The sequence below is a fragment of the Podarcis pityusensis genome (assembly GCF_964106645.2).
Source record: "Podarcis pityusensis genome assembly, chromosome: 16".
NCBI classification, from domain to species: Eukaryota; Metazoa; Chordata; class Lepidosauria; order Squamata; family Lacertidae; genus Podarcis; species Podarcis pityusensis.
In genome coordinates, this window is record NC_138041.1 from 8,857,151 (window position 1) to 8,972,523 (window position 115,373).

Sequence of the window (115,373 nt, forward strand, 5' to 3'; positions counted from 1 at the left end):
GGAGATGTCAAGTGTGGCACCTATTTACTGGCATAGGCCCATCTTAGGAAGTGGAACCAGACACTGCGGTCAAGGCGAAAGTGTCCCCAGACGAGATTTCCAGACGGTCGTCACCCTTGTGGAGTGGGGGATTGCGAGTAACAGATCTGCCCTCTTGAAAGCCACAAGCACGGCCAACAAACCAGCCAGAGGTCTCACTCGTGAGGGCAAAAAAACAGACCCTGCCCCATGAGCTTCGGTCTGCCCTCAGAACTCACCAGGGAGGAGGAAGATGGGGACAAAACTAGAATTAGCTTGTTTGTTTATTAGATTTCTAGCCCATCTTTTCTTTTCCTTCAAGGAGCTCAAGGTGGCCACATACAAGTGTTTTGCCCTCCCTGTTTCCCCCTCACAGCAACTCTATGGGCTGTGTTGATATTTGGTAATCAGATCCTTAAAACACTGAGGAAGGGGCACATGACCCCATGCCCTAAGAACTTAAAAGCAGGATCAGGCCAGTTGCCCATCTTACCACAGCATCGCCTTCTTGGAGGATGGCACCGGTCTAGATTAAAGGTAAAGGTAAAGGGACCCCTGACTATTAGGTCCAGTCGTGACCGACTCTGGGGTTGCGGCGCTCATCTCGCTCTATAGGCCAAGGGAGCCGGTATACAGCTTCCGGGTCATGTGGCCAGCATGACTAAGCCACTTCTGGCGAGCCAGAGCAGCACATGGAAACGCCAGAGCGGTACCTATTTATCTACTTGCACTGGTGTGCTTTTGAACTGCTAGGTTAGCAGGAGCAGGGACCGAGAAATGGGAGCTCACCCCATCTTGGGGATTCGAACCGCCAACCTTCTGATCGGCAAGCCCTAGGCTCTGTGGTTTAACCCACAGCACCACCCGCGTCCCACCGGTCTAGATTATGATGCGCTAAATTCCTCCCATATGGCTGCAGGTGTGTCTTCCCTCCGTGGAAATGAACACTAGCTATTCATTCATATGGGAGAAAGCAAAAGAGGATCATTGAGGATAATATGGGGTCCTAAGCTCTGTCCTGCCCCTGTCAACCACAGAATCTGAGACGAGAAGATTCTGTCCCCTCTCCACAAAATCTCAGATCCGAACCTTCCTTATAACATTCAATAGAACTTAATGGGGGCCCCCAGGGGTCAGCACTGCTGCCGCCACACTCTTTCATCTGCACAGCAGATCGGTCACACTAGATTAGGGGTGGGAAACCAGTGGGGAACTATTGGACTACAACTCCCATCCTCCTGGATAGCTCGGCTGGTTAAGAGCATGGGGATGTTATCATCCACGCCAAGGTTGTGGGTTCGATTCCCGTACGGGACAGCTGCGTAATCCTGCATCGCAGGAAGCTGAACCAAGTGATCCTCAGGATCCCTTCCAACTCTATGGTTTCTCCAGGCCCTATCAGCCACACTGGCTGGGAGTTGGAGTCCAACCACATCAGGAAGGCCACTGTTTCCCCCAGCCCTGTGGCAGAATGAATTTATTTATACATAAATTACAGTGCAGAAGGAAAGGAGGCCGATTCACGAGAAACAGAGGGTCCTGATCCCAGAGATCTTGGGGGGAGGGAAGTGGGGACGGGGAGGAGGGAGTCCATGAGCAGAAAGGAGTAGAATGTGGGGAAGATCCGCTGCTGATCCGTGGCTGATTCACGAGCGTAAAGGTATACCTTCCCCAGTCCAGCGTTTCTCCAGTCAGATCCCAGTTCTGATTCCAGGTGTGTGTACAGGGAGATGGAGGGGCAGAGGGGGGCGCTAGTGGGTCTTGCTCGGTGTAGCGACCGGGTAGCGCAGCATCATATGCTCAGCCACTTTGAAAGGCAGCTTCTCGCTGGAGTAATAGCACACCACCTCGGGGACGCTGTCAAAGAGGCCACCGGACTGGTCGAGCGTGTACTTGTGATCCTTGGTCTGGGCCACGATGATGTGGACGCATCCTTGGCTGGTCCTGGACGTGGAGGGGGACAAAATTGGGTGTGCGTGAACGGGATGCTTGCATTCCCCCCCCCCCCGCTCCCCTCTCAATTCTTCCTGCTGGGTGCAAAGACACCTGTGGCTTAGTCCGCCTCCAAGTTGAAACTCCCAGCCCACTTGATTTATTCACATTATTCGTGCTTTAAAAGGAAACGTGCTGACTGTCGGAGAGACTGAAAATGAGAGTCGTACCTTGGTTCTCAAGCGTAATCTGTTCCGGAAGTCTGTTTGACTTCTGAAACGTTCAAAAACCAAGGCACGGCTTCCGATTGGCTGCAGGAGCTTCCTGCACTCAAGCAGAAGCCACGTCAGACGTTTGGCTTCCAAAAAACATTCGTAAACCGGAACACTTACTTCCGGGATTTTTGGCGTTTGGGAGCCAAAACGTATGAGTACCAAGGCATTCGAGAACCAAGGTACGACTGTACAGTGGTACCTCGGGTTAAGTACTTAATTCGTTCCAGAGGTCCGTTCTTAACCTGAAACTGTTCTTAACCTGAAGCACCACTTTAGCTAATGGGGCCTCCCGCTGCTGCTGCGCCGCCGGAGCACGATTTCTGTTCTCATCCTGAAGCAAAGTTCTTAACCTGAAGCACTATTTCTGGGTTAGCGGAGTCTGTAACCTGAAGCGTATGTAACCTGAAGCGTATGTAACCCGAGGTACCACTGTATATGTAAGCTGAGTCCCGTCAATGGAAAAGGCGGGATATATATACTGTATTTACGCAAATCTAATGCGTCAACGAATCTAATGCACACCTCAGTTTTTAAAACCTTGAAACCCAAAAAAAGTATTTGCTACGTCCGCGGTGCTTTTCAAGCTTGCAATCAAATCTAATTCGCACTTGAATATTCGCAATGTAATTTGGCCAAAAAAGGTGCACATTACATTCGAATAAATATGGTGTGTGTGTGTGTGTGTGTGTGTGTGTATTCCTCTCCTATACCTGGGATTTGACATCATCCTGTCTCGTGTGGATGGTTGTGTAGGTCGTTTGGGAATATTATTGACTTCTTACAATAAAAGGGTTTTTAAAAAAATAAAAATAAATTCTTAAGTGTGCCAATATGGACCACTTTTCTTTTGAAGGAACAAACCAAGCCAATAAAAACATAGCTGCAGGTGAGGCCTGGATCCAGAACACAGAATCACTGGGATGAAGGGAGTTGTAGTTCATCAACTTTCTTGGACTCCAGCTCCCATCAGCTCCCAGCCAACGTGGCCAAAGGTCAGGGATGATGGGAATTAGGGTCCAGCAGGATAACAGGGTCCCATCTCAGCATTCAGCCAAGTAGGAAAAAAAAAAGGAAAAGAGGCCTTTTCCTTTTACGGAACCGAGTCAGGAAATGCAAAGGGGCTCAGGACCCCCAGGAGACCCGGTGGCAGGGGGTCCCTTCTGGGTCCCTGGCCTGCTTCTCGCTGCCTTAGCCCTCCCCTGCCACAACTCCTCGCCCTCTCTTTTCAAATCCCCTTCCCTTCCCAGCTCCGATTGTTTCCAATCCAGGGGCTCGGCATCCTGAGGAAGGAAGTGTGGGCCGCACCCGGCCAGCGATCCTCCGCTGAGGAGCCAGTGCTGGAAAGGGAGGCAGCAGAGCTACACAAGCAAGGTCAGAAAGGCGAAAGGATTCCGGGAATCTGGGTGGGCAGGGTAGAGAACAAGGCAGGGATGGTTGAATGGATCTCCTTTTCCTCCTTGGTCCTGCAGCCCCCGCTCCCATTTCAGGTTCCCCTCTCTCAATTTTCTTGCAGAATGCAAGGCAGAGAGCGGCTGCGGCTATTTGGACAGGTGGTGGTGAGTTAACTAAAGTAGAGGCGGCCATTGATCAGTGGTTTGGGACGCCTGCCTTGCATGCAGAAGGTCACAGGTTAGATCCCCGGCGTCTCCAGCTAGGACTGGGAATGCCCCTCCAATCTGAAACCCTGCAGAGCTGCTGCCAGTCAGTGTAGACAACACTGAACCAGATAGACCAAAGGGATGAGGCCGGTTCCTAAGCCCCTCTTTAAACTAACCCTTTGTTCAGAAGCATGAGGACTAGAACCTTATTATATTCAAGGGAAGGGCTATAGCTCAGTGGTAGAGCATCTGCCTTGCACGCAGAAGGTCCCAGGTTCGATTCCTGGCATCCCCCAAGGAGGCAGAGAGGAATGCTACTGGCCTGGGCCGACAACACTGACCCCATGGTGTGGCTTGGCAAGGGAGATCTGGGAGTGAGTTGACTTCAGATCAGAGTCTGCTTTGCCCCCATCCAGCCCTCCTGTCTCGGAGAACAGGCACTCACTTGAGGGCGATGGAGTACTTGCTGGTCGCTGTCTCGCTGGTGCGGACCAGGTAGCCGGCTTCCCGGCACGGCTGCAGCCGGCTCTCCGCCTCGGTTCGAGTGATGGCGCCGTGAAACCAGCTGCGGGGAAAGGAGAAGGGTCAGCTTCAGCGGTGCTTCTGAATACAAGTTGATGGAAACCTCAGGAGGGGAGAGACCGAGAGCTCGTGGGCACCTGGTGGGCTATTGTCAGCTCAGTTGGTAGAGCAGGCGATTCCTAACCGCAGGGCTGTGGGTTCGAGTCTCACACTGGGTGGAAGATTCCTGCATTGCAGGAGCTTGGTTCCCAAACTCAATCCGTTCTGGACGTGCCGGCTGTCGGAGAGACTGAAAATGGTACAGTGGTACCTTGGTTCTCAAACGTAATCTGTTCCGGAAGTCCATTCGACTTCCAAAACGTTCGCAAACCGAGGCATGGCTTCTGATTGGCTGATTGCTCCCCCCAAAACACTTCCAAAAAGCGTTTGCAAACCAGAACACTTATTTCTGGGTTTGCGACGTTCGGGAGCCGATTTGTTCAGGAGCCAAGCTGTACCAGGTGTTTCTCGTGGTCCCTTCCAATTCTATGAATCTATGATCTGCTCATGACAGATCAGAATGCTGGACTAGACAGACCTCTGGCCTGATCCAGCAGGGCTTTTCTTACCACAGAGCAGTGGTTCCTAGTTAGCGAAGTACTACAGACCCTGTTTTCAAAAGCCAAGCCATGGGCCCTCTACTTCTGAAAATTGAGATATCTCACCCCAGCGCCTCTCAGCAGCCTGAGCAAAGCCAAGCTGCACCTCCTACTCACAAGGAGACCCTTCCCAGAGCCCAAAGGGGATCTCCTCTACAGGCTCCATAGAGGATCTCCTCGCCGCTGGATCAAGCCCTGCTGCTTGCCCAGGTGGGCCGCTGACCTGATGCTCTTTTGCATTCTCATCTCCCATCAGCCCCAGCCAGCATGGCCCAACAGTCAGGGATGATGGGAGTTCTAGTTCAAGAGCACCCGGCGGGCACCGGGCTCCCCATTCAGGCGCTTGAAAACAGTCAGTGCTCACCAGAATAATGCCTGTTGCCGGAACGTCCATAAGTTTATGGAAGTTATTCATCCACACCAGGCACCCCCAAACTTGGCCCTCCAGCTGTTTTGGGACTACAATTCCCATCATCCCTAGCTCACAGGACCAGTGGTCAGGAATGATGGGAATTGTAGTCCGAAAACAGCTGGAGGGCCGAGTTTGGGGATGCCTGATCCACACATATATTTACATTAGTTTTTTGGGTCTTAAAATAAACAAGAAGGAAAGGGGAGGAGGAACCTGCTTCTTATTAAACTTCTCTGACTAGTCGCCTGGACAAATTTCTTAACTTGCCATAAGTGATCAGGCAATGTTGGGACTGCGTTCCAGGGTGCCCCAGGTATACTGCTTTTAAACATGGAGGCTTCGCTTTGAGTGGAAAGCCGTCGATAACCCTATCTATAATGGATTTTTCTAAAACTGCCCCCCCCAACCTTGCTCTTTTTAAAAGCGCTACTTATCCTAAGTCGCCATAGCAACATCCCATGGCAATTAACTTAGCAGGTTCATTATGCTTTCTCATGAAAAGCTTTCCCCTTCTCTGTCCTTGAAAGCTGCCTGCCAATCAGCCTATTCATGAGATGGACCTGCGCCTCCATGCTTGGAGAACGAAGGAAGAACAAAACCCTCCCCAATTCATTTTGCTCTCTGGCTGGGGTTCATCGGTTTATAAAACACTAAGGTGGCTTTTATTGCAGGCTGGGTTTTAAAAATAATAATACCCCCAAAACAGTGGAGTTAAAGCACTGACTGTGTGTCTTCCCTCACCCCATTGAGTTGCATCCTTTTCAAACTGCAGGTAGGAGCTCACACGGATTAACTAGAGATTCTTAAGAGTTGGAAAAGGACCCTAGTCATCTAGTCCAGCTCTCTGGTCAAGACAGGAATCTTGCAACTTGCAGCATTCCAGATGGATTCTGCCTAAATCAGGGGTGGAGAACCTTCAGCACACGGCCAGGAAATGGAATACTGCTTCCAGTCTGGAATACAAATGGCCCCATGAGATCAGAGCAAGCTTCTAGTCCACAGTGAGGAACAGCATAGCACTCAGCTGCTTACGAACTGAGCTGTTCAGATCCTATGATAAATGGGCAAGCTTTGCTCCAGATCTTATACATGCTCCATAACCACCAGTGAACTCTGTCAGTGTACCTCCTGGTTCTACCCTGAGGGACAGAAACTTACTTTTGTTTTTGTTTTTTCAAATAAACAAGGGATATTTTCGGGGCTCTGAATTTAGGTGATGCATTCCAAGGAGGGGCTGTGTACGCCACGCATAGGAGACCCCCCCAAATCTCAACGTTTCAAAAGGCTGGTAGAAGCAGGGGAGGGAGGATAAGACCACACAATGTGTATTCTGCCCAATAAAAGCAGGACTTTTTAAATAAAGCATGCCTGTTCAGTGCATAATTCCTGAATGTATTCTGTTTCCTCAGCTGGGAAGAACTTGGAACGCATTTGCTGGGAAGGTGGAAGGGAAGGCAAGGAAAATATCCACAGACAGACAGGCTTGGTGAAATTCGCAAGGAATTTTGTGCCACTTAATGAGGGCTAGCAACTTGCCTTCTTTAAAAAAAAACAACAAATGAATGCTGGGGGATGTTGACTATCGGATTCTAAGAGGCCTGCAGAGGTATAGAATATACACAGCTATGGTGCTGAGGCTATCTTTGGCTGCTGAATACTTACGGCTGTTTTTCCAACGCAAGAGAAGGATCCACACGATCCCCATCCGGGTCTGGCTCCGCCACGGCCATGGGCTTCACCATCTTGGAGGGCCAGCTTCGCTGGCGGCGATGCTGCTGTTGCCGCGACTGTGCTGGAGCCTCATCCTTGGATGCTGGGGGTCTCTCTGGCCCGTCAAACTGCACTGGAAGGAAAGGGGAAGAGTCTTCACGGATGCGCCACACATCCACCAAAGGGAGTCCAGCGCTACCAGCAACTTGCAAGTTATTATTAATTGCATCTGTAGTCAATCTGTGGATCATCTGGTGTCATAATTATGGCTGGCGACTGATGGGTGGGTGCCAAAGTCAGCCCTCTGGCGTAGGTTTATGGAATTTATTCATCTACACATAGATTTACATGAGTTAGGTAAAGGTAAAGGGACCCCTGACCATTAGGTCCAGTCGTGGCCGACTCTGGGGTTGCGGCGCTCATCTCGCTTTATTGGCCGTGGGAGCCGGTGTACAGCTTCCGGGTCATGTGGCCAGCATGACTAAGCCGCTTCTGGTGAACCAGAGCAGCACACAGAAACGCCGTTTACCTTCCTGCCGGAGCGGTACCTATTTATCTACTTGCACTTTGAAGTGCTTTCAAACTGCTAGGTTGGCAGGAGCAGGGACCGAGCAACAGGAGCTCACCCCGTAGCAGGGATTCAAACCGCCAACCTTCTGATCAGCAAGTCCTAGGCTCTGTGGTTTAACCAAAAGCGCCACCCATGTCCCCTTACATGCGTTATTTGGGTCTTAAACAGAACGGAAGAAGGACAGCTTCTGGTTAAACTTCTCTGCCTGGTCGCCTGGACGAATTTCTGAGCTCACCATAGGTGACCAGGCAAATAAACCTGAGACAACGCACCCCACTCCCAACCCTAATCTCCGGATGCGCATACTGTCTCTTACCTGAGAGAGCTTTCACGATTTGATCTTTCTTCCACTCCCAGGGCTGTTCGTACTCAGCTGGTGGCCGCTCGTCATTCTCCGGGAGTCGGGCCTCTGGCTTGGGCCCAGCTTCCGCCGGTTCGTAGGGGGTGTCATAGAGCTGTGGCGGTTTGGCCCCTTGGCGCTTAATAGTTGTAGTTGTAGTTGTAGCAGTAGCAGCAGCAGCAGCAGCAGCAGCAGGGGGGTCTCCTTTGGCCTCCACCGGCTCATCCAACAGCAAGATGGCTTTGACGAGAGGGTCTTTTGAACCCCGCCTGCGGATTTCTGGGAGGAAAACAGGGTGGAAATGTCAGGGTTTCTCTGCACCCGTCAACATTTGTGTAAAAGGTACCCGTTGATTTTTCTCTGGGTATCACATTTTTGTGTGTGTGTGTGTGTGTGTGTGTGTGTGCGCACACGCGCACTCTATGCTTAGCATAGAGATCAGAAGGCTGGTGGTTCAAATCCCCGCGACAGGGGTGAGCTCCTGTTGCTCTGTCCCAGCTCTTGCCAGCCTAGCAGTTCGAAAGCACACCAGTGCAAGTAGATAAATAGGTACCGCTGTGGCGGGAAGGTAAACGGCGTTTCCGTGCGCTCTGGTTTCCATCACAGTGTCCCGTTGCGCAAGAAGCGGTTTAGTCATGCTGGCCACATGACCCGGAAAGCTGTCTGTGGACAAACACCGGTTTCCTCGGCCTGAAAGCGAGATGAGTGCCACAACCCCAAAGTCACCTTTGACTGAACTTACCACAATCATCCAGGGGTCCTTTGCCTTTATTGTGCATATGTGTGAGTGCAAGTGAGTGAAAAAGAGCAATTTCTCTGTGTGTATGTACCCCATTCAATCTAATGGGTCCTTTGCTGTCAGTCAAAGTAGACAAAAGGTTTTTTTTTGTTTTTAATAAATTTTATAGCAGAGATACACTTAGTTCCAGGACTGCACGGTGAACAAGCTAGCAACCCTGTTAGGTTTCTCTTATGCCTAATTCCTCAACATGAAATAGGTTGTGTCGCAGGGAACAGCTAGAACAATGCCTCGTGGGTTCTCATTCCATGATACTTTCCACTCGATTCTGATTTTTCCTAGAACAAACATTGCTTCCGTTTTGTGACCTGTCCGCTTATGTACTCTAGTACAGTATTCTAGTAAAGATTTTTGAATTCCTTGCTTCCAATTCATCTGGTTTTCTCTTCAGAATTCAAAACATGGGTGAGGCAAAGTTAAGAGTCTGACTCTGTATGAGGCAGATTTACAGAATCTAGGAAGGGACCCCGAGGGTCATCTAGTCCAACCCCCTGCAATGCAGGAATCTTTTGCCCAGCGTGGGGCTTGAACCCACCAGCCTGAGATTAAAAGTGAGACAAGCTTCCCACGTTCCTATTTAAATCAACCCTTTATGGGTTTTTTAAATGTATTTTTTATTAAAGATTTCCTGGTTTACAAAAGTATGTGCAATATCTCTTTTTTTCAAGTTACATTTCCTACAGATCAGTTTCATTCGTTGAGACATTAGTGCAGGGCTCTGAAGGTTTACCTTGCCTGGGCTGGTTCACTCCCGCCGAGATCGTTCTGTGCGCCGAATCACGCCTGCGCATGCACAGACGCAATTTTCGGCGCCTGAGTCTGCGCAGATGCGATTTCCAGCGCCGCGGAAGCGATTCCCTGCTCCGCGCTGCGCCGCTTTAGTGCAGCGCGCGGGGACTCACTGAGCGGACGGCTCAGTTTGGGGGTGACTCGTGGGCTGTTTAAACGACCCCCGAGGGCTGCTTGTGGTCCATGGGCCGCAAGTTGCCGACCCCTGCATTAGTGTTGCATTAGGAAGAAAAGGGGGAAAGAGGTGGAGGGGGGAATGGTGAGTGGGTTGGGGTCGGGTAGCGATGTTTCTATTTTATTTAATGTATGTGTGGGGTTTTGTGTCAGCATCGCTTGTGCGGGTTCTCTTTGCTATTCGCTTGTGATCCTTTGGGGGCGAGAGAGGTTGGGGTTGGCCTAGGATGTGGTTGTTTGTTTGTGACCGGCTGTGGTGAACTTTGTTTTCGTGTGTGAATGGAGCCCGGTTTTCTGAACGCGAAGGGCGGGGTATAAATAAAAATTTATTATTATTATTTTTGAATCAGGTTAGCCATATTGGATGCTGTTGGTGGGTTCTTGTCGTCGTCTTGTTGGGCTGCGTATGTGATAAAGGGGAGCCATAGGCGTCTTCTTCCATTTGTCCCCGTGTCAGTTTAAAGTTTATTGGTTAGTTTTTCTAATGAGGCTGTTTCCCTTACTATTTGGTACCATTGATCCATGCTGACAGGTCTCTCCAGTGTCTGGCTATGAAGTTAAAATCAACCCTTTATGTGAAGCCATGGGGACTAGAAACTCCCTTTATTTCCAGGGAAAGAGCCATCGTCCAGTGGGAGACCACCTGCATTGCACGGTCCCGGATTCAAATCCCGGGAGCATCCCCAGGGAGGGCTGGGAGAGAGAGATAGAGACAGACTCCCTGCCCGAAATCCTGGACAGATGCTGCCAGTCAGTGCATGCAACATTGAACAAGGTGGACCCAAGTTTCAGACTCGGTGCAAATCAGCCTTCCTCTGTTCTTGACAGGAAGGGCTGGACTGTCTCCTACCCTGCGGTGGGTCAAAACCAGGAGAAGCGAATGTAGGATCTGGGAAACCCTCGCACTCGAAACCAGCGTCTGAGGTAAAAGCGCCCATATCCTGCGCACGGACGCCACCTCCACCAACAATGCCCCACATCGCCTCCGGCTTCCGGCGCTACCATTTCCTGTTATTCTGTGTCAGCTCCGGGTGGGAACGCCACGGGCCTGAGAGCCCAGGGCAGGCATCCGGTGGTTGCTAGGCAACCGGCCACGTTTGAGGCCTGTTTGTTTTTACAAAAAGGCAGGGGTCCGTCAGGGCAGGGCCTGGGGTGGGTCAGAGGTCCAGGGCCCCAGGCGGCAGAATGAGGCCCCTCAGGTGCTAACTGACTCGAGCAAGGTAGAAATAAGGCCCCGAATCACACACTTGAAGCTGTAAATTGCACCGCTTTAAATTGTCATGGCTTCCCCCAAAGGATCCTGGGAAAATGTAGCTTGCGATGGATGCTGAGAGTTGTTAAGAAACCCTTCTCCCCGCTCACTGCACAGAGCTACCATTCTCAGCGTGCTTTTAACATACCCTCCAACATTTCTCTGATGAAAATAGGGACGTCCTAATCTATTATTATTATTATTATTATTTATACCCCATCTACTCAGGATGGCTTCCAACATATATAAAAACATAATAAAACCTTTATAAACTTCCAGTCCCAGAGCTGCCATTCTCAGCGTGCTTTTAACATACTCTCCAACATTTCTCTGATGAAAATAGGGATGTCCTATTCTATAATAATAATAATAATAATAATAATAATAATAATTTTATTATTTATACCCCGTCCATCTGACTGGGTTGCCCCAGTCACTCAGGGCGGCTTCCAACGTATATAAAAACATAATAAAACCTTTATAAATTTCCCCATACAGGGCTGCCTTCAGTTTTCTTCTAAAGGTTGTACAGTTACTTATCTCCTTGGCTCGGGGGGTTGCATAACTCCATACCCTCCAGCCGTTCTTTGATGAAAATAGGGATGTCCTAAGGAAAAGCAGGACATTCCGGGATCAAATCTAAAACTGGGACGGCTTCTGTAAATCCAGGACTGTCCCTGGAAAATAGGGGCACTTGGAGGGTCACTCTGAGAGAAGTAAATGCCTTTTCTCAGGATTTTCTCCAACATTTCACCAGTGAGAATAGACACGTCCCCTCCAACATTTCTCTGATGAAAATAGGGACGTCCTAAAGAAAAGAGGGATATTCTGGGATCAAATCGGAAACTGGGATGGCTTCTATAAACCCGGGACTGTCCCTGGAAAATAGGAACAATTGGAGGGTCTGCTTTAACAAGCAATCCTTCTTCCTTTGGGAATTGTAGTTCTTGGTTAGGCGACCCCCTCTTCCCCTCAACAGAGCTAAAATTCCCAGAGTTCGTAGGGACAAAGGTCCCAGTATTCACTGGGGAGGAAGCCATGATCTTTAAACGCACGCTGCAGATGTGCTCAAAAAGCACCATAATATTCCATCACTCTCTCTGCCCTTGCAAAGCAACCTTGCAAAAAAAGATGACCTGAGATAAAAGTTAGCTACTGTAAAACAAGCATGCTGCTTTTAATTTGAGAAAGCAAATTTTTGGCACAGCTGGGAGACAGGGCACAAATCTGGTGGCGGCTGAGGGGCAGGGGAGGGGGGTCTAACGGGAAAAAGAAATCTGGGTCAGGAAACCAGCTCTCTCCTTTCCTGCCTCTCTGCTGGAAGAGATAAGGTTGTGGGGGAGTTGTTTTGTTTTGTTTTAATTTTGGTGGGAAGAGAAAAGGAGCAGCTGGGGTGCGAGTGACCCCCAGCAGGGTGGGTCAAGGGGTCCCAACCTCACACTGACAATGTGGGAAATAGGGGATCGGTGGGGATTCAGGCCGCTTGAAATCTGAATTTAATAACACGAAACCATGCCCACATTGGCTGCTTCTAGGTGCTGTAATCTGGGAGTGGGGGAGATTTTTCAGACCTAGGGCCACATTCCCTACTGGGTGACCTCCTGGAGGGGCCGCATGGCAGTGGTGGGTGGGGCCTGGGGCAAAAGTGGGCGGAGCAAGAGGCTTAAATTTTGTAGAGTAGACTAGCTTCTATACACACCCCAAGAACCGGATTTAGGTTTGAAGAGGCCCTAAGCTACTGAAGGTAATGGGGCCCTTTATAAGTCCAGCTGTCCTTCGTCAACAACAAATTGTCGCTGTTTTTTTGTGTCGAATATATGCTATATGGTAATTTATGGACCTAATAGGTATCTAAAGCCATTTGCACATAACAAAATATGTATTTTATCAAAGTAATTGATATAGAAATGGGCAAACCAGTGATATTTTAGGGAGCAGGCTAGCAGGCGGGGCCCATTCCTTACATCATAGGAGCCTACACAACACAAAACACTGTTGCTGTATGTAGGTTTTATCTTATTTGTTTTTTATCTTATATTTTGGAAATGTACATCCAGTTTTTTTCCCTTTAAATTTTTTTGGGGGCCCCCAAGAGAGTGGGGCCCTAAGCTATAGCTTGTTTAGCTTATACATACAACTGGCACTGTACACCCCTGTATTTAAATCATGGCTAAACCACTAGCCCAGCCATTGTAGATGGAATCACTTCTTCCGCACAGCGGGAGTTTAGCTTGTGGGACTCCCTGCCACAAGATCTGGTAACTGACCAGGAACTCAAATGATGGGAAGTCGGGAAGCAGGAAGTGGTACAGTGGTTAATTCTGACTCAGTGGTCTTATGGGATGTGGGGGAGATCTTTAGATCATTGGTAGGAAAACTGATGGCCAGGGATGATGGGTGCCAGGGTCCCAGCCGCCTCCAGAGGCCCATAGGTGCCCCACCTTTGTTCTAGGGTACAGCCTCTGTCCTCACAAGGAAACTATGAAGGCCAACTTGGTCCTGACCAAGAACCTTTATGAACCCTAAAGAAATTGTCCCAGAATTCTTGACAACAACCAAGCTTCTCATGACAAACTAGCAAGCATTCCTCAGCAAATGTCGTGGCAAGAATTTTCCTCCAGCAAGACACCTCAAAAAACCTTGCATCTGACTGATCAGTCAGTCATGAGTGATGTGGCGGCGTTGGCATTGGCATTTAAACAACTGGGCTGGCAAACCAAGGCCTGCCAGGTTTCTTTGCCTCCGCCCCTCGGGGTGTCGAGAAAGGAAACGTTAAAAAGATGACCTTTCTTTGGAACAATTAACGGCGGCTCCAGTTTTCCAAACTGCTAAGCTGTCTCACGCTCCATTCGATGTCGCCAAGAGGGCACGGACGGACAGACGGACTCCAGAAAGGGACATGGGCAGGTGATGCCAACTCTCCCCTTGTCTCGGGATTTTGAGGCTGGCGTGGCCGCCTAATGCCTCCCCTCCCGGCAGACACGCCCGGACACTTACCGGTGATCATCTGCTGGGCATCGTATGGCTCCATATAGCCGTCATTTTCTCCTAGCCTCTCGGCGTCTCGCTGACCCTTGGTGCGCTTGGCATCGTACGGGTCGGCGTAATCTTCCAGGATAATAACCTTGACGGCAAAGGGAAGGGGTGCAAAGGCAGCATTAAGCAATCAGGTGAGGTTTATTTCACAGAACTGTCAAGCTGGAAGGGACCCAAAGGCTCATCTAGTCCAACCCCTGAAATGCGTATTTGCGTGTGGCTCCTCTCATGTGGCTAACATCTTACCCCAGGCCCTGTCTGCACATTTCGTTTTAAGCACTACAATAGTATTTTAAACAACCCTGGCTCCCCCCACCAAGAATCCTGGGAACTGTAGTTTGTTCAGGGTGCTGAAAATTGTTTGGAGAATCCTGCCCTCGTATTTCCTCCCCAGAACTACAATTCCCGGAGTGGTTTAGCCATCCATCCCTCTTCCCAGGAAACTCTCCTGAGGCCACACCTTCTCAGCCACACCCCCTCCCCAAGCCACACCCGCTGGTCTGGGAAAAGGTTGCCCTCTTTTAAAGGACGGCACTATTTTATGGGTTTGGTGGTTTCCTTGTTTTTCATTTACGTGTCTTATTGTAAAGCACCCTGTCGCTTGCGCAAATGGCAATGTATAAATCACCTAAAGTACAAATAAATCAATAGATAGCGGGGCCTGCAACAAAATGTTGGGGTATGGAGTGTGCTTGTTCTGGGTTCCTGCCAGTCAGCCAGCCAGCCATGTCCCCTTTCAGGTGCTCCATTCCATTCCCCCTCATGTTTTCAGGTCTTCTGTGGCCACTGAGCATGCTCAGTCCTCATTCAGCAGTTTCTGCCTCTTCCCCACCCTCTTTTTCTAAAGATTATTGTGTCCTTCTGCAAAGCACGAGACCCCCCTCCAGGTAAACCTGCTGCCACTGTCCTGCTGTGTGTGGCTGGTGCTGTTTTGGCTACGTAATGATAGGCACGCTCCCCCAAACATTGTAAATAGAAGGACCAATGACAATTGTACCCCCCATAAATGACAGGAGCACCTCAGAGTTTAAGTAACAACAATGATTTTTACACAAAGCAGAAGTTCTGGGGAGGTTGCTTATCAAATTCTGTATACTGATGGTGCTGTGCAAACAAAGAACGGAACTATTTATATTTCTGTATACTGGATTAAAAACCGCAGGAGTTTCTCCTTTCATATAAAGTGCTGTTCGGACGTCCTTCAAAACGGAACCCCAGGAAGCAGATTAATTATTTTAGGCTTTTCGTTTTGCTTTTAAGGAGCCCTTTTATAATTTCCCACCACGTTCTATCTGCAGCCGACAGCCTGAGCCCATCCCTGAACTAAGGACGCCCTTCTCTTCAGACATCGGGCAGCTCAAAGAGCCACTCACTCTCTTCCTCGCCTCTTATTCACTCTGCATAACAAGAAACATGGTGGTTTTGAGGCCAGCTAAATTAAGCGTAGCATCAAGGCTCTCACAAATCTTTTTTTTTTTTTTAATGTGATTAATTAGCTGGTGCAGGGAGTGGAAGAGAGGCAAAGGAATTACAGAAGGAAGCACATTCACGGTAGATGAAAGATGCAAGAGCAAGGGGTGCCCACGAGGTTAATTGGGTAGCAAAACCAAAAGTGGCATTAAGCGGTGTCAACTTGGTATAGGCAGAGAGTTCTTAGAAGGTCATCTTCTTTTGGCAACTGAGAAAGGGCATGGAGAATAAATGTGGCCTACCCATTATAAGCCTGTCCAATGGGAATACGCTGGCACCACCATGGAAAGGGTATCGGAATGAGCAGGATCCTTACCGTCTCCTGTTTAGCCTTCTCTGACTCGGGAGCTGCAACCAGGGTGGGACTCGGGGTGCTCCCAGGGTAGTTCTTTCCATTTTTCTCGTGAGCATCCACTTTGATGAGCCGGTTGATGTAGGTCCCGCAGCCGGCGTTGCCTTTGGGTGCCCCCCGTGCCGGTTCGTCCGCGGGGGCCCCATCCACCCGCGAATTCTTGCGCATCTTCCCCGCAGCGGCTTGCAGCAGGCCCTGGAGGTTGTCCCGCGAAAGCCGCCCGCTTCCGCCATCTTTCCCTGGCAGAAGCAGGGTCCGCGGGCCGCCCAGCTCAGTAGCAGAGTTTTTCCGGTTCTTCCCGGGCAGAGAAGCCGCTGTGCCCGCTTCGGGAGGACCTAGGCTCTTGCGCGAGGCACTGCACAGCTTCCCAAGGTTGGCGGCACTGCCCGGCTTGGCTCTCTCCGAAACCGTTTTCAGGCTGGACGGAAACTCTTTGAACCACTTGGCGGCCATGGGGGGCAGAGGGCACCAGACGGCAGCAGGGGTCAAGGAAAAGCTGAGTTTGGGGTACCACTGGGGAAAGGACGGAGGCCTGCGCCGAGGCTGGCACAGGCTGTCTCGGGAGCCTGAGATGGAGGCCTCAAACCGGCCACGCGCCCCCTGACAACCCAGCCACGTAACTCAGAGAAGGGCAGCCAGAGGCGAGCGGAGGCCCAGCGCCCAAAGGATAGGAAAGGCATTCCCTGGGCAAAGGAGGTGAGGAGCTGGCCAGGATTAGGGCCAATACCTTGGTCACCTTGTCCCGCCCAATTCCTCTTTCTCCCAAGGAATTAAAAGCCACCACTTCCAACTGAATAGTAAAGGAGTTTAAAAGGAAGCAGAACTGGCCAGCGGAGAGGGAAGCATCAGTTTGGGTGGATCGGTAAAACAGTTACACCTACGGAAATATAAAACTCATCCAACAATATGAGCAACTGGGAGAGCGCATTGAGGTGGAGGACCCCCGGACCCCCCTTTTAATGCCTCATTTGCCCAGCTCTGTAGCCCCCCCCCCCAAAAAGTGGGTAGACAACTTTTCTCTCTATCTGCCAACAAGGGGGTGAGCTGGGAGTCAGAGTAGTAAGAATTTTAAATTGTAACTATGAGGGGCTTTGGAAGGAAGGGCAACTAGTGCTTCCCCACTTTTTTGGGGGGGGTGAGATCAAACAAGTTATATCTCCTAAACGCTTTGCAGCAGACAGAAGGGGTCTTAAATTTTCATTTTTGGAAAGGAAGAAAGACATAGACTTTTCCTAATAAGAGGCAGGGGAGAAAAATCTTTTGTGGGAGATCCAGCTAGGAGGCAGAACTGGGGCTTCTTGGTCCTGGGGGTGGGAGGGGGCCAGAAAACAAGAGGCGGGTGCCTCTCAAGACTATTAGGGGCATGGAAAGGGGTCTTTCCAAGAGGGGGATCCTTTTACACAGCGGGAAGGAGGCGGCAAAGGATCATCCCTCCCTCTCCTTTACCCAGCCCTGGGTTGAGGTCGCCCCATGGCGCCCTCGGGCTCCGCTGTTTGGTTTTGCTTTTACCTGCTTTTGCTCGACGGGACCCCCGGCCGCTACTTTTCCACGCCGTCCCAAGGCGCCTCTCCCGCTGCTGCTGCCGGACAGGGAAGGCGAGAGGGCGGCTGGCTCTGGCAAGAAGCCTCCCCGCCCAGATCCGGAGGGGGCGGCCTGGAGAGCCGCGAGGGGTCCGGCCTCTGGGCGCGGATGAGAGAGGCGAGCAGCGGAGCCCGGGCGCGCAACTTGCGCGTTTTCACGGGGCTTGTGCGCCAGCTTTTCTTAAAGGTTTAAGATTTAGTAAACATGCACTTTACAAAAAAAAAAAAAAGGTTGCGTGGTGAATTATAAACATTACTTCTCCATCCTCCCCTTTCTTCCTCCTTTTCTATAGATTGTCTCCAACTCAAAGTAAACCCCTTGAAATTAATGGATCGAGTTAGTCATGCCCATCAGTTTCTTTTCTTATTATTTTCATTTATATACATTTATATTATTTTGCCAGATTTTAACATTTTCGATTTCGACTCCCTTCCCCCTCCTCCTGCAGTTCCTTACATCCCCTCCCATCTTTTCCTGCATGCTCCAAATTATCTTAACTTATTCTTTTATTCGTCTATTCTGATATAGATCTCATTCATATATATATATATATATATATACACACACACACACACTCTGCAGGTTTTCGCAATAATCCTGCCAATGTCTTAATCCGTTTACAATTTGCTTGTAAATACACAATAACCCACTTCCATTCCTTTATAAAGAGTTTGTTATCTTTATTTGTTATTCTTCCAGTAAGTTTTGCCGTTTCTGCATACTCCATTAATTTCTGTATCCAATCTTTCGTCGAGACCTCTTCATCTTTCCACTTTTGGGCAAATCACATTCTTGCGGCTGTAGTAGCATGCATAAAAAACAAACAACTATACTGTTTGGGTAGTTCTAATCCTATAATTCTCAAGAGAATGCCCATCAGTTCCAAGGGGTTTACTCTAAGTAGTTGTAACACTGGAGGCAGGTTCTTTCGGTCCATCCACCCATGAATATTCTCATCCATCACTTCATGTACAAATATTCATGTGTTCTTCCATACAGATATATTCCATCCATCCACATATATATTTCATCACGCTCATATATATCTACACTTTCTTCCTTTCGCCTGTCTAAATGCAACATGTCTGCCTCTTCATCATCCCCCTGTTTGACTTTCTGTCTATTCACCTGGTCCAGTCATGCTTATACAAGTCTGTCTATACATCCATGTCCCCCCATGTCCATGTCTGTCGGTCATCCATATATGTATCTGTTTGTCTCTCTATCCATCCATGTCTGTGTCCGCACATCCCTCCATGTCCAGGTCTGCCTCTAGCCGTCCATGTCGAAATTGGTCTAACCGTCCGTCTATGCCCATTGATCGAGGTACAATACCAATTCATCCATCCATCCAGCGACAGACAGATTCATACCTGCCCATCCACCCACATACAAATCTACCTCTCCAGTCTTCCATTTCCATCCATTCAGATGCATGTGTCTGTTTAGCCATATAATAATAGTCATTTTATTATTTGTACCCCACTCATCTGACTCGGTTGCCCCAGCCGCTCCAATGTATGGGGGGGGGGGGGATGAATGGACTGATTTGTATGTGTCCACACATCCACGTACAGATCTGTCTGTCCATCCATTTCCCGGTTCTTAGTCCAACACACTTGAACCAGTAAACCACAAATGGCTCCCAATATATTGTGTTTGTTTGTTGTTACTTACGTATTTGCTTAAATTGGAAATTTTCATTTTTGACACTGTAGTTTTGCTTGTTTACCTTACGACAGCACGGTTATTTTTGTCTTTTATTGGATCCGTCTTACATGCTGTCAAAAGTTTTGCATATTGCCATTCCTACCCCCACCCCTAATTTTTTAATACTTTGTTCCCTGCTCTGGGATTGAAAGGATTCAATGAAGAGCAAGCTATAAATATTGTTTTCTTTTTAAATCCCTGTCTATACCAGCCTGTTAATCTCTGTAAAAACGCATCCATCTCTAGCCATTGATAATCACCATAGTAAAGGGACCAGCATATTAATTTCTTTCCTAAGCGGTTTGTGTTTTAAAATATGCATATTTATTCAAAGCATTGTACATATTCATTTTTCCTGGCCGTCGCCACAGACTGTAATGCAGAAAGATAAGAAGGAGGGAGCTTTTGCAAATGACCCCAGACTGGGGACTCAAAAAATGCAATTTAAAAACAAAATGTTGCCATCCACGCCATACATTTAAAGCACACCTGATGCACATTTAAAGGACATTACACGCCCCCACAGAATCCTGGGAACTGTAGTTTGTTAAGGGTGCTGGGAATGGTAGCTGTTAGGATTTTTTGTGGAAACTCATACTCATGCAATGCACGTTGAATGCACTTTATACAGAACTTGCTCACGAGTAAACAAGAGAGACAGGGTGGGTCTGCATGGGTGAAATATGACACAACATGTTTTCTTGTTATAAATTCCACCATGCTGCTGAATTCTGGATCCTGTCTTGGAAAGCCACGATCCTATGCATGGGTTTATTTGGGAAACTCAATTGGTTTCGGCACAGCGACGATCTCAGGAGCAAATCCCGCTGCCATGCATGAGGCTTACTCCCGAGTAAAAGCATGCACCGACCTGGTACATGCAACCATCATCTGAGGCCCTTCTTTGTGTCCCTCCTCTGTGAAAGGTCCAGAGGGTGGTAACATGAGAACAGGACCTTTTCTGCAGTGGCTCCCTATATGTGGAATGTTGTCTCCAATGGGGTTCACTTGGCACCTTCATTACATGTCTTTAGGCGCCAGGCAAAAACTTTCCTCTTCTCCCAGACCTTGGGCTGCATAAACAATCTATGGCCTTTTAAACTATGTGTGTGAGGATTATTGTTTTCATTTGTTACCATGGGATGTATTTTTGTGTTTTTATATTGCAAAGTGCCCTGTGACCCTTGATTGAGGTATAGAAATAATAATAATAATAATAATAATAATCCTTTGAGAAGGGCTGGGTTTAGGTCTGATGAGGCCCTAGGCTACTGAAGGTAATGAGGCCCTTTGTATGTCCAGCTGTTCTTGGTCAACAAGAAATTGTCACTGTTTTTTGTGTTGAATGTATGCTATATGGTAATTTATGGACCTAATAAGTATCTACACAACACAAAACACTGTTGCTGAAAGAAGGTTTTACTTTATTTATCTTATATTTTGGAAATGTACATCCAGTTTTTCCCCCTTTAATTTTTTGGGGGGCTCCCAAGAGAGTGGGGCACAGCTGTCAACGTTTTCCTTTTTTTAAGGGAAATTCCCTTATTCCGAATAGGATTCCTTGCAAGAAAAGGAAAAAGTTGACAGCTATGAAGTGGGGCCCTAAGCCAGGCATGTCCAAAGTTCGTTTTGGGGTGGCCTAATCTGGATCTGGCCCCTTTGGCAGTTTATTTACTGGGGTAAAATCCAAAAAAGCCCCTCAACTTCAATCCTAAAAAAAGGTCAAAAACTTTGGTTGGCCCTTTGGTTGGCTGGCCCCACAGCCCTTCACTTCATCAAGACTGGCCCTCTTTGAAAAAAGTTTGGACACCACTGTAAACTGGAATTGCGCTCTGCATGTTTTACAAGCCAAGTTATCTGGGCACAGGCTTCGCTCGTTTGCTTTGATTTGCTCGGCTAATTAGAATCGCAGAATTGAAAGGAGTTGAAAGGGACCCCCGAGGGTCATCCAGTCCAACCCCCTGCGAAACAGGAATCTTTTACCCAACATGGGGCTCCAACCCATGACCCTGAGATTTAAGCGTCTCATGCTTTCCCGGCTGAGCGATCCCAGATCTGCCCCGCGAAATTATTTCCCTGGATCCACGGCGCGTTTGCAAAAACCTCCATTTAAGAGTTTTTAAAAGCCACGCGTCCCTTGCGCAAAAAAAAAATCGAAAATTGCCCTGGCGAGCGGGGAGGGACTTCTTCCTTTTCCTTTTTGCAAGCACGTCTCTCGTTTGCAAAAAAACCAAACCCCACCGCCTAGTAGCTCTTCCTGCACGAGAAACTCCGGCGCGGAGAAACATTCCCGCCTCTGCAAAATAAAAACCGGCGCACCGCAATCCATTACAGCTGCAAGATCTGTGGCGCCACTATTTAAATCCAATAAAAGGAGCGGCGTGGTGGTGTATTGCATGGCGCGGGTGCTCCAGGTGCGTTTTAGCCAGTAAGGACTGGGGGACCTGCTGGTAAGAGCGCTAACAGAAACGGCACCCTGGTATCCGTGTTTTGCAACTCTCCCTTTCCAATAAAAGTCCTGCGGGACGGAGGAATGCGGATTGATTCCGGATTCGAAGCGCGCACGGCTGCTGCGTCCGCACGCCGCCCTGCCAGCGTTGCAGCGCGCTCAGGTATGGCCCCAGAGAAAGTGTGGGGAGGTTGCCTTGGCCCCTGACGCTGCGGGTTCCTCTTCTCCTGAAATGGCTAGATATCTCTATTTTTAATTCGCCTTGGAAGGGGGGCGGTCATGGGGAGTCTTCCTTCTTGCTTCCTGCTCTTTCTCCAGTCCCTCCCCCCCACCCTATTTCTCCCTCCCTTTCCTCCTCTCTCTACTGCTTAGGGTGGGGAACCTGTGACCCATTAGAGGTGTTACTTTGGCCCCAGAGGGAGTTGCAACACTACAAAGTAAAAATGCAGTTTTGAGCAACAGATTCCTGTTTTGCGTGGGGTTAGACTAGATGACTCTTGGGGGTCCATTCCAACAACAGTTGTGTTATTCTGCTATTCTAATTAGCTGATCAAAAACAAGCATCTGAGCTAAGGCTGTGCCCAGATGCTGGGCTTGTAAAACATGTGTACCATGATCCCAAACCACAGCTTTTTTAAGGGATATTATTATTATTACAATTTGCTATATAAACACACACAAACAGGCTATGCTTCCTGGGGCAGATGGGAATTGTAGTTAATCAACATCTGGAGGACCACACATTCCTCACATCTCTTTCGCAACCTGAAAGATTGTTGTCAGGCTGTTTTGTGGGTTTTCTTTCTTAATACTTGCGAAGCTAAATATTTTTTTTTCCTTTTAAATTTTTGAAACTTTATTGTGACATAATGACTGTTAGTAACCACCACAAGGTTAAATATTCTTACCTAATTAGCCCTTCCCCCATAGTATTTGGAAAATGTGGTCTTGTTTTTTGGGTGGCTCCATTTTGCTCCCAAAATGATTGGCACTCACATTTGCTCTTGGAGGGGAAATGATGAAATGCCATTCCAGGAACTTTACTTCTTCCTGGTGGTTGCTGTTGTCGTTGTTGTTTAAATTGATAATAATTACTTCTGGTCTCCTTTTCAGGTTGATGTCTCCATGGACCCTTTGAAGATGTGAGTATTTGGAGTAGAGGATAAGCTGTGGCTCAGAGAAGGCCTTAGATATCCAAGCAATGGCTGAATGTGAGCTAGTATGATTACAAATAAAAGTGGATTTTGTTCCTCAGCCTGAAATAAGGAGGTTGGCTGTCATTGCCTTTTTAGTGGTGGCTCCCAGATGGTAGAACGATCTTCCCCAGAGAAGCTCGCCTTTTGCCTATGAAGTCCGCCCGCCTTTTGGTGTCAAGTGAAGTTTTTAAAAAGAATCCCAGCCCTTTTAACATCATCCTAGGCATAGTTCCATCCTTATTTTCAGACCGTGATATATCGATACATCACAACGTTTAGCCGGTGATATATTGCGATGTGGAAAACCAGATATCGCCCAGCCCTATTACTGAGATGTTAAATTTCTGCCTTTTATGGTGGTTGAGAGTGCAATTTTATTTCTGCGGAGTTTTCCATCTCTCTGTGTGATTGTATCAGGGCTGAGGAACCTTTGACCCTCCAGAGGCTGCTGGGCTCCACAGGAAGCTGCCTTATACTGACTTGGACCAAAGTTTGTAAGCCAGCAACAAACCATCGTTTCAGTTGATTAAACAAACCACAGTGAAGCTGCTGGGGCAGAGTTGAAACATATAATACTGAGTCATGATTTAATAAACCATGACTCAGGTTGATGTGCGAGAAAGGCCAAATTTTGCTGCGATGAATGTGTGTTACCCTATTTCTTTCCCCTTCGGAAATAATTCTTCTATCAACACACATGGCATCTCTGAACTTGCTTCTCAGGTCAATCCCTGGCAACGAGAGGAATAATAGCAAAACTCTGAAGAAGCATGTCAAAGCAGCTCCACCAAGGCATCCTGGTAAGTTTGTGCTGCTCAGTTTTTGAAAATGTTTGGTTGGGGAGTAATAAACAAATGGCATCTGCAACACAGTGTTGCAGTGTGGAGGATTTCCTTATTTACTGCCTTTGGGTGGCGCTGTGGGTTAAACCACAGAGCCTAGGACTTGCCGATCAGAAGGTTGGCGGTTCGAATCCTAACAACGGGGTGAGCTCCCATTGCTCGGTCCCAGCTCCTGCCAACCTAGCAGTTCGAAAGCACGTCCAAGTGCAAGTAGATAAATAGGTACCACTCCGGCGGGAAGGTAAACAGCATTTCCGTGCGCTGCTCTGGTTCGCCAGAAGTGGCTTAGTCATGCTGGTCACATGACCCGGAAACTGTACGCCGGCTCCCTCGGGCAGTAAAGTGAGATGAGTGCTGCAACCCCAGAGTCGGCCACGACTGGACCTAATGGTCAGGGATCCCTTTACCTTTACCTTTATAGCCCAGCTCTCCTCCAAGGAGCTCAAGGCGGCATACAGAGTTCTCCTCCCCATGTGACCCTCACAACAACCCGGTGAGGTAGGTTAGGCTGAAAGTGAGTGACTGGCCTGTGGCCCCTCTAATGAACTCCATGTCTGAGTGTGGATTTGAATCCTGGTCTCTTCCAAGTCCTAATCCGACGTTCTAACCACTATACTGCACTGAGCAGAGAATGGTGCAATGTTTAGCGTTCCTTTTAAGGTTGATTCCTGCCAGCCATGCCCTCTGCCGGGATGCTCCATTCCGTCCCCTCTCCCTGACTTCCTGTGGCTTCTGAACATAGATAAGTCCTCTCTGGGCTTTTCTGCTTTGCTTCCTTAGCTCCTGGGTTCAGTCCCCTTAGGTGGGAGGTCGACGTAAGCAATAAAGAGATTTCTCCCTCCCCTCCACTTTAAACAAATAAATTGAAAGAACAAACCTCCCCATGTGTGAATATATATATAAATACAGGGACGGAAGGGGAAGAAAACACCTTTTACCTTTTCTGCTTTACAGAAACTTTCCTTAACATTTTTATATATTTATAATTTTTTTGACAAAGTAATAATAATATGTAAATAAGAATAAAATGTGCACCCCACCTCCGAGACCATTCCATTGTAACTATTCAACCTCCCAAAAATTCAACACCTCTCATGATGATTTGATTCCTTTCCGTTGCAAACACCATATCTCCTCAAAATCATTTCCCCTGCATATTCCCCGTCTTACTATAATGGCATATGTTAATTTATCATCAAGAACTATATCCCACACCTCTTTATACCATTCTTCCATTTTATATTCTGCTTGCCCCTTCCACTTCCTAGCCTTTACCATTAATCATCATCATCATCATCATAACTATTTCTATACCGCCTTTCATCCACAGATCTCAGGGCAGTTCACAACATAAAATTACAATATAAAAGACACAAAAGACACAATATCTGTTCATTGTATTTCCATCCTGTTGCTCATCCTCATAGCTTCTCCCAAACAGTTTTTCTTTGATGGCTCTGGGTTGGTTTCCCCCCCATGTCTAGAAAAAAACAGCATACACAATCACCTCCACATCTCCATGAACCAACATACAGTGGTTCCTTGGTTCTCAAACACCTTGGTACTCAAACAGCTTGCAACCGAAACACTGCGTACCCGGAAGTAAGTGTTCTGGTTTGCGAACTTTTTTCGGAAGCCGAACGTGTTCCATTTTGAGTGTTATGCTTCTGTTTTGAGTGCCACACTTCCGTTTTGAGTGTTACGCTGAGGTCTGTCTGTGTTTGCTATTTATTTTCCATTTTTTGTGGCTCTTTTTTGTCTTGTTTTTGTGACCGTGTGGAACCCAGTCCAGCTACTGATAGATTGTGTGACTGCAGTACATTGTTTCTTGCTTTCATTTTATAGATCCATGGTCTCGTCAGATAGTAAAATTCATGTTAAATTGCTGTTTTAGGGGTTGTTTTTAAAAGTCTGGAACGGATTAATCCGTTTTTCATTACTTTCTATGGGAAAGTGTGCCTTGGTTGTGGAACGCTTTGGTTTTGGAACGAACTTCCAGAATGGATTAAGTTTGAGAACCAATTTGGAAAGCTGTTATAAGGATATCCATGGAAATTCAACCAAGGGGAAGCGAGGAAGTCACTTAACAATGTCAATAAGTGTAATTTTAATAAGGTTATGATTTATGTTTGTTTGTTTGTGTGTTTTGTTTGTGTATAATTTTGTGAAACTTAATAAAAAAAATTGAGGGGGGGGGGGAAAGTTTGAGAACCAAGGCACTACTGTATAGGCATTTGCACAAATATTAGCTGAAAACATTTTCGTAAGAAAATGGCAATGGGAGTTTGGGGCTTTGGGTGGCATTGTTGACTCGATGATCATGGAAGGTGAGGAGCACAATTACAAAAGACAACTTCTTGCATTAATTAATGTACAGTCGTACCTTGAAAGCCAAATGGGATCTGTTCTGGAAGTCCGTTCAATTTCCAAAGCATTCGAAAACCAAAGCTCGGCTTCTGATTGGCTACAGGAAGCTCCTGCAGCCAATCGGAAGCCGTGTCGGATGTTCGGCTTCCAAAAGAACGTTCGAAAGCTGGAACACTCACTTCCGGGTTTGGATCATTTGGGAGCCAAAACGTTCGAGAACTAGGCTGTTCAAAAAGCAAGTATTTAAAAAGCAACTGTATTTAAAAAGAAGGGGCAAGTGCAAATGGGCCAACGTTTGAAATTAATAGGGAAATAATGGAGAATGGGAACAGGAAGGGGTCTGTATGAGAGGCAGGTCAGAGTGGCTTTTCTCAGGGTGGGAGAAGCTCTCGCAGATGGGAAGTGGGAAGATTCAACTTATCTGTATGTGTGAAGATTAAGATAAAATGGTGACTGAGGGCCACATAGATATATTTATAATTTTGTGTTTTATGACGATCATTCATGTATTTTACTTTATTTTTTCTTTGGGTTTTTCCTGTTAGATCTACCGTATTTTTCGCCCTATAGGACGCACTTTTCCCCCTCCAGAAATGAAGGGGAAATCTGTGTGCGTCCTATGGGGCGAATACAGGCTTTCGCTGAAGCTTGGAGAGCGAGAGGGGTCGGTGCGCATGGACCCCTCTCGCTCTCCAGGCTTCAGGAAGCCATCAGCAAGCCTGGGGAGCCTGCAGGAGTTCCCGCAGGGCTCCCTAGGCTGCGGATAGCAGCCTGCCGCCCGGCACGTGGGGCGCCCTGAAGCAGAGCGCCCCACGCTTCGGGCAGACATTGGCCAGCCCCACAAGCTTGGGGGACAGCGGGGAGGCGGAGCGCCGCCATACCGCTGTCCCCCGACCTGGTTTTAGGCGGGAAATAAAGGGGGGGAAATTTCCTTTATTTCCCCCCCCCCCAAAAAACTAGGTGCGTCCTATGGGATGGAGCGTCCTATGGGATGAAAAATACGGTATTTATTATTATTATTCCCGTTTGTTTAGTTTGAATTTTATGGCATATTCGGTTGAAAACCTTTAATAAAATTGATGCAAAAGAGAGAGAATGTGAAGCTATTAGCATAGTGAAGAGAGATTTGTATGCATTGCCCAATATATTGAACTTCTCTGTCTGGCCCTCGGGACTCCCTCCAGGCCGTGCCCCACACTTCCCTGTTTGCACCCTCCTTAAGACTTTCTGCCTGCCTTGCCAAATTTTGATAATGCTTCCTGATTTGCCTGGATGGAGGATAGAGGGGGCTTTGTTTGTGTGGAAAGTAGCCTACCATACGGACTGACATGTGGCCCATGAGAGATTACCCAGAACAAAATGTGGCCCTCAGGCTGGAGAGAGTTCTACACCCCACAAATGAAGGCACATAAGAAAAAAAGAACATTTTGAAAAAATATGGTTCCAGAACTGGAATATTAATAGATAATGTGTAAAATGTGCAGGGGTAAGCAAGGAAATAATAAAAGAATAAATGGAATAATTATTAAACTACAACAACACAACAAGATGGAAGAAGTAAAAAAAAATATTGAGATCACACATGGGGGAAGGGGAGTGGGGGTATAGGGGAATTTATAAAAATTTCTAATATAATATTTCTAATCGCATTGCATTTATATACAGCAAAGGTAAGTCTATAGCAATTAGGTATACAGTGGTACCTCAGATTAAGTACTTAATTTGTTCTGGAGGTCTGTTCTTAACCTGAAACTGTTCTTAACTTGAAGCACCACTTTAGCTAATGGGGCTTCCCACTGCTGCCGTGCCAACAGAGCACGATTTCTGTTCTCATCCTGAATCAAAGTTCTTAACCTGAAGCACTATTTCTGGGTTAGCAGAGTCTGTAACCTGAAGCGTCTGTAACCCAAGGTACCACTGTATTTTAATTTACTAAACTATGCAATAGGCTTATGTTACAAAACAAATATGGATTTTGAATTAGATGTTTGTAATTCTTTTTCGGTTTTGGAATAAAGTTTAAAAAAGAAAAAAACATTTTGGTTTCCCTGCAGAGATTTATGCCCCGTTCCCTGCCTCAGACCAATCTGGCTGCAAAATCTTGGGCTGTTTTTAAGGATTGTGTGTGTGTGTGTGTGTGTGTGTGTGTGTGTGTGTGTTTCTTTGGCACCCATTTCAGGAAAACGGCAACCGCGGTGCTCCTTTCTCTTCCCAGCCCTCTCGGCTGGGTTTTCTTTCCACACAATGTGCCTGCAGGCTTCTGAACAGGGCATAATCCTTTACGGCCAAACATTTCTCCCCTCGTTGGGGTCAGAAGTCAGAAAGCCATTGTCCGGTTATTTATAGCTGTGTCCTGTCTCTGAATTATCTTTGTTCGTTTGGGGCAGGCAGGTTGGAAAGCAGCCGACAAGTGGCAGGCAAGCCGGCTGGAGGTTTTGTGCTTGTGCCGGAGCCATTTTTACTGGGCAAGGGGGTTAGTGTGCTCAGCTGCACAACATCCAAGTTCTTCCCCCCACATCCTAGGGGAGGATGGTGGGGCACAAGGCAAGGAGCCCAAGTGTGGGTGGAGCGAAAGCTGGCGATGGGTGGAGCCAGAGCCCATCAGAGGAAGTGCCAGTTTAGGCCACATTCACAGCATAATGCACATTTGGAGCGCATGGCTTTGCCCCAGAGAATCCTGGGAACTGACATTTACCCCTCACAGGGGATTAGGCCAAATCTAGTCCTGCATCCTTCTGACAGTGACTGACCAGGGCCACGGGTGGCGCTGTGGGTTAAACCTAGGGCTTGCCGATCAGAAGGTTGGCGGTTCGAATCCCCGCGACGGGGTGAGCTTCTGTTGCTCGGTCCCTGCTCCTGCCAACCTAGCAGTTCGAAAGCACAAAGTGCAAGTAGATAAATAGGTACCACTCTGGTGGGAAGGAAAACGGCCTTTCCGTGCACTGCTCTGGTTCGCCAGAAGCGGCTTAGTCATGCTGGCCACATGACCCGGAAGCTGTACACCGGCTCCCCCGGCCAGTAAAGCGAGATGAGCGCCGCAACCCCAGAATCGGACACGACTGGACCTAATGGTCAGGGGTCCCTTTACCTTTAATACCACTTAAATGGCCATGGCTTCCCCCAAAGAATTCTGGGAGCCTGTAGTTTGTTACGGGTGCTGAGAGTTGTTAGGAGACCCCCAATTTCCCCGGCACATCTACAATTCCCAGAGTGGATTAATCAGTCAATCCCTTTTAACGGGGGACTATGGGAATTGTAGCTCGGGGGAGGGAATAAGGGGCTCCCTTAACAACTCTCAGCACCCTGAACAAATTGCAGTTTCCCAGGATTCTTTGGGGGAAGCTGCGTCTGTTTAAAGCGGTATGATACTGCTTTAAATATGTATACAGTGGTACCTTGGGTTAAGAACTTAATTCGTTCTGGAGGTCTGTTCTCAACCTGAAACTGTTCTTAACCTGAAGCACCACTTTAGCTAATGGGGCCTCTTGCCGCTACCGCGCGATTTCTCTTCTCATCCTGAAGCAAAGTTCTTAACCCGAGGTAATATTTCTGGGTTAGCGGAGTCTGTAACCTGAAGCGTATGTAACCCGAGGTACCACTGTACTGCAGATGGGGCCTTAGGGTGTCAAACCAAACCCCTTATTTGTGGGGAGTAGGAGGCATCTCTCAAAAACTCCTTTGGTTTTCTCCTTCCAGGGTCCTTCAAGAAAAAAGAATCTGAACTTTTTGTCGGCAATCTCCCGTTGGATATCAAGGAGGTGAGGCTTGGTGCTTTCTGTTTCAGGAATATATTTCTTGCGGACACTTTCGCGGACTCCCTTTTTCTCGTGATGTATATTAAGCTGTGAAAAATGGGCCTGTGATATGGTCTAGATACTCCCCGTTTTTGTTTTCACCTAAGTTGTCATCTACAACCCCCCTCTTTAAACCAAAACACCCATCATAAATGTGTCTCTCTTACAAGGATGTATATTGGGCAAGGGAAATGTCAGTTCTCTGTCCAGCGAGAAGGTGGGACCCGGGCATGGGTTGCCTCTGCCTACAACCCAGGACAGGTGGGCTCATGTGACACGGTCATGTGGTACAGCTTCATGGGCATAATCTGGCTCAGAAGGCTCCGCCCACTCAGGTTTCTAGCCCGTCTTCACCCCAGTCCATCTGCACTTAAAGCACTACCATGCCACATTAAAGGGTCACGGATTCCCCCAAAGAATCCTGGGAAATGTTGTTGGTTAAGGGTGCTGAGAGTGGTTAGGAGACCCCTGCATATCTGTCAAGCGTCCCTTATTTGGAGGGACAGTCCCTTATCCCAGCGCCGTGTCCTGCTGCTGTCCCTTATTGATGGATGTCCCTTAAATTTCCAGGGTTTCAAAGGAAGCAGCTCCTCTCCCTCCCTCCCTGCTGGCCAGGGAGGAGGGAGGCTCCAAGTGTGTTGCTTGGCTGCCCGGCCCGCCCCCCTCCGGCCTCCTCTCACCAGCCTTGGTCCCCGGGAGCCCCTCCCCGCTGGGACTGGCGGGAGCCTCGGGCCCTTTCCGCCGCCATCCTCCTCGCAGCCGCCAAACTGAGCGTCTCTGCCTGGGGCCTCCCCTCTGCCCGTCACTGCCGCTCCCGCTAGGCCGTACTGCGGCTGTGCCGCCGAAGGACCCGGATGAGATGGGCAGCCTGGCATGGCCTATGAATTGATGAGGAGCCTTGAGAGGAGAGCGAGGGCAACCATAGAGAAAGCAGTTCAGAGAGAGAGGAGGAAGAGGAGGCGGCGGAGGCGCAGGCAGGTGTTCCAAGGGCTACAAGGGAAGGACCGCAAGCGCTTCTCCCATAGATTTGTAGTGGTAGACTAGCATAGATGGTCTGATCTGCGGGTTTACTTCGGGCGCTATTCCCCCCCCCCTTCCTCCCACCCCACCTGATGGAACTGAGAGCTGCAGATGGAGCACGAGAGAAAAGATACAGAACGGCAGCAGCATCTTCGTAGCTTGGATTTCGTTTTGCGCGAAAAGCGGTTGCTGCTTGTAGTTATTTAATTGCAGTGTTTCATCGGCTGGTGTCTTGAGCAGCAACCTCTGGAAACGAAGGGCTAAAAACGGGCACTGCTCTCCAAAATTATCTGGTCCCTTTTAACTGGTTGACTAAAATTCCTTATTTTGGCTGCTAGTCCCTTATTTTCAAGGCTGCTGGTCCCTTATTTTCAAATCTGTAAGTTGACAGCTATGGACCCCTGTTCCCTTCACTGAACTATACACAACTGAGCTATCACCTGGGATAGCTCAGCTGGTAGAGCAGGAGACGCTTAATGTCAGGGTTGTGGGTTCAAGACCCACGTTGGCCAGAAATATTCCTGCATTGCATGTTGTGTCTATATATAAATTGATGATGATTTGTAAAGTAACACAGTAGCTTACAGCTAGGAAGCAAAATAACACTTCTAGGTGATTGGTAACTTCTTTCTAAAGACTATACAATGTCCAGACTCTTTATATTCAAAAGAACTCTACTTTCATAAACATATAACCGAGAAGAATACATTTACAATCTCATGCTTATTCACTTTGTTCCTTATCGAGAGCTCCTGTGCAGGTTTCTCCTGATTTACATTTCTGTTTCACTCCAGACAGATCACACGGACACACACTGTCCTCAGCAGAGCAGCCATTCTCCTCACATACACACAGAGAGGAGCAGAAAGCAGTTTAAAAAACGACAGTTACTGGAATAACAGTCACAACGGAATGGAATGCCTCTCTCATGTGACTCAGCCAATCACACGAGGGCTACTGCCAAAGGGGAGAAAAAACCCATGTTAAAAATACACAGTAATTTAACATAAGTAAATATTCCCATTTAAGGAAATTTTTACCATTATCCTTAACGTTGCATTACTGGATAGCTCAGTTGGTTAGAGTGTGGTGCTGGTAATGCCAAGGTTGCAGGTTTGACCCCTGTAAGGGGCAGCTGCATATTCCTGCATTTCGAGGGGTTAGACTAGATGATCCTCAGGGTCCCTTCCAACTCTCCAATTCTGTGAGTAGCCGAGTGATCAGTCCTTCTTCCCAAGGGACTCTGGGAATTGCAGCTCGGTGAGGGGGGTCATCTAGCGCTCAGCCCCTTAAACGAAAACTCCACCTCCCAGTGTAGCCTTATGAGGCTTTGCCCTTGGGTGGGAAAAATATTGCGCCCGGGAAAGGGAAGTGGGAGTCAACAGACACTCAAGGAATAGTTTTGGAGAAAAGGCTTTTATTTCTGCCATCCATGAACTGGTAGAAGGAGCAAGTGTGATAGTTCACAAAAAGCATGCACGAAGTTCACAGTCCTGTGCACAAGCATATATACCCTTCCAGATCCCTCCCCTTTTCTCCTCCCTCAGGAGTCCTGCCCATGAGTTCCTCTGAGCATGAACAGAAAGCTGTCTTGGGACTATTGGACTCTTCCCAGGAAAGGGGTTTCAGAGTGTTCAGATATGTTTCAATCTCTTGTTCTGGCATGGTTCCCGGACAGAAAGTAAGTTGCAATGTGGTTCGTTAGCAAGGCCAGAAGACATGAGAAAGGCCTGAGAAACAATGGACTGTTCTCTACCTTTGTTACAGCAGAGTGGAATGTTTCTGATGCTTAGCTGCTGAGAAAATGATTTTGAAAAGTTTTGAGAAGCTTTGAGCCTGCTTTGGTGGGGGGTGACTTCGGGCCTAGGTGAGGTCACCTGTCCTCACCTTCCTTCATTAGGATTCCTTTGGAGGAAGCCATGACTGTTTAAAGTGCTTGGTACTGCTTTAAATTCACCGCGCAGGCAAGGCCTTAGATTTAAAACTCAGGGAGTTGCCTCTAAACATATCCCTTTGGGTGCTGTAATTAAACTGCAGGGATCTCTTTTGGTTTAGCCTGGGAGTGATTTTCGGGGTGGGGTGTCAATCCCGTTGTGAATCTTCCCCTCTTGTTTCTATCTTAGACAGAGTTAGCGGTTGCGTTCAGGGAGTTTGGCGTGAAGACGGTCAAGAAGCACAAGGCAACTTTTACCAGGTACACCCTGTGGTAAACGGGAAGAAACCTTTGATAACCCTCCATTCAGGGATTGGGGGACGTCCGCCCTCCCGCGAGGGTGATCCTCTTTGGCCTTGCGAGGTCTTCCCATTATGGGCGGATAGCCTGGGGGGCTTAATGCATTCCCTTCCACCTGTGGTGATGTTCAGATGAAGGATGAGGACACGGAGAGACTATGCCTTGCCTGCTTTGGGGGTCTTTGTCTCCTTTTATCTGGCTCCACCTCCTTTGACTTGGACACATCCTGCTGCCCGCAGTAGGTTGCTGTTGCCACTTTCCCCCAAGAGTGGGAGGACTGTGGCCCCTGAGGCCGACCGATCTGGCCCTCGCAGCTCTCCCTAGACCACGCCTCTCATACCACCTGCTTCATACAATCTATGCTTGCTTTTGTCTGGCCGGGACTTGTAAACCATACAGTCATACCTCGGGTTGAAGTCGCTTCAGGTTAAGCCTTTTCGGGTTGTGCTCTGCGGCGACCCGGAAGTAACGGAGCGCGTTACTTCCGGGTTTTGCACATGCGCAGATGCTCAAAATGACGTCACGTGCATGCGCGCAAGCGGTGAATCGCCAGGCGCGCGTTGCGTTTGCTTCAGGATGCGAACGGGGCTCTGGAATGGATCCCGTTTGCATCCAGAGGTACCACTGTATATACACGGTGGCCCCTCCCACTTTTGCCTCTGGCCCCGCCCACCACTGGTGTGTGGTTCCGGAAGGGCATGTAGCCCATGTCCTTAGCACATGCTGAGTGTTTCTCCTTCCGTGGCTCTCTTTTTTTCTGGAGAGATTGAAATGCCAACATGGCGCCACAGCTGACGTCGCTTCTCCTTCTCCGCAGCTTTGGGTTTCTGGAGCTGGCGTCCGCCGACATGGTCAAACTCGCCATCAAGCGGATGAACGGCAGCCTGGTTCACGGGCGACGCATAACAGTGGCTGTTGCGGAGGACAGGAGGGCCCGCGAGCCCACAAACATGGACACAGAGATGCCGGTAAATATTCCTCCCTCTCTTGTAGCATCATCTATAATGACAGTTTGAAAGCCCGTCAAAGTGCAAGTAGATAAATAGGTACCACTCTGGCGGGAAGGTAAACGGCGTTTCCGTGCGCTGCTCTGGTTCTCCAGAAGCGGCTTAGTCATGCTGGCCACATGACCCAGAAGCTGTACGCCGGCTCCCTCGGCCAATAAAGCGAGATGAGCGCCGCAACCCCAGAGTCGTCCACGACTGGACCTAATGGTCAGGGGTCCCTTTACTTTATAATGACAAGGTCCCCTGGCCAGAACCCCTCTGACATGATTTTATATCTCCTCGCAGACACAGATAAGTATGTGACCTGGCATGTAGCACTCTTTGCAACTGCTGCTAGGAAAATTAGAGCGAATTATATAGCCAAGGTAGCCACCAACTGTAAAGGAGATGAATTTATTTGACCCTATCTACATCAAGCTATGGGACGCGGGTGGCGCTGTTGGTTAAACCACAGAGCCTAGGACTTGCCGATCAGAAGGTCGGCGGTCCGAATCCCCGCGTTGGGGTGAGCTTCCATTACTCTGTCCCAGCTCCTGCCAACCTAGCAGTTCGAAAGCACCTCAAAGTGCAAGTAGATAAATAGGTACCACTGCGGCGGGAAGGTCAACAGCGTCTCCGTGCGCTGCTCTGGTTCGCCAGAAGCGGCTTAGTCATGCTGGCCACATGACCTGGAAGCTGTACGCCGGCTCCCTTGGCCAATAAAGCAAGATGAGCGCCGCAACCCCAGAGTCATCCGCCACTGGACCTAATGGTCAGGGGTCCCTTTACCTTTACATCAAGCTATATTTTATCCTTATCACCAAACTCCGAATATAATTGCGCACTGTATTAATTAACATCATTTTTTAATATATTAGTGGCCATGTGATAATTTTAGCTTATAAATTTTATTGTTTAGTGTCTTAATTTGTCTATTAAGGTACTTTTATAGCTCTGTTTAGAGTAGGCAATGTCTTGATAACATAAATGTTTTAAGTTTTTTGTATCAATCCAGTACAGTGGTACCTTGGGTTAAGTACTTAATTCGTTCCGGAGGTCCGTTCTTAACCTGAAACTGTTCTTAACCTGAAGCACCACTTTAGCTAATGGGGCCTCCTGCTGCTGCCGCACGATTTCTGTTCTCATCCTGAAGCAAAGTTCTTAACCTGAGGTAATATTTCTGGGTTAGCAGAGTCTGTAACCTGAAGTGTATGTAACCTGAGGTACCACTGTATATTTTGTTTTAATTGTTGAATGATTCTGTGTACATTGCGGCAGCCTTTGGCTATGTGCAATAAAGCTGACTGACTGACTGGCATCGTCTACACCGGGCTTCCTCAACCTCAGCCCTCCAGATGTTTTGAGACTACAATTCCCATCATCCCTGACCACTGGTCCTGCTAGCTAGGGATTGTGGGAGTTGTAGGCCAAAAAAACACCTGGAGGGCCGAGGTTGAGGAAGCCTGGTCTACACTGACTGGCAGAAGCTCTCTCCTGGTTTTCAGCCAGGGTCCTTCTCTACCTAAAAATGTCAGGATTTGAACTCGTGACCTGCTGCTCCACCCACTGAGCTATAAGTGCTTCCCGATAGGTGTTAGGTGTTTTTCCTTTTCTGGATGACGGGGCTCCAAACCTCACGTTTCATTGCAGGATTTGGAACCCATCCCCTGGGAAGAGACCGGACCCAAGTGTGGTATGTTACACCTGTGGGGGTTTTTTCTCTTTATTTCCTCCCTGCTATATCCTGGGGCCTCAGGGCAGCTTTCCACACTCCCCCACCTGCCCTGCAAAATGACCTTGATTTTCTCGCTGGGCGAAGAAATCAAATTTTCAGATCAAATGAAATGAGAATGATATTATAAACGTAAAACCTATTTAACTAACACACGCTTACCTGGACGCACTTTTTTTACCCTGGCTTTTGACATTTGACGTGTGTGTTTTTAGGACCCACCTCATTTGGATGATTGTAGCGGGTGGCGCTGTGGGTTAAACCACAGAGCCTAGGACTTGCCGATCAGAAGGTCGGCGGTTCAAATCCCCGCGACGGGGTGAGCTCCCGTTGCTCATTCCCTGCTCCTGCCAACCTAGCAGTTCGAAAGCACGTCAAAGTGCAAGTAGATAAATAGGTACCACTCTGGTGGGAAGGTAAATGGCGTTTCCATGCGCTGCTCTGGTTCGCCAGAAGCGGCTTAGTCATGCTGGCCACATGACCCGGAAACTGTACGCCGGCTCCCTCGGCCAGTAAAGCGGATGAGCGCCGCAACCCCAGAGTCGTCCGCCACTGGACCTAACAGTCAGGGGTCCCTTTACCTTTAAGTTGTTTTAAACTGTTTTTAACACTGTGCTTTAATGTTGTGACTCACGCCTGACACCTTAGGGTGAAGGGAGGGGGGAGAGTAATAATAATCAAAGATAATGGTGTCTTATGGCAGCTGTAAACAAACAAACAAACAAACAAATTTAAATATTTATTATTTGTTAAACCCACTGATTTTTTTCTTTACAAAAGTAACTAAGACTCCTGTGTCTTTGAGTTGTTTTTAAAACTGTTTTTAATTTTAATTGAAGCCGTTTTGCGATAATGTAAGCTGTTTGGAATTGTTGCAGCTCACCCTGGGACCTTAGGATGAAGGGCATATTGTTGTTGTTTAATAGCAACAACGATGAATTGGAGCTCACCTTATCAGATGAAGGGCTCTGCTCAGACACCACACCCCACACAAAAGTGTGTGCACCTGCATCTTTTGTAATGTTATGTTGTGAACTGCCTTGAGATCTACAGATGTAGGGCAGTATATAAATTTAATTAATAATAATTACCGTATTTTTCCGTGTATAAGACTCCCCCGTGTATAAGATGCCTCCTATTTTTTGGGACTCAAAATTAAGAAAATGCACTATGCCCTATCCTTGTATAAGGTGACCCCTTACTTTAAACTTCAAAAATTTAGGAAAAAATCTAGTTTTATACACGGAAAAATACGGTATTATTATATTAGGATCAGACTTCGGCTAAATGTGGCGGGTGGGCGGGGTTGCCCACCTTTCAATCACATGACATCATGATTACCGTATTTTTTGCTCTATAAGACGCACCAGACCATAAGACACAACTAGTTTTGGGAGGAGGAAAACAAGAAAAAAAATATTCTGAATCCCAGAAGCCAGAACACCAAGAGGGATCTGGCTTCTGGGATAGCCTCTTGCTGTCCTGGTTTATGGGATAGCTGTGCGAAGCCTCTTGAGGGCAGCGGGAGGAAGGCTCCCCCAAGAGCCGCGCTCCCTTTAAAGAGTGCGCGGAGCGTGTGTGCGGCTCTTGGGGGCAGCCCTTCTCCCTCCTCAGGGAAAAGCCCCCAAGAGCCGCACACACGCGCCACGTGTCTCTTTAAAGGGAGTGCTGAGCAGATCCTCCCGCCTGCATTCGCTCTATAAGACGCACACACATTTCCCCTTACTTTTTTTTTTTATAAGATATTTATTAAAATTTCAGAAATAAAAGTAGAAGTTACAATAGTAATAGTAGGAAAAGGAAAAAAAGAAAAAAGAATAAAAAAAGAAAAAAGAGAATACAAAATACAAAAAAAGTAGAAACAATTAAAAACAAATCAATCTTTCCATATCTTGTCTTTCACTCACTTGTTTCCCTGACCTCCTCGCACCTCCCCTTTTTTGTATTCCAGTTCAGTAAGTTAATTCAGCAAATCCTTTCCCTCTTTGTTTTTATCTTAAACCTTTGTCTTAATATGTAATAACTGTATATTCTCATCTGTTAACAGTCCATTTTTACATACTCCTTATAACATTGCTGCTAAAAACCCCTTAGCTTCAATCCAACATCATTCTAACATTCATTAATTTTACAGTATTTCTGTAGATAGTCTTTAAATTTCTTCCAGTCTTCTTCCACCGACTCTTCTCCCTGGTCTCGGATTCTGCCAGTCATTTCCGCCAGTTCCATATAGTCCATCACCTTCATCTGCCATTCTTACAGGGTGGGTAGATCTTGTGTCTTCCAGTACTTTGCAATAAGTATTCTTGCTGCTGTTGTGGCATACATAAAAAAAGTTCTATCCTTCTTTGGCACCAATTGGCCGACAATGCCCAGGAGAAAGGCCTCTGGTTTCTTCAGGAAGGTATATTTAAATACCTTTTTCATTTCGTTATAGATCATCTCCTAGAAAGCCTTAATCCTTGGGCATGTCCACCAAAGGTGAAAGAATGTACCTTCAGTTTCTTTGCATTTCCAGCATTTATTATCGGGCAAATGATAAATTTTTGCAAGCTTGACTGGGGTCATGTACCACCTGTATATCATTTTCATAATATTCTCTCTTAAGGCATTACATGCCGTGAACTTCATACCTGTGGTCCATAACTGTTCCCAGTCAGCCATCATAATGTTATGTCCAACATCTTGTGCCCATTTAATCATAACAGATTTCACTGTTTCATCTTGAGTATTCCATTTCAACAGCAAGTTATACATTCTTGACAAATTCTTAACTTTAGGATCTAACAGTTCTGTTTCCAGTTTTGATTTTTCCACCTGGAATCCAATTTTCTCACATTTCCCCTTACTTTTGAGGAGGGGAAAAGTGTGTCTTATAGAGCGAAAAATACGGTACATCACCTTATTGGTTGTCTGTCAAACTCCCTTGCACAGGTTCCTGAGTGCCCTTACAGACAGTCGGGGAGAATTTTTGCACGGACCCTCAACATTCCACGGCTATTGAGCATGCTCAGTCCTCATTGGACTGAGTTCCGGGTGGGCCAGCCCCTTTTTGGGATTTTTTAATGGGGCAGTGTGGTGTTCTTCACCTTGGGATCCCCCTAAGCATATTGAGACCAGGCTTTCTTTCTCTCTCTCTCTGTTGACTTCGTTTCAGTTCATTTCTACTGCCACTCTCAAACCTTGCCTCTTCTTTAATTTCCCCTGACTTCCTGTCTTGTTCTCGGCAGATCTTTCCCCAAAAGCCAACACACAGACCTTGGATCCTCCGAAGCTGAAGGTCCTTTATGCCATTCCCATGGAAATGAGGTGAGGAGGAATATCTTACAACAACACGAAGTGGCATGAAATGTCATCTGCATTTGGGTGTATATTTCTACTCATATGCGTATTTTTTTTGCAAAGTGATTTTCCCAGTCATGTTATTTTCACGATTATATGCACTTCTACGCATGCTTTGCCTCGGCATACTCATTTTTGCATACATTACTTGGCTGAAGAACTATATTGCGAAATTTAGAGGAAAAATTGAGAAGTGCACATTTGGAAGGCCGAACATAAGAAGATCCCTGTTGGCTCTAGTCCAGGGGTTTCCCAAACTTGGGTCTCCAGCTGTTTTTGGACTACAACTCCCATCATCCCTAGTTAGCAGGACCAGTGGTCAAAGATGATGGGAACTGTCGTAACCCCATTGGGCACTTTCTTTGACTCTCTGATAATTTCTTGACATCTGTGATTTATGTTCTCCTGCTAGGTACCGTATTTTTCGCTCTATAGGACGCACCCGACCATAGGACGCACCTTGTTTTAGAGGGGGAGAACAAGAAAAAAAAAATCTCCCCCTCTCTGCTCAGTGCCCCTTCAGCGAAGCGGCAAGGAAAACGGAGCCCCTTCCATTTCTCCTCCCGCTTGGCTGAAGGGGTGCTGCGCAGTTCTCCCTCTCTGCTGAAGCCAGGAGAGTCTTGCTCTCCCGGCTTCAGCGAAAGGAACCCGAAGCCTGCGGAGCGCAGCAGGAACTCGCACTGTGCTCCGAAGGCTTCAGGCGGCTATCCCTGAAGCCTCCAGAGCGAGAGGGGTCAGTGTGCACCGACCCCTCTCGCTCTCCAGGCTTCAGCGAAAGCAACGCAGAGCCTCCGGAGCGCGGAGGGAGTGCTCCCTCTGCGCTTCGGAGGCTTCGCGTTGCTATCGCTGAAGCCAAGGAGCCCGCATTCACTCCATAGGACGCACACACACTTCCCCTTAATTTTTGGAGGGGAAAAAGTGCGTCCTATAGAGCGAAAAATACGGTATTTTTAACCGAGTACCAGAAGAATATTTTGATGGGTGTTGTGACTTTCCTTCCAGAACTTTGTTCTTGCTGCGGATGTTAGGAGATTGCTTTAAGGATGTGGGCTGGCTCTTCTCCATAGCAAAAGTCGTCGGGAAAGCTGCGCTGCTGGTGTTGGATACCGTTCCGCAGACCCCCTTCTTCTGGGCCATCCATCTCACAGAGGTTGGTGCAAACCGCAAATTCGTTTTGGTTAAACTGCCTGCCTGTTTGCCCACCGCTTCCCAGGATTGTGGCTCCATACAGCCTGGCGAAGCGAAACAGTTTAGTGCCCCCCGTTAGCGGTGAAAGCAACGTAAGTGCACAATGTGCTGCAATGCAACAGACGGCGGTTCATTGAGCTCTAACGCACTTTGAATGGCACTGGCCTCGTTCGGGAAAGAGGGCGAATGGTAGAAAGTTGCTTTTGATGGCCTCTGCACGCGTTGTGTGGTGAAAGGAAGGAGGCTAGAGGAACTGAAATGTTTCTTCTTTAAATGGAGCGTCTGCAAGTGGAAATGTGAGGGGTGAGGGATGTTGTGCTACCCATCAGGCAACGGCTTTTTACACCTGCCTTGCCCTACCCTCCAGCCCTGGGAGCCTTTCCCAGACCATGACTTTGAAAACAGCAGAAAAGCAGCTGGAAAGTGAGTAGTTCAGGGATAGTTTTAAGGGTTGTGTGTCCTTGTTTCTCCGTTTGATCCTTTTGCATGGCTTTGTACGTTTTGTGATATTTTGTGCATTGTGATTTGCTGTTATTTTTCTTGATTATAGTTTAGCACAATGCAATACAAATCTTTATTACGGTCATAGACCAGCATAAAAGGGTGAGACACAGTCATTTAAAATCTGAAAAGCGTTTTGGAAAGCTAAAAGGTATTCATAGAAGGTGAATATAAAAGTCTATAAGAATTTAAAAGAAGGGATAGGAGCATTGGGCGAATATGGAAGAGCATAAAAGTTTGCTATATAAAAGAGTTAACTATATTAATTTACAGAGCACTCTGATATGTGCATTGAATCTAGTTTGTGGCACAGGTCATCCTCTGACAAATTTTGAGCTCTGCTGTGCAGAATCTAGCAGCATTGTATGTTGTAGTAGGATTGGTATCTGAGAGCAGCAGGGAGGTATAGAATCGCCCTGTGGGGCAAGGCCACGGGGAAATAGTTTAAGCCAATAATTGAGTGTGATCACCCACACTCCAGCCTCCACTTTTGTGAAGCCTGCCTCTAGCCTCAGAGCAGCATTAGAGAGACATTTTGGGACTTGAAGGACTGACCTTTGAAATTTGGATTGCACCATTATTTATTGTAACTGATTAGTGTAAACTGTTTAATTATTATTTGCTGATATTTAATTTTACTGTTCACTATTGCATTCCAATGGATTATTGAATATTGCTTTAATTGATATGTCGATTATTTCAAAGTTATTGGGACTTCTTTGTATTGGATCAGATTATCAGACGTGTGTTGCTGTCTGTTTTGTTGTTTCTTCAGCTTGTATACCGCCTTATGTATAGTAATTCAGAAAGACGGTATGCCACTTAAAAATGAAATGAAATACTAGAGGACTTTTGCTTGTGTATGTGAACGTTCAACAGGAGCTAAAATACACCGGATACTGTTTTTGCTGTTAAAAATGCAGGAATGCCATCAGGCTATGCGGATGCTGTTCGGGGCCTTGGCAGAAAGTGAGTCTTGTGCACCCTTTCTGACAAAGCAAGAGGTTCAACAAGGGACACGTTGCTTGGCAGAGTGCATTGTGGGGGATGAAGGCCATGCCTGGAACAGGTGAGGGGATTATGGAAACAAATACACGTTGCGCGTTTGGGGTTGAGAACAAATCATGTAGTTAAGACAAATGGAGATATCTGCAGGTGGCTGTTAGTTATGACAGCTCAGTTGAGCCTCCCTGTGCCACAGCAGTATACCTTGGGGGGGTACTGGAGGCTGGGGACTTACAGCAGGGGAGGTCACGAGCTTCCCAGCGACCCCTGGCTGCCCCTCATTGGGAACAGAATACTGGGTGGAAAATTAAAAGCGGAGGTATCTTTCTCTCTCTCTCTTTTGCCTCTATCCCTTTCTCAGGTGCTGGGTTGTGGAGAAGGTGGAGGATTTGGCGGTAGTGTTCTTTGTGGATTTTGGCCGCTCTGCCACTGTCCCGCTTAATTCCCTGCGGAAGTTGGACAGGGATGATTTCTGGGCCATCAAACCTTTGGCGCAGCCGTTTGCGCTCCAGGAAGGCAAGTGAAGGCAAAAGTCGGTGGAGTGGTGAACGCAAATTCCATCGTTGTGCTGTAGGATAAGGTGCTAACAACGCTTCACCCCCCCCATAAAAAAAAATAAAAAATCTGAAGAGGTTAAAAAGGTAAAGGGACCCCTGACCATTAGGTCCAGTCATGACCGACTGGGGTTGCGGCACTCATCTCGCTTTATTGGCCGAGGGAGCCGGCGTACAGCTTCCGGGTCATGTGGCCAGCATGACTAAGCCGCTTCTGGCGAACCAGAGCAGCGCATGGAAACGCCGTTTACCTTTCCGCCGGAGCGGTACCTATTTATCTACTTGTACTTTGACGTGCTTTTCAACTGCTAGGTTGGCAGGAGCAGGGACTGAGCAACGGGAGCTCACCCCATCGTGGGGATTCAAACCGCCAACCTTCTGATCAGCAAGTCCTAGGCTCTGTGGTTTAACCCACAGCGCCACCCACGTCCACTGGCCAAATCCAGTAACTGAGTATCTGGGGGAGGCAGAGACAAAAACCAAAACCCTGGAGAAGTGGAATGGAAGGCCATGACTCCATATTGCAGCGTTTTTGTTGCAAGTCCCTCTTGTACTGCTTACTGAAGAATTCCTTTTGACTAGTACTTTTTTCTTCTTTTGCAGAGGTTTTCCCACCTCAACTCATGATGAGAAAAATCCTGGAAGGGAAGGTGGTCGGCCCATTGAAGACAGAGGTAAGGACAGGAGTGTCTTGCAACTGTTAACGTACAGAGGAAATGATTTTTTTTTTGTCGTCTTCCAGACTTTTGATAGCCACAGAACCACTTCTCTGTCCCCTGAATCGACATGGGTGAATCCTCAAAAGTTTTATTTTGAAAGTGGCCAGAGGATGAGTGATCTGATTGCAGAGGAGAGCCACAAATCAATCCACTAGATGTGCCTCCAAATTGGAAGCTCCAGAACAGCGACCATACGGAGAATCCCGATTCATATATCACATTAACCAGGGGTGCCCAAACTTTTTTCAAAGAGGGCCAGATTTGATGAAGTGAGCATACATGAGGGCCGACCAAAATTGTTCAGCTTTTTTTAGGATTGAACTTTAGGAACTTTTTTTAGGATTTTACCCAAGGAGATAAACTGCCACAGGGGCTGGATTAAACGCCCCCCCCCCAACGGACTTTGGACATGCCTACATTAAACCATACAGTGGTACCTCTGGTTAAGAACTTAATTCATTCCAGAGGTCCGTTCTTAACCTGAGGTACCACGTTAGCTAATGGGGCCTCCTGCTGCCGCCACGTGATTTCTGTTCTCATCCTGAAGCAAAGTTCTTAACCAGAGGTACTATTTCTGGGTTAGCGGAGTCTAACCTGAAGCGTCTGTAACTGAGGTACCACTGTAGTTGAAAATGAACCTGTGGTTCAAGGTGAACTGAAACGCGTCTTCCCCTAACTCTTTGGTTGCTCTCCAAACCAACAGCAGTCAGGGTTTGTTATTGGTTTGCTGGTTTGTCAAGAGAGAAGCAAACCATAAGCCCTGGTTTGGATAAGAAGAGTCCCGCTGTAGGAGGCCAAAAGCCCACCTCGACCCGCATCCTTGTCTCACAGTAGGGGAAGCCCACAGTTTTAAGGCATTTCGCTATCCTACCCCCAACTGCATATTCACATCACCACCATTAGCACATATGGCTTCACCTAGAGCAGGCACCCCCAAAATCGGCCCTCCAGATGTTTTGGGACTACAACTCCCATCATCCCTGACCACTGGTCCTGTTAGCTAGGGATGATGGGAGTTGTAGTCCCAAAAAATCTGGAGTGCCAACTTTGGGGGTGTCTGCCCTAGAGAATTGTGGGATCTGCCATTTACAGTTCCTAACACCCTTGACAAAATAGAGCCTGGTTGCTAGATCAGGCCATCTAGTCCAGCACAGCCCCTTCTCCCAGTGGCCAACCGGATGATAATTTTATTCTCCATATGCCGCCCATTGGACTGGGTTCCCCCAGCCACTCTGGGCGGCTTCTAACATATATAAAAACACAATAAAACACCAAACATTAAAAACTTCCCTAGACAGGGTTGCCTTCAGATGTCTTCTAAAAGTCAAAATAGTTGTCGATTTCCTTGACATCTGATGGGAAGGCATTCCACTGCCGAGAAGGCCCTCTGCCTCGTTCCCTGCGACTTCAGCGAGGGAAATGCCCAAAGACCCTCGGAGCTGGATGATGGGGGTGGAGACGCTCCTTCAGATGCCTCTGGGAACCCTGCAAGGATCAGAGCACAACAGCGGCTCTCCTTGCTTGCAGTTCCCAGCAGTGAACTACCTCCAAGATTAGAACACAGCCACCATTGCTACTGGACACTGAGAGTCTTATCCTTCACATTTTCACCTGCTGGGGGCCATCAGTACATCTTGCGACAGCAAATTTGCCCACAAGCTTTGCGGAAGAGCAATGCCTGTGGAAGCGAGTCCCAAAGTTTAGCAATGCATTGCCGGAAGTACTTCCATTTGTGTGCCCTTAATCTTCCAACACTCAAACTTCATTGATCTCCGAGTTATGAGAAAGGGAGAAAAACATCTCCCTGTATGCTTTTCTCCAAACCGTGCATTATCCTAGACACCTCTTACAATGTTACCACCCACCGCAAATTAATACTCCCCAAATGTTGTAACTTCTTCTCATGGGAGATCTACTCATGCCAAACTAATTAGCTGGTTTCCTGGGAGCAGAGTTGGTGTGCACTGATAACTTTTAGGTTTGGGGCTCCTCATTCATGTTAAATAAACTCTAGGTTTTAAAAACTGCTGTTTAATGCGACAAGTGAATCATCCAACAGGCATCTCTTCCCATGGTGGATAATTCTGCTGAAGCTCTGCAGAATTGGCTGACCCAAAGAAGCAACGCTTTGACCCCCTACATCCTAGCAGAGGCAAGGTCTGGGTATCATGCAGAGATGCAACGGGCACCTCTACGCTCGCTGGTGCGGTTTAGCTCCTGTGTAGCACACAGAGTTTAGGGAATTACTCATTGGCCGCTTCCGGCATGTTCTGAGGGTCAATGCAAGTTGGAGATCACTGTGCCCTGAATCTAAATTCTGGGCCAAGAGTTCCAAAGGGTCGCTGGAAACCTAGCAATTCTATGTGCAGCTAATGCATTTGGTGTTTGTTTTAATTCTTCATCTACTAGGCTTGAGAAACTAAAAGCACAGCTTGGGAGTTTCAGTGGGGATTTACCAACACTCTCAAGAGTTTCTCTTTGGATTATGTTAAGTTCTAGCAGCTTTTTCTATGGGGGGAAAAATCATTTAACCAGCTGGATTACAACTGAACCCCGTGTTTACATCCAATTCCTAAAAACATCCCCACATGGGCAGCCTGTTATAAGGGCTGGAGGGTGACAGGAGCTATGGGTCATGATGGGTGTTTGGGGGCGGGGAGATGTGTTTAAAATACACTAATATTTTTTTCTAAGTCTATCTTGGTAACTTTTTACAGCAACACATTTTGAAGTTTGCCATCAAAGATGAGTAGGAGGAGGAAGTTGTTTAAAGAAAATCTGGAGAGAACATCCGACAAGCAAGCTGATGGGCTCTTGGGAAAAAGGACTGTGCCTTGTTGCGGCAGGAAGGAAAAAAATGTCTCTTAATTAAAAGCATTTTGCATCTTAGTGGTGTTCAAAGATGGAGGGTTTGAAGAGGCAAGGAATGCTGAAATTTTGCCTATTGATTGGAGCCTGTTCTTCCCACCTTGTTTCTGTAGTTTAGTTGATTAAAACCAAATATATACATGTACACCTAAAGCTTGTTTGCTTTTTTGAAAAGTGATGCTGAGGAAGAAATTGTCTGATTGTCTCTTGCACTCAGGTGAGCTTTTTCCTCTGGAGTCATTTTTGCTGTTGAGTTTCCCCACTTCTTTGATTTTCTACCCCCCCCCCCCAAGGTCTGCCGATTTTAAAATATGACCTACAGCAAGGGCTTCCAAACTGGTGCACAGACTACCAGTGGCCCATGTGCTCCTTTCAGGTAGTCCATGATGTGCCTGTGTTAAGATTTTTAATTGCATTTTTATTGCTCTCTTTCTTTCTTGTACTTTATTGCATTTCAGTTCTAGGCAATTTCAGTTCTAACGGAGCGAAGTACAAAACAAGAAATTTAAAGGAGCAATTGAAACACGAGTAAAAATCACACAGCATTATGAACGCTATAGCTGGCCGAAAAATCAAATCAAATACCCATGGCAATTTTCAAGTGGTCCACAGGAGCGTAAAGTCAAAGAATAGTAAAACTGGAAGTGTGGAAACCTGCTTGCTGCCCTGGTCTGACTTAGGAGCACCAGAAAGACACAAAGCCCTCACCTAATTGCTAACCCCAAATTTGTATCCTAGCAAGCTGTTGGGTTCCTACTTCCCAATTCTGAAAAACCAAGTGTGTACAAGGAGTTAACACAACAGGACTGTGAGGATTCAAAAGCAATCATCCTCACGACTACTAAGCCGAGTTGGTCCTGGTTAAAAAACAAAATCACAGTGCAGATATTGTGTCAGGATCATAGGGAACGTCACACAGACACAATAAAAATCTAGCAAGTTATGGCAATTCCACGAGCCTGAGGATCTTTAGGAACTGATTTTAAAGTTTCTAGACCTCATGGATTTGTGGTTGGTTGTTTTTTTCCTGGGAAGGCAAACCCTTTAACCTACCCTGAGTTGCCACCTGCGTTGCAGACAGAGAGGTAAGACTAGTTCCCCTTCAAATTAACAAATGTAATTGTTCTCCAAAGAAGATACATTTCCCCCCCATACACATCCATCATACACTGTAACCAAAAAGGAAAAGAAAAAAAAAGCAGTGTACATGAAAATAAGAAAATAAATTAAATCCGTAGCAGAGGGAAGAGGCAGAGGTGCTCTAGACTGCAGCGGAGCTGGAAGCTTCCAGCGATAACAAGAGAATCAAAGAGTTTTGCTGTTTTGTTTTGTTTTTTCGTGTGTGTGTGGTTTTTAATAAGAGTGACTGCCAGCTTGCCTGCTAGCGCGGGTCCAAGCGAGTCGCCCGAGCAGAGCAGAGGGAGGGCCCGGCTGCTCGCAAGTGTTTATAATTCCGTAAGAGTCCCCCGCTGGAGCCGCTCACTAAAATCGCCTTGCAAGTACGGGCGGTGGAGAAAGAGGGAGGGAGGAGGGTGTGAGTGTCCTGTCCTAGGAGGAGGAGGAGGAGGAGGAGGAAGAGCAGGCATCCTTGCGATCCAAATGCAGCAGCGTTCAGCAGGGAAGTCGAGGCCGGTCTGAGGCTGTCCAGGGTGACCGTCTCCATGCTTAGCCATCTTCCTTAGGGGGCGTGTACCAGCCTGAGAGCAAAGTAAAAGGTGGTGAGGAAAGGTGGAAGACGTGGGGTTTAGGTGAACAGACGCTGTTTCTGTAGATCAAGGCTGGGAAACCTTTGCTGGTGGGCGACCTACATATTCTTAACCTCTTCACCCTTGTGGGGTGGCCCCCGCCCTCCCATCAATCACCAGGTGCCATCTTCACATTAGGCAACGCTGCGTCCTGATTGTCAGGAATGCAAAAGCACAACTGTTTGGAAACCTTTTTGTAAAACTGCCTTGTGCTGCTCTTCAAACCCTCTGCTTTTCAGAGGGGCTGTTTGAAAGTCCTTTTGCAAACAGATGAGCTTTAGCTGGGCCTGCCCGTTTGCAGCATACAGCCAGCACAGAATTAACCCCACCACCCAGTTTTCTTTTGTTTTTTAAACTAGAGCACAGGCCAGCAATTCCCCACCCCTGCCTCACATGGAGCTGGTCTAGCCAGCAAAATACTCTTCTTACTTGGGTGCTCAGAGGCTCTTTCCAGGCCCAGATTCTCCTCTAGAACTGGAGGAGCAGGGGGGCTTTTTGCATAGAAATCGTACGCTCTGCCACTGAGCTAGGGGCCATCCTCTCCAGGGGGATGGGAATCCTGTGGGTCTCTCCAGATCTTGCTGGATTCCAACTCCCGTCACTCCTGATCCAGAGACCTTGCTGGGGGTATGTTGCAGCCACCCAACAACAGCTGGAGGGCAACGGGCAACCTACCCGTGCCCTACAGGGATTGCCATGGGGTGATGGTTTTCAAACTGGTGGCAGCCTCAGTCGGGAATAGGTGGTCAGTAATGGCAGCCAAACTTTCTGGAGTGGGAAAGCTCTGCTGCTACCCATCTTCCACTGCAATGAGACTCTTCAGTATAGACAGAACGCCCCTAGGACAAGGGGATGAGGGCAGAAGGTAGGGGGTTCTGAGCTCCCCTCCCACAATTGTTTAACAATTGCAACACCACCCCTCTCTCCCTTGATTAGGCTGTTGCCTGTAATAACTCGGGTGTAGTTTTGTACTTGTAAATGCAGGTTATTGCGACATCACTGACTCCACCCTGTGACCTCATTTTACATTTGGCTCCTCCTATTTTATCTTGCACCTGACACCAGTTGCCATGGGTGTACAGAATGGAACTTGCTGAATACTGTTGTTATCATTAATGGCTTTACTGTTTCGCAGAATTTCTGGGCTCAACTCAAATTGCTGGTTTAAATCCTTATAAAGCCACTTGTGGGGTCCCACCTGTTCCTCCCTAAGCCTGGAAGTCCCTTAAGGAGAGAATAAGAAACAGTGGCCAACAACGCAGGTCGGCTCCTAAGCTTTCCACCGGAAGCACTTCAACCAAGGTGCCAGTCCTTACCATTCTTCTCGTGAATCTGGACCAGGGACTTGTACGACTGCTGCGCTCTTGTCAAACTGTACTGGTTCTGCGGGAGGAGAATGGCTTTTAATGTTAAGAAGGCTGCCCTCTCTGCACCCTTCTGTCATCACCCACAATGCGTGCAATGGCAATATATCGTGAATCATGATGTGTGTGTTGCGCTATACAAAAATCAAAACGTGGGGAAAATTGCAAAGCCAGCCAATGCCTCTACACAGTTCCATCCTTATTTCAGACATTGTGATATATCCGTATGTCACAATGTTTAGCTGGCAATATATCGCGAAGCTGAAAGCCAGCTATCGCCCAGCCGTAGGGTGCCCTAGAGGCTCCTGCCTCTAAATCACAGAAACACGATTACCCTGAAAAGCCACATACCCGTGAAAGGAAATGTTACACTCCTAGAGGCAACTGTGCCAGATTATTTCTCCCACACTGCTCCAACCACAAAACACTCACTGTGCTGAATATCTTGTAAGTGGTGGTTTTTGTTTTTTTTAATGCAATCAGGCATTTTAGGACAAGCATGGTGTGACCATAGGAAGCTGGCCCCCCCATTTTTTTTTACATCCCGTATTTTAAGGCAGTGGACATAGTTTTCCCCCGTTTTATTCTTGCAACAACCTTGAGGGCTGAAAGAGAGAAAAGGTCTGCGGCTCATTCAAGGTCACCGAGGTCAGTGTTCTTCAACCTCAGGTCCCCAGATGTTGCAGGACTACAACTCCCATGATCCACCGCTAGCTTAGCCCAACGGCCAGGGATGATGGGAGTTGTAGTCTTGCAACAGCTGGAGACCCAAAACTGACCTAGGCCACATTGTACACCACACATTTAAAGTACCATGACATCACTTTGAACAGTCACGGTTCCCCCCCTCCCAAAAAAAATATTCTGGGAGCTGCTGTTTGTTCAGGGTGCTGAGATTGCCCACAATTCCCTTTCCAGAGTTCTCTGCGAAGGACTGTCAAAGCACTTGGGGAATTGTAACTCTCTTTAAAGCTTTGCTGGCTCTTTTCTGCCAGAGGTTGGAACCTCTGGCAGCCGACTCCTCTACAACACCAACGCAGGAGAATTGGGGCAGGGGATATGTCGACCCTAGCCCCAGGTTACCTTGTTGGCGCCAAACTGGACCCTGGCTTTGCCTTTCACAAGTGTGGCACTGATCTGCATGATCACGGACTCCACCGAGTAAGCACTGCTCCAGCCCTGGGGAAAAGGAGGTGAGGGAAAAGGAATGAGCGACCACCAGCATGATCTAGTCCAGCCCCTCTGCAATGCAGGGACCTTTTTGCCCAAACCTGCAACCCTGAGATTAAGAGTCTCGTGCTCTACTGACTGAGCTATCCCAGGGAGCAGCAGGCCAGCCAAACACCTCAGCCCAACTGTTGCAGAAGTGGGACTTGGACCTGGCCCCAAATGGGAGTCCTCCCAGCCGCTCACCTGTTTTGTTAGAAGCTCCATGCAGATAGCTCCTCCGCCCAGGACATACCTTGGGAGAGAAGGACAGAGGAAAATCTACTGTTAGCCAAAAAGCCCCCCTCTCTCCCTCTGTCTCTCTCTCACGCTCTCTGTGTGTATAAATTCATTTAAAAGGGGAGCAGTAACCCAGTTCCTCACAATCAAAGCCCTTTCCTAATGTATAAATAATAAAATTATTAATGTGCCTCCTGCCCCACAACCAATCCTGCTGCTCAGCTAAGATGGCCTGTCCTTTGAGGGGGTGGAGGCAGGTGGAAGCTGGCTCTACATCTCTAGATGGAGCAGACGGAATGTGGCTGCCTCTGATTTTCTCCAGAACCAAGGAACACCCGATGAGTTTGTCCGGCAAGACAAGTTATTTCCAAATAAAAATAAAAATCAGTATTATTTAAATCTATATTACCTCCCTTCTTCTGAAGATCTCAGGGCAGCCAGAACCTAGGAAACTGTCTCATCCTGAGCCCAGATCCTTGGTCATCTATCTCAGTATTGTCTACACTGACCGGCAAGTCACTGGGTTTCAGGCAGGGGGACATTTCCCAGCCCCTACCTGGAGATGCCAGGAATTGAACCTGCGACCTTCTGTCTGCCTTACCCCTTAATCCTATGCTGCTAGGTGCCCTGTTCCCCAGAGGCGACAGTATTTGGACCCTAGTTCTATTGCCGGACAAACTCATCGGGTGTTCCTTGGTTACAGTTTTAACACTTATGTCCAAAAACCTGTACAGCCTTCTCTAAAAAGGTAAACATGATTTTTATATAGTTAATATAGATGGGTATTGACAGCTATTAAATATTATAAAAATAAATCAATTTCACTAAAGCCTCTTATATTTATTATTATTATTATTATTATTATTATTATTATTATTATTATCCTCTGATGTTTTCATGCAATGTAGATAAGGCAAAAAAAAATACAGTCTGCCAGGAACTGCATATGTGCACAGCATGCACAACTGGCGCAGCGGAATGCTCTCATGCAAGCCCATTTTGTTTCAAATGAGGTTTTGACAACAGAAATTCCAAGTGGACTGTGCCAGGTACGTAAATAATCATCAAGAGGGATACAGCAAAATAAGCAAGGCAAAATAGAACAGCAATAATAATACTGATTTAAAACAGCATGGTTTTACATGGGTTGTTGTCCTCGCCCTTGATAGGGAACTGAGTTACTAATACTAGCCACCCAAATCCCACCGGTGGGGATCGTCAGGCACTTACCCTCCCGACAGGACAGGAGACACGACCCTTACGAAGGGCGGGTCAAAGGGAAAGTTGTCCTGAAAGGAGAAGAGAGACGCTGAGCTGGCTGCCGGGCAGCCCTCCCTTTCCCTCCCACCCCGGCCATCAGTTGCTGCCGCCGCCACCTCCTCCCTCCCACCAGCCTGACCTTAAAGGTGAAGTTGAGGAGGATGAAGTCTGCCCCCTCTTTCTCTTTGAGGATCTGCAGGTCGCTGTGCAAGGCGCTGTCCTCGTCCACCCTGGGAGAGAAGGGAGGCAAGCTGAGCCGAGGCCAGAGGAAGGCCACTCGCCCCTTCCCAGGTCAGAGTTCCCGCTTTGGGGGTCACATGCTGGGCTGGATGAGAAGCCAAAGCAGGTGGAAGAACAAATGCAATTTTTTCCTCCCACTTTTGTACAATGGGGTAGTTTCTCCGCACCGTCACGACACACACCTCTAAACAGGCAAGTGAGATGCACAACCAGAGTTCAAGGAAACGCCCCAGCCAGGCGAAAACACTCGTGGAAGGTGCATAGAGGTTTGCCTGAGGTGTCGCCTGGGGAAGAGTCCCAAGGGCCAGATGGAGCACACTGGAGGTCCACATTTGGGTCAGAGATTCCCCAACCTTGGCCTAGATGGGGGGGCCTTCTATCCAGGGGGTGGGGCTAACTTTCTAACTCTCCTGGATAGCTCAGTTGGTTAGAGCATGGTGCGGACAACGCCAAGGCCGCAGGTTCCATCCAGCTGCGTATTCCTGCATTGCAGGGGATTGAACTAGATGGTCCATTCCAACTCCACAATTCTGTGATCTGTGGAACCCTTTTTGTTCCGTGGGCAGGATTCACTCCTGGCCGAAACAAGAGTCAGTGTGGTGTGGGACCTGGCAGAGACCCACACGGCCATGAAGCTCATTGGGGGCAACCTGGGGCCAGCCACTGCCTCTCGGCCTACCCTACCTTGCAGGGCTGTTGTGAGGATTAAGCGAGGTATGGAGAAAACCCATGTATGCCACACCTTTAGTTCTTTGGAGAAAAAGGTGGGATATGGTGCAATAAACACACACTGGGGGCAGGTTGTCCATGCACCAGCACATATACCGTATTTTTCGCTCCATAAGATGCACTTTTCCCCCTTCTAAAAAGTAAGGGGAAAGGTGTGTGCGTCTTATGGAGCGAATGCAGGCGGGAGGCTCTGTTCAGCACTCCCTTTAAAGAGCTGCATGGAGCGGGGGCTTTTCCCCAAGGATGAAGAAGGGCAGCCGGTCAGTCCCTTCTTCCACCTCGCAGAAAAGCCCCCAAGAGCCGCACACATGCTAGGCACGGCTCTTTAAAGAGCGTGTGGCTCTTGCTGGCTTTTCCGGGAGGTGGGGGAAGGGACAGAGGGCAGCCCATCAGCCCATATATATATATATATATGTTTCGCACACATAAATCCTCACTCCACTGGTTAAATAGATCCGCTGGCTGGGGAGGAGGGTATCTGGGGTATATTCAGAGTCACTGGGATGGGCAGAGAAGTTTTAACCTCTCCATCTACCAAAGCACTAGCTAACTTCATGAGAAGAACCCGAGGGCAAGGACTATTTGATTCCCCAGCATGTGTGAACTGCTCTGGGAGCCTTTGCTGTCGTTGCTGGAAGAGCTGCAATAAAAATGCTGCCTATGAATCAAGAAAGCAGGCTCAGATAAGCCTTTGTTGATTTTTTTCAGCTTGGCTGGAAGAAGCCCACTGCAAGGTGCTCTGCCCCAGCCTCTCTCGCTGGTGGAGAAAGAGGGGGGGGGGAATCCCTTTGGCAATCTACCGGCCCGGAAGAAAAAGCAGAGCAGGCGTCTTCAAGTGTGTGTGAAGTCCCGATTCATACTGGAATGGAGGGGTGGTCGGGGCCTCCCCCTACACCCAGGCATCTTGCTTAGGGTACGGTGCAGCGAGCGCCCACCCACACGGGACCAGTCAGACCCTTACCTCAGGAGTTTGACATTCCAGTCGTACAGGCTGTCGTTCACTAGTTCAACTGCATAGTTTCCTGAGGGAAATACAAAGAAGCAGTCAGTATTGCAGGAGAAAGGAAAGGAAAGGAAGAATGGCTATACAACACACACACACACACACACACACACATTAAAGTAACCAACAAAACAGAATTAAATTCCTACAGCAAACCATCTCGGCTTCCACAATATATACAGGCGACTCCCCATTCACAAAGGGGTTACGTTCCAGGCCCCATGTGCATAAATGAAGTGCACCTAAGTGGGGAGCGCCCTAGAGAGTCCTTGTGGCTCTCAGGGAGACCCCAGAACCTAAAGAGGATGTCCCTTTGGGCCGTCACATGCAAGTAGATCGCGTACAAGTGGGGAGTTGCCTGTATACATACAAATACAGTGGTGCCTCGGGTTACAGACACTTCAGGTTACAGACTCCACTAACCCAGAAATAGTACCTCGGGTTAAGAACTTTGCTTCAGGATGAGAACAGAAATCTCGCGGCAGTGGCAGCAGGAGACCCCATTAGCTAAAGTGGTGCTTCAGCTTAAGAACAGTTTCACGTTAAGAACGGGCCTCCAGAACCAATTAAGTTCTTAACCCGGGGTACCACTGTATATGTAAGGCTGTCACTCTGCAGCCCCCATTTGCAGTGGAACATGAGAATCCTGGGAAAGGGAGGCTGCAGGTTAATGGGGTAATTATGTTTTTGTATACGTTGGAAGCCACCCAGAATGACAGGGTTAGCCCAGCCACATGGGTGGGGTAGAAATAATAAAAGTATTATTATTATTATTATTGGTTAGGGTTGGCGAGCAGAGTGAGCAAGGACACAGCCCACAGTGTATATATATCAACCTAAACAAACCATGAACAAAACAATTGCTCCATCATCTACACCCCACTGAAAAGACCAATGCAACACAAAAATACGAACAGGGGTGACAAAATAAATTTCAAATTCTACATTATAGGCATCAGTATACATCAGGCACACAACCACAAGAAAATAATGCATCACATTATCTACCAACTCAGTTTACTTATTACAATCCAGGTTTCTCAACAGTCCTGCCCCCCTCTTCCTGACCGATGACAACCACTTCCCCAAAAAGCAGAGACAAGGCCAGGCTCCCAGTCCTCAGCCCCTCCCCATCCCCTGCCTCGGGGCTTTTCCAGGCTAGATACTCACCACCCTTGAAACTTGCCGATCGGTAAATATCCCTGAGCTCCTTCATTAGCCGGTCAGTGGCCTGCACAGACCCAGACACTGCCCCCTGAGAGAGGGCGAGAGGGAGGAGGAATTTCACTGTTACACCCATGTTGCTAGCAAAACGGGCTGCCCAGCCCCAGGTTACTCCATCCCCCCCCCTGCCCCCAGAATGGAGACAAGCTATTGCCCAGGCTCAGGGCTGGCCTAGTGCTCTCCTGGCAAGGTGGACTCCAACCCCCCCCAGCCCCCAGGCAGTGCAGCCAACACTCACGGAAGCCGCACTCCGACCATGTGCCACTCCCAGCATCAAAGAGGGAGAGGCAGGCTTTGAAACGTCAGCTGGGCGACCCTCCTCTCCATCTCCACCCCCAACCCGCCCCCCATTTCCCCGCCTTGCCCTCCCGCCTGGCGACACGTACATTTAAGTAATCTTGCCTCTGGTTCTTTTTTATTTTCTCGAGGATGGCCAGGTTTTCTTTGCCAATGCCGTCATCTTCCGCCTTCTTCCCTTCCGCCGGCTCCTCTTCTTTCATCTCATAGTGATCGAGTTCTTCTGTGTCCTTGGGGGGCGAGAAGAGAACCACAGAATTGTGAAGTTGGAAGGGACCCAAGGGCCATCTAGTCCAACCCCCCTGCGACGCAAGAAGACTGAGCTCGTGACATATTCCTGACTCGCGACAGCTTTGAATTCTTTTTTTCTCTCTCCTTAGAAATCAAAAGCTGCAAAGCTATGCAGGTCTGATTCGTGCTGCTTCAGCTTCCACAACTGCAAGCAGCGGGTGGGGGGGACTTCCTTTCACCCAAGGGCCACATTCCCTCATGGCATGCCTAACAAAAACATTTATAGCAGGCGCTGAAAATGGTACAGTGAAGGAGCCTGTCTAATATCAAAAGGCAGGGAGTTCTGAGGTGTAGGTGCTGCCACACTATAAGGTTGATTTCTTACATAGAAATTTAGCAACGTGGAACTATTCAAGAATTGTTGCATGCTAAATAGGAAGGGTGCTCTATGTCTCCAAAATGTATCTCCACAGACCTTTTAACATAGGCTTCTGCAGCCAATTTTTAAAGCTGTTATGGATTTGGATGTGTCTGTTATTTACCACTGATGGATGTATCCGAATCCTGGCTCGCTATCGCACTAAAATCTCCAGTCCACATGATGGGCAGGGTATAAGTTATAAAATTATTACTATTGCCCCTGTCCTGAACATTTCTGAAGGAACAGGAATGGCTGTGGAATTGAGGTGGCTGAGCAAAGAGGAGTTGGGAAGTTTTAAAGGAATGCACCCCTTACCTCTGGCATCTCCTCGTCTTCCTCTTCAGAGGACACTTCTTCCTGTGTGCTCTATGGAACAAAACAGCAGGAGGACAGGTGCGTGGAGTTATTCTAGAAAACACTGCTGTAAGGCCATGCTTGCAACCGATGTTTAAATTGCAATGATGTCATGGTGTTCCCAGTTCCTGGAAGTTTGATAGGAGCGCTGGGAGCTGTTAGGTGTTAAGAGTTCCCTTGGAAGAGGGACAGGCTGCTGAACTGCTCTGGGAGTTGTAGCTCAGTGAGAGAAATAGAGACCTCCCAACAACTCTCGGCTTCCTTAAGTTAGGCTAACTATACTCCAAACACTACACGTTAATGCCTGCCTTAAAGCAAGCTGTTTAGAGGTTTTATAAAAAACGACTGCATTCAGACAATCATCTCAGTATGTCAAAATAGGAATGAGCCTTTCACAGGCAAACTTTGTGTGACCAAACCAGGACGTTTCCATTAACACTACACAGGCTGCAACCCCAACTACCCAGGACTAAGCCCAGTGGAATTCAACAGGATTTAGACTTATGAGTAGAGGTGGTTAGGAAAGGGCTGTGGCTCAGCAACAGAACATCTGCTCTGGGTGCAGAGGGTCCCAGGTTCAAACCCCGGCAACTCCACAGAGAGTCCCTGCCGGTCAGTGTAGACAAAACTGAGCTGGGTGGGCTAATTGTCTGACTCAATATAAGGCAGCTTCCTGCATTCCTATGAACCGCTCTGCAAGGAATTAAAACAACTTTGAACTATATTTTAATATTGTGGCTCATTCCAGAGCTGTTAGTCATAGTTTCTTGGCTTGGACAAAAGGTTAAACAGAAGATTCTCATGTTTGTTTCTGAGTTTCCTTGATTTCTGAAAATCAAGAGGATAAAAACTTTGTAAAAGAATGGGGGGAAAATAACTTGTAGTTATTTAGGAGACCACCATAAGCAGATGGAAACCAGAGCAGGATTTTGACAAACTTGTAGTGTAAAAAATATCATGGATAATATGGTTTGATATAATACCTGGAGCACAAACGAATATGCAGTTGTAGATGTTTTAAAACAAGACTTCATGGACGGGATGGGGGGAAGTCGCGAGATTTGGAGAATCTCCACATATAGTGTTACGTTATCAATGTGTGTTTATTTGAATTTTTTTATTCATAAAATTCATAAAATTTATTTTAAAAGAAGAAGATTCTAATGTTTGTCTGCCGGATTGCACACAGAAAGTCACTGCTTCAATTCTCAGCATCCCCAACTAAGGCTGGGAAAAATTCCCATCTGAAACCCTGGACTGGTGCTGCAGGTCAGTACAGACAATATGGAACTCATCATAAAGCACAGTCCACTGCCCCTTCTGTCATGGAGCGAAGTTTTATGTATTTGCAGAAGCTGCCAATAAAAGCTGGAACATGCTTGTGCGTTCTAGCAGGTCTGTAACTTTCCATTCGGCTCAAAGCAAGCAGCTGTTGTTTTGAACTGTGTCTCTTATCTTAGTACCAAGGCCACGGGGAAGCGTATTATCAGCCGCCCAGTGAGCAGTCTTTCTCCTCCTTCTTGTTCTTCATTCTTCGACTGACTTCTTTTACATTTATATTTTTGCATTTATATTTGTGTAGTGTCTTTTTAGGCTGAAACTGGATTTTTTTTTGCTCTAAGAGGAGCTATGCTGTACTTTATTGGGACTCTTGACAAAGAACTTATGCCTTAGTAAACTTCTATGAATGACTTTTCCTGTGTGTTGTGTTTCCTTGCAATCCCACATCTACCAGAGTTCCACTACTCTGCTACTTTGCTGCGTAGGCAACAGTCAGGAGTGTCCTGGGGCATTGATTCCTAACACCTTCCTATATGGAACCTATTTTAGTACACCTGTGACTGGTGTTCGGGTGGATTTCTTTGTTCCTTTGCTTGCTGATGTAAATAAACGCTGTTAGATAGAAAGAACAGTGTGTGGACTTTTCCTTCTCCTTACACGGAAGCAACTGCTGCGAACTCTGCTACTGCCTGAAGAAGTTTTGCACAGAGGAAATGTGCCGGACAGGAAGAAATAAACACAGAACCAATTGTGCCCATTCAAGCAGCCTCCATGGCAGCAGAATGCCACCTGGCCCAGGAGCCTTGCCGGGAGCCACAAGGCTGGCTTACCTGCTCAGCAGGCAGAGGCTGGTCCAGCATTTCAACGTCCGGATGCTGGGGAAGGTTGTAGAGTTTGCAGAGATCGGAAATGATCCGCTTGAGGTGCTGCAGAAGCTACCCAAGAAGGAAGCCAACGACAACAAAGTTATGGAAAAAGGAGGAATGCTGATCACCCCCCACCCTGCCTCCTCCAGCTCAATCGCTCCCCCTCCTTCCCCAAAGAGGTGGCGCTTCTCCCGCCTCACCAACGTGTTTCCTTTCTTCACGTCTGCTAGCCGCTCCAGGATCGCCGCCAGGTTGGGATCGTCCGATTCCACGGACCATATTGGGGGGACAGCTGGATAAGACTCCTAGAGAAGGCGGGGAAACCGAGGGGGTTAGCATCTCACAGAGATAACCAGATATGACAATGTTGTCATGCTTCAGTCCTCTGCAACTTCCTGTCACAGGCCCATTATGCTAGGGATGGGGACGCTATTGTCCTCCAGATGTCACTGGACCACAACTCCCATCACCCATGCTGGCTGAGGCTGATGGGAATTGGAGTCCAATGATACCTTGAGGGCACCAGGTTCTCCAGTCTTGATCTAAATACCTTGACTTCAGCTCCCATGGGCTAGCAATGTTATTCTACCTGCCAGGGTTCTTGTGGCCCTCTGAATATTAAAGCCATGCAGCTAGGGACTAACTTGATGCCATAATGAAGTCTGCCAGTCCAATCTCAAGGGGTCTCAAGTCTAAGGTCTTAGTTGAGATAACAACCCTCCCTGCTTTTTGACCCAGGCATCTGTTATTCCAGAGCTGGAGATCCTGCGGGTCCCTACAGATACTGTTGGCCTCCCAACACACATCAGCTGCAGCCAAGATGTCCAATGGTCAGGGTTGAGGGGCTACACATTCCCCAGATCTCTGAAGTGGTATTTCCAGTCTAAACCACTAAGAAGGTAAACAGGGCTGAAGATCTGAGTCGTAAAAGCAAAATAGTGACACCTCTTCGCCTGATCCTTTCCCATCTTTTCCCACCTAGGCCACTGGAGCACCTGGGCTGCCCTGCATCTCTGCTTCCATGCCACAGCCTGCACCCCTTTTTGGCTACATGCTGCACACTGTGTTACCCTGGCAGCTGCCCCATATAAATCACATCTCCCCTGCTAAATCAAGGCTGGTCTCCCATAAGAACAACCCTGCTGGATTAGGCTCAAAGGTCAATCTGTCCTGGCATCCTGTCCTCATGGTGGAGAACCAGGTGCCCCTGGGAAACCCGCAAGCAGGACTCAGGCACAACAGCAGCTGGCAATTCAGAGGCATACTGTCTTTCACAGGGAAAGGAGAATATAGCCATGGTGACTAGCCTTGATAGCTTTATTCTCCACAAACCTGTCCAATTCTCTTTTCAAGTCATCCAGTTTGGTGTCCGTATTACATCGCATCGCTTTCACACTGTGCGAAGAACTACTTTCTTTTGTCTGTCCCGAATTGTCCAACATTTGGCTTACCGGGTGGCCTCACTGGGTTCTCATGTTGCGGAAGTGTTCAAGATGGGAAACCCCCTGCCTCCCAGCTGCCTGCATTGTGCTTAAGCCTCAGGGTGGTCATCAGAGGCGAGCAGAAATTCCACGCAGGCGAGTGAGTAGGCTGGCGGAGGGAGGATCCCTCCAACCCTCCTCTGCCAACCCACTGGGTTTGTGTCCCAGTTGCAAAGGCAGGGCAAGTCTTTGCTTTCGCTTGGAAGTGGGCTGGCAGAGGGTGAGTGGGTTAGATCATGCAATGCTGACCTGGAAGCTACATGCCACTGATGTAAAATGGGGCTTCCGCCTCCACTGCAGACAGCGTGTTAACACAGGATACCATGATATGCCAAGTTTGCAACTTTCGTAGGTTTGCACAGGGGCTTTCCATGATCCCTCTTGTACCTTGCCAACTACCCCCACCCACGGCCCGCCTTAGGCCCCGCCCTCCAAGCCCCGCCCACACACGCCCCGCCCCTCTCAGAAAACGCCCCGCCCAACCTCTGCATGCCCCGCCCCGGTTCCACACGCCCCGCCCCATCACCCCACTCTCCTCCATGCCCCGCCCCCGAGGGAGGGCGAGGGTCTCCCGCCCAATTGAAGGCGCCCCCTCCTCCCCCCCCACCCGGGGACTCACCGTGATGTTGCCATGGATACGGACGGGCCCCCCGCCGCCCGGGCCGGGCAGGAACTCGCAGCCCAGCTCGTCCGGGCAGGCGCGGGCGATGCGGAAGCGCTCGTGGCCGCGGTGGAAGATGGACTCGAGGAGCCGCAGCTCCCGCCTCAGCAGCGCGCGCCCCGGCCCCGCCCCCAGCGCGGCGCCAGGCCCCGCCCCCAGCACGGCGCCAGGCCCCGCCCCGCCCGGCCCCGTGCGCTGCATCTTCCCATCGAGCGGCCCGCCGCGGCCCCCGGGCCCCCCGCGTCCCCCCACACCGCAAGATGGCGGCCGGGAAGGGCCCGCAGTCGGAAGTGACGACCCGCATCCTGCTCCTCCCCCCATCGGCGCGCGGGCGGGGGAGGTGGAGGAGGAAGAGGAGGAGCCACGCCGGCAGGAGGTGACGGCGGAGGCCCGCGCGGGCGCACGCACGGCGCCGTCGTCATGGAGACGGGCGCTTCCGGGCCCGAGCGGAAGTGGAATCCCAATACCCGGTTCTTTCGCGACATTTGGCCACAGAGGTGGGGGTGAGTCCTAGAGCGACGCCGTAGCGCGCGTTCATAAAGGGGCCAGAATGTCGTGTTTCAAATATGTTTCACAGAAGTATCAGCTGCTCCTCCTTTTGGTGACTTGGGGAGCTTTATTTAGAAAACGATCCTTCTACCATAGAGATTGTAAGGTGTAGAGCGGCGCCAATAGCGGCCGTAGAGAGAAGCCTCCTGTTTTGCCTAGAGCGGCTCTACGCTACTCCATACGCAGCTCGAGAATTAAAATGACTTCCAAAGTCCACCGGAAGTTTCGGTGTTGTTGGACTCGAATGTTACCCGCACAGGAACAAACACCCATGGGCGGGTGTTATATATACGTACAGGAAACGGAAGCCATGTCAAGGAAACGGGCGGAAATGAATGAGAAATAGCTCTTGCCCTGAAGTGGGATGGAAAAAGCGGGTGGAGGGCGCAGTTTGGAATCCGGGAGAACTTCCCTCGCAATTGGCTGCTTCCAATGTGACGCAAGAAGATGTACCTCCCAGGAAATATGGGGGAGGGTGACAAACAGCTTTTTGGTGACGTCAGGGCACGAGTGGCCAATGGCATGGCGAGAATCCCTAGGTGTTAATACCCTCAATCCTCACGGTGACGTCATAGCGAGGAATTACCACAGGATGTGCTATTTATTTTTGGAGCATATGAGGCCCTCCTGTTATCAGGCCTGGTTACCTCCTTGTTTATTGCCACCTTCCAAAGAAGCTGGTAGACTGCCTCTAGTCAGGAAGGCTCCATTATTCATTCATTTATAATAGACCACTCTTCCTATATACAGTTTCTAGAGCAGGGTTTCCTTGCAAATCAATAATACTGTGTGCACTGTTCAAAACAAAATAAAGACACTTAGAATGTGCTCTCAACCTTGTGAGAAGGAAGAATTGTGAGGGAGGAAGGTGCAGGGCCTGGTGGTCCACTCAGATTGCCCTCTCCCAAATTCCTTTTCCTTTTCTCCAGGTCTTCTTGGTTTTATAAGCTTGCTCCTAATGGCGTTTATCTGTCTGCTGTGTAATAAATGAAAATTTATTTTCAGCTGTTTAAAATATCATACTTTCGTTTTTTTCTAATGTTATTGTGCACACCTATCTCTCTGCTTGGCTACTCCAAACGAAGCCCCTCTGAAATCCGTAGGATTTGCATTACTACCTAGGATGTACAGTTAGCATTGCAGCCTATGCATGTTTACCTAGAAGTAAGTGCCTTGAGCTCAACAGGACCTTCTCTTGAGACAGCAGGCATAAGATTGCACTGTAAGCTGTTTCCCCTCTTTTGTACCTTAGCAAGAGTTTACAAAGAGAATGTGAATGTGGAAAAATTTGTATATCAACTTTGGCTTCTGTTAGATTAAAGCTACAGCAGGTTTTATTTCAAGGGGGGTTGACTGGATGACCCTTGGGGTCCCTTCCCTGCCCTAGTATTCCATGCTAGTTGCTTAGAAATGCTCAAGGCCTTTGGAGGCCTTCTTATCTCAACAGCTGCGTTCCCGCAGAAGGAGGAGCCCCCCCCCCCCCCGCTTTTTTAATGAATCAGCAGAAAAACAAGTAGCCTGCAGAAGAAATCCAGCTCAGACCAGTTTTGCAGTTTGGTTGTGCTGAAGCAGCTACAGATGTTATGTTCGGATTTGTACATGGGATTTGCTTTGCTGAACTGTATAAGAGTGCTTTGGACAATAATGCAAGCAAGCCACCTTACTTTTCGGCACGAGCCAAGGTTTGGGGTTCTATTTAGCTAAACCAAACCTGTCTTGTGCCTTCCTCTTGTGAGTCTGTTTCCCTTTCTCTAGGACAGGGGTTGTCAATCTGGTCCCTACCGCCCAATAGGGGGTGTTTCTGGGTTCTAGGTGGGTGGTAGGGGGTTCTACAACACAAGCTGAATCTTCCTTCCATCGAGCACTGGTGGGTGGAAAGGAAATTTTACCATCAGGAAAGATGCATTAGTGGGTAGGTATTAAAAAGTTGACTATTCCTGCTCTAAGAGGACACTTGGATTCCTGCCAGGGAACAGAACATATTTTTAACACTCCCTTGATGACTGTAAAATAAAAATAATACAGTCATGCCTCAGGTTAAGCATTTTCGGGTTGCGCTCTACGGCGACCCGGAAGTAACGGAGCGCATTACTTCCGGGTTTCACCACTTGCGCATGTGCAGACGCTCAAAATGACGTCACGCGCATGTGCGGAAGCGGCAAATCGCGATCCCAGATGCGGGTTGCGTTCGCTTCAGGATGCCAACCAGGCTCCGGAACAGATCCCATTCGCATCCAGATGTGCCACTGTAATAACAATAACAGTAAAAATAATACAGACGATGTAATGAGGAAGTGGGTGGAGTCTAAGCTCAGAGGAAGGGGGTTGTTAAACCAGAGCAGCTGAATGGCTCACATGTAACGCCTGGCATCTAAGCAGACCTTTGTAAGACCTAAGTAGCTTTGGAAATGGAGAGCAGCAATGCTGAACCTGATCTGTGAGGGAGCTCCAACCAGAAACAGCATCTTTTCCCCTCAGCTCTTGGCAAATACATCTGAGGGCATGGAGGAAGATGCAAGCGGCTAGCTCATTCCCAGTGAACACTTGGTCACCAAAGACGGTGATCAGGATGTGGCAATCCAGCCAGACTCTTGGTCCTTTAGCCTCGGGCCTTGCTGAAAGAGATGCAGCCTCTCTCGCCACCCTGAAGTGCCCTTGGCGAGAGGTGAAGGAGGGTGTCTGCTCCAGCTGTTTTTGCTGCTCACAAGCCAGCTGTCTGCTTGTGTGCATGGAGTCTGTTGAAAAATGCATGTGGTGGTTCAGTGGGGGACTCTCTGGACCAGTTGCCATGGATACCAAGGACGGAGATTCCTCCCTCATCACCGGAGAGAAAGGCCACTTCCTCACTGAGGCGACAAACACTGTAACCACAGCATTTTCTAGTGAGCACTTCAACTGTCCAAATGCTCCTTTGTCTGCGCTGAAGGGGAGCTTTTTACTATAGTTTTTGAACCTTGCCATTTTAAAGTAATATACAAACAAGTGAAAACAGGACATTGGAACATGGTTTGACACCTGAAGGTCACATTTGCACTATCCATTTAAAGTACGTGGCTTCCCCCAAAGAATCCTGGGACCTGTAGTTTGCTCAGGGTGCTGAAAACAGTAGCCCTGCAAAGGGGCAAACTATAGTTCCCATGATTTTTTTAGGGGGAAGCAGTGTGCATTAAAGGGAAGGTGTGTATGGGACTAAAGCATTAATGCATATGTGCTGGGTTGCCACCTATGGTGCATCAGTCTCAATAGAAGCTGAACAAACCTCATATTTCTGTTCTTCACACTCAAGCTGCTAGCTTGCCCACTCAGGTAGGTTGTGAAAATGGGTAGTACATTGCTGCAAGGTGGGGGGCGGCTTCCTCTTCCAGGTTCAGCGCATAATATAACCTGTAGTGCACACCAAGTGCTCCTTTGTAGGAAACAGCAACAACCCCGTGCGTAGAAATCTAGTGTGCCCAGGAGGAGAGTTGGCCCTTTCCCTGATGTGCTGGCTTTCTAGGGGCAGGGAATTGGTTGGAGTGGAGGAGCCTGAAGTCTGAGATGGCAAAGCCCAGGCCCAGATTCCTTACTGGAGGAAAGGCTAGGCTAGAGAGAGAGAGAGAAATATATATTATTAAATATTGTTATTCATCATTATTGAGTAAAGGTAAAGGGACCCCTGACCATTAGGTCCAGTCGTGGCCGACTCTGGGGTTGCGGCGCTCATCTCGCTTTACTGGCCAAAGGAGCCGGCGTACAGCTTCCGGGTCCTGTGGCCAGCATGACTAAGCCGCTTCTGGAGAACCAGAGCAGCGCACGCAAACGCCGTTTACCATCCCGCTGGAGTGGTACCTATTTATCTACTTGCACTTTGACGCGCTTTTGAACTGCTAGGTTGGCAGGAGCAGGGACCAAGCAAAGGGATTTGAACCGCCGACCTTCTGATCAGCAAGTCCTAGGCTTTGTGGTTTAACCCACAGCGCCACCCGCGTCCCATTCATTATTGAATAGGACGTCTCTATTTTCATCAGAGAAATGTTGGAGTGTTTGGGCTAGTGAGGGGTGTGACCTGGGGGTTTGTCACTAAGGAAGAATCTCAAGGGGCAAGGAGAGAGGCTTGAGGCTCCCCGCACTCCTGTCCGAAGCGAATAAGAACAGCACCCCCCCATCCCGTTCCTCACACTGCTACTCTTCTACAGATGGCGAAATGACGAGAACCTGTCAACGCATCAATTCTTCCTTCCTTGCCATAATCAAACTAATGACATCTCCCACATCTGCCAGCCTCTAGAACATGTTTCTAGGCCACTGAGGAGGCTTCCCTGGTGAATCAATCATGGAGACGCGAAATTTGCTGTTGTCGTTGTCCTTTGAAACGCCTTAGCGGAAAGGCACACTCCAAAAGTGCTTCCCTGGGCCCCGTTCTCTCCCCGCCCCCCCCCCACTCCAAGGGCCCTGCGCATTTGCCCTCAAACATGGAAACTCCATTACCAAAGTATGCAGCTGGCACAGAGTGGTGTGACCTTTATAGATGCCAACAAGGTTGTGGTACTGTGGCTGATTCACATTATGCTGGAGGGAGGATAATTGGAAGGGGGGGAGAGGGAGCAGAGGAGAACAGACCCTCGCCCCAGAGACACTACACAGTCATTTGCAGCCAGCTTCTGCCAGGCTGAAGCTTGCAAGCTACACGCACAGTCTTCGTAATACTAAAAAAAAGGGTTCCTTTTTCTGTTAGGCAAAGTTCATAAGACGACCCGGATGGTCGCCAGATTCTGTGTACAGATCTGTAGGCGCAGACCATTCCCTGACTCAAACTAGTTCGTTAAGAAAATCCCCAAACTCGGTTCCATGGGTGACTCTGGGTCATCTCTCTGCGGTAGCTTATCTTAAAGTTTTAAGTGTCTATACGCTTATCGCATTTATAAATGTTAAATTTATTGTTGTACATTGTTTTAAATGTTTGTTTTCCTTCTGGGATTGTACTCCAAGTGTGTTTTATAAGCTGGTCTCCAACTGTAATAAATTATCTAATAATTTAGATTGGGGATCTGGCCACCCTGATTGTGTTGAGAGGGCCCCCATCTCTCTCTCTCTCTCTCTGTCTCTCTGTGTGTGTCTCAAACACACCCGGAGGGAAATTTGCAGGAGAGGCTCCAGACAAAAATATTGGGGTGGGGGGAATCACATCCCAAGGCCAAACTGTGTTTGGGGGAGAGATCTGCCTGCGCAGTCTGAGAGGACTGTGTGGAAGGAGCTGTCCTGGCCTCTCAGCCTCAACATGGTCTCCTGCCCTGCACTTGGATCTGCTGTTTGGGGAAGAGACTTCAGGGAAGGAACTGCTCTTCATCAGGGGCCAGAAGAAAACACAATAAGGGTGGGGTTGGAGGGAGGATGCGGTGGAGAGAGGAGGAGGAGGACAACATTTGTATTCCTTGCAATGTCCCCACCACTTCTTTTATTAGACTTGACTCATCATCCAGCTCCCGCTTCCCCTGCTAAATGCTCGTCTCACTCTCGGGCGATTGTGAATTATTAAAAGCCAGGGAAGCTGAATCATCAGAGCACCGTGTTTGGCGGGAAAAGGATACAAATGAGTGTACAGTGGTACCTCGCAAGACGAATGCCTCGCAAGACAAAAAACTCGCTAGACGAAAGGGTTTTTTGTTTTTTGAGCTGCTTCGCAAGATGATTTTCCCTATGGGCTTGCTTCGCAAGACGGAAATGTCTTGCAAGTTTGTTTTTTTTCCTAACACCGTTAATACAGTTGCGACTTGACTTCGAGGAGCAACTCATAGAACGCGGTGTGGTAGCCTTTTTTGAGGTTTTTAAAGACTTTGGTGATTTTTGAAGCTTTTCCAAAACTTTCCTGACACCATGCTTCGCAAGACGAAAAAAATCGCAAGACGACAAAACTCGCGGAATGAATTAATTTTGTCTTGCGAGGCACCACTGTATATCGCATACACAGAGAGAGAGTGGCGGCTGTTGCGACTGGTAGGGCAGAAGGCAGGGAGGCCAACAGTAGGTGGTGCTAGAGCTCCCTGTTGAGTTCTACAGTGGCAACACTTGAGTCTGTGTACACATTACTCTGGCTCCAGTGCGTTCCTGTTGCCGGTATGCGACGCCATGTACACATGACATGAGCCACAATGCGTATCTATGCCATAGTTTCTTGAGAATTGTTGTTGTTAAAATAAAATACCACCCTTCATCCCTAGATCTCAGGGTGGTTCACAACATAAAATTATAATATACAGAACACAAAATACATAATAAAAACAAACCAAGAATTTCCCCCCTCCCACAACACATTTAAAAGGGTACCAGCCAAAGGGCTGGTTGAAGAGGAGCGTTCTCTCCTGGTACCTAAAGGTATATAATGAAGGTGCCAGCTGAACCTCCCTGGGGAGAGCATTCCACAAATGGGGAGCCACTGCAGAAAAGGCCCCGTTCTTGTGTTGCCGCCCTCCAGACCTCAACGTGGAGGAGGTACACAAAGAAGGTGATCTCAGGGTCTGGGTAGGTTCACGTGGAGAGAGTCGGTCCTTGAGGCACTGTGATCCTCTTGACCCGCTTGAAGCATTTTCCCCTCAAACCAGCTTCCACCTGGTTTGAAAACACACACCACAGTCACTTCCCAGGTGCGGATATTTGAGACAGCTGTTGCGCTTGCACAGATGTCAGCAGATGTCGTACCAGAACTCCAGGGAATGAACTGGGGACCTTCTACAGGCAAGGCAGATGTTCTGCGGCTGAACTATGGCCCTTCTCCAAAAAAGGGGATGTGGGATACTGCCTTAAAGGTAAAGGTAAAGGGTCCCTGACCATTAGGTCCGCTCGTGACCGACTCTGGGGTTCTGGTGCTCATCTTGCTTTATTGGCCGAGGGAGCCGGCGTACAGCTTCTGGGTCATGTGGCCAGCAGGACTAAGCCGCTTCTGGCGAACCAGAACAGCACACGGAAATGCCGTTTACCTTCCCACCAGAGCGGTACCTATTTATCTACTTGCACTTTGACATGCTTTCGAACTGCTAGGTTGGCAGGAGCTGGGACTCTGAGCAATGGGAGCTCACCCTGTCACAGGGATTCGAACCGCCGACCTTCTGATCGGCAAGTCCTAGGCTCTGTGGTTTAACCCACAGCGCCACCTGCGTCCTGCGGGATACTGCCTTAAAAAGCATCAAACCATTGGCCCATCAAACTCAACACTGACTGGCAGCAGTTCTCCGGGGTTTCAGGCAGGGGGCATTCCCAGGTCTACCTGGCGACGACAAGGGTTGAACCTGGAATTTTCTGCATGCAAAGCAGGTGAGTTAGAGGCCGCCTCTCGGTTCCTGCAGCTGACTACAGACAAAGCCATTAGTCCAGCTAACTAGGAGAGCGCTGTCTTCTCTTCCAGCTCCCCTCACCCCCCTGTGCAGCCTGCCTTTCTGTTCCATAGGCTCTTCACGCATGGACAGGCATTCTGGCCCAGAGCATCACGCCTGGCTAGAACAGAAGAGCAAATGCCAGACGCCATCTGCATGGCTGCCCTTGCGCCTGCCTTTCCTGACCTCCTGACTTTCCGATGAGGGAGGGGAGCTGTTTGAATGGGGTGGGGAGGGGGGCGAGCAGGGAAGGAACTTGAGAAACACGGCTGTTGACCTTGCTATTGAAACCAAAGGGAACCTTCAAATATTCCGCAAAACATTGCCATTGTGTAATATTTCCATTTGGGGAAAAAATACCATGGTATGCAGGATTTGAAGTATAGCAAAAGATGAGAATCTGTAGTTTAACCATTTGGAATTAACGTATATAATGGATGATGATGCTGATTATACCCTGCCCATCTGGCTGGGTTTACCCAGCCACTCTGGGCGGCTTCCAGCACAAATAAAAACATCGTAAAATGTCAAACATTTAAAAAAAACAACCCCTTCCCATTACAGGGCTGCCTTCAGATGTCTTCTAAAAGTTGTGTAGTTCTTTTATCTCCTTGACATCTGATGGATAAAATGTAAGCAACATAGCAGCTTTATCAGGGCATAAAACAATACCATAGAAGGTTGGATTGGAAATCAATGGATAGGAGAGATTTGTTGTGACTGTGTTTTTAAAAGAATTCGTAAATTTGAAAATTTAATTTAAAAAGATTATTTTTAAAAAATGAAACCAAAGAAACAAGGAATGTAAAATGTGGAGACAGCTTCTCTTGGACTTGGTGGGACCATGCTGTGGGTTTATTGATTTATTCAATTTTACAGCATTTACAAACTGCTTCTTATTGTGACATACCACCCCAATCTCCAAGCAGTGAGAAACTCCAGCAGTTCCAGCACTTGCCCAGGGTTCAGTTTCCTTGGAACAAGAGGAGACTGTGACACATTTGGGATAGGTAGATAGATATACATACAACCTGAGCGTAGGGTGGAGGGGCTCACAGCAATAACCCCTCAGCAGATCTTGCTGTTCCATTGGTCACAGTTTTAGATCCAGGACAGAGTGAAGCACAGTCTTTCTGTCTGCAGCTTCTAGCATTCCACTTTTCAGCTCTCACACACAATGCTGGCAAGTTCATGAAGCAGGGCGGGGGGTGGAAGCCCACTGAGTTGGTTTATGGCAACAGAGCGACTTCTTTGGGGATGTTAAATCGTGGCACTTAACTAGCCAGCCGTTAACTTGATAATGGACCAGGTTTGGCAAGCTTGCTTTCGTATATTGGAAGAGGACCCCAGATGATATCCAGACTGAGCCCCAACCTCACCCGCAAAACACATAACAATCATTTTTTATTTTTGAAAAATCTCAAAGATGTGTACACAGCATAAAAACGGGGTCAAGAATATTGTTAAAACTAAAACAGAAATACAGCATGAAACATTGAAAACAGTAGTGTAAAAATATATAAAAGCTTGCAAAATGGGCGTCCATATGAATTTATATTAAAAAAAATATTTTGGGCCCGGGAAAGCTTGGGCAAAGAAGATTGCAAAATTGAAGAAATCACAGCTAGCTAAATGCAGGAATCACATTCATATGCATCACAGCTTTTGAAGAACTAGAGTCCACTTCATCAGATGCATTATTATTAAATTTTGGTAATGCTTTCATGAAGAAATGGACATTTCTTCTTATGAACTGCCCTGAGGTGTATTTGTATGAAGGTGTGTAGATGCTTTCGATAAACTAAATGAAAACAAAGACCAGGCTGTTCATCTGGGCGGCTTCTTGGCTGATGTGTTCTTGTGTCCTGCCTAACCCCCCACTCCAGCAGCCAGCCCCCTCCCCAGGCATCCATCAGGCCTTGTTTGTAGGTTAAGCCCTGACTGACCTAAATGGAGCCTGCTTTGAATTTGGCTGGTTTCAGTCTAGCTCCCCCTCTCCACACATTCCTCTTCCTGGCCAAACCCTAGGTGGTTTGGGGGGCAGAGTGGAGTGCAATGTGTTCCAGTCGCCTGCTCAGTCAGGAAGGCTTCGTGTTTGTAAACAAGACAGCACGCAAAATGGTATATGAGTGGCAGGGAAGCACACTGAGAGATTAAATGCATTGTTCTGCTGTCATGGTGTGTGTGTGTGTGTGTGTGTGTGTGTGTGTGTGTGTGTGTTAGGGAATGCGTGACCATGTCAATTTTTGTTTCAGTTTCTCCTTTCTCCAATCAGTTTTCCACATTTCCACATATAAGCATCTGGAGTCAACTAAACACACAGTCCCTCCTCCTGCCAACTAAACACACGGTCCCTGCTCCTGCCAACCTAGGAGTTCGAAAGCACATCAAAGTGCAAGTAGATAAATCGGTACCGCTCCAGCGGAAAGGTAAACGGCGTTTCCATGCACTACTCTGGTTCGCCAGAAGCGGCTTAGTCATGCTGGCCACGTGACCCAGAAGCCGTACGCCGGCTCCCTCGGCCAATAAAGCGAGATGAGCGCCGCAACCCCAGAGTCGGCCACGACTGGACCTAATGGTCAGGGGTCCCTTTACCTTTACCTTAAACACACAGACATACCCGTGTGCAGCTAACTCCACACAAAGGCTCACACAACTCAAACACATACACTCTCTCACACATAAAGTCATACAGTGGTACCTCGGGTTAAGTACTTAATTCGTTCCAGAGGTCTGTTCTTAACCTGAAACTGTTCTTAACCTGAAGCACCACTTTAGCTAATGGGGCCTCCCACTGCTGCCACATTACTGGAGCACGATTTCTGTTCTCATCTTGAAGCAAAGTTCTTAACCTGAGGTAATATTTCTGGGTTAGTGGAGTCTGTAACCTGAAGCGTCTGTAACCCGAGGTACCACTCTTGAGTTCCCCCACCAGAAGCACAGCCGTACAATACAGGGAAGGAGTGTTGATACAGATTGTACAACCGTGGCTTATTCATTCATAAGAAGAACCCCGCTGAATCAGTCCAATGACCAGTCTACTCCAGCATCCTGTTCTTACAATGGCCAGCAAGATGCTCCATTGGAAATCCCACAAGCAGGACCTGAATCACTCTGCCTGTGATCTCCAGCACCTGGCATTCAGAGGCATGAAGCCTCCAACAGAGGAGTGACCACTGGCCAGTAGCTGCTAATAGCCCTCTCCTCCATGAATTTGTCAAATCTTTTAAAGCCATCCAAGTTGGTGCCCATCACTGCATCCTGCCGGAGGGAATCCCATAGTTGAACTACAAAAAGAAGTTCTTTCTTTTCTTCAGTCCTGAATTTTCCAACATTCAGTATCAGTGGATGGAAGGATGACGCACACAGAACTATCATCCTGTTACTCTCTCTCTCTCTCTCTCTCTCTCTCTCTCTCTCTCTCTCTCTCTCACACACACACACACACACACACACACACACAGAAAACGATGCATGTAGGCTTCAGGAATTATTTTGCAGGTACCCAGAATCACACTCATGGGACCTCTTGCACATGATCAAATCAATACACTCGTGCATGGCTACTGTACATACTTGACCGCAGCGAATACCTTTTCCTGCAGTAAACAGGGAGGGAATCTCTCCCCTTCCACCCCACTTTCTGGCTCTCACACACTACAAGGTGGGAAGTTCTCTCCAGTGCCTACCTCTGCTTACATACTATATATGCATATATATATATATCCACTCACTGGGTCATCTGACAACTGGGAAACACTGGCCTGCGAGTGCTCCAGTTGGAGAACAGCCTTTACCAAAGGTGTCATGGGCTTTGACGACACTCGAACTCAGGGCACAAGGGAGAAACGTGGTAGGAGGAAGCACACTTGGCAAATCCACACCGTGATCAGCTCCTGCCTGGAAATCAATGTCCCCACTGTGGAAGGACGTGTGGATCCAGAACTGGCCTCCACAGTCACTTACGGACTCACTGTTAAAACTGTGTTTATGGAAGACAATCTTACTCAGCTACGAGTGATCGCCAAAGAAGAAGAAGAAGATATGCACATACTGTAACAGATTCTGCCCGTAGCTGGGTGGTAGAGTGTTTGCACTACATGCAGGTTTAATCTCCAGTATCTGCAAGTAGGGCTGGGAATGAGCTGCTATCAGTTGGAGCCAAGGGGACACTACTCAACTAGAGAGACCAGTGGTCTGGCACAGTATAACTGAGTGTCCCATCAGTGAAGGGCCTTGGTTTAGTGTTAGAGCACCTGTTTGGCATGCAGAAGGTTCCAGGTTCAATCCCCGGCATCTCCAGGTAGGGCTGGAAACATCCCCTGGGGGAGCCCTTGGAGAGCGGCTGCTGGTCATTGTAGACTATTGGACTACTTGAATATTGCTCAACTGCCTTGGTGTATCATGTCATGAAATTTCTGCCCATTGTAGCAACTGAAGTGGGCTGTGCTATTTGCTGTCTGATTTCGAATGGTATCTTGGAATTAAAATGGTAAGGCAATAGAATACAATACAATAAATTTTAAAAGCAAGCTGGTTTGGTTTAAAAAAAAAAAAAAAAAAGCCTTATTTATAGCCACATCAGATAACTGACCCACCCGCTCCAGGTTCTCAGAGGGTAAGCACACTCTTTGAACTGTCTACAGTAGTGGGTTTTTGTAGCTTACTTAATGACACAGTCACACGGATGACAAATGCCATCCAAATACGATTTCATCCGGCGCTCTTTTGGATTATATGAGCTTTTGATCTGCTGTTTATGTCTTATCTTGTGATGCTGCCGTTTTGCCTCTTCTGTACAAGTTTCTTCAGGTATTTTTCTTTATACCTTTCAGCTCCTTACCTTATACCTGAGCGTGCTCAGTTCCTTCCATCTTTTGTTGAATCATTGGAATACCCTGTCCGTCTTGTTTGTTATACATTTAATAAGATAATATAATTTTAAGAAGAAAAGAAAGAAAGATAGATGAAAGAAAGAAAGAAAGAAAGAAAGAAAGAAAGAAAGAAGCAGTAAAAAGGCAATTTGAAACTCAATATGCATATTTAATGCAGCAATGCCTCGGATCACCTGAACAAAGGTTAGCAACCTTTGGTGGTGCACAAATCAGTTTGGGAGCCCCTGATGTAGACAACACTGAACCGGATGGACCAGTGGTCTGACTCAGTATAAGTCAGCTTCCTACGTCTCTTTCCCTCGTGTACGCATTTTTCTTTATCTCTCTCTCCCCGCTGGAAGGACTCTCCCCCCTCTACATGCACAAGGTGGGGCAGAGGGTCTTTACAGAGCATTAAGACTTTGTCTCTCCCACTCCCCATATCCGTACCTTTATGTCTGTGCGACAAAGGAAATAACCCACACAAAGAGAGAGCCATCTAAATGCAAGCAAATATCTTAGCTGTATCTTAGACCTTTCTCCCATCCTTCAGATTTCTACTCTCCTCCATATCCTGAATATAAACCAAGCAATGCGCTCCATCAGGAGGGCTCGGTATAGGCCAGTCCTAAGGATGCCGGCGTGGTCCTGTCCATCTTCATCTCCGAGCTTCTGAGACACTCGCTTCCGCTCCCCTGCGCTGGGAAAAGGGCAGCTACCGCCCCCCCCCGCCCCCCGCCTCTAGCGGCAGACGGCGGATGGGTCCCCGCGGACCTGGATCGGCCCGTGTGTTCAGGGGACGTAAGAGCCAGCGCTCGCCAGCTCCTCAGGGGTGGCCTCTGCGTCAAGGGGAGCAGCCGGAGCCAAGGCGCTGGAGAGAGAGAGAGAGAGGACGCCAAATGTAGAGAGAGCCTGGAGCATCCTGGCACTTGCCTCTCTCTCTCCACCCCCCCCTCGCCCTCCCGAGCATCATCTCATCTCGGCCCCTTCACAGGTTCTCCTGCGCATCGCCTTGGCGAGCCAGGCGAGGTCGAGGCGTGGGTAGGTTGGTCGGTGGGTGAGTGGATGGGGGCTCCCGGGTTTTTGCGCATGGCTCTCCGGCGGGGCTGACGGTCCGTTCAGCACCAGGGACAGCGGCAAAGCGCTCCAGCACCACGGAGAGCGCGCCGTTGCCCCAAGAGAGGAAGCGCCGGCTTGGACTTCAGCACCACGGACAGCGGCCGAAAGGTGGGGGGCGACTTAGAAGGAACTTGGGCTGGGTTAGAGATTGCGGTGCCCCCCCAAACAACTCAGAGAAGCCTCCGTTCTCTGCAGTCTCCCCACCTCCACTCCACACACACACACACCTCATTCAATCCTAGGAGCTGCCGGAACCGCCTGCACCACTTGAATTGTAGCCCCCCCATATTGGAGGGGGTGTGTGGAACGCGTAAGGACAGAGGCAATGTCTTTATTTTGAGGGAGAAGATTCCTCGCCCACCCGCTTCAATGGCTCTTCTGATCTGCCTCTGCCTCCTTGGGATCTTGAGAAGTAAGTGTAACCCCTCCTTTCCCTATAGCGTTTAGGGCTCCCTTTCCCCCAAGACTAGCATCCTACTCTAAATGAAAGCAGAGGCTTTGTTTAGAATCAGCCAGTGCGCCCTTTCCTCCTCTCGGCTTCCTAGGGAGGGGAGCCGCTGCCGGTCGCGAGTACGAGCTTCTATTTTTATTGTGTCTCCAAATGATGCTCTTGAAAAATACGTCAGTTACTCAGCTGGGCAGAGATTTGACAGGCCGCCGATGGCTTAGCGGGGAAGCCAGATCGCCCCGTCCAGCTCCTGCCTAACCAGTACTTAGGGTGGGCAAGGCGACTTCCATCTCAACAGGCCAACTCATGCTGAAGTTTCCTTCTCCTCAAAAAGAAAAAAGGAAAGGGGAAAAAAAATTGGAGGGGGGAATCTGGGAAGGTCATTTATCTGCCCATCCTCCACCCGAGGAACCGCGCTAGGCAAAGCGGAAGAGGCTGGGGAGTGGGGCAGCAGGATGGGGGCTGAGATTAGGTTCCCCTTAGGCACGACTGTTTACAGCTGGAGGATAGCCCCAGGGAAACTCCATGGGACTGGGTCTGTCTGACAGTCCAGCTAGCTCCATCTGTCTTCCAGCAAGGGGCAGCTGCAGAAGCTGGAAAGTTCATAACCCCAGGCACGATGACGATGAGAGAGAGAGAGAGAAGGAAACAAGGAGAGAGGGAGAGGGAGAAGGGGAGAACCCGCAAACACCGGAGGATCTTCTGAGTGATATGAGGATGGAGGCGAGGTTGATACGAGCACTAGATGGTTATCTGGGGGTTAATGACTTTGGTGGCTGGTGCTCATTGGGGCTGGTGGGGCGGAAGGCAGGGACCCCGGCAGTAGGCGGAGCCAGAGCCAATGACAGGCAGAGCTAACTGAATGTAGTTTTGTCCCCATCCTCCTCTTCCCTGCTGAGTTCTACAAGGGGCATCACTGAGACTAAGGATGCTGACAGGCAGGGCCAACCCTGGCCTGGTTATGAGTAAAAAGGCAGGCAGGTGGGGGCACACTAAGCTTGGTGGGGCAGTACCCCAACTGACTAGCCTCCACTGGGTACTGGGTTCTTGCAAGACTTCTATGAGATGACAGTTGTACAGCAGTTGCAGACAGTGTTGAGTAGGGGATGGGAGCTTGCTGTTCTCCTGACATCACTGGACTCCAGCTCCCATCATCCCTGGCCAGCCTGGCTGATAGTCGGGGTGATGGGAATCATTGTCCAACCATGCCTTGATGGGCACAGGCTCCCCACTCCTGTTGCAGAACGGGTCATTTACTAAGTATCTGAATGGTGCAATTGCACAGCTGGGCTTTACAGGCCTAGAATAATTTGGCTGTTACTGTGATGGGTTTCTTTTAATACATAATGTTTACTTGTGTGTTTTTTAATTGCAAGGTGTTTTGGGGTGAATTGCAGGGGGAGTGAAATATCCATTAAAAACAAAAACAAAAGCCATAGACTCCCTCAAGGCAGCAGGTTTAACATCTGAGTATTCTGAAGCTTCCAGTAGATTAATTAGATGCCTTGTGTTTAGATTCTTGCTGTTTTGTGTTGACCTGTAGATTCCCTCCCCTTATGGATGCCTCACACACAACATTTTCCAGCTAATGACATGCCCAAAGTCCTGTTCTCCATGAACATGATCCATCTTCTATTGTGGAGTAGAGCAACCTTAACACTGGATTCAACAGAGAAGAACCTTGTGTGTCCATCAAACTGTCTTAAACAAAGCCACAGAGCAGAATTCTATAGGTTATTTATTAGATCAGGAATGGGGAATGTCTGGTTCTCCATACATTTTTGGATTCCAACTAGCTAGCATGGCCAATGGTCAGGAATGATGATGAGCTGGAGTCCAGCAACATCAGGAGGGCCAGAAGCTACCAACCTATTTCCTAGACACATGTCCCAACCTGTCAGGGATCACATATTAAATGCACATGCGGCCATCCAGATGTTGTCGGACTCCAACTCCCATCAGCGCCAGGCAGCTTGGCTAACGGTCAGGAATGATGGGAGTTGATGACCAGAAATACCTGGAGGGCCACAAGTTCCCCCTACCTGCTCTAAAAGGAAACCCAGTCATTTCTCTAACAGGAAATGCCTACCTAGCCCATTTCAAGGGATAATGCTTTGAGGGAGGAGTGGTGGAAGTAGAGAGAGAAAAGGAGAGAGAGAGAAACATTTCACACTAAATTCTCTTCAACATCACATCACTCCTGATCTTATAAACTTCTGTCACATTCCTGAGGAGGATCAGATGATGCTCACGCAAGCAGAACTTTATAAACATTGTGTAGGTAATTTCGAATTTGCAATGCCTATTCTGGCAGGCAAATCCATTCCGTCTGTGCATTGTAGAAGGGCAACTTAACATCCTTTCCTCTCTCATGCATGCCAAGAGGAATCACAGTTAATCATGTAGTTGGGTGTATGTGTGTGTGCTGTATGTATAGTTAACTCTCAGAGGGAATTCCAGCCCTGTCGCGCAGGAGAGCTGCGCAGAGCAGCAGCAGCAGCGAGGAAGACGGATGAACCACAGTTACTTGTGAGTTATTGCTAGCCTCCAGCATCCAGACTCCAAAGGACTCCAGGGTCCTTGGTGGCTAAGCAGCTGAGTCCATTGTCAGCTCATCCACAGGTACCATTCCCCACCTCTCTGCTTCAGCACTGCCCCTCCCACCTGTCAATTAGGGGAAATAACATTTTCCCTAGTCTGCCCTGCAAGACTGTCATAAGGATTGCTTTAGGTATGCAACAGACTTTGCCCATGTGAAATATGCTATACATGTACGAAGCAACAGCAAGCGTCATCATTGCAATGTTTACCCAATCAGTCCAGTGTTGGGTAGCCTTTGTCCTTCCAGATGTTGCTGAACTCCCCATCAGTGCCATCCTGCCTGGCCAGTGGTCAGGGATGATGGAAACCAGAGTCCAGTGGCATCTAGAAGACCACAGTTTCCCCATTCCTGAATAGATCAAGGTTATTTGTTTCTATGTAACTACTTTTTAAAACGTGACTGATTTTACCAATGACCAGTAGGTGAGTCTCCATAGACACACTTCTCTGCCCTCCATTCAGCAAGGAAGAAGCATTATCAGAGGTCAAGGACACATTATTTGTTGTTGTTGTTGTTTAGTCGTTTAGTCGTGTCCGAATCTTCATGACCCCACGGACCAGAGCACGCCAGGCATTCCTGTCTTCCACTGCCTCCCGCAGTTTGGTCAAACTCATGCTGGTAGCTTCGAGAACATTATCCAACCATCTCGTCCTCTGTTGTCCCCTTCTCCTTGTGCCCTCCATCTTTCCCAACATCAGGGTCTTTTCCAGGGAGTCTTCTCTTCTCATGAGGTGGCCAAAGTATTGGAGCCTCAGCTTCACGATCTGTCCTTCCAGTGAGCACTCAGGGCTGATTTCCTTCAGAATGGAGAGGTTTGATCTTCTTGCAGTCCATGGGACTCTCAAGAGTCTCCTCCAGCACCATAATTCAAAAGCATCAATTCTTCGGCGATCAGCCTTCTTTATGGTCCAGCTTTCCATACATCACTACTGGGAAAACCATAGCACATTATAGTCAGGGGGAAAACCCCAAGCCAAGCAGGGTGAGTGAGGGGTGTGGCATGGGAGGGTGTGCAGGTTGAGGAGGGTCTCAGAGAAGCCCCGAGGGATGCGTATGGCCCCTGGGCCCATAGTTCCCAACCTCTGCTTTAGAGGAGACTCGCTCCTGAAGAGAAGAGGTCTTTACAACTCTTCTTTCTCTCTTTCGCAAGGATGGGGAAGTTGGGGCCATCTGGACTCCACCTCCCATCGGGCCCAGGTAGTCTGGGATGATGGACGCTGTAATCAGCAACATCTGGAGGCCTACAGTTTCCTCATTTCCTATGCTAAAGAGAGAGAAATATTGTATTCAAACGTAGAGCAACGAAAGGAAGACGGAGTAGAGAAGGGCGCTGAGTGACAGGCAGGTCTTCTGTGAGCCTCGAGGGGTCTGGGCTGTCCTTGCATGACCTTCCAAGCCCCACTGCTGAAATCCCATAAACATCATTCTATATTTACATTATCGTCCCTTTCCATATGATTCTTCGGATCTCTTTCTGCCTCCGTTCTTTCCCCCACCCACCAAACCCCAGTCCCTATGCAGCAACAACGCATGACTTCATGGGCAAGCTTGCACCATTCATTATGCATCGGGTGTGATGTGTTATGAAAGGAAGCAACATATGAATCATGGACCACTCACCCAGTGGTTTCCCCCACAGCTCCCATCTTCCAGGTACAAAACACAGTGATCTCATTTCTCTATTCTTGCTGCCAGTGTTCTATGAGTGCCATCGCTCAGTGGTACAGCATCTACCTGTTGCAGAAGGTCCCGGGTTCAAACCCTGGCATCTACAGGTAGGGTGGAAGAAGGCCCCCTGCCTGAAATCCGGGAGAGCTGCTGCCAGTCAGTGTAAACAGTACTGAGCTAAGGTGAATCCAATGGTCTGAGTTGGTATAAGGCAGCTTCCTCTGTCTCTATGTTTTAGGCAAGGGCCATAGCTCAGTAAAGAGTCACATCCATTGCTCTTCCCAATTTTCTCTTCGGCTCTAGCTCCAAAGGCAGCCCGTAGGGAATTGCAATCCTTTAATAATAATAATAATAATAATAATAATAATAATAATAATAATATATTATTTATACCCCGCCCATCTGGCTGGGCTTCCCCAGTCACTCTGGGCAGCTTCCAAAAAAATATTAAAATACTGTAATACATCAAACATTAAAAGCTTCCCTAAACAGGGCTGCCTTCAGATGTCTTCTAAAAGTCTGGTAGTTGTTGTTCTCTTTGACATCTGGTGGGAGGGCGTTCCACAGGGCAGGTGCCACTACTGAGAAGGCCCTCTGCCTGGTTCCCTGTAACTTGGCTTCTCACAGTGAGGGAACCGCCAGAAAGCCCTCGGTGCTGGACCTCAGTGTCCGGGTAGAACAGTGGGGGTGGAGATGCTCCTTCAGATATACTGGACCGAGGCCGAATTGACGAACATTTCCTTCTCTCTCCGTTTAAACCAGGGTTGGGCAACATTCAACCCTCCATATATTATTGGACACCAGCTCTCATTATCCCTGACTATTGGCCATGCTAGGGATGATGAGAGTAGACCACCAAGTTGGTTTAAACTAACCAGTGTTTCCCTAAGTTCTGGCATAACAAGGAACTCTGGCTAGTTTAAAAGCAGAGGTGGAACCTTCTCCACCCCAGAGGCACCGCAAGAGGGAGGGAGACAGGAGCCTCTAGCTCACGCCAGCTCACGCCAGAAGCATTTAGCATTGCATTGGAAAGTGCCCAAAAGGTTCAGGTGTAAAAAACAAAAACAAGCCTTGTTTTGGGTGTGATGCTTGAATGCAGCCAAAACTGTCGAGCAGTCTGCCAAGAATAGAAGAAGCAGAGGCAGATTCCACCTTGCCAAGGCAAGCTAGCATGGTTTGCCAGAGTGACTGGTCATGCCCACTTGCTGCCATCTGACACAAGGAACAAAAATGGGGGGGGGGAGAGAGAGAGAGATTATAAGATACAACTGATAGGCTACGATCAGCTTGGCAGGGTGTCACAATTGTTTGGTCTTTGTGTTACAGTGGTACCTTGGTTCTCAAACTTAATCCGTTCCGGAAGTCCGTTCCAAAGCCAAAGCGTTCCAAAACCAAGGTGCGCTTTCCCATAGAAAGTAATGCAAAATGGATTAATCCGTTCGAGACTTTTAAAAACAACCCCTAAAACAGCAATTTAACATGAATTTTACTATCTAACGAGACCATGGATCCATAAAATGGAAGCAATAATCAATGTACTGTACTATAAAATAAATAAGACAGTATTGTAGATGGTAAAAATTAAAATCATTATTTTTTCTTACCTGCACCAATGATAGTCCTTGTTTGGATGGGGGGCTTTTATCCATTTCCACAGTCACACAGATCAGTCAATCAGTAGCTGAACTGGGTTCCACACAGCCACAAAAACAAATTAACTGAAAAAGCCACAAAAACAAAAACGCAAAATAAATAGCAAAAGCCAAAGTGCCAGACTTAGTCCATTCCAGAAGTCCGTTTGACTTCCGAAATGTTCGAAAACCAAGACGCAGCTTCTGATTGGTGCAGGCGCCCCAGAAACAATAGCTGACAACCGCATTGGATGTTCGGCTTCTGGAAAACATTCAAAAACTGGAACATTTACTTCCAGGTTTTCAGCGTTTGAGAACCAAGGCATTTGAGAACCAAGGTACCGCTGTACAGCTGTGATGGGGAACCTCTGGCCCGCCTGATATCTTGGGACCCATCAGCCCCAGCCAGCTTGCCTTGTGGTCAGGGATGATAAACGTAGTTGTAAAGGATGGTTAGCTCAAAAGCTGGAATAATAAAATATGGTTTGATCCTGGCTTAAGAGTTTTTAAAATTTAATTTTAAACTGTTGGGAGCTGTCCTGGAACCTGATGGTGAAAAGTAGGCAATAAGTTTAAATCATCATCATAGAATTGTAGAGAGCCAGTGTGGTGTAGTGGTTAAGAGCGGTAGTCTTGTAATCTGGGGAACCGGGTTCGATTCCCCGCTCCTCCACCTGCAGCTTCTCTGAAGTCTCTCAGCCCCAATCACCTCACAGAGTGTTTGTTGTGGGGGAGGAAGGGAAAGGAGAATGTTAGCCGCTTTGAGACTCCTGAAGGGGAGTGAAAGGCGGGATATCAAATCCAAACTCTTCTTCTTCTAGAGTTGGAAGGGACCCTGAGAATCATAATTAGTCCAAACCCCTGCAGTGCTGGAATATGCAGCTGTCCGATTTGGGGATCAAACCTACAAACTTGATATTATCAGCACCATGCTCTAACCAACTGATCTATCAATAATAATAATAATAATAATAATAATAATAATAATAATACATTTGGAGGGCTGCAGGTTCCCCATCCCAACAGAATTGGTGTTAAAGGACAATTAAATCGAATTTATCAAAGTAAAATCATAGAACTGGGACCTCATGGGTCATCTAGTCCAACCCCCCTTCAAGGCAGGATTCACAGCTAAATAATCTCTGACAGATGGCCATCCAACCTCTGTTTAAAAACTTCCAGTGATGTAGTTTGTTTCCTCTGTCAAATGGCTCTCACCATCAGAAAGGGAAACACGATAATCTGGGCTCAAGGGCACCCTTCTTCCAAGAATATCGCCATCCTCATCCTCATCCTGCCCCCAAGTGATGCTGCCTGCCTGAGCCATGCTGGCGCAAGGACAAAGTTGGCACAGAGATCTGCGGCCAACTAAACATGCGCGCGCTCTCTCTCTCCCGCCCCCCCCCCGCCGCAAAATATATTTTCTGTACAGTAGTACATTATCCCCTCGCTCTCTCCCTCCTTCGATCGATCCTCCCAACGACCTCTTTACTCAAGTCAGGCTTCTTGTTTTCCAACGCCTGTCAGCCACTTCCCAAAATTGCAATTAAGCTGTCAAGGGAGCGAGTAGAAGCGTTTGCAATTCACAGCCTCGGCAGGAAAGGAAGGGAGGTGGGCAGGTCCGGATCGCAGTGCGCTGGGACAGAAAGCTAAGGCCGAGGGTAGAGCTACCCTTTTTCCCCCCGGACCTCCCCAGCCCCCACACCCCATGCATTTCACAGCAACCTGGCAGACAAAAATCCAACTTTGGCGAAGAAGAAGAAGAAGAAGAAGAAGAAGAAGAAGAAGAAGAAGAAGAAGAAGAAGAAGAAGAAGATCATAATAATAATAATACTTTATTATTTGTACCCCGCCCATCCGGCTGGGTTTCCCCAGCCACTCTGGGCAGCTTCCAACAAAGATTAAAAATACATTAAAATGTCACACATTAAGAACTTCCCTGAACAGGGCTGCCTTCAGATGTCTTCTAAATGTTAGGTAGTTGTTTGACATCTGGTGGGAGGGTGTTCCACAGGGCAGTTGCCACTACCAAGAAGGCCCTCTGCCTGGTTCCCTGTAGTTTTGCTTCTCGCAGTGAGGGAACTGCCAGAAGGCCCTTGGAGCTGGACCACAGGCCAGGGCTTGGGAACAGGAAGCCCTCCTCACAGCCCCCAAAATATAAAACAGAAGCCAAAATATAAAACAGCAGCAGTCATTAATAATAATAATAATAATAATAATAATAATAATATATAATAATAATTTATTATTTATACCCCGCCCATCTGGCTGGGTTTCCCCAGCCACTCTGGGCGGCTTCCAACAGAACACTAAAATACAATAACCTATTAAACTTTAAAAGCTTCCCTAAACCGGGCTGCCTTCAGATGTCTTCTAAAAGTCTGGTAGTTGTTCTTTTCTTTGACATCTGATGGGAGGGCGTTCCACAGGGTGGGCGCCACCACCGAGAAGGCCCTCTGCCTGGTTCCCTGTAGCTTTGCTTCTCACAGCGAGGGAACCGCCAGAAGGCCCTCAGCGTTGGACCTCAGGTCCGGGCAGAATGATGGGGGTGGAGATGCTCCTTCAAGTATACTGAGCCAAGAAGAAGAAGAAGAAGAAGAAGAAGAAGAAGAAGAAGAAGAAGATGCTAAAGGGAGTGGGCAAAATTGTGCCTGTTGAATGTCTGGTTCTTAAACTTTCCCCTTCCCTTGATGCCCCTTTCAACACACCTGCTTTATGCATTTTTTAAAATGGTTCTGTTGTTCTTTTAATCTGAACTTCCCCTCAAGCTAACAGATGCCAGGGAGGGGGAAAAGGAAATGAAAGCATGTCTCAGCAATCCAGCAGGGGATCGTTGGCCCAGGGGAAGGGTAGAGCATATGCTTTGCATGCAGAAGGCACTGAGTATTCACACGTAGAACTGGGAGAGAGCCCCACTCCTCTGTCTGAATCCCTGGAGAGCTGTTGCCAGTGAATGTAGACCAGAGTTTCCCAAACCCTGTTTTTTTGGACTACAGTTCCCATCATCCCTGACCACAGGTCCTGCTAGCTAGGGATGATAGGAGTTGTAGTCCAAAAACAGCTAGAGACCCAAGTTTTGGAAACCCTGATGTAGACAGACCAATGGTCTGATTTGGTAGGAGGCAACTTGCTATTTAAATCAGCACCATGAGGAATAATAAAATCTTACTATTATATTTAAGGGAAGGATCATAGCTCAATGGTTGAGCAGCTGTTTCGCATGCAGAAGGTCCCAGGTTCAAATCCAGATCCCCTGTCTGAAATCCTGTACAGCCACTGCCAGTCAGTGTAGACCATCTAAGTCAGATGGCCTGACATGGTACAAAGCAGTTTCCTATGTTCCAGTGCATGAAAATGGAGACAAACAAAGAACCATTGTGGTGTAGCAGTTAGATTGTTGGGATTCAGTGATCGGGATGCAGACTTGGGTTCGAATCCCTGCTCAGCCAAAGAGCATACCTTTAATAGCTTTCTTTCAGACACCAGGCAAGGCCTGTCTCGTTTGGCAAAGATGTTAACAGTAGTTAAGAACCATCAGGGTCCTCCCCAACCCCCGCTCAGTGTTACTTATTTAGAGCAGTTAAAGGTAAAGGGACCCCTGACTGTTAGGTCCAGTTGTGGCCAACTCTGGGGTTGCGGTGCTCATCTCGCTTTACTGGCCGAGGGAGCCGGCGTACAGCTTCCGGGTCATGTGGCCAGCATGACTAAGCCGCTTCTGGCGAACCAGAGCAGCGCACGGAAACGCCGTTTACCTTCCCGCCGGAGCGGTACCTATTTATCTACTTGCACTTTGACGTGCTTTCGAACTGCTAGGTTGGCAGGAGCAGGGACCGAGCAACAGGAGCTAACCCTGTTGCAGGGATTCAAACCGGCAACCGTCTGATCGGCAAGCCCTAGGCTCTGTGGTTTAACCCACAGCGCCACCCGCGTCCCAGTTGGACTCCCTTAGAGCGGTTGGACTCCCTTTTTTAAGCCAAAGGGCTTGCAGAGCAGTTTGTGGACTACAAATTAAAACAAGGCCTTCCCTGCCCGCAGGCCTAAAAGTGATGGCACAAAAGGAAAAGGCAACAAGCAGGGAAGAGGAAAGAAGTAAACTCAGGCACCATTTCTTGAAGTGAAACAGGAACTCTTATCATGAGGAGCTGGAATGGAAGCAACTCAGAGCTGGCCTTTCAGCTGATGGCCTTTCTCATCTCTCCCACTGACGTAGCCTTCTGGAATGACTGCTACCTGGTGGCAGTAGAGGGAGAGGAGGCCTGACGCAGCTGGCCTTTCAAATTCTATTTATACTGCCGTTTTAATGTATTTCTGATGGCTTCCTTTTAGCTGCGCTCATCCTTACGGCGTGTGGTTGTTTTTAAGTGGTCTTTGTGCGCGAGGCTAAAAGGGCTTTCAGAGTTAAAAGGCACACACACACACCACTCACCAAAACCCCAACCAACACCAAGTGTGGGGATATAGGCGCACATACAGGAACGACAAGAATATTGCCGTGTTGAAGAAGGCGGTGAAGAGGAGAGTTAAGAGTGAGATTTTTGAAACAGGCCTCTTTTGTGACAGCTGGGAAGAAAATTTGGCTGGTGGCCCTTGCTATGTATCACCACACCAGGTCCAGCTTGACCTGTTGGCTTTCAGCCTGTTATCCAGCAGCTAAAGGCAAACGGAGGCCAGGAAGAAACAAACAAAAAGAGTTGATAATCATAGGTGGGACGTGACTCAGACTGCAGCCACGATGAAGGCTGGTCGATTCAGGCTTTACCTCAAGAACTTCTGCCTGCCTTCAGTCAACTCCCCACCTGGCTTACTCCCAGTTCATGGGGTGACACTGTCTGTCACCTTCCTCCTCCCTAGTCTTAGGAGGAGGGTGAAGGGGACAAAATTCGAGCCAGCTGGCTCCACTGACCATTGGCCCTGGTAAGGTAAAGGGACCCCTGACCATTAGGTCCAGTTGTGGCCGATTCTGGGGTTGCGGCGCTCATCTCGCTTTATTGGCCGAGGGAGCCGGCGTACAGCTTCTGGGTCATGTGGCCAGCATGACTAAGCGAACCAGAGCAGCGCACGGAAATGCCATTTACCTTCCCGCCGGAGCGGTACCTATTTATCTACTTGCACTTTGAGGTGCTTTCGAACTAGGTTGGCAGGAGCAGGGCCAGAGCAACGGGAGCTCACCCCGTAATGGGGATTCGAACCGCCAACCTTCAGATCAGCAAGTCCTAGGCTCTGTGGTTTAACCCACAGGGCCACCCGTGTCCCTATTGGCTCTGGTGCCATGCGTGGATTCGGAGACAGGAAGAGCAAGACACACACAGCCTCCATGTCTACTCAGCTGCAGCCTTGGCTCTGCTCAAGGGCTGCTGGATCAGAGCAGGCCGTAATTCTGAGCAAGCTAAGAGCTGGTGACATTTTAACAGCCTGCCAAAATGGGCTCATGAATGCCTGGGGATTAGCTATCCATCAGGAAGCTGGCTTGGAAACGAGCCTGCTTGAGAGGCTGTTGCTTGTGGTCAGGGGAGCTCCTTGTGGAGAGGAGAGAGAGAGAGAAAGAGAGATTCAGGACGGAGCCCTGAATCCCTCCCCAAAATAGTCCTTTTTCGTACAAATGTTCATTGGCTTAGGACCGTTTCTGTCACAAGATGGGACCGAAAGGTGTCTTGAGGAAAAGGAAGCTAGTGTTTCCCAGACTTGAGTCTCTAGCTGCTTTTGGACTACAACTCCCATCATCCCTAGCCACTGGTCCTGCTAGCTAGGGATGATGGGAGTTGTAGTCCAACAACAGCTGGAGGCCAAAGTTTTGGAAACACTGAACTAGAAGAAGAGATGGAACTAGAAGAGTAAGTCCCTACCAGAGAAGGACAGCAGATCCATCAAGTTGATTGATTGTGTGGAAATGGCTAAAATGACCGGAAGAATAAGAAAACAGGAAGACCAAAATTTTAATAGGGAATGGGGGAAATGTATACCCTATCTTTTACATTGCTTTAAATGTTTGTTTTCCTTCTTGGATTGTACCCCCAAGTGTGTTTTATAAGCTGGTCTCCGACCGTAATTAATAAACTATCTATCTAACCTATCTTAAAAAAAATTGTAAACAGTTAATATTGTTACTAGGATTGGAATATCACTTGTAGTTTAAGGGTGAATTTTGGACACAGTGGAGATGTAAAAGATGTGGATTGTCATAAAAGATGCAGGAGGAAACGATTAACAACAGGACCCACAAAGGGGAGGAGGGAAGTCCAGGAGATTCCTTGGAATCTTATTTCCATGTTGTACGTTCGATATGTGAATGTAAAGTTTTAATCTTAAAAACAATTTTTTTAAAAAAAGAGGAGACACTGAACGAGAGGGAGGCTCACTGATATTTAATACAGTCACGGTAGCTCAACAAAACCTGCGTATTAATAGGCAGTCAGTGTCTGAATACCAATCACCGAACATCCTGATTTAGGAAGCTGTATGGCTCACTGGTGAAAAGAGATAAGTAGGTGAAATATACTTGGAGTCGATAGTGGATTTCATGCTCTTTATTCAGCTCATAGTGGTGAGGAGGAATGGAAGTTCCCCCAGAATGTCTGCTTTATATACATTATTTACACAATGGGCCCCACGTGATTGGCTAATTCTGGAATTCTCCTATAGGCCAATCAGGTTGCGGATTCACTTCCACTTGGAGCTGGATTGGGTGGCTCCTGTGGACCAATCAGACTGCTGCATTCTGGATCCTATTCAACTCAGTACCTAACAGTAGGGATGTCTGCCTTGTTGTGCATATGCTCTGTGTTCGTTCTGAACGGTGTTTGCTTTACTCTGCCTGCTTCCTTCTCCACCTCCACGCAGGGACCCTGGGCACAGACACGGAAGAGCGGTTGGTAGAACATCTCCTGGATCCGTCACGGTACAACAAGCTGATCCGCCCGGCCACCAATGGATCCGAGTTGGTCACTGTGCAGCTGATGGTATCATTGGCCCAGCTCATCAGCGTGGTACGTACCAAAGATGGGGAACTGGGAACTGCCAAACGGGTCAAAATGCTGTTCAAAGCAGAGGTCTTCTGTAAGTCTGGAGAAAGCTTCCTTCCTGGAGCTGCCCTTTTAGAATTATAGAACTGCAGAGTTCGAAGGGAACCCCAACAGTCATCTAGTCCAACCCTCTGTAAGGTGGGCATCACAGCGAAGGAATCCCCGACAGATGGCCACCCAATCTCTGCTTCGCCTTGCTGAGTTATATTCCTGTGTAGGAATCATTTTGGAGAAAATCTGGCCCTTTTTTAGGTCATCCTCCTTGGTATCATTGGACGCGGGTGGCACTGTGGGTTAAACCACAGAGCATAGGACTTGCCGATCAGAAGGTCGGCGGTTCGAATCCCCGCGACGGGGTGAGCTCCCGTTGCTCAGTCCCAGCTCCTGCCAACCTAGCAGTTCGAAAGCAAGTCAAAGTGCAAGTAGATAAATAGGTACCGCTCCAGCGGGAAGGTAAACAGCATTTCCATGCGCTGCTCTGGTTCGCCAGAAGCGGCTTAGTCATGCTGGCCACATGACCCAGAAGCTGTACGCCGGCTCCCTCAGCCAATAAAGCAAGATGAGCGCTGCAACCCCAGAGTCGGTCATGACTGGACCTAATGGTCAGGGGTCCCTTTAGCTTTACCTTACCTTGGTATCATTATATGTGTCTTTCCCAGCCAGTCTGTTTCTTAATGTTTCTAGTCTTTCTAAAATTTTAGCTTGGACTGAGGATGCGAATGACCAGAATTGACTTAGAGTGTTTTCTTCTATAGAGAAATTGTCCTTTTGCTCGCTCACAGGGCATTGCAAATTGTGTAAGGGTGTGCTTTTCCTTTTTAATTTTGGGGTCTCTTGTTTATGACCTTTTGGAGTTGGTTCTCCTTTTTGGATTTTTCCTGGTCCTCTTCTACCATTGGCTAACCACACTTGGCATCAAAGGGGGGGGGTACAATGGTACAATATTTTCAAAGAATCTTAGTATTGCTATCCTTTCCTTTAAGAAGAGATGTCTTGATCTATGGATAAATTTGGCCAAATTTTGATCTTGAAAGGTGATCATTGCTCGTACCAAGTAACCATCATAATGTAAGTACTCTCTATAACATGGTGTCATCCCGCCCAAAGCTTGTGGTACTACAACTCCCACCACCTCTGACCATTGGCCAAGCTGGCTGCTGGTGGCTTGAGCTTGTGTTCAAAGAAGATTGGACAGGAGCTATCCGTAGCTACTGCCCACAATGCCTCCACGACTGAAGGCAGAAATGCTACTGAGAACCAGTCACTGGAAGCTGCAGGAGCGGGGTTGGCCCTTGTGCTCAGGAGCTGCTTGCATCTGGTCGGCCACTGTGAGAAGAGGATGCTGGACTAGCCTTTGGCTTGACCCAGTGGGCTTTTCTCGTGTTCTTCACTTCAATTCAAAGTGTTGGTGCTGACCTTTAAAGCCCTAAACGGCCTCGGTCCAGTATATCTGAAGGAGCGTCTCCACCCCCATCATTCTGCCCGGACACTGAGGTCCAGCACCGAGGGCCTTCTGGCGGTTCCCTCACTGCAAAAAGCCAACTTACAGGGAACCAGGCAGAGGGCCTTCTCTGTAGTGGCACCCGCCCTGTGGAACGCCCTCCCACCAGATGTCAAAGAGAACAACAACTACTACCAGACTTTTAGAAGACATCTGAAGGCAGCCCTGTTTAGGGAAGCTTTTAATGTTTGATGCATTACAGTATTTTAATACAGTGGTACCCCAGGTACTCTTCAGGTTATATACGCTTCAGGTTACAGACTCCACTAACCCAGAAATAGTACCTTGGGTTAAGAACTTTGCTTCAGGATGAGAACAGAGATCGCGCAGTGGTGGCGCGGCGGCAGCAGGAGGCCCTATTAGCTAAAGTGGTGCTTCAGGTTAAGAACAGTTTCAGGTTAAGAACGGACCTCCGGAACGAATTAAGTTCTTAACCCGAGGTACCACTGTATTTTGTTGGAAGCCACCCAGAGTGGCTGGGGAAGCCCAGCCAGATGGGCAGGGTATAAATATATTATTATTATTATTATTATTATTATTATTATTATTCTGATGCCTTTTCTTTTGCTTCTGTTGACAGCACGAGCGGGAGCAGATCATGACCACCAACGTGTGGCTGACCCAGGTAAGTTGCCTGCCACCACCCCTCTCTTTATTTATTTACTCATAAGTAGAACCAATGTGCCCCTTTTCAATAATAGTGGTTTGCTTAATCACTTACCTTCTGCTGCAGTTGGAAGCAGGAAGGGGAAAATGAGCACTATGTGGGACACTATCTAGACCAGAGGCTCCAGCTGTTGCAAAATGCTGCAGGGAGACTGTTGATGGAGACAACCACCAGTGCATCATCCATCAATCATCAGTGCTCAAAAGCTTACACTGGCTGCCCATACACTACCAGGCCTGATTCAAAGGTCTTGCATCAATTTACAAGCCCCATAACAACCAGGGTTCAAGATATCTCAAGGACCACTCTGATTTCTCATATCACTGCCCAGTCACTGCGGTATTTGGGGGAGTCACTGTTAGAGGTCCCCCATAACTCAGGCGCACAGCCCCAAGGAATCCTGGGAATAGTAGCTTGTTAAAGGTGTCGAGAATTCTTACCAGCTCCATCTGGTACACTGGTTGAGACCCTACCTGCCTGCAGACTGTCTCGCCAGAGTGGTACACGCTGTGCTTTTTTTTCTTAAAAAATGTTTAGGGGTACTCTCGTTTTCCTACTCATATTGAAATACTGCCCCTCAGTGAGGCCAAACTTAGATTCACAAAATGTTTAGGGGTATGCGTCCCCCTGCGTCCCCCCAGAAAAAAGCACTGGGTACATGATCTGGTTATCTGCCGCTTGGACTTCTGCAATGCACTCTACGTGGGGCTGCCTTTGAAGGTGACTTGGAAAGTACAACTAATCCAGAATGCGGCTGCCAGACTGGTGACCTTCTGATCAGCAAGTCCTAGGTTCTGTGGTTTAACCCACAGCGCCACCCGCATCCCTGAATAAACGCCACCTGCGTTTATGTTGAATAAACGCCTGTAAATAATGCTTACACATGTCTTTGGTGCTGTGACTCGGACTTCTCACAACGGAAGTGGCGGACAGAGACATGTGTAAGCATTATTTACAGTCGTTCATTCAGCATAGTTCAGGAACAAAGGAAAAACATGTCTGCTTCCCTTCGTGTCTGACAAAAGAGCAAAGCAATAGCAATATACAAACAGACGTTCCCAGCAAGCCTGTGCTGGAAGTAAACAGGCACGTGACACACAACAGTCATGCCTGTTTCTTTTAAGGTGGAACAGAACTATATCCTAATAGAACCTTGCATCTTTTTAATACTAAAAAAACCCAAAACAAGCCACTCTCACCCACCTGGAGATTCAGGACCTCCCACTGCCACCTGGAAGGAGTGAGGCAAAACTGGAGACTTCAGGTCAGGCTTGGGGATTTGGCCATCCCAATTGTGTCAAGCCCCCCCCCCCCCATCTCTCTTTCTCTCTCCATTGCAGGAATGGGAGGATTATCGCCTTACATGGAACCCAGAGGAGTTTGATGACATGAAGAAGGTGCGGCTGCCATCCAAACACATCTGGCTTCCGGATGTTGTGCTCTACAACAAGTAGGTGCACCTCGGCATTCTTTGCCCTGGGTCTAATGCTTGTGGATCTCGGACGACAATAGTGAACCTGCAGTTCATGGGCCGTGTAGTAAACTTCGCCCCCAGCCGCTCGCTCCTCCCTCACCTGTCTTTGCTCTCCGGCCAGATCAGGTTTCTTGAACAGGGCTGGCAGGCAAAGCTACGTTATACAGAAGCAGGACAAAATCACACCGGTAGAGCTGCCACCACTCCCTCTGTTCCGGGGAACCTAGAGTCACAACCCAGGGAGAAGGCTGTGCCCTGTTATTACTGGTTATCCCCACTCCACAAGTTGAATCCACAGACTTGCAGACAGAAATTCTACGGTAGAGCATAACTAAGTGTAAGGCTAGGAATTAGCTTTTCCCCTGGAAAGGCACACAAACCAAAACAGTTTCTTATTTAAAATTTATTTTAAAAGAACATAAGGAGACATGCTAAAATAGCAGGCACTTCTTTAGTAAGTTACAGACAAGAAAAATAAAAACATTGTGAAATCTAACTGGCTTACATACTCACAACTAAAGCACAAAAGGGATAGATAGAGTCCTTTCAAGATTCCGCAGTTCAGAGGCTTTCGCAGTTCTCCATCACAAAGGATGTAAGGACAGCTACTTAGATGGAACATCAGCAGCCGGGCGATTTGCGGATTGCAGAGCGCACTTTCTCAGCCATTTCCCAGATCTTTTATCCCTGATTTGCACGTGGCGTCGGAACCCCCAAAACCAATCATAACTCTTGATTATTTTTAAATTCTCCAATGACCGGCTTGCGGGCTAATCAATCAAACTTCTGGCAGCTGGGCCAGTTAAGAACCCAGAGCCTCAATCAAAGGGTTTTCCTCCCTTCCGTGGCGCCTCTGCAGATGCACATTCCCAGGCCATCAAGGCCAGATAACATCACTAAGGGAATGCACAGAACTTGGACCCGGGTGTCAAGTCTTCCATTAAATCAGGGGTTTCCTTTCCCATAATAAAACTTTCACACCCTGGGTGCCTGTTAGTCTGGGATTAAAGGGACAGAACTTATTTCCCATGGTCCTTGTGGCTTCTTGGTTACCCACAAGGCCTCACTCTTATTGCTTGACCAAGGAACAGCTTCTAAACGATACTAACTTTACTACAGGCCGTATTAGGACTGCAGAACCATCTGGAGGGGCCACCCGGGCCCCATCTTCCTCCTTGTCACAATGCCGCGGTATCAGAAGAGCTTTCAAAGCCAGGCGCAGGGGACCTTTGGCCTTCCAAACGTTGCTGGACTACAACTCCCATGAGCCCCAGCAAGCATGGCTAATGGGCAGCGATGATGGGAGGTGTCGTTCAGCAACATCTGGAGGGCCAAAGGTCCCCTACACTTGCTTTTTGGGGGGGGGGATTTGATATCCTGCCTTTCACTCCCCTTCAGGAGTCCCAAAGCGGCTAACATTCTCCTTTCCCTTCCTCCCCCACAACAAACACCTCTGTGAGGTGAGTGGGGCTGAGAGACTTCAGAGAAGTGTGACTGGCCCAAGGTCACCCAGCAGCTGCATGTGGAGGAGCGGAGACGCGAACCCGGTTCCCCAGATTACGAGTCCACTGCTCTTAACCACTGCACTACACTTGCCTGCTGCTAGATAGGGATTGAGGTGGTTTAAAAGCAGGTTAGAAAGTGGAACATGCTTGTGTATGTGTGTGTGTGTGAGAGAGAGAGAGAGAGAGAGAAAGAGACCGTGTATGTTTGACTGAGAGTGAGTGTGTATGTGTGAGAGACAGAGTAACTGTACGTTTATTGGATCTGAAATAATAATAATAATAATAATAATAATAATAATAATAATTTTTATTTTATACCCCGCCCTCCCCGGCCAGAGGTGGGCTCAGGGCGGCTAACACCAATAAAATAAAATCACAGTAAAAACATAATAGGGGGGAAAGAGAGGGAGAAAAAAAAAAAACCCAATTTAAAATACAGGTTAAAATGCAGCCTCATTTTAAAATAGCTGATAAATCAAGACCATAAGGTGAGGGAAACATAAGGGTCAGACTGAGTCCAAACCAAAGGCCAGGCAGAGCAGCTCCATCTTGCAGGCCCTGCGGAAAGATGTCAAGTCCCGCAGGGCTCTAGTCTCTTGTGACAGAGCGTTCCACCACGTCGGGGCCAGTGCTGAAAAGGCCCTGGCCCTAGTTGAAACCAATCTAACCTCCTTGAGGCTTGGGACCTCCAAGGTGTTGTCATTTGTGGACCTTAAGGTCCTCCGTGGGGCATACCAGGAGAGGCAATCCCGTAGGTACGTGTGTCATAGGCCGCAGAGGGCTTTAAAGGTCAAAACCAGCACCTTAAACCTGACCCTGTACTCCACCGGGAGCCAGTGCAGTTGGTTCTAGAAAAAGAGGTGCCGGAACTCACCACAAATGCCTCGCTTGTTCTGTTAGAATGGCAATGGCGCCCACCTGAGAGGTGCTGGAACTGAGTTCCAGCTGAAAGCCCTGGTTTTCGCATGGAACTGTAGAGTAAGAAAGGACCATGAGAGTCGTCCAGTCCAACAGGAAATAGTTTTTAATTGTTTTTATACAGGAAAGCGCTTTTAAAGACCAATTTTCTTCATTTCATTGTTTCGGCTGTGGAGGTTCCTACTGTGAAAGCGCTTCAAACTATATTATGGGCCACGATTCATAAATAGAATCAAACGGATAAAAAGGGAGGTCCGGGTGGCCTGCATTATGAGGAATGTGTGGATGGCATGGGTAGGCATTTGTGTGTGTGTGCACACAGTGCGTGAGCTCTGATCTGGGCACCTGCACCGTCAGGCTTTGGAGAATCGGAACGCTCCCCTGGTGGCAGTGAATAAGCAGATCAAACAAAAGAAGTGTTCTTACCAGTTAGTTTCTTTAATAAACACAGCGAGAGACAAAGCAATGCATATCTCTCTAGAAATGGCGGTGCTCCCAGTAAAGGTTTACCCCTCCTCTGTCCCCATTAATCTGCGCCACTCCTACGTCGGGTAACCTGAGCTTGTTGCCGCTGCGCTCTCTGTTCTATCACTCTTGGAGCCTGTCTAGTTCTAGGGGGGTCTGGAATGCTGTCCAAGGACACTGAATCTGCCAGATGTCTCCCTCCTGGTGTTTCCTCTTCTAGCTGTTCCTTATCCAGTATTTCCCAGCTTTTCACCTCTGGACTATGCCCTTCTGCAAACCACTGTTCTAACTCAATACTGTCCTCCTGCCCTTGGGAAGCTTCAGGAGAAGCGGGTAGCGGCTCCCACCATTCCTCCTCAGTCCAGCCTCCAGTCTAGTCCAGTCCAGTCCAGACATGCACCTTCTAGACCAGGGGTAGGCAACCTAAGGCCCGGGGCCCGGATCCGGCCCAATTGCCTTCTCAACCCGGCTCATGGACGGTCCGGGGATCAGCGTGTTTTTACATGAGTAGAATGTGTCCTTTTATTTAAAATGCATCTCTGGGTTATTTGTGGGGCATAGGACTTCATTCCTTTCCCACCCCCCAAAAAAATATAGTCCAGCCCATGGCTTGAGGGACGGTGGACTGGCCCACGGCTGAAAAAGGTTGCTGACCCCTGTTGTAGACCAACTATGAGCATTGCTTCCCCTTTTCCCTCCCCTTCCCCAGCGCCGACGGGATGTACGAGGTGTCCTTCTACTCCAACGCCGTCGTCTCCTACGACGGCAGCATCTTCTGGCTCCCTCCGGCCATCTACAAGAGTGCCTGCAAAATCGAGGTGAAGCATTTCCCCTTTGACCAGCAGAACTGCACCATGAAGTTCCGCTCGTGGACTTATGACCGGACGGAGATCGACCTGGTGTTGAAGAGCGAGGTGGCCAGCTTGGATGACTTCACCCCCAGCGGAGAGTGGGACATCATTGCCCTGCCGGGACGGCGCAACGAGAACCCCAACGACTCCACCTACGTGGACATCACCTATGACTTCATCATCCGCCGCAAACCGCTCTTCTACACCATCAACCTCATCATCCCTTGCATCCTCATCACCTCCTTAGCCATCCTGGTCTTCTACCTGCCTTCCGACTGCGGCGAGAAGATGACCCTCTGCATCTCGGTCCTTTTGGCCCTCACCGTCTTCCTGCTTCTGATCTCCAAGATCGTGCCGCCCACCTCGCTGGACGTGCCGCTGGTGGGCAAGTACCTGATGTTCACCATGGTCTTGGTGACCTTCTCCATTGTCACCAGCGTCTGTGTGTTGAACGTCCACCACCGCTCGCCCACCACCCACACCATGCCGCCCTGGGTCAAGGTGGTCTTCCTGGACAAGCTGCCCACCCTCCTCTTCATGAAGCAGCCCCGGCAGAACTGCGCCCGCCAGAGGTTGCGCCAGAAGCGGCAGAACCAGGAGCGGACGACCGGGAGCTTCTTCCTCCGCGAAGGAGCCAGGTCTTGCACTTGCTACGTCAACCCGTCCACGGTCAAGAAGTTCGGGGCGGGGAGCGGCGGTGATGGCGGGGGAAGGCCCTTTACGGAAACGTCGGAGCCGGGAGTCAACGGTTACCGGGACAGGCCGGGTCAAACGGTGCCACCGCCAGGCCCCTGTTGCTGCGGCCTGGAGGAGGCTGTGGACGGAGTATGCTTCATCGCGGATCATATGAAGAGCGAAGACGACGACCAGAGTGTGAGTGTCTGGAAGGGAAGGGGCTTGAGGGCAGGGTTGTGGGCTTTTGTGGCCTTAAGTCAGCCTTGTAAATAACATACCCGCCAACATTTTTCTGAAGGAGCATCTCCACCTGCATTGATCAGCCCGGACACTGAGGTCCAGCGCCAAGGGCCTTCTGGTAGTTCCCTCACTGCGAGAAGTGAGGTTACAGGGAACCAGGTGGAGGGCCTTCTCGGTAGTGGCACCCGCTCATCAGATGTCAAGGAAATAAGCAACTGTCTGACTTTTAGAAGACATCTGAAGGCAGTCCTGTTTAGGGAAGTTTTTAATGTTCGATGTTTTATTGTGTTTTTTTATTATTTAAAGTTTTTGTGACAGAAAAAGTATCAATCATTCAAAATAATTCAAATTACAAACACAATCATTTTACTCTTATATCACATTCTCAATAACTTTCCAAATACCACCCCTCCCCCCACCCGACTTCCCCTCACCCATGTGAGATCTTATTGGCATTTGTATTATTGTTTCTTGTTGTCTTAGCAGTTATTTATACTTAATAGTCATATCCTTTATAATATGATCTTGTAGCCTTGTGCGTCTTTCCCTTTACGTTTACGTTAAACTTAATTTCCATATCCATATTTTTTCATATATATCGCTACACACTCCCATTCTCTCTTGATTTTTGCTTGGGGCAGCCCCTAATTGATGCCGTTAATTTTGCCATCTCCATAAATTCACCATTCTCCAGTCTGAAATATTTTTCCTGTTTTCTAATTTTTTGCCTCTAGTAATCTAGCCACTGCTGTCACATAGAGGAATATATTCTTTTTATCTTTGAGGATATTGTTGGTTGGTTTATTGTGTTTTTAATATTCTGTTGGGAGCTGCCCAGAGTGGCTGGGGAAACCCAGTCAGATCGGTGGTGTATAAATAAATTATTATTATTATTATTATTATTATTATTATTATTATGAAAATAAGGACGTCCTATTCCAAAAGAATACTAATAATTCCCCACCCATTTGACTGTGCTGCCACAGCCACTCTGGGCGGCTTTCAACATATACAAAAACATAAAAAACATTTATATAGGGCTGACTTCAGATGTCTTCTAACGGTTTTGTAGTTACTGATCTCCTTGGCTCGGTGGTCACTCCATACCCTCCAACATTTCTCCAATAAAAATAGGGACGTCCTAAGGCAGGGATCAGCAAACTTTTTCAGCAGTGGGCCGGTCCACTGTCCCTCAGACCTTGTGGGGGGCCGGACTATATTTTTTGGGGGGGGGGGGAATGAACGAATTCCTGTGCCCCACAAATAACCCAGAGGTGCATTTTAAATAAAAGGACACATTCTACTCATGTAAAAACACACTGATTCCTGGACTGTCTGTGGGCCGGATTCAGAAGGAGATTGGGCCGGATCCGGCCCCCGGGCCTTAGTTTGCCTGTCCATGTTCTAAGGGAAAGCGGGACATTCTGGGATTAAATCAGAAACCGGGATGGCTTCTGCAAATCCAGGACTGTCCCTGGAAAATAGGGACAGTTGGAGCGCCTGAAATAAGCCCACCAAAAATTAGTAGGTTGCTTTCTCTCTCTGTGTGTAGGATATTAGGGGCTGCCATCCCTGCTCACTCCTCCAACCCCCCCTACTTGCCAATCCCAACCCTACTCCCCCCTTTATCCCTCACCTATTCCCTTGCAGCTCCTCCAGCCCCCTCTGCTCACAGTTTTCTGCAATCCCCCCTCCATCAACGTTTTCCCCAACGCCTTTTAAAGGAGGCTGGGTGCTTCAGAGAGCGGTCATTTGATCCAAACCCCTGCAATCCAGGAATCTCAGCCAAAACTTCCATGACAGCATCCTTTAGACCCAAGATGCCTGATGGGACTCACTTTCTAATTTATTTTTTACCACATATACATACAGTGGCAATGATCTCTGGGTGAAAACCAATCTGCCAGTCTTTGATATAAAGACATAAGAACAGCCCCTGCTGGACCAAGCTGATCACCCATCAGATGGGCGGGGTATCAATAATAAGATTATTATTATTATCTAATCCTGCATCCTGTTCCCCAGGGATCTCTGAGAATTGTAGCCGTGTGAGGGTCACAGGAGTTTCCTAACAGCTCTCAGCACCCTTAAACTACAGTTCCCAGGATTCTTTGCAAGGGGCGGAGCCATCAGCGTTTAACGTGGTACAGTGGTACCTCAGGTTACAGACGCTTCAGGTTACAGACTCCGCTAACCCAGAAATAGTACCTCGGGTTAAGAACTTTGCTTCAGGATGAGAACAGAAATTGCACCGCCACAGCGGGATGCCCCATTAGCTCAAGTGGTACCTCAGGTTAAGAACAGTTTCAGGTTAAGAACGGACCTCCAGAACGAATAAAGTTCTTAACCTGAGGTGCCACTGTATTGCAATTGCTTTCAATGTGTGGTCTTGGGCTAAGGTTACCAGATTTTTTTCAATGAATCTGGGGACATTTTTTCAACTTCCTATTGAATAGATGGATTTCGTCAGGGGACTGATTTGTAAATCCGGGGACTGTCCCCAGGAAACAGGGACGTCTGGTAACCTTACCTATGTAGCTATGTAGAACTTCCTTGTTCAGGCAAAGTCTACCTCTGAATTCCAGTAGCTGGGGAACAAACTCAGTGGTCGCCTTTAAGGGTTCGATTTGGACACTTCTGCTTGAACACATTACAGTGGTATCTTGGGTTAATAACTTAATTCATTCTGGAGGTCCGTTCTTAACCTGAAACTGTTTTTAACCTGAGGTACCACTTTAGCTAATGGGGCCTCCCGCTGCTGCCACACAATTTCTGTTCTCATCCTGAAGCAAAGTTCTTAACCCGAGGTACTATTTCTGGGTTAGTGGAGTCTGTAACCTGAAGCGTCTGTAACCCAAGGAATCACTGTATAACTCGATGCTTCGTTCTGATCAGTCAGGGCACTTCTTACAAAGCTTTCCCCACCATATCTCGAATCATCACCTCCTGAAACATGATGCACTGTTTGATTGGGGGTTTTTTTTAGAAAAAGGCTGTGGCAATTTCCCATCCCTTGGATGTTTCCTGGGGGAGACACAACTCTTCCTTGCTTCTTCCCCATCTCCCTGCCGCCTCTCCTTTGCCAAGCCATGAGTCAGAATACCCTGTCCTTTCCTGACCTGTTCCCCACCTCCGAGTGCAGGGCAGCTGTGTTCTCCAACTGAGACACCGGCGAGCTCCAGAATCAATATTTCCCTTCTGCTCGGCTGCATCCCTGTGCTGAAGGCGCATGAAAAATTCATGTGCAGTGAGATATGGATGTAAGGGAGGGAGAGACCGAGAGAGAGAAGTCGGGGGAAACAGACTTATATTTCTTGGAGGTCTGCTGCTTTGCTGGTGGAATAATAATAATAATAATAATAATAATAATAATACAGTGGTACCTCAGGTTACATATGCTTCAGGTTACATACGCTTCAGGTTACAGACTCCGCTAACCCAGAAATAGTACCTCGGGTTAAGAACTTTGCTTCAGGATGAGAACAGAAATTGTGCTCCGGCGGTGCGGCGGCAGCAGGAGGCCCCATTAGCTAAAGTGGTGCTTCAGGTTAAGAACAGTTTCAGGTTAAGAACGAACCTCTGGAACGAATTAAATACTTAACCTTAGGTACCACTGTAATAATAATAATAATAATAATAATAATAATAATAATAATTTGTACACTGCCCATCTGACTGAGTTGCCCCAGCCACTCTGGGCAGCCTCCAACATACATAAAAACATAATAAAACATTACAAGGGGTGCTGGGGGTGTTTTGGGCATTTGTCCAAGTCCTTCCCCCATCCATCTGTGGCCAGAGAGCAATGGGTCAAAGGTAGCCCCCGCCAACGACGACTTCCTCACCAAAGCAAATTATCCATCTGATCTGGTAGCCTTGCCAGAAACTATTTGCAGAAGGAGATGCTCTATGCCCACTGGACCAGGGAGGTGTCAGGTATGAAGCAGTTGCCATAGGAACCGAGAGGAAGGGGAACCTGGAAGAGCAGCAGAGTGATGTCACTGCCCCAGGCTGCGCTCTGAGGCTGCAGGTTTGGGGCCAAGCCAGCTGAGCACTGATGGGGGGGGGGGAGGAGACCGGAGAGACTCTCCCTTCGTCACCCTCAGTCGAAGGCAGGAATGCTTCTGAATACCAGTTGCTGGAAACTACTGGAGGGACGCGGGTGGTGCTGTGGGTTAAACCACAGAGCCGAGGGCTTGCAGATCAGAAGGTCGGCGGTTCGAATCCCTGCAATGGGGTGAGCTCCCGTTGCTCGGTCCCTGCTCCTGCCAACCTAGCAGTTCGAAAGCACGTCAAAGTGCAAGTAGATAAATAGGTACCACTCTGGCGGCAAGGTAAATGGCGTTTCCGTGCGCTGCTCTGGTTCGCCAGAAGCGGCTTAGTCATGCTGGCCACATGACCCAGAAGCTGTGCGCCGGCTCCCTCAGCCAGTAAAGCAAGATGAGCACCGCAACCCCAGAGTCAGCCATGACTGGACCTAATGGCCGGGGTCCCTTTGCCTTTACCTTTACTGGAGGTGAGAGGGATGCAGGTGGTGCTGTGGTCTAAATCACAGAGCCTAGGGCTTGCCACCATTGCTCAGTCCCAGCTCCTGTCCACCTAGCAGTTCAAAAGCACGCCAAAGTGCAAGTAGATAAATAGGTACCACTCTGGCGGCAAGGTAAATGGCATTTCTGTGCGCTGCTCTGGTTTCGCCAGAAGCGGATTAGTCATGCTGGCCACATGACCCAGAAGCTGTACACCGGCTCCCTCGGCCAATAAAGCGAGATGAGCGCCACAACCCCAGAGTCAGGCACGACTGGACCTAATGGTCAGGGGTCCCTTTACCTTTACCTTATAGTGCAAAGGTAAAACTTAGATTTAGCACTCTGCCCAATTTTTGCCCTGCTCATCACTGGTGTGTGTGGCCCCCAGAATGCGGCCCTTAGGGAGAAAGAAGGCTCCCCATTCCTGAGCCAGCCTTTATGATTTGCATTTTACAAATTTCCATATAACCCACTTAATAGAATAAAACTCTCTAAGGCTTTAAAGACACTTTTGTGGGCAATGAGAAGTGAACAATAAGCAAATATTCCTTTTGGCACAAAGTTCCCAGCCTTCTTGCTTTTTCCTGGCAAAGGATTTGGGTCTCACCCTTGAGAACTGGCGTACTTCAAAAAATAAATCTTAAAAACCCCATGTAAACATGGGTCCATGAGAGATTGCACACTTAAATATAATTGGAAGCTGAGCTGGAGCTGAGGACGAGTATATCCTCTGTGTACTGTGTTTGAGACTCCCTCCCCATTCTCCCAGTACACGTATGGCCCATACAGAGAATTTAGAAGCCTTGGAAACCCAGCTTTCATTTAAAAGCATATCAGGGCTCTAGCCCTCATGAGAATGAAGATAAAATTGACCCAGAGCAGAAACCTGAAGGACTTTCCTGGTTTGCCAGCAAACCAGGCTTCAGATAGCCTTCAGGGAGCTGTCATTTCAGAGCCTAGGGCTTGCCGATCAGAAGGTTGGGGGTTCGAATCCCCGCCATGGGGTAAGCTCCCGTTGCTCAGTGCCTGCTCCTGCCAACCTAGCAGTTCGAAAGCACGTCAAAGTGCAAGTAGATAAATAGGTACTGATCTGGCGGGAAGATAAACGGCATTTCCGTGCGCTGCTCTGGTTCGCCAGAAGCGGCTTAGTCATGCTGGCCACATGACCCGGAAGCTGTACGCTGGCTCCCTCGGCCAATAAAGCGAGATGAGCGCCGCAACCCCAGAGTTGTCCGTGACTGGACCTAATGGTCAGGGGTCCCTTTATCTTTACCTAAAACAACTGTAAAGGGTGCAATCAACACAGGAAACTCTATTGTTGTTTTTCTTTAATGCTAACTTTACTATTCTGCTTTTCACCATCGGTTTGAAGGCAGTTTGCAAAATTAGCAAATGAAAGAAACTTCCTAAAACAAAAGCAGTAATTAAAACCAGCATTACAAAAAAAAAAAAAGAAGAAAGAAAGAAAGAGGAGGGGAACCCGAGCTGAAACCATTTTTAAAAGCAGGCTAAACAGTCTGCTCTTTAAAATATTTAAGCAGGTCTTGCCTCTCCCCAGGAACAGGTTCTGTGGGAGGAAGGGAAGGAGGCTAAAAATCACAAAAGGAGAATTAGCAACACACACCCCACTTAGGATTCTCTGGGGGTTGGGGAGGGGCATGCAACATTTGAAATTGTAAAAAAAACAAAACCCCACTAATAATTGTGGTGGCTGGTACTCATTGGGGCTGTTAGAGCAGCGGACCAAAAATAAAAGTAGTATAAGTAAGGTAAAGGGACCCCTGACCATTAGGTCCAGTCACAGACGACTCTGGGGTTGCAGCACTCATCTCGCTTTATTGGCCGAGGGAGCCGGCGTACAGCTTCTGGGTCATGTGGCCAGCATGACTAAGCCGCTTCTGGCGAACCAGAGCAGCGAATGGAAACGCCATTTACCTTCCCACAGGAGCGATACCTATTTATCTACTTGCACTTTGATGTGCTTTCGAACTGCTAGGCTGGCAGAAGCAGGGACCGAGCAACGGGAGCTCACACCATCGCGGGGATTCGAACCGCCGACCTTCTGATCGGCAAGTCCTAGGCTCTGTGGTTTAACCCACAGCGCCACCCGCATCCCTAAAAAAGTAGTATAGACACCAACAATTGGGAAACACTGGCCTGCAGGTGCTCTGATTGGAGAACAGCCTTTGCGAAAGGTGGTCATGGACTTTGAAGGCACTCGAACTCAGGACAAAAGGGAGAAATGTGCCAAGAGGAAGGCACATTTGGCAAACCCTCACTGTGATGAACTCTCACCCGGGAACCTATGTCCCCACTGTGGAAGGATGTGTGCGTCCAGAATTGGCCTTCACAGTCACTTATGGACTCACTGTTAAAACCGTGTTTATGGAAGACAATCTTACTCAGCTATGAGTGATCGCCAAAGAAGAAGAAAGAAGAAGATCAACAGCAGGTGGCGCCAGAGCCGATGGCAGGCAAGGCCAATTGCTTCTGCTCTTCCTTCCTGCTCTGTTCTACAAGGGCAAAACTGAGACCCAAGAGGAGAAAACTAACAGCCTGGGCTATCCATCGGACTGGCTGTAAGGAAGCAGGAAGGGGCCTGACCAGGAGTGTGGTGGCAAATTCAGAAGTGCAGGGTCCCTTCAAGATAGTCACAGAAATGGCCCCTCATACACCCCTAAGATTAGACAGCGATCATATAATTACAGTGGTACCTCGGGTTAAGTACTTAATTCTTTCCGGAGGTCCGTTCTTAACCTGAAACTGTTCTTAACCTGAAGCACCACTGTAGCAAATGGGGCCTCCTGCTGCCCCTGCACCGCCGGAGCACGATTTCTGTTCTCATCCTGAAGCAAAGTTCTTAACCTGAAGCACTATTTCTGGGTTAGCGGAGTCTGTAACCTGAAGCGTATGTAACCCAAAGTACCACTGTATACAATTATGCAATAACCCTGGGCAACCGGGGGGGGGCAATGGGTGGATCTTTGCACCGCGGCACTGCATATGCTTAAGACAGCCCAGATTGGGCTTTTTGTGGAGTGTGTGTGTTTTGTTTTGTTTTGTTTTGTTTTGTTTTGTTTTGTTTTGTTTTGTTTTACCTTACCTTACCTTACCTTACCTTACCTTACCTTACCTTACCTTACCTTACCTTACCTTGGGACGCGGGTGGCACTGTGGGTTAAACCACAGAGCCTAGGACTTGCCGATCAGAAGGTCGGCGGTTCGAATCCCCACGACGGGGTGAGCTCCCGTTGCTCGGTCCCTGCTTCTGCCAACCTAGCAGTTCGAAAGCATGAACTGCAAGTAGATAAATAGGTACCGCTCCGGCGGGAAGGTAAACGGCGTTTCCGTGCGCTGCTCTGGTTCGCCAGAAGCGGCTTAGTCATGCTGGCCACATGACCCAGAAGCTGTACTCCGGCTCCCTTGGCCAATAAAGCAAGATGAGCGCCGCAACCCCAGAGTCAGTCACGACTGGACCTAATGGTCAGGGGTCCCTTTACCTTTCACCTTACCTTACCTTACCTTACCTAGATCTGGCACCCGTTTGGTCGGAAGCAGGCCCCACAAGCGGGCCCACACACAACAGGTGCTTGCCAAGCCAAAACGGGTTCCAGCTGACAGGTGCTAACTTCCGTATCCTTGCCCTTTCCCCAGGTGAGCGAGGACTGGAAGTACGTTGCCATGGTGATCGACCGCCTCTTCCTGTGGATCTTCGTCTTCGTCTGCGTCTTTGGCACCATCGGCATGTTCCTGCAGCCTCTCTTCCAGAACTATGCCACCAACTCCCTCTTGCAGATCAACCACGGTGGTTCCGGCTCCAAGTAGCATCTGCGCTCGCCCTTCTCCTTGGCCAACCTGTTCGGAGTGAGCGGAGAGAGGCGGGCCAAGGAAGATTAAAGAGAGAGGGAGGGAGGAGGGAGGGAGATGGAGCGGGACAGAGAGACACCCTACCCGATCTCTACTTTTACGGACGCCGGCCTGAGGTGCGCTCAATATGGGATTGTGGGCCCTTTCCCCTGCTGTCTGCCATTGCCCCGGCTCAAGCTTCAGTACTGAGAACAGAGCCTTGCTTGCAGAGAAGTGGGCCAAAGCCAAACGACAATACTGGAATAGGTTGGTTTCTTCCGGGCTGCCAGGATGATATGGTAGCTCAACAGTAGAGCACCTGCTTTGCATGCGGAAGGTCGTAGGTTCAATCCCCGGCTTCCCCACTTAAAAAAAAAAGAGGTGGTGGTGGTGGAAAAGGTTGCAGCAGCGTCAGGCCTGGCTGTCTGATCTGCTTATTTTAGGCAGCTTCCTCCATTCCCATTGATCAGAGGTGTCAGTTCCAAGCAGCCAGGAGGAGTCAGTTCCTTCCAAGTGGCTGAGGTAAGATGTCAAGTTCCTGGACGGCTGTCAGGATGTGTTATGGGGCACAGGGGGCGGCGAGGGTGAGGGTCTTGCAGCCTCGAGGGCATTTTGGATACGGACTACAACTTTCTCCCTGCCCCCCACCCCATACCCCCTGGCTCGTGCCAATTACGGGGAACCAGCTCCCAACTCAGGGAAAAAATAATCATCATCTATGTGTCTATATATAATTAAATATCCACATCTACACCCTCCATCTCTGAGGAGCAGCTGCAGATTGGAAGGCCACCCTGGGGCGCAACCCTCGGCGGGGAGAGGTGTGGGGTGGGGAGAGCTTGGCAGAAAAAAAGGACATTTCGCAGGGGGTCTCCTAGGACCACCCGTGAGATTTGACCAATACATCCACAAGGTCAGGTGGCAACCCTGCGCGAAGAAGGGACTCTCGGGATCTCTCAGGACAGAATGATGCCAGGACCAGCTCTCCCTACAATATGTGTGTGTGTGGCCAGAGGAGATGGAGCGTGGACTGGTGCTCCAGCCACCCAGGGTCCGGTTCAGGCGGGGTCTTCCACTCTGGGCCATCACCAGCAGCCTCGGTAGAGAGACCCGTGTCCCCTCACAGAGCCATTGGGTGTGTCTTCCTGGCCCTGTCCTCCTCTGCTCCTGAAAAGCCAAACGCTGACACCGCAATACCAATAAAATAGGTCACATAGATGGGAGAGATTCCTTCTTTCGGTTCAGCTGTGTGCGAGTGGTTGTTTTTTAAGCGTATTTCAAGGTTGCGGGCAGGTGAAGTCCCCTATCCTGCAGGTTAATAATAATAATAATTTATTATTTGTACCCCGCCCATCTCACAGCTGTCAACTTTCAGATTTGAAAATAAGGAATCAGCAGTCTCGAAAATAAGGGATCAGCAGCCTCACCTGTCTACGGGACAGGTCTACGGGATATCTAACAATCTGGGATAGCAGCGGGAAGCAGCGGGAAATGGCGCTGGAATAAGGGAATTCCCAGCAAAAAAAGGAAAGGTTGATAGCTGTGGCCCATCTGGCTGGGTTTCCCCAGCCACTCTGGGCGGCTTCTAACAAAAGATTAAAAATACATTAAAATGTCAGACATTAAAAACTTCCCTAAAGAGGGCTGCCTTCAGATGTCTTCTAAACTGTGAAGGCCAAACCAACATCCTGTTTAATCTACAGATAATAGTAATAAGGGCTACCTCTAAAGGTGACCCGGAAACTACAACTAATCCAGAATACGGCAGCTAGACTGGTGACTGGGAGCGGCCACCGAGACCACATAACACCGGTCCTGAAAGACCTACACTGGCTCCCAGTATGTTTCCGAGCACAATTCAAAATGTTGGTGCTGACCTTTAAGGCCCTAAATGGCCTCGGCCCAGTAAACCCAAAGGAGCGTCTCCACCTCCATCATTCTGCCCGGACACTGAGGTCCAGCGCCGAGGGCCTTCTGGCGGTTCCCTCGCTGCGAGAAGCGAAGGTACAGGGAACCAGGCAGAGGGGCTTCTCGGTAGTGGCGCCCGCCCTGTGGAACGCCCTCCCATCAGATGTCAAGGAAATAAACAACTATTTGATTTTTAGAAGACATCTGATGGCAGCCCTGTTTAGGGAAGTTTTTAATGTTTGATGTTTTATCGTGTTTTTAATATTCTTTTGGGAGCTGCCCAGAGTGGCTGGGGAAACCTAGCCAAATGGGTGGGGTATGAATGAATGAATAAATTTATTATTATTACCCCACCCATCTCTCTGGGTTTCCCAGTCTGATCCATTCAGCAACTTCCCCCCCACTGCTGTCCTGCAAACCAAAATATGCTGAACTCTCTCCTGTTCTTTCTGAGTCTCCGGCTGCTGCACTGCTCCCTTCCTTCCAGCTGGATCTGCACACATCATCCCCAAACACTTAACACGTGGCTGGCTCTGCCAAACTGCCTGGATGGTGTCCCGCTGCCCCCGCTTTTCATCCTCAAGACAAGGCAGAAAGAAGCTCTCTGCAGAAGCACAATCTCCTGGCTCCCTCTGAACCGCAGCAGATGGCAGACCGGCAGGACGGCTTTCCACTTCAGTTCCACCGGCTCACACACTCCACCTGGCACGGTGACCCAGCCGCAACCAGGCCGGCCGATCTCTTTAGCTGAGAGCAGAGAGACAGGGGCACAAGGCTCAGAGTAGCATAGCAGAAGCGCCAGCCTTTAGGAAGGGCGGCAGCAGAGCGATGGAGACCCTGTAGAAAGTCCCACCTTCGACCCCCAACATCTCCAGGCAGGGCTGGGGGGAAACCTCCCTGCCTGAAACCCTGGGGAGCTGCTGCCAGTCAGTGCAGACACCACTGATCTAGATGGGCCAGTGGTCTGCCTCAGTGTAAGGCAGCTTCCTCTGTTCAGCATTAGACACATGGACCCCAGGCGATGATAGCTCACCAACAGCAAACAAATAAATAAAATCTCTGTGTAGAAAGCAGTCTGCCTTTCAGGACCAGCTGCTGCCAGCAGAGGCAGGAAGAGGCCAGTTGCTCTCATGCCTCGCTTGTGGAAAACAGGATGTTGGGTTAGGATTCAGTAGGACTCTTCTCCCAACAACCGTGGAAGTGTAAGCCTACAAGAGATGTAAAGGTAAAGGGACCCCTGACCATTAGGTCCAGTCGTGACCTAATACAGCTTCCGGGTCATGTGGCCAGCATGACTAAGCCGCTTCTGGCGAACCAGAGCAGTGCACGGAAACACTGTTTGCCTTCCCGCCAGAGTGGTACCTATTTATCTACTTGCACTTTGACGTGATTTCGAACTGCTAGGTTGGCAGGAGCAGGGACCGAGCAACGGGAGCTCACCCCGTTACAGGGATTCAAACCGCCAACCTTCTGATCGGCAAGTCCTAGGCTCTGTGATTTAACCCACAGCGCCACCCGCGTCCCTACAAGAGGTGTAAACCACCTTTAAAAGCTGTAGGGAAAGATGTGGGCCCATTGACGATGAACCAAAAATCAAAGCACAATAGGTTTAAAGGTAAAAGGCAAAGGGCCCCCTGACCATAAGGTCCAGTCGTGGCCGACTCTGGGGTTGCGATGCTCATCTCACTTTATTGGCCGAGGGAGCCAGCGTACAGCTTCCGGGTCATGTGGCCAGCATGACTAAGCCGCTTCTGGCGAACCAGGGCAGCGCACAGAAACGCCGTTTATCTTCCCGCCGGAGCGGTACCTCTTTATCTACTTGCACTTTGACGTGCTTTCGAACTGCTAGGTTGGCAGGAGCTGGGACTGAGCAACGGGAGCTCACCTTGTCGTGGGGATTCGAACCGCCAACCTTCTGATCGGCAAGTCCTAGGCTCTGTGGTTTAACCCACAGCGCCACCCGCGTCCCTCACAATAGGTTTAACATGCAATATTTATCTTCAGGACGGGAAAACTTTTGCAGATTCAGGGCCTGCTCAGCAGCCTCCCAGGGTCCTCATCCCAGGGGCAAATGGGAAAAAGTCGGCAGGGCAGAGAACGCACAACTAGACTAGTTGCTACACAGACACACACTTCTCCCTCTCTTAGCTTTGTCTAGTCAAGCTAAAGTCATGATCAGCATTCAAAGGCATATCCCAGCCAGGCAAAAACACTCCTGCAAAGCTAGGACCTGTGAGGGGGTGTGGCTTGTTGAGCAAAGGGGTGTGGCCTCTTGAAAATTCCAAGGGCCAAATAAGAGGGCTGCGTTTAGCTCCAGGGCCTGATCCCACCCCCTTCCTCCATTTATACCTCCTGTCTTTCTGCGTGAGGTCGGCAAGGCTGCCGCTGCAAAAATTCTCTCTTTTTTTTGGAAAAGTTTTTATTATTAAAATAATTCAGCATTAATACACACATATTGCGAATATACAAACATACATTTCATACAATCCTTAAAAATGTTCAAACATACCTATACTCAATCCCACAGATAATTCCTTTTCCCATCACCATCCACCACCCCTCACCCCACCTTTGTGTTAGACTTCCAATCTACTCAATTGCAATTTCTTTCCACTTCTATTACTTTCTTTCACACACCTTTAACCTAATTTCATGCTTCTTTTTCTGTTACACATTGTTATCCATCTTATTTAGTATTTCAGCATTTAAAACGGAACTTGTTTATTCTAATAGGAGTTCTGATTTTTCAATATAGTTTTGCAAGTATCCTTTAAACACCTTCCAGTCCCTGTCTATCTTCTCTTCTGAGATCCTTCCAATTTCTCCCATTGTTTTGGATATATTGTAATATTCCAATAATTTGGCAAGCCACTCTGTTTTTGTCGGTATAATTTATACCTCCTATCTTTCTGCGTGAGGTCGGCAAGGCAGCCACACCATCAGACTATATTGAAAAGAATGATTTATGGTGATTTGATGAGTTTGGAGGTGGGGTGGGGGGAGAGACATAGATGTTTAAAAAATTGTGGGCAGGGGGGAGATGGAAGGGGAGAAAATTGTTGCGGGCTATTGTGGAAGGCCTGCACTGCATTTCGTAAAATGGAGGGAGAGAAGGTTATGGTGTAGCTTTCGGTTATCAGACCCCCCCTCCCCTCAACAATTCATTTGAAAAGTGCAGGTGTGTGGCAGGTGGCTATCTCCTTCATTTCCCCCTCTGTTCTGCAAATCAAAGCACAGGCTCATATTTTAATAACTGTGAGCCTTGCTTTCCTCATGGAACAGAGGGGTTTCTTTCCGTAAGCAAAGTCCTTTGAACGCCGGTGTAACATCCTGTCCGTTCAGCAGCATTCCAGCATCCAGCCTGCCTGTTTCTGTCTTTGGACCCAGGAGCAAAATCCTGGCTTCTACCAGCACCGTATTATGAAAATCGCAGGCTCCAGGCCGGGTTTATGCCAATCTCTGTTTTGATCATCCAAGCCTTGGTCAAAACGGCTTCAATCTCCGCCATCAGAAACAATAAATCTAAGGCAGAGATGCATGACAGATATTCTTTTTTTTTTAAATGATATTTATTGAGAATTTTAAGGTTACAAAGAAAAAAGAAGGAAAAAACAAGAGAAAGAGAAAAAGAAAAAGTAGATAAAAGTAACAATTAAACAATACAAATCAGTAAAAAACGAAGTCAAAAAGAAAAAACAAAACACACATCAAAATCATAAAGCAAAAATAAACAAAAAATTTAAAAACAAATCCAATATTCCCAGATCCTTAACTGTCATTAACTTATTTCATCGACCTCCTCACACCTCCCTTTTCTGTATTCTAGTTGTTATCTCAGCAAATCCTTTCCATCTTTCACAATATTCTGTCATTAAATTACCTTAATCTATTTTAACCTTATCTTACCATAAAAAACCCTAAAACTTAAAACTTAAATCTTATTTATACCAAATTCTCTTAACCACAACATATTCTTACATAATTCTTTTTAACATTTCTGCTAAACCCAAATAATTTCATTCCAACATTTTTCTAATACTCATTAATTTTACGATACTTTTCTAAATATATTTTAAAAACTTTCTTCCAATCTTCATCCATCGTCTCTTCTTCCTGGTCTCGGGTTTTGTCAGTCCTTTCTATCCCATCCATCTAGTCCATCAACCTGGTGACCTTATATCCGAGGCTCTTAAGTCTTTTCCATGTCCCTTCCGCAGGTCTGCTTCATGTTTATATCTGTACTTTACTTTGTCTTCTGCTCCTTTCACTCGGGGAGACTCCAGCTTGACAATATTTTTGTCCCTTCTTGACAAGTCAGCCCCTTTTCCATAGTCAACACTGAAATCCATGTGAAATTTAAAGGCATGTTTTCAAGGTCATTCCAAAGTTAAAGGCCCCCACAACTCCGAGCTCCTGCATGACAGATGTTCTTGACTGTTCTGCAGCCTCGCTGGGAACTACCTTAACAGTTGGGTTGCCATGTGTCCGGGAAAACCAGGACATGCCCTCCTTTTGGGGGCCAACATGCCCATCTGGGCAGATTTTTGCATTTTTAAGGAAATGTCTGGATTTGGAGGTTTTTTATTTGGGAATGGGGTAGGCTTCTTTTGTTTTTTGGGGGGTGGCGTGCACCTGCTTGCGAGGGCGCTATGTCCCAGCAGCAGAAGCGCTGCCGCGAAGTGAGGCTGTCGCGGCGAAGATCAGGTAGGAACTGGGGTCCTGTCTCTCTCTTTTTTTTAATATATATTTATTAAAGTTTTCACAATATTACATGAAAAAAGAAAAAATACAAAAAAACAATTAAAAACAATTCCATCTTTTCATCACTTATCTTTCATTTACTTGTTTCCCGGACCTCCTCATGCCTCCCTTTTTTGTATTCCAGTTCAATTTATTAGTTCAGCAATTCCTTTCCCTCCTTATTTTATCCTGATCTTTAATCTTAATATATTATAGCATTAAGTTTTTACCTATTAAAAATCCAATTTTTCCATATTCTTTTATACCATTACAGCTAGAAACCACTTAACTTCAATCCAACATCATTCTAACATTCATTAATTTTGCAATATTTCTGTAAATAGTCTTTAAATTTCTTCCAATCTTCTTCCACCGACTCTTCTCCCTGGTCTCGGATTCTGCCAGTCATTTCCGCCAATTCCATGTAGTCCATCATTTTCATCTGCCATTCTTCCAGTGTGGGTAGGTCTTGTGTCTTCCAATACTTTGCAATAAGTATTCTTGCTGCTGTTGTAGCATACATAAAGAAAGTTCTGTCCTTCTTTAACACCGATTGGCCGACTATGCCCAGGAGGAAGGCCTCTGGTTTCTTCAAGAAGGTATATTTAAATACCATTTTTAATTCATTATAAATCATCTCCCAGAAAACCTTAATCCTTGGGCACGTCCACCAAAGGTGAAAGAATGTACCTTCAGTTTCTTTGCATTTCCAACATTTGTTATCGGGCAAATGGTAGATTTTTGCAAGCTTGACTGGGGTCATGTACCACCTGTATATCATTTTCATAATATTCTCTCTTAAGGCATTACATGCCGTAAACTTCATACCTGGGGTCCTGTCTCCACTCAGGCCAGCAGCGGCGTGGGCTGAGGTTGTTCTGCACACTCACCTCTTTCTTTGGTCGGGCTGTCCACTTTTTTGCCCTTCAAGATATGGCAACCTACGTAACAGAGTCCACAGGCCAGGGCAGGGGTCAGCAAACTTTTTCAGCTGTGGGCCGGTCCACTGTCCCTCAGACCTTGTGGGGGGCTGTGTCAGCATCGCTCTTTGAGCCAGTGCCACTGACTGGGCTCAACCACTTCAGCCCCGACTGGGCCAGGCGAGCTGGGGTAGCACTTCCAGAGACCACCTTCTGCACAGGAACAGGTAAAAGTGCTGTGGACTCACAACTCAGAGCTGTGAGCACCAGATTCACTCCTGAAGACAGTTGTTGCACAGCAGAGTACAGCAGAGCATAAACCACTCGGAGAACAGCTCTGTAGAATAACTACTTTTATTCTATCTACAACTATCATACAAACTATATACAGAGCTAAATGGAGAAGCTGAACTGTGCTGCGTGTCTGCAGCTGCTCTTAGCAGCAACCTTATCTATACAGAGATAACACTCTCTCTCTCTAACACTCAGTCTCTCTCATTGATGTGAGGCTGGAGCGGAATAAGTAGTGAGCAGAAACCGCCCCCCTCCTCTCTGGAGAATCAGCAGAGAACATCAGCAGATTCTTAGAATGGGAGGGGTGAAATCTCCTCAGGCCGGACTATATTTTGAAGAAAAAAATGAACGAATTCCTATGCCCCACAAATAACCCAGAGATGCATTTTCAATAAAAGGACACATTCTACTCATGTAAAAACACCAGGCAGGCCCAACAAATAACCTAGAGATGCATTTTAAATAAAAGGACACATTCTATTCATGTAAAAACATGCTGATTCCCAGACCGTCCGCGGGCCGGATGAGAAGGCGATTGGGTCGGATCCGGACCCCGGGCCTTAGTTTGCCTACCCCTGGGCCAGGGCTTGGGAACTGTGAGAAAGCCCTCTTCACAGCCCCCAAAATATAAAACAGCAGCAGTCATCCAGATTATTACATTCACTCCCCCACTTTCTCTACCCCAAGGAGTTCAATGAGGGGTAGGTTAGGCTGACAGAAAGTGACTGGCCCATAGCCTCCCAGTGCACTTCATGGCTGAGTGGGGAATTCTTCCGGGTCCTAGCCTGACACCACTCTGGTGTGTCCCTAGTGTGTGTTACTACAAGGCATAAAGGTAATGGTAAAGGGACCCCTGACCATTAGGCCCAGTCGTGACCGACTCTGGGGTTGCGGCGCTCATCTCGCTTTATCGGCCAAGGGAGCCGATGTTTGCCCGCAGACAGTTTTTCCGGATCATGTGGCCAGCATGACTTAAGCCGCTTCTGGCGGACCAGAGCAGTGCACAGAAACGCCATTTACCTTCCCGCCAGAGCGGTACCTATTTATCTACTTGCACTTTGACGTGCTTTCAAACTGCTAGGTTGGCAGGAGCAGGGACCGAGCAACGGGAGCTCACCCCGTCGTGAGGATTCGAACCGCCAGCCTTCTGATCGGCAACTCCTAGGCTCTGTGGTTTAACCCACAGCGCCACCCGCGTCCACTACAAGGCATAGCTGTCAACTTTTCCCTTTTCTTGAGAGGAATCCTAATCGGAATAAGGGAATTTCCCTTTAAAAAAGGGAAACATTGACAGCTATGCTACAAGGTGTGTCCAGAAAAGTTCGGTGAATGGTCACAGAAATTGGACGGCAATAAATATTCGAACATACATGCCTTACTGGCGTTCAAAGCAGGTCCCCTCTGATACAATGCACTGTTGACGTTTGTAGAACTGCTGGAAACTTCTGGAGAAGTCCTCTTTTCGTACTGCTTTCAGTTCCCTCATCACAGCAGCTTGGACGTGTGAAACGTTGGAAAATGTGTGCCCTTTCAGTGCGGATTTCAGTTTTGGAAAAAGAAAGAAATCCAGTGGGGCCAGATTGGGAGATGGAGGGTGAGGGAACTCAGTAACAATTTCACGTGAAATATGCAATTCTTTCGCCATCATTCGGACGGAGAAACGCCAATCCCTCAGCAATAATTCAGGAACTCTGTCAATATTTGCCGCCATTCTGCTCGACGGTCTGCCAGACAGTGTGATCTTCAATGGTTTGCCGCCCTTCACGGCAACGCTTAAACCACTCTCACACTGTCTTTTGAGTTACACCTTCGTCTCCATATACAATTGTGAGCATCTCATGGGTTTTCGATGCTGATTGTATCTTCGAATATTTCTCGCTGTTCAATTTCTGTGACCGTTCACCGAACTTTCCAGTCACACCTTGTATTACATGTAGTAGTATTGTAGCCTTATTAGACTTTACCGACTGGTGGGGTCTGTGTTGCTCCCGGGAGGGAGAAAGGAAGTCAAATGACACCAAGGTTGATTCAGAGAAAGAGTTTATTCTGCTCTCCAGATAGCAGAAGGCACTTGCATGGTCAGTTCACAGCAAGTCCAAAGAAATGAGAGATTCCATGCAGTATATATATCCTCCAGGCACCCTCTCCCGCCTTCCCCAGGAATCCAGCCACGTAAGCTTATACACGTAAGTTGACATCACAGATGTTCCTGCTCCTGTACTCTTAACCATAAAAGGGTGTTCGTGTACTCTTGACCATAGCAGGGTGTTCCTGTTCCTGTATTCCTTATCTTGAGGTAAGGTCACCAACTCTAAGAGTACTCCTGGCGCCGTTCCTGGGGGGCTGACAAGGTCTGTGCGTCATTGTGGTCAGGATGTAAGATAAGACCCAGATGTGTCATCCCTGCTCCACTTTGGAACTGGCAAGGCCATTCATTAGGCGTCACGGACTGATAAAGGACAGAGCTTTGTTTATACAGCTGTGTTCTTGTTATACATTTGCTCAAGAGCTCAAGTTAATGGTTTTTAGCTAATGCACCCTTGGAGAAGGAAAAATGGGATTTGGGGGCCCGTTTCAGACTGACTGCACAGTCAGGTTTTTAGATTTGGGAAACCCATTCCTTCAGTATCATTTATTATTATATTTATATCCTGCCTTTCCTCCAAGGAGTTCTAGGTAGCACACAATTTCTTCCCATTTTATCTCCTGAACAACCCTGCAAGAAGCTTAGGCAACTGAGGCGGGATTCAAACCCTGGTCTTTCCTTGGGCCCCAGTCCAACACTCTAACCACTGCACCACCAGCGCCTCTGGATTCATCTCTTCCCAAAGAATATTTGGACCCCAAGACATTCTGGCTGGTTTATCAGCGATGGGTTCCCTCTAACGTAAGCCAATTTAAAAAACCACAATAGTCGTGTGTAAGGGCAATACCTTTATTAAGCCAAAAGATCGCAAAATATATCACGAGAGGTTTCGAGCTCTCCAGAACTCTTAACAAGGTTCTCAT

The 115,373-nt window shown here is 48.1% G+C and overlaps 4 protein-coding genes and 1 long non-coding RNA gene across 7 annotated transcripts; 2 read left to right on the plus strand and 3 right to left on the minus strand.

Annotated features, from left to right (window-relative positions):
- Nucleotides 1–284: 284 nt before the first annotated feature.
- SHE (Src homology 2 domain containing E) lies at nt 285–16,341 on the minus strand (the record flags this gene model as incomplete). Its single annotated transcript, XM_080984713.1, has 6 exons — nt 285–1,962; nt 4,269–4,388; nt 7,058–7,238; nt 7,993–8,295; nt 14,028–14,154; nt 15,853–16,341. 6 exons carry the CDS (start codon nt 16,339–16,341, stop codon nt 1,770–1,772), a joined length of 1,413 nt encoding a protein of 470 aa, XP_080840839.1. The 3' UTR covers nt 285–1,769.
- On the minus strand, nt 285–113,553 carry LOC308465210. Its single transcript, XR_013980355.1, has 2 exons — nt 113,404–113,553; nt 285–731 (listed from the first exon to the last, which is right to left on the minus strand). It is a non-coding gene; the product is annotated as an uncharacterized lncRNA (long non-coding RNA).
- On the plus strand, nt 9,608–46,120 carry TDRD10 (tudor domain containing 10; the record flags this gene model as incomplete). 3 transcript variants are annotated; one of them, XM_080984720.1, is made up of 14 exons in its annotated part: nt 9,608–9,863; nt 10,607–10,702; nt 22,742–22,770; nt 23,548–23,624; nt 29,730–29,791; nt 32,971–33,041; nt 33,898–34,048; nt 35,717–35,759; nt 39,029–39,107; nt 40,143–40,290; nt 41,753–41,898; nt 42,196–42,350; nt 42,992–43,062; nt 45,825–46,120. In XM_080984720.1, 14 exons carry the CDS (start codon nt 9,861–9,863, stop codon nt 45,858–45,860), a joined length of 1,167 nt encoding a protein of 388 aa, XP_080840846.1. In that variant the 3' UTR covers nt 45,861–46,120. The 3 variants fall into 3 exon arrangements, with proteins under 3 accessions (XP_080840846.1, XP_080840845.1, XP_080840844.1); XM_080984719.1 differs by lacking the exon at nt 9,608–9,863 and adding an exon at nt 9,983–10,090; XM_080984718.1 differs by lacking the exons at nt 9,608–9,863; nt 10,607–10,702 and adding an exon at nt 17,359–17,655.
- Nucleotides 47,077–60,914, minus strand: UBE2Q1 (ubiquitin conjugating enzyme E2 Q1). Its single transcript, XM_080984725.1, has 13 exons — nt 60,537–60,914; nt 58,637–58,741; nt 58,401–58,505; nt 56,251–56,301; nt 55,373–55,513; nt 54,933–55,017; nt 53,721–53,781; nt 51,930–52,020; nt 51,761–51,819; nt 50,498–50,546; nt 50,168–50,263; nt 49,037–49,103; nt 47,077–47,672 (listed from the first exon to the last, which is right to left on the minus strand). Exons 1-13 carry the CDS (start codon nt 60,897–60,899, stop codon nt 47,641–47,643), a joined length of 1,305 nt encoding a protein of 434 aa, XP_080840851.1. The 5' UTR covers nt 60,900–60,914; the 3' UTR covers nt 47,077–47,640.
- Nucleotides 74,733–105,750, plus strand: CHRNB2 (cholinergic receptor nicotinic beta 2 subunit). Its single transcript, XM_080984693.1, has 6 exons — nt 74,733–74,878; nt 87,653–87,798; nt 89,916–89,960; nt 91,343–91,452; nt 95,074–96,088; nt 104,311–105,750. The coding sequence occupies exons 1-6, from the start codon at nt 74,836–74,838 to the stop codon at nt 104,479–104,481; spliced, it is 1,530 nt and encodes a 509-aa protein (XP_080840819.1). The 5' UTR covers nt 74,733–74,835; the 3' UTR covers nt 104,482–105,750.
- Nucleotides 113,554–115,373: the final 1,820 nt, after the last annotated feature.

Coding starts and splice junctions, on each gene's coding strand:
- UBE2Q1 (XM_080984725.1), bottom strand. CDS start 60,899: ATGGGGGGAGGAGCAGGATGCGGGTCGTCACTTCCGACTGCGGGCCCT. Junction 55,514..56,250: donor AAGACGAGGAGATGCCAGAG/GTAAGGGGTGCA, acceptor TCGCCCCCCAAG/GACACAGAAGAACTCGATCA. Junction 49,104..50,167: donor TCCAGTTTGGCGCCAACAAG/GTAACCTGGGGC, acceptor CTCCTCCCGCAG/AACCAGTACAGTTTGACAAG.
- CHRNB2 (XM_080984693.1), top strand. CDS start 74,836: ATGGCTCTTCTGATCTGCCTCTGCCTCCTTGGGATCTTGAGAA. Junction 87,799..89,915: donor TGGCCCAGCTCATCAGCGTG/GTACGTACCAAA, acceptor TTCTGTTGACAG/CACGAGCGGGAGCAGATCAT. Junction 96,089..104,310: donor GCGAAGACGACGACCAGAGT/GTGAGTGTCTGG, acceptor CCCTTTCCCCAG/GTGAGCGAGGACTGGAAGTA.